General features: G+C 35.2%; 9 protein-coding genes, 2 long non-coding RNA genes and 3 other non-coding genes across 26 annotated transcripts; 5 read left to right on the top strand and 9 right to left on the bottom strand.

The window, feature by feature from the left end:
- The first annotated feature begins 86,957 nt into the window (after positions 1–86,957).
- On the top strand, positions 86,958–91,722 carry LOC145087289 (aconitase 1). 5 transcript variants are annotated; one of them, XM_079025225.1, is made up of 20 exons: positions 86,958–87,077; positions 87,171–87,275; positions 87,464–87,624; positions 87,744–87,836; positions 87,962–88,147; positions 88,216–88,377; positions 88,450–88,594; positions 88,673–88,815; positions 88,886–88,942; positions 89,038–89,117; positions 89,201–89,276; positions 89,344–89,529; positions 89,607–89,674; positions 89,757–89,875; positions 89,969–90,075; positions 90,145–90,243; positions 90,329–90,811; positions 90,964–91,062; positions 91,143–91,385; positions 91,490–91,722. In XM_079025225.1, the coding sequence occupies exons 1-20, from the start codon at positions 87,074–87,076 to the stop codon at positions 91,586–91,588; spliced, it is 2,715 nt and encodes a 904-aa protein (XP_078881351.1). In that variant the 5' UTR covers positions 86,958–87,073; the 3' UTR covers positions 91,589–91,722. The 5 variants fall into 5 exon arrangements, 4 of the variants coding, with proteins under 4 accessions (XP_078881351.1, XP_078881350.1, XP_078881348.1 ...); XM_079025224.1 differs by having other exon boundaries at positions 89,954–90,075; positions 90,332–90,811; XM_079025222.1 differs by having other exon boundaries at positions 89,954–90,075.
- LOC145087290 (putative prolyl 4-hydroxylase 10) lies at positions 91,647–93,848 on the bottom strand. Its single transcript, XM_079025227.1, has 7 exons — positions 93,478–93,848; positions 93,302–93,380; positions 92,875–92,972; positions 92,489–92,586; positions 92,270–92,399; positions 91,981–92,168; positions 91,647–91,909 (listed from the first exon to the last, which is right to left on the bottom strand). Exons 1-7 carry the CDS (start codon positions 93,681–93,683, stop codon positions 91,836–91,838), a joined length of 873 nt encoding a protein of 290 aa, XP_078881353.1. The 5' UTR covers positions 93,684–93,848; the 3' UTR covers positions 91,647–91,835.
- Positions 93,849–102,969: 9,121 nt separating this feature from the next.
- On the bottom strand, positions 102,970–103,576 carry LOC145087288 (methionine-S-oxide reductase). The gene has a single exon (XM_079025221.1). The coding sequence runs from the start codon at positions 103,464–103,466 to the stop codon at positions 103,086–103,088; it is 381 nt and encodes a 126-aa protein (XP_078881347.1). The 5' UTR covers positions 103,467–103,576; the 3' UTR covers positions 102,970–103,085.
- A 2,112-nt stretch (positions 103,577–105,688) lies between these two features.
- Positions 105,689–109,381, top strand: PLDDELTA (phospholipase D delta). Its single transcript, XM_079025219.1, has 9 exons — positions 105,689–106,792; positions 106,887–107,204; positions 107,282–107,590; positions 107,675–107,743; positions 107,849–107,993; positions 108,069–108,217; positions 108,345–108,497; positions 108,670–108,870; positions 108,960–109,381. The coding sequence occupies exons 1-9, from the start codon at positions 105,878–105,880 to the stop codon at positions 109,254–109,256; spliced, it is 2,556 nt and encodes an 851-aa protein (XP_078881345.1). The 5' UTR covers positions 105,689–105,877; the 3' UTR covers positions 109,257–109,381.
- Positions 109,284–110,457, bottom strand: LOC145087287 (pentatricopeptide repeat-containing protein At1g06140, mitochondrial-like). The gene has a single exon (XM_079025220.1). The coding sequence runs from the start codon at positions 110,343–110,345 to the stop codon at positions 109,404–109,406; it is 942 nt and encodes a 313-aa protein (XP_078881346.1). The 5' UTR covers positions 110,346–110,457; the 3' UTR covers positions 109,284–109,403.
- Positions 110,458–112,742: 2,285 nt separating this feature from the next.
- Positions 112,743–115,372, bottom strand: LOC145087285 (RNA-binding (RRM/RBD/RNP motifs) family protein). The gene is made up of 6 exons (XM_079025218.1): positions 115,275–115,372; positions 115,146–115,165; positions 114,134–114,365; positions 113,910–114,059; positions 113,330–113,399; positions 112,743–113,194 (listed from the first exon to the last, which is right to left on the bottom strand). The coding sequence occupies exons 1-6, from the start codon at positions 115,275–115,277 to the stop codon at positions 112,893–112,895; spliced, it is 777 nt and encodes a 258-aa protein (XP_078881344.1). The 5' UTR covers positions 115,278–115,372; the 3' UTR covers positions 112,743–112,892.
- Positions 115,373–119,599: 4,227 nt separating this feature from the next.
- Positions 119,600–122,010, top strand: LTO1 (NAD(P)H dehydrogenase (quinone)s). The gene is made up of 7 exons (XM_079025217.1): positions 119,600–119,888; positions 120,094–120,376; positions 120,522–120,778; positions 120,856–120,968; positions 121,094–121,241; positions 121,331–121,468; positions 121,595–122,010. The coding sequence occupies exons 1-7, from the start codon at positions 119,772–119,774 to the stop codon at positions 121,718–121,720; spliced, it is 1,182 nt and encodes a 393-aa protein (XP_078881343.1). The 5' UTR covers positions 119,600–119,771; the 3' UTR covers positions 121,721–122,010.
- Positions 122,011–122,054: 44 nt separating this feature from the next.
- LOC145089752 (syntaxin KNOLLE-like protein) lies at positions 122,055–123,749 on the top strand. Its single transcript, XM_079028149.1, is given in 4 exon segments — positions 122,055–122,111; positions 122,155–122,244; positions 122,247–122,647; positions 123,359–123,749. Coding segments are annotated over 3 exon segments (435 nt in total). The 3' UTR covers positions 122,535–122,647; positions 123,359–123,749.
- On the bottom strand, positions 122,234–122,386 carry LOC145091047 (U4 spliceosomal RNA). Its single transcript, XR_013701937.1, has one exon. It is a non-coding gene; the product is annotated as a U4 spliceosomal RNA (small nuclear RNA).
- A 161-nt stretch (positions 123,750–123,910) lies between the features above and the next one.
- Positions 123,911–129,445, bottom strand: LOC145087283 (uncharacterized). 9 transcript variants are annotated; one of them, XR_013700758.1, is made up of 5 exons: positions 129,100–129,423; positions 125,471–126,190; positions 125,295–125,383; positions 124,537–125,207; positions 123,911–124,194 (listed from the first exon to the last, which is right to left on the bottom strand). XR_013700758.1 is itself a non-coding variant. In XM_079025215.1 (2 exons), the coding sequence occupies exon 2, from the start codon at positions 127,624–127,626 to the stop codon at positions 127,087–127,089; it is 540 nt and encodes a 179-aa protein (XP_078881341.1). In that variant the 5' UTR covers positions 127,627–128,931; positions 129,100–129,445; the 3' UTR covers positions 127,027–127,086. The 9 variants fall into 9 exon arrangements, 1 of the variants encoding a protein (XP_078881341.1); XR_013700759.1 differs by having other exon boundaries at positions 124,537–125,196; XR_013700760.1 differs by having other exon boundaries at positions 124,537–125,143.
- LOC145091045 (U4 spliceosomal RNA) lies at positions 124,529–124,681 on the bottom strand. The gene has a single exon (XR_013701935.1). It is a non-coding gene; the product is annotated as a U4 spliceosomal RNA (small nuclear RNA).
- A 2,779-nt stretch (positions 129,446–132,224) lies between the features above and the next one.
- Positions 132,225–133,343, top strand: LOC145087281 (uncharacterized). The gene is made up of 2 exons (XR_013700753.1): positions 132,225–132,636; positions 132,825–133,343. It is a non-coding gene; the product is annotated as an uncharacterized LOC145087281 (long non-coding RNA).
- LOC145091044 (U4 spliceosomal RNA) lies at positions 132,231–132,383 on the bottom strand. The gene has a single exon (XR_013701934.1). It is a non-coding gene; the product is annotated as a U4 spliceosomal RNA (small nuclear RNA).
- Positions 133,344–141,510: 8,167 nt separating the features above from the next.
- LOC145090561 (uncharacterized) lies at positions 141,511–143,081 on the bottom strand. Its single transcript, XR_013701650.1, has 3 exons — positions 142,903–143,081; positions 142,470–142,538; positions 141,511–141,858 (listed from the first exon to the last, which is right to left on the bottom strand). It is a non-coding gene; the product is annotated as an uncharacterized LOC145090561 (long non-coding RNA).
- Positions 143,082–144,179: the final 1,098 nt, after the last annotated feature.

Genomic DNA, 144,179 nt, shown 5'->3' with positions numbered 1-144,179 from the left:
TATATATATATATATAAGAATCTCTATTATTTTTAACAATTATTATTATTGATTAATTATATTTTTACTTATGAGATCATTTTCTAATTTCAATAATGATGTTCATTTAAAATACAATTTATTTATAGTTAACTGTAATTTATAATTTGATATTATTATCATTTAAAATTGTTATTCTTTAGTTTTAAACCATTTATTATTAATAATAAGTTAAAGAAGACTTTTAAGAAACACTTAATATTATTATTAAAATGTGAAACATACACTAAATAATAAAGTGATAAGATAGACAATTTGCATTTCAAAAGAGACTTACATGGATAATACGACATATCCATGTAATTTGATTTTATTATTTATAAGAGTAAATTACACGAATGGTCCCTATGGTTTGGGGTAATTTGCACGTTTGGTCCCTAACTTGTTTTTTTTAACTCAGAAGGTCCATATGGTTTGTTTTTGTTACGTGCTTGGTCCTAACGGTTTGTTTTTGTTACGTGTTTGGTCCATTTGTTACAAAAAAAAACTATTATTTAAATAGGAAAAAAGGGTGGGGTATGTAAGGTAAGGTGAGTGGGGTGAGGTTGGGGGTGTGTTTACTCAAATAAATTAAAATATCAAGGGAAAAATAGTATCTTTAGGTAAGACAGAGACCAAGAGCGTAACAAAAACAAATAGTAGGAACCTTCCGAGTTAAAAAATATGTTAGAGACCAAACACGCAAATTACGCTAAACCCTAGGGACCATTCGTGTAATTTACTCTATTTATAATTATTGCTTATTAATTTTAAAACCACTTGTTATTATTAATAAGTGAAAGAAACTTTTAAAAAACACTTATTATTATAATTAAAATATTAAACACATACTAAAATATAAAGTGATAAGATAGACAATTTACATTTTAAAAAAGGCTTACATGGATAATATGGATAATATGACATATCCATGATTTTTAATTAATTATTGTTTTGAAGCAACATGAACATACACACATATATACAATAGTTAATTAAATATTATATATATCACCTTTCATAACATATGATTGATAACATGAATCTAATTTAATTTACATTAAAATTTCAACCACAACATACTATTATATTCTTAAAAGAATACTTAAATCAAGAAAATACAAAAAGAATTAATATATAACAAACTTACAAATTAAAAACTTCAACATAATAACATCTCTCTAAAAATTGTTCGAAGCCCTCAAACCATCACAAAAAACTTTAAACTTGTTTTCTTTGTGAATTTTGTATGTGATTTGTATTTGTGTGTTTCCTCAAAAAGATTGGCCTTTTTATAGTAGAGTATCTATTAATTGTTTATTAAATATATTATATAAGTTATAAAGACTTTGAATTGTTAATCATTATTAAGAGACTTTTGAGTGGTATTCATTAAAATAGGAGGTTTCAAATGTATGAGGTGTTTGCAAATTTTTATAGGGGTTTCAAATGCATGAGGTTCAAGGAAAACTGCTAGCTTTATAAGTATGTATGATGTATGATATATATATATATATATATATATATATATATATATATATATATATATATATATATATATATATATAAGGGTCGTGCTTAGCACGGACCACGAAGTTTATTTTTTGGAAAATTCTACAAATCTTGTAAAACAATTGTTATTGGTATTGAGCATTTAAACATCGAACATATAGCAACATTTTTTACCGTTCAGGTACTATAAGCAAAATTGCAAAGTTTTACAAAACATTTATAATCCTAAACCCCAAGCCCCAACAAAGCTACAGATGAATGGAAAGGTTGGAATATGGGTAAAATAGTTCCATCTAATACATTTTTAACACTCCAACTTATTTAAACAAAGCAACAACATAACATACAACCATTAATTTGCTTTGTCCAACATCCAACACTCAAGGAAAAAATATACACTCAAGCCATACCCATGCAAGAACTGAAACCATAAGTCAAACCAATCATGAACGCGTTTAAGTGTGTATGGTTAAGTTAGATACCATGTTTCTAACAAAGAATAAGACATCATCTTCCTTAGACTCCCTGATGAAATGTCAAAATTTATATCAAAATATTATAAACAAATGAAATCAGCTTTATATATATATATATATATATATATATATATATATATATATATATATATATATATATATATAGTTAGGTTCAAATGTTTTCAGTATCTATTGTGTGCATGTATGATTGATTTTGGACCAATCATTTTAGTTATTTTAAGAAAGTAATTAATGCATATTAAATGCTGAAGATGTAATTAATATCCATTATATCTTCAACATATAATATGCATTAATTACTTTCTTAAAATAACTAAAATGATTGGTCCAGAATCAATCATACATGCACACAATAGATAGTGAAAACAAAATAACCTATATATATATATATATATATATATATATATATATATATATATATATATATTATGTTCTTTCTGATGACACAAAGCAGAATATTCTTGCAATTCTATTACAAAAAATCAAATATAATAAAATATAAACTCATTTAACACATGCCAATTAAAAAAAAGAATTTATCAAAAGGGAACTCACCAGGTAGGACTGTGACTGTGAAAAAATGGGTAATTTATTTGTGCGACCCAAAAATTAGAAATAATAACCTAAAATTAATCACAAGATCAAGTCTAGCGGGGGTGAAATTGGTTCCATGTCTAGTAAATCCTCATTACATCTAAAGAGTTGGTCATTTAACATATACACATACACATTAATGTTCATTAACAGTATCACAAGTAGATTTTCATTTCAAACAAACTAATTATATGTGAAAAGAACCCACCCAAAGGCAAGTTGTCGTCCACCATATAAGAAAATTTTCATTCACCAATTTGAAGTGACCGGTGGGGTCAACCTTTATTTTAGTAAAAGAAAACAATTAAATGTTCATTTGTATGTACTACAAGATTCTCAGAACAATGCTCATACCCCATTTAACCAAAACTCAAAGATCTTAGTGCATGAAACATAGATCATATGTGGTTATGTGATTTCATATTCGGCTCAAGGTAACATCCATATGAAAAACTATTGTATACATTACCTTAACAGACTTATGGTCTCGAATTAAATGATAAAAATGAGAAATTTTCCAAAGAGAATGTCATAAAAGTATTATTTTCATAAAAGAAGTAAAAAAAAAAAGGAAAAAAGAATCAAAGTCGGGTTCACTGGTGAATATGTTTGTTACCAAGTCAGATGAAATCCAATTAAATTTGGACTCCTAATGCACCAACCACCTCTCATACGTACAACAGTGAATTAATTTATATAAAAAACAAATTATGGGATTTGAAGAAATGAACTTCAAGACAAAGAATGGAGTTAGCTCAACTATTTCAACTCATATCATGAACAAGTAGTGTAGAGTTGGCTACTGTACCTTTCACAACATTAATAGTTTCCTTTTAGATAATAGGCACTTGACAAAGCTAAAACTCTCAATTAATCGATCTTCATCATTTTTGCACTAATTTGCAACAAACCTACAATAAATAACAAATCCACATCCAGACACCACTAAATGAGAAAAAGCCAGGGTTTAGGATTTTGGTTGCAAGTTGTATTGAAAAATATTACATGGCAAGATCTTAGTTTCGACACTTAACTATTATTCAACTGTAAAAACTAGTTATATGCATGGAACCTGAACTAAGAACAAGCTGACAAGCCCTTTTGTTGAAAATTTATAACATTTTAACAACACAGTGAATAACTTCATATGAAAGTGCTAGCAAAACCATATTCATATCATGTAGTCTGATAACATCTTTAGAAGGATTAATCCATTTTGGATTATAAACTCAATTTTGTAGCTTTGGGAGCTAAAAGAAGTGAAATCATAAATAATTTTGATTAAAACTCTATCCTTTTTCAAGTGACATCGCTAACAAGAGAAGTGTAAACTAAGACTTTGGACACAAATGCAAAGAGCACATACCTTGGCCTTGTATTTCTTTAAAGATCTTGGTCATTATTTAGGGTTATGATTGAGATCTTTAGCAATTTCAGAGATATATATAGGAATATCTGCACCAAAATCCAAACAAAGTTCATGATTGAGAAATAAAAAAAAACTTCGTCTTTAAAAGATAAATAAGAAAAGGATCATACTACTGCTTAAGATTTTTGCCTTTTCATGATCTGATGAACCACTTGCAGACATATGAATCTTCTTAATGTCAATAAGGAAGTTCTCTACCACTAAGCTAAAAGTGGTAACAACTTAATGACTAATAAACTATTTTCCGGCCAGATTTGGTTATCAAAAAGAGGGAGAGAAGGACACATGAAGCGAATTTCAGACATGTATAAGGAATTAAGGATAAGTTAAAAAAGAAAGAATACGATCATACCCAATAGGCAGATTTGTTTTTCTGTCTGCTACAGATTGAACAAAAGAAATAATGAACAATTTTTGAAGCAATACCTCCACCAAATCATCTTCAGTTCAACAGTAACTTTTGTTCCCACCAAATCCCTAAAGTACAAAAAGAACAACTTCATACCAGTTTAATTTCTAGAAAAATTAGGAGAAAAGAGGCAAAATGACCTACATATATAGCTGACTTGAAAGCTTCGGAATACACGATTTCCAAGTCAACAATCTAAAAACATGACCAAAGATGAGTTAACAGAAGAAAAATAAAATAAAGTAAAAGGTTCACCAAAAAACTTAATTTCTAAAAGAACCGGATGTTTTATGCAGAACAATGGAACATGTCGAAAAGTAGGGACATATTTCTTGAATGAGCACTCTAGCTTCTTCATAACCCTATGAAGGACAATACACTTGTTTAGAGACTGAACTGACATTCTGTTATTAACAGTTGAAATATCATTCACATTTAACTTTAGACCTCAAAGTTTATTAAAAGGCATAGTGCTGACATCAAGCAAAGTACTCACATCTTCCAACGTTACCCTCTCCACTTTACAATTATAATGAGCTTGCATATTAACCACTAAAAACAGTAAATAAAAGGTTGTAATATCTGAAATACTGGTATAATTTTGGAGCAATCGTACAATCCCTTCTCTTAGAACAAGATTGAGTACTTGAAACATCAAAAGACATTTTACCAAATAGTTGGTTTGTAATTACTGGTTGGGATTTGGTACACATGTTTTTATCAGTTCAAACTCAGAAGTATATCGATCTAGGTTCATTGCTCCTCAATACTATCATCATATGCAACTTTAATTTGAAATGGTGAATGGATCTTGGAAGATTATTAGCAATAGAGTGAAACAAAAATGCATGAGAGAAAATTTAGCACACCTGTTCATATGAACATTTGATGTCTAACAGTCTTGGTATGTCCTACAAATATGGGTAATGTCTGCATTCTAAAAAGAATCTTCAAGAAAAGAATCTCCAACTTTTTCAAAAAAAAATCATGTAAGAAAAAGCACTAATTTTAGTTTTATGATGGAATTTTGTATTCTACACCAAAGCAATTACGACAACTGAAACTACGAGGAACCAGAATTCAAAAAAGGTACCAGTTCGCCTTTTCAAAGTTGAGGGTATAAAGAAGGAGGTCCTTTTGGTACATCAATAAAGGAGGTGGGTGTTTTGGTGGTAAAAAAGCCTTAATTTCCAATGATTCTAGGTTCCATGCCAGTAAATGCTCATTTTCCATGAAACGTTTGTTCCCTAAAAATGATATCGATAAACTAGTGATAATCATGAGCAACATGAAGTAAATGAAAAAACTTGCAAGTTACCCAAGCCTGTTTTCATGGAAAAAAATGCAAAAAGAGGAGAAATTTGAGCTTTCCATCAATTATTTTAACCAAATCGAATCCCAGTGAAGAATCCACCCGTATTAAGCGAAAGAATTCCCTAAATCAAACATGAAATCGAGTTATCATTTGTTTTCACATAATTATCTTATTCAATTTTTCTAAAAAGAATGAGCAATATACCTGATGATCAAGAAGAAGAAAGAAGCTGTAGTACAATCGATTTCATAAGACCACCTAGGTCAGCGCCAGTGCTGGCACACATCCTTAATTTCCAACGAAACCAGGTGCTAAAGAATTAACCGAAAGAAACACATGATTAAAAGAGAGAAGGGAACTATCCAAAGAGAAAAACGTGGTGGGATGTTGGAAAAAAACTATGGTGACGGAAAAGACGGTAACCTCTGTAGGTTTCTTCTACAAGAGCGATGATCAAGTGAGAGCGACAGGAGATGGTGACGGAAAAGTTGGGTATGGGGACGACAGTGGGTGATCGAGAACAAAACGGGAGAGGAAGAAGATTATTTTGGGACGGTGGTTTTTGAGAGAGAAAGATGAACAAATAAGAGATAATTGAGAGAGAAGATGCATTCGATGGTGGTCTAGTTAAAACTGTAGGTAATAGAAAGCAGCTTCTTCAACTGATGAGATTAATAAGTGTATTGCGCAAGCCATCGGTGCATTGGGAAAGACAAATTTGATATACACGTGTCTTAGAAGAGAATGAGAAACAGGCACGTATCGAGCTTTGGAACAATACGATCTACGGAGAATACAACTGTAAGTAAGAAAAGGAAGCCCCATCTGCTCTCCACCACACTCGCCATCTGATTCGGGGAGAAGGGAGGCATAATGCGCTGAGAAAAAACATGCGTGAACCTCACGTTCAAACCTTAAAAAAAGCTTTTTGTATATAATAACGATATATATATATATATATATATATATATATATATATATATATATATATATATATACATATATACATATATATATATATATATATATATATATATATATATATATATAACCATTATTAAGTGTCCCAATTTAAAACAATCAACGACAAAATGAAGAGTTGTAGACTTTTACAATGAACACACATGCATCGAATTATAACAAAACCCACTTTCTTTTTTTTAGTTTAATTTTTTAGGCCATGTTTTTTATCGAAAAAAACAAAACCGAATATACGGTTGTTCATGATTTTTCATCATCTTTCTATAAAGATCCATATTAATATATAAAAAATAAAACGATTTTTTATCAATAAAACTCATTTCATTTTCTTTGTTTTTAAAAAGTTAAGGTCTATTTCTTATCAAAAAAAATTTAAATATATTTCAAAATTTTTATTTTTTTGGTATTCTTTAAACATAGATTTATATTGATGTTTAAAAGAGTAAATTACCGAAATCGTCCCTGTGGTTTGGTCAAAATTGCACGTTTGGTCCCTAACTTTTTTTTTTGCACTCGGATCGTCCCTGTGGTTTGATTTTGTTGCATTTTTTGTCCCTATGGTTTGGTAAAAATTGCATGTTTGGTCCCTAACTTTATGTATGTAAGGAACAAAAAATGCAACAAAATAAAACCACAAGGACGAAAAACGCAACAAAATAAACCACAGGGACGATCCGAGTGCAAAAAAAAAGTTAGGGACCAAACGTGCAATTTTGACCAAACCACAGGGACGATTTCAGTAATTTACTCTGTTTAAAAAAATCAAAATTTCAGTTTAGATTCACATTGTAAATCTGTCCGTGTAAATAATAGTAAATCATATTCATATTGTAAGTTTCGAAAACTAAAGTATATATAGCTCATATTCACAATGTGAATAAATCCTTTTGTTGATTTTACAAAAGTAATTTACGAGTAATCAAAATGTTAAAATATTATAAAACTATATGAAAATGTATTTCGATTCATATGTAAATTTCACTCAATTTGTGAATGATCAAAGAGTTGAAATAATAGTCAGATTTACATGATGAATGTTAAAATTCAAATGTTTACAGTTTAGATTTATAGTGTGAAACTAAACTGATCGAGTTCGTTTTATTTATTAATTTTTTTTTATTGATGATGATGTTTATTAATAGAGGACGAAAAATTGAAAATTTTGGTGTAATTAGTTTTTTTGGATAAAAATAAACTTAAATATTGAAAAAAAAAAACAAAAAGAAGATTTTTTTTTGAAATTATATTATATATACCAACATGAATCTCTATTGAAAGATAACGAAAAATCGTGAATAACGGTATTTTTGGTTTTATTTCCGATAAAAAAACGGCTTAATTTTTTTTTTTAAAGAAAATAAGTGGTGAGTTTTTTTTGTAAAGTAGTGAGTTTTATGGTATAATATGGTGTATCTGCGTCTAATATATGAGTATACATCCATTCCTTTGGCCGTTGATAATTATGATTTTCGATGTTCATGATTCGTTCCATATTAATAATAGTTCTCTATTAAACCTCATCACACACACAGATATATATATATATATATATATATATATAGCCTAAATGAATAGTACTTTTTTATTACTTAACTTTTGCCATCAAAACTTTCAAAAGTTCTCACTTTTGGTCTCTCTCTTTTACTAAATCGGTGCCTTACTAAAGTATTTTATACTTTATAGATTTAGTATAAAATTCCATTTGAAATAGAGTAATTAAATAATAAACTCAGAATCCTAAGATGAAATTTTATATTTTATATTGTTTTATAGTATCCCTAAAATCTATAATATTTAGCGGGGTGTTGGTTACAGGGAGCCAAATGATATAAGTTGGACTTTCGGGAGCTAAAAGTGTAAGTTTTGGATTGGTTTTGTAAATATTTTCAGAAGTCAGGGGGTGTTGGGTAAATATCGGACTTAAATTGAAAAGATTTTTGAAAGCTTGGGGTTGAATATGTCATAAGTTAGATATTTGGGGGATAAGGGTAATTACAAGATTAAATGGGTATTTCTGGATTAGTTTTGTAAAAGATTTTCAAAGTGGAGGGCTGTTTGGGTAAATTATGGATCTATGTTGAAGGAAATAGAGGGGGAGGGGCTGTAAATGTAATTATGGCAAAAAGCTGATTATATATATATATATATATATATATATATATATATATATATATATATATATATATATATATATATATATATATATATATATATATAGTTGAGATCGGTTGAGAACTCAAAGTTTTCCGAGAACCCGAGAACTAAATGTGAAGCGTTGGATCAAAAGTAATTCGTTAAGGACATGATCGTCATCTTACCAACTCATTTAATGTTTAATTTTTTTGTGTGATTTAATATATTAATATAAATGTCTAAAAATTAACAAAATAACTCAAAATTTCGGTTTATTTAAAAAAAAAAAAGAGATTTTTTAATTTTTTTTCAAAAAACATGAAATTTTCAAAAAAAGTGATTTTTTTTAAAAAAAAAACTGCAATTCTTTTAAAAAAAACTGTTTTTTTTTCAAAAAAAAAAACTGTTTTTTTTTTTCAAAAAAAAAACTGTATTCTTTTTCAAAAAAAACACTGTATTTTTTTTTTCAAAAAAACTACAATTTTTTTTAAAAAAAATCTTCATTTTTTTCAAAAAAAAAAAACTGCAATGAAAAAAAAAACTGCATTGTTTTTCCAAAAAACTCCAATTTTTAAAAAAAACGGCTAATTGTTAAAAAAGAACTCCAATTTTATTAATCATCGCTACATATGCATATTTCTTATACTATAATATTCGTAAGTAAATCATATAAAAAATCTTATTTTTATTAATCAATCTATAAACATAATAGTACAAGTACTTTATTCGATACAAATAAAATAAAATAAAAAACTACAAAGATTCACATTGTTATTATTTCTTCATATCAAGATTTCCATATTTTCTTCAATTTCACTTTTTACATCTTCAAAATTTTCCACATTCTTCAAAATCTACAAGAAAATAAAAATAAAAAATTGATTAATTCAAGAATAATCACAAAAATGTACATGTATATATCATGTAAGATTCACATGTGATTCACCTGTGAATTACATGTGATTTACATGTGAATCACATGTAATTCATATGTGATTCACTTATGACTTACATGTGAATTACATGTAATTCATGTGATTCAAATATGAATTACATGTAATTCATATTTGATTCATTTGTGATTTACATGTGAATCACATGTATTTCATATATGATTCACATGTGAATTACATGTAATTCATTTGTGATTTACATGTGAATCACATGTAATTCATATGTGAATCACATGTAATTCATATGTGAATCATCTGTGATTTACATATGAATCACATGTAATTCATATGCGATTTACATGTGAATCACATGTGAATTACATGTGATTCACCTGTGAATTACATGTGAATCATATGTAATTCATTAGTGATTCACTTATGATTTACATGTAAATCACATGTAATTCATATGTGATTCACTTGTGATTTACATGTAAATTACATGTGATTAATATGTGATTTACATGTGAATCACATGCAATTCATATGTGATTCACCTGTGATTTACATGTGAATCACTACATACTTGATATTGTTGTAAGTAAAAAAAAAGTTGTATAAAGTTGATCGATTTTTTCAACTGATTTGAAGCATTCATAGGCTGGATATGCATAACCAAACACCAATATGTAATTTAGTAGTTTTTTCATTAGAGAAACAGAAAGTGAATTGAAATTTTGTGACAATTGAAAACAGAAAAAGTTTTGATTAACTTACACAAGTCCTTTAGTAAGAAAAGATCCAATCATCTTGTAAGCTTGTTAGAAACAATGAATACAATGTTCAAATAAATCCATTCACCAACTATGAGAATAAGAAAGCAAAAACATGTGCATGTTTCTTCATGTCTACTATATTATGTTGTATCTACAACTAGATTCAGATATTGAAGCTTAAACTAGGAAAATGGGCATATATGATATATCCTAATGAAAGAGACACGTCTCATCTATATTGTTATCTAAGCATACGAATTGCTAATTTTATGTGAATGTTAACAAAAGCCACAAACATATAAAAGTGAATTTGAAGCTTTCTTCATCTTACCTACATTAATCAAATTTAACTACCAGAAGCATAATTGTGAAAGACCGGAATCACTTTTTGTTCTGTATACATTTTAGGAAAAATAATTGCAAGACAAGAAGCAGATGCTCACATCTTTGACAAGCAGCAAGCTTATATTAACGATAATCAGCTCTAATACTTTTCTTCAACATTAACAATTTGTAACAAATTCGGTGAAGTTAAATTCATAATGCAATTCAAATCATTCGCATTCAAATCCTCAGATCAGCTCTTCTACCAAAGTAGATAGACAATTTTGAGGTAATGATTTGAATACCTTATCTTGAAAACTTTCGCGCTTTACTTTTCCTTTTGACAACAATGTGAAATCACCTAGAGAAACAATCACAAACTAAGGAATTCATAATCGTGAATTTAAGTATTTAACAACAAAATAAAAGTTGAAATTGTTGGTGAATAAGTGGGGAGGGGGAGCAGAAGAGTGAAATTACCCTATCATGATAGAAATTTGTGGGAAAAAGTAAGAAGCATAACAATAATCACGGAAGAGAAGACAATCGACAACATTATTTTGGTTCAGTGTCTATAATTGTCACAATTCTTTGTATAAAAACGAAGAGAACCACAAAACATAATCAACCTAATATCCTAATACATTTTATAAGCAAAAAATTCAGCACGTAGGAAGAGAGTATAAACAATCAGCTAATAATAATAAGGCGAAAAGGTAAATGAACCTCGAACTATCGAGCGTTGCTGTGATTGAGCCATTGGAGAAGGAAGTCTTGGTGAACAAACTTAATACTCCTGATACAAGCACAAAGATATCTAAGAGGATTGCCGACGTCTCTTGAGTTCCGACAGATCCGACAAACATCTTCCTCTTCGTCATTGTCATCATCGCACCTGTTGATCGAGATATTATTGCTATTAATAGGAACAGTCGAAGCAGAATAATCCGATGAAGAATCAGGTGCGTTCCCGACTCCGTCATGTGTGGCTAACATCGCCAGTTCGATCTCCATCAATTGACAATCGGAAAATCATCGTACCTGTTACAACATCTTCATGCGATCGTTGGTTGATTAATTAGGGCACCGAACTCAGAGAAGGAACAAGCATGCAGTTACGAGGCGTTGTTCAATCTATCAATCGTCGGGGATCTTCAATGGAAATAGGGTGGTTGTTGGAGGGCGGAGGGAGGGGGTCGACGGAGAGTGAAGGAAGTGGGTGAAGAACACGATACATTGAGAGAGAGAGAGAGAGAGAGAGAGAAATTGTATTTCTCATATCGTAAACTGATTAGAATATCATATGGTAATTTAATATGAATATAATTGAATTATGTTTTTGTTTTTCCTATAATACCCTTAGTTTTATTTAATTAAGATACACTTGCTTATATAACTCTCTATTTATTTACAAAAACACCACCTTCCATCTTGACATTTTTTTTATCTAACACTCCACATTTAGTTCTCGGGTTCTTAGGAAAATTGGAGTTCTCAAATGATCCTTCCTCTCTCTCTCTCTCTCTTTCTCTCTCTCTCTCTCTCTCTCTCTATATATATATATATATATATATATATATATATATATATATACACACACACACACACACAAGTAGAATACTCGCGCGATGCAGCGGCGACGATTTGTTTCAATCTGACGATTAGTTACGGGTCTAAAATTTGTTTTGTTTCATGTCGTCAAGTCAAATCGTTTCCTTTAGGTGTATAGTTTTTTTTTCTATTAGTGTTATTTGGATTAAAAATAATAGTACTTTATTATTTTGATATAAAAGTTTGTGGTTTTAATCTAAATAGTACTAACTATTTAGGCATAAAACTTAACATATTGCTATTTTGGATTAAAAAAAATCAAAACTTTGAAAAGTATTGCCAAAAACTTAAAGAAAATGTTGGAATCTTTTTATCTTTAAGTATATTTGTAGTCGAAGAGTATGTTAACCCTAAAACTTAAGAAAAATTGAGGTTTACTTTTGTTGTCCTAGTATTTTGACCATTTGTGAAAAAAAAAAAAAAAAAAAAAAAAAAAAAAAAAAAAAAAACTATTATAGTTAGAAAGATACTTGTTTTTAGGTTTTTGATGTGCTAGTGTGATAAACATGAAAAAAAAAAACTAAGTTAAACCAATAAATTATAGCATGTGCCATCAAAATCCATAAAAGAAACCGATTATATCAACAACACCAACACCCAAAAAATGCATCAATCTGATAAACAAAATGCAATACGATAGACGACTATTAATAACTATTATGTAGGTTTTGTAACGTCTCCATTATTTATTGAACTATGTAACTTTCAATTTACATTATACATACCTAAAATGGAAGACTAAGGTGTTGTTTGTTTTTTTAAGTCAAAATATCTGCGGTTTGCGGACCATATCTGCAAGTCTCTGCGGCAGAAGAGATGGACCAAATGTCTGCAGTCTGCAATAAGAAGACTGTTTGTTTTTAACGTCTGCGTGATGTTAAAATAAATTGATTTTTTAAACTTAATTTCATGTCATAAACATTAAAAGTACATTTTTAACCAAAAAAAAAACTACACGGTGGCCCATGTTTTTTTTTTGGTTTAGGTTAAAATGAGGTCTGAAGACCTTTGAAAACAGTAGCCCATGTCTGCGCCTGGAAGACCTCGCGCAGACGTTTTCTGATCTGCGCACTTTCAAAAAACAAACAATCTGCGAGGGCATATGTCTGCGCGGCGCAGACAAAAGTGGTTGCGCAGATCTTCACACAAAAAACAAACAGCCCCTAAAAATGATATCAATTTGTTATATGTTAAAGCATTTGAGAAGGTTTTCGATTTAAAATAAAAACAACTTCAACTTAATTGTAACTAACTAATTACTAATTTAATATAATAAAATGACAAAATTAATGAAGACATTAATGGAAGACAAAAAAAAAATATATATATATATATATATATATATATATATATATATATATATATATATATATATATATATATATAAAAGACCCTGATCATGCAAACTTCTATACAAATAAATTGAAAATTAAGACCCACATCACACTGTCAGGCACTTAAGATCCACATCAAACAAAGTTCTTCATAGCTTCACCATCCATGACTCCCCACCAGTTTGGTTTATATTAAACATCATTTGCTGCAGATATTAAAAAGATATATAATAAAAAACTTATATATTTGTGTTAAAAAAAGTAGATTGCTACATCTTGCATTATCTTAGTTTTGAAATCGATGTCTAACAACATTTGCTTGATATTATTTGAAATTTAACTGTTTTCAAAACCCACAAAGCAACTTGAAGTTTCATTGTGCTCCTCACACAGTTTTGATTTGTCATATATATAAAACAATGATCTAAATTTTGATCTGTCATGTAAAGGATTAAAACAAAAGTTGAGCAAATACCATATAATTTCACGTAAAACAACCCCTCAGTTAACGCTAAGTAATGCAAAAAAAATTAAACTTGAAAACAACCCTTCAGAATTAAAAATGTACCAAACAGCCCATGAGTTTAAAAAATTTACCAAGCAGTCCCTGAAAATATTTCTCTTTTTACCAAAAAAGCCCATTTTTTCTGGTTGTAAAACATAAAAAGGTGTTTTTCGGTTCCAAAGCAAATTACCGGTGTTCATCGGTCGTACCCGGTTAATACCCGCATCAGTCCCGCATTCATAAAACTGGTCATCTCCCACATCTATCCTTTTTGCTTTCGCATCATCTAACAAAACTACCTCATCATAGTGTTGAGTTATTGATGATTTCAAATGAAAACCAAAGATATTGAAGTTTAACTAATAAGAATTACCTGAAACAAAATTCCATTCACATTCATTCATAGTAAAGTCAAAACTTACTCAGTTAAAAAAATAAAAATAAATAAAATCAGTCTTCACAATGATTAAAGTCCATTCCAAAAGTCCAGTTGTTTTACTAAGGAGAATTACCTGAAGCAAAATCCAATTGCATTTACTAATAAGAATTACCTGAAGCAAAATCCAGTTGCATTCATGGTAAAGTGAAATAGAGACTCTTGTTCCAAGAAAGATGGTTAAAGAATGCACATAAATATTTAAAAAATCATAGCAATATAAAACATACCAATGTTCAAGTGAGTTTTGCAATCGTTTTTCCTTTTCTGCATCCCCCTTAACTTTCCTTTCAGTAAGCCTTTTTTTATTACAAGTTTTTTCTAAGCAGATATAATACAGGAAGAGTTAGAGCAAATAAAAATCATATATAAACAAAACAACATATTTAGAGACTCTCTTTCAACTTCAAAATAGAAAATTATAATCCTTCCTCATATTTAATATTTATATATATAGTAAACATTTTTTACATTTTAACTTTAGTATGCTTTAGCTAATGTCGTTTATATTTTTTTTTTATTTTGTTACTTTTTATTATTAATTTATATAGTAAACATTTTTTAATATGTTTTATTGTAATGTAATATCAATAATAAAAATTTAGAAATGCATATGCTATATATTAAAATTTTAATTTTTCATAAAGGATAAAAAATATATAAAATTCCAACAATACGTTTTAATTTATACCATTTCTTCGTGTTTCATTTTCTTAAAAAAAATATTAGTTTGTTTAAAATATATTTGAAATATTGACTTTTATTTTGTTTAGAAAAGTAACATTCATTCTTAACAAACTTATTTAAATGTGTTTTCCGTTAAAGAAATATATTAATAATTCAGTTTGTTGTTTATCAAAATTTCTTTAAGAGTATCAATTTTCAAAAAAGTAGAATAGGTTCTATTTTCAAAAAATATGACAGTTATTTTTAAGTTTACAAAACATTTGTTGTCCATTTTTTTTCATAAATAAACCTACTTTAAAATTATATAATATTTTATTATAAATATATCATATACAAACAACCTCTCAAGCTTCCTATCTTTTAACTACTTTCCGATTTAAATTCTTTAATGCTTTTTTATTCAAAATTTATGTACATTTCGAAACATAAACTAATATTTTTTCTATTTTACTTAATTTGTTTAAAATAGACAGATTAAAATTTTAAATTGTAAAAATCTGAAACTTTATAATAGATTTGTAAGTAACAATCTCAATAATGTAATTTTATTGTTTCATGTATATTTATTGTTTATTTCGTTAATTCCATGTAAAATAAATATAGCTTCCTATTATATATAATTTTGATCGTAACATATATTTTACTTGATTCGTATTTAAAAAAAAAACAATAATAATCAGACTGAGTTAATGAGTAGCCCTAATCTCTCATTGTCATATTCTTTGCCTCTTTTATAGTTAACCTCTAACACAGTGTTAATCATCTTCTATTTTCTAAAATAGAAAAACAAAATAATCTTTCATATCATATAAATAAAATCACCTCCAACACCATTTGTAGCTAAGCAAGTTAAAGATCTATAACCTTGTTGTATAGATCCATATACAACTGAGAAGGACTAATAAAACAAATATTTTTCGTAGTTTACGTACAATATCCAATTACATAGATGCCGAAAGGGTAGATCAAGGTGAAGCTTCTAACATGCAAGATCCACACACACCAACCTAAGCAGACACAAATCTACAAACCCATATATACCCATACAGACAATCAGATCTACATACAAGAATCAGCAACTCATATATTAAAATCTATACAGATGACTCCAATATTCTTACACCGAAAAAGTAAGTCGGTGATGGTGGAAAATCGATGGCGTTGACAACGACGTTGTTGATAACGGCAGTGAGTGCTTTGACGGTGGTGTAAACGAAATTGACTTACCGGGTTCAAATCTAGCTTTTCTTGTAGAGAGGCATAAGGAGGAATGTATAGATGTGAAGGTAGGATGGTAGGGATTTTAAATTAATAGTGAAGGTAATAGTTGATGACTGGGGCTTTTATGGGGCGGTGAACCATTGGATATGACAGTGGTCAGTAATGATATCGAATGTAAAGAGGGAGCTGCGATGGTGGAAGAGTATTTGTGAGGACAATATGGGGGTGGAGTGTCTAGGACTCAAGGAGGTGATGTCCCATTTTTATATTGTGTGGAAATTTGTATTATCTTTTTAACTTGTTTGTGATTGGTTATTTTTAACTCACATGGATCACTATTTTATACCATTAAATGTATTATACATGAAATTAAAGGTTAAGATTTAAGCTCCTTAGTTTAAAACTTTGGTCTTAAAACTTTTAAACTTCTTATTATGTATGCATTATAAATTAGTATGTATATACCTGTCACCCTCCCGGTAACCCTAACCCTAATATCCTACACTAGCCGCCATCCTCCTTCCTACGATTTCCGGCGCCACCTACCCACCGGTTGAAGCCGAAGCACCCGTTGTTAACCAATGAGAAGCACCAAAACATCCAGCGTCATGGATGCTCCAAGCTGTCGACGAAGATAGACGTTGGGGAAACGTCCCAACTGCCGTTGCTGTTGTTCTCGGTCGTGTGACGCCTTCTTCTCAGACTCGTCGTCTGCCACGCCACCGACATCGCCGGTCGATGACCCTGAACTCGTTGGTTTCGTATGTTGGTGCCGCCATTGTCGTGCTGAAGTTCTGCCGCTCATTCAACTTCACCCCGTCGTCGCCACCTCCATCCGCCATTCCCATCGAAGACGAAGCTGCCGAGCTCTGTTATTGCTGTAATGTTGTTGTTAAAGGCCAAGGCTGCTATGGGACGTCATGACAGTGGATGATCGGAAGAAGCCACCTACGAATGTTGTGTTGTAGTTCCGTTGCTGCCGTCGTCGTACACCACCATGAGGTGGGTGGTTGTGTCACTGTTCTGGGCAAAGCGTGTATGTGTGTGTTACTGCTGTATTGCATTAAGTGTGTGTGTATGTATGTGTTGATTGATCGAGAATCAAAAGTGAACCACCATCACCACCATGAGGTGGTGGCTGTCACCCTCTACTATCGCCTGCCGCCACAAGGGTGGCTGAGTGTGTGTATTTTATTTTGGACATATTGTTGTATGTACATTGTATGGCCGGATTATTCAAGGAAAACAACCGAAATTCAGCGGCCACCTTGGGGAGTTGTGTGCTTTTGTGTGGGCGATTGTTATTTTGGGAGGCTTGGACTTTTTAGCCAAAAATCATAACCACCACCACGAGGTGGTGGCCGCCGCCGTTGACCGCCACTACCTGAGGTGGTAGTGGGTGGTGCCCGACTTATTTAACCCTAATTGACCTAATGAAGCCCTGATTGACCCAAAAACTTAACCATTTGACTAACGGACATGCAATTGGGTTGGAAACCCTAATTAGGGTTTGGAAAACCCTAATTTTGGATATGTTAATTTGGAATGGTAGGGACCTGCATGTTTGGACCATTGGATTGGAATTTTGAATTAATCTCGACCATATTGTATGTTTGACAAGTAGAGTGATGGACTTAATGGATTAAGTCCTTAATGGGTTAAGTAAGAACACTTAACCTAAATCGTCATTTTATGTCAAAACCCTAATTTTACGTGGGCCTTAAGTTGCGCATTTTGTTGGGCTTTGGTGATTGGGCTATTGATGGGCCATCCAAGAACAAGTATATGGGACCAATTTGGAAAATTAGGCCATATGTGGGCCATAATTGGGCCTTGATGATTATGAGATATTAGACCATTTGAATGCTAAGTGTTTGGTCTAGAATAAATTGTTGGGCCTTAAGGTAAGACCATGTGAGGGGTTTGGGCCCAATTTGGAAAATTGGACCATATGTTGGGCTTTGGTCGATTGTTTGACTTTTTGGGCCTTTGGAGTGTGAGCTTAAGCTTTGGGCGTGAGTCATGCTAGGTTGGGGTAAACTAGTATTTTACCCCAAGCATGGGCTTATGGTTATGTGATGGAACCCAATTATTAATTAGGTGCCGTTTTGATGTTGACAGTTCGGGAATCTGTCATCCAACAGCTAGAGTTTATCCACGGGACTTTAGCAGTGTGAGGTGAGTTATCCTCACTATACTAACAGGGTCGAAGGCACTAATGCAGGCCCTTTTCGGATTTGTATTCGGGTTTATTGCATATTGATATGCTTAGTGACCTATTAGGTCGGTATCCTGGTATATATAGGATGATGTTATGTTAGTGACCTGTTAGGTCGGTATCTTGGTATATAGTATGATGCTATGATTAGTGATCTGTTAGATCGGTCTGACTATTTGTATATGCTAGCATTTGATATTTATGTGTTGATTATGTGATTGGGGATGAGTTGAGGCGGTCTCTTCATTGTGCTCTAGGCCAACATACCCAGGGCATCCCAGATAGACTGCAAACCTGGTAAGGGCGTACTAGTCAGACTGGAGGCCCCGCGAGCGGTCCGGATAGGCTGAAGGCCCGCGAGGCAGTCTAGACGTGCCGATGGCTCGGAGTGCGGTCCAGATAGGTTGATGGCCCTGCGAGGCGGTCGATTCAGGATGATGGCTCAATATGCATGTTGTTTATTTGTTATGATATGGTTATGTTTGTATGACATTGGTATTTTGGGGGAACTCACTAAGCTTCGGGCTTATATTTTTGGATTTTGTTTCTGGTAGTTCAGATGATCGCGGGAAGGTGAAGGCATGATCGTGCACCTCCTCACATTTTATGATTTTGATTTCTGGGATACTCTGATATGAAAGTATTTTGAAATCATTTTGTAATAAATAATGGTCTTTGAATGCTTGAAAAAGTTTTAAATTTTCATGAATTTTATGGATGTTACAAGTTGGTATAAGAGCCTTGGTTTGAGTGGATTGGAGGAACACTCGTGTAAATCCAGTCTCAAACTAAGGAAACTATTTTCAAAATGATTTTCAAATGGTTTTCAAAATACTAAAGGAGGATGCGAAGTGTACGATCAGCTGGAACCAGTAAGTAGAGACCCAAGTACCATACAATTATTTGATATTATGATATCTTAAACAACATGCTAGTGGTATGCTAGGGATCTTCAGGAATTGCATGGTAGAATTGCTTAATCATATGATGCCTTAGTTCCTATAGAGTTCGCTTGTTGAGATGATATGTGACTCTTTCGTGTGTAAACTGACTATTGAGCGGATACGTTAAGTCACATGTCGCATGGTTTAAAGGATCTTAGGCTGAGAGGTTTGATCCTGTTGCGCAACTCTTGTATGAGTCCAACCATTGTGGGATTTAATATTTTAGCCTAAGATTGTTTAAACGGTGGGGGTATTGGATTGTATTCATGCGATAGTCATCTGGAACCAATGGAGGGTCGTGTGGTAAGCATGGTATGGATGAGTCGTATGGGGTCAGCCGGCCAACAACGTTATCGGACGGGGTAGAGGAGGTTTCCTTGGTTGAGTGTGGTTCATAGCGGGTCGGCATGAGGATGGATTAGCCACTCGAGAAAGAGAGAGAGAGAGAGAGAGAGAGAGAGAGAGAGAGAGTGAGTGAGTGAGGGTAGGGCGAAGATGCGTGCAAGGTGCTGGGATTCTAAGATCAAGGATTTCTTTAATTTTATTGCATCTTAGTGCTAGTCGGCTTCTCTGCTCGAATGATGCTTGCTTGTGCTTTGTGGGACCCATGTTGATGAAACATCCCAAAAATACTAGCCAAAAATTTCGTTTTCAAAATCATTCAATAAACATAAACATCATCATCATAGTATAAAATCATAAACCATGTATCTCAAAGTCTCATAAAATTTGTCAACATCTCACAATCTCATATAAAATATCAGAGTAATCTCCCAGGCTAAAGAACTGTGGTGTGTGCCCTGCCATCAACCCAAGCCCTTCCCCTTGCTAGCTGAAGTACCTGAAACCAAAACTAAAACTGTAAGCACGAAGCTTAGTGAGCTCCCCCAAACTACCACAAATCATACAAAGCACATATAACAAATAACATAACTTTGGGACTCTTCCCAACTGCATCGGGACGAATCATGGCATCGGTTTACCCGACATCGGACTCCTGTCCGACATCGGTCTCACCCAGGCATCCGACCGCATCGGGCATTGGGCTCACCCCAGCATCCGACCGCATCGGGCATCGGGCTCACCCCGGAATTGGGCTTACCCCAGCACATACATAACATAACATATATCATAAACACATAACATAATCACATAATTTGCATCTGGCTTGCCCCGACATCGTACTGAAGCCCGGAACATATCACATATAACACATAAACTCACATATATCGGGATTGCCCTGAAATACATATTACATGGCATAATGACTAACATACATCGGGCTTACCCCAGAACACATAACACATAACATATGACATAATTACATATACTGCATCGGGCTTGCCCGACATCGGACCGAATCCCAGAACATATAACACATGACACATAAACATGCATGAATCACAAAGACATCAAGCATTTATAACTACTTCTCGGGACCGCCCCGACATTGGACCGAAGTCCGGAAACATATAAACTGCATCGGGCTAACCCCGGCATCGGGCTCACCCCGACATACTCTACTACTTAAATGGGCTGGCATTGGTGCCTTAGATTTGTTCCTACTGGAGGAAGACTCACCTCACACTGCTGAAGTCCTGCTGACAAAACCCTAGCTGTTGGATGACAGATTCCCGAATCCCGAATCTGTGAACATCAAAATAACACCCAATTAATAATTGGGTTCCATCACATATACTCATAAGTCTATGCTTGGGGTAAAAGACTGATTTACCCCAATCTTAGCTTGATTCAACTCAAAGCCCAATCCAAAGGCCCAAAAGTCTAATAATGAACCAAGGCCCAACTATGGCCCATCTATGGCCGAATTTTCCAAATTGGACCCAAACCTTTACATGGTCTTGATCAAAGGCCCAACCAATCAGTCCAGTCCAACATTTGACATTCTAATGAACCAATATCATATAATCATTAAGGGCCAAACTGTGGCCCATCCATGGCCTAATTTTCCAAATTAGGCCCAAACCCTCACATATGGGCCTTACCCTAAAGCTCATCTAAATGTTTTAGTCCATTTGCTTGCTCTTGGATGGTCCATTATTATCCCAATCACCAAGGCCCAATAGGAAGGCCAAACTCAAAGTCAAAGTGAAAATTGGGGTTTCACATAAAATAACAATTAGAGTTAAGTGTTTCTCACTTAACCCATTAATGACTTAATCCATTAAGTCATTTAATCTACTAGATAAATGATATGGAATAATTTGGGCTTAATATACAATCCAATCCCAATGTCCCAAAGGTGGGTCCCAATAAGTCCAACGCCCAAATACTCACAATTAGGGTTTTCTAAACCCTAATTAGGGTTTCTACCCAAACATGGACCAATAGGCCCAAAATTAATCTTTAAGCCCATTAGGGTTTTGCTAGTGGGGCACTACCCACTACTACCTCGGGTAGTGGTGGTCACAGCGGCTTACGGCGGCGGCCACCACCTTATGGTGGTGGTTATGGTTCTTTTCATTACTCTTTGCTAATTACAATTACAAGCTTTTAATCCACAAATAAACACACACACACACACACTAACTACTCTAACACACACACACACACAACCACCCTAGTGGTGGCCGACAGTGGCTCGCGGCGGCAACCACCACCTCACAGTGGTGGTGGTGGTTGTTCTTAATTTTCCGACTAGACAAAACATGCACACATATACTTCAGATTGCATACAACACTCCAGCCACCCACCTGGTGGCTCACGGTGGCGGCAACGAAGGTTTTGGCGATGATAGCCACCACCGTGATTTTCTTTTGGATTTCGATCAAGCAACCCCAAGGAAAAACGACTTCAACTAGAATCAGGGCACACATAGCACCATTACGCAGACCCACAACAACCATTCACGGTGGTTGGTGGTGGCAGAAGGGGTTTGGACGTCGACAACCACCATGGTTGGCTGCCATGGTGGCCCACTTGCTCTCCGGCCAACATCACACGACGACTACAGAAAAACGGATGCATACACGAGTTGGAACACGCACAACAAAACAAATGAGGAAGAGGAGGGTGGCCGCGACCCCATCCGGCAAACGGAAACAACGACAAATTGTGTTCTTCTACTTCGACGTCGGCAGTTGCTCGGGGCTTCAACAGATAGGAGAACAAGACGGAGTCAGGTGGTGGTAGTGCTTCACGGATGACGGCTGGAAGCTGATCGGAATAGAGGGATAAGGGTGGCGGCTAGAGGTTGAAGGTAAAGAGAGGGTGGCGGCTGCATCCAAGGCCACTATGGTTAGGGTTACGGAGCCCTTAAATACCCACTTCCATTAAAAGTTTTCCATAAAGACAACTATAGTCCCTCCCCATAATATTTCTTTCAATCTTAGCCCATAATTTACCTTTTCTACCCTCACTTGGGAAATCTTCTTCAAATTAAATCCGATAATTACCATTTAAACCCTCATCATTAAAATCCTTTACACCTTAGGTATAAAATTTACCAAACAGCCCCCAATATCTTAATTATGACATAATCAACCCTTCCACCTCATTTCCTTTTAAATTAAATCCAAATAATTACCACGGAGCCCTTGACTTCATAATAACTATAAACTGAGTCTGGAACTTACACTTTTAACCCTCAACTTCTAATTTATGCCAAGTAAATCCTCGAAACCAACACCTTACTATATAATTATTGATTTTAGGGCTATTATCCATTCATCAACTTTGTCAATTTATTTATTTAATAAACGGGGTGTTACAGTTAAACGGGGTGTTTCTATTCTTGTCGATCTTTTGGTTGTGGCTACTCAGATAGGAGGATGGTCCTGATATTTGGTGTGATCCCAGTGGTGTTAACGATTTTGGTTGTTTTGTTTAGACCTAGTGAGTCTTCATTTGAGGCTTCGGGGGTTTTGCTCGAGGTCGGGATGCGAGTCGCGGGACTCGGGAAGGGAGTGATAATTATGATCGGTTGAGTTTTGCAGCTGGAAGTAGAATGGTTAACTGACGGATTGGAATTTCATCATCTATATAAAGGGTTGTACCCTTTCAGTTTTTCCGAGTTCGAAGGAGTGAGCAGGCTTATGACCTCAGGGTCAGGTTGTATTCCAGCTCAGGGTCAGTTGGTTGAAGGGGTTGGCAAAAGTATTTCAACTATGATGAGTGCAGGTGGGTTGATGTGGCATGAGTATCTTGTGAGGCGTACGCGATTACCGTCCCTACCCATAGGAGCTAAGGTCTGGTTCTCCTTGGATCTCTTGTATCAGGCGAAAGGGATTGATTGTGCGATCTATTGCGTCTACGGGATTGGATACTATGTCTTGGGAATAATTTGTAGCCCGGTTTAGGGCAGAGGTTTAGGTCAGGTGCATATATTGGAGGGTCCTGGGAAGAAACCCAAGATATGGACCAGCTTTTGAGAGGCCAGCAGGGCTGGAGTTGGTGCAGAACTTGCGGGAAACTGCACGATAGAGTTTTCGTTCCAAGGGTTAGGGTAAGTGTATCTCTGGGTTTGTTTCCTTGCTTGTGTGGGTTACATCTTCGAGTGATGTCATATGTCATTTCCATGCCGTGAAGTATTAGTGGTTAACAAAAGGTCATTTCCCCATTTGCGGGTTGGGAGTGTTCGGTATTATCTTGGCTTATGGTCGAGATCGGTTCAGGGGTATTAAGTTGAAGGTCCGTGGACAGGGTTTTGAAGGATAGTCATTTAGTGGTTTTAGTAACCTTTATTAATTGGCAGACGAAAGCGCTATGTATGTATAAGAGATTTAATTATTATTGTGGGTTGAAAACCCTATGTGCTCACCAAGCTCCTAAGCGTAACCCACTTTGTTTCTTTGTATCACAAGTAGCAATACAAATGTATATGGATAGTGATATTTTGATCTTCTAATAAATTGAAGGAGATGTAGGTCATTAGTATAATAATATTGTAACACTCAGTTTTGGGATGTTTCTTATTTCTAGATTTTGGACCGTAATTCAATCATGCAAAGGTCTTGGGGCTTCAAAGGAATAGGGTTTAGACCCTCTTGTATGTTGATGATGTTGGTTAAGTGATTTAAGCCTTGAATTGTACTTTGGAGCCGAAGGATAAAATGGGAAAAGTGATATTTCAGACTTCTTGCATGGATTTATGAATTTAGTTCGGTACATTTTAAGTCAAAACTAATTAAATAGAATTTGAGGGCTTGTTATTACCTTCACACACACACACACACACACACATATATATATATATATATATATATATATATATATATATATATATATATATATATATATTAATCACCTAAATGGATTTGAAATGAACAAGTTATGATTGTTTAAAGTTGAAATGGAAATTGGGAATTTTGCCCTACGCTAAGCGTAGGTGAAGAAAACTAGACGCATATTTAATGACCTACACTGAGTGTAGGTTATGCTACACTAAGCGTAACTGCTGTGGAAAAGAAACCTAACCCTATGGTTTTGAGCCATATTTAATGGCTCTAAATTCTTGGGATCCTCCCCAAATGAGCTCCTTGAAACCCTAGCCACCATTTGAAGGTTTTGAGCTTTTATAGTGTTTTGTGTTCACTTTTGAAGGAAGAAAATGATTATACAACCACTTGGGAGCTCAAATCAGTGATGATCCATAAGTTGCATCCTCTTATCCATATCCAGAAGGTACGAAGTTTCTATCATGATGCTTATTCATGTTAGATCTAGTTTGGTCTTAATATTATAAGCTTTTGTCTGCATAATCTTAGTTTTTGTGATTATGGGTTACTATAAAACATGTGAGTGTCAATTTATGATGTCTTTGAGTTGGAAGAGTCATAAAAAAGATAGTTTGGACACTCTCATCTATCCATGCATGAGTTATTGAGCAAAAAGTGATAATCTGGACTTAAGGTTTGTTTTGTGCTCTTCTTGGCCATGCAAAGGGATAAAATCAGAGACTTTATCCATTAAGACATCCATTAGATTCATATTTGAGAGCTTGGGAGCTTGGCCTTCTGTATTGAGAGCTTAATGAAAAGTTTGGACATCGGCTCAGCTATGTTGAGCGTAGCTTTCTCTATGCTTAGCGTAGCATGAAAACCTCCTATTTTCCACCTGGAGCTTTACACCGAGCGTAGAGCAGTGTGTTATGCTAAGCATAGTTAAGTGCTATGCCGAGCGTAGCGCTGAACCGTTAACTTTTTTTGACTAGTTTGACTTTTGGTCAATTGTGTTGGGATTTAGTCTTGGAAGGACAAAATGGTGTTTTGCCTAAATGAGGATTAATTATGAACCAATACTCTTTGTGATTTAGTTATTCCTTTAATTGCTAGTTAGGGTTTATTATGTGTATGTTTAGTGTGAGGAGACTCAGTATCATTAGCTTGGGTGCGTGGATTATATCGTCTTCAAATTAAGGTGAATCTCTAACTATGCCATGTATCCTATTGTATATCCTGTACATGGTAGGATAAAGGTAATATTGGAGTAAAATTATGCTAGTTGGCTAGGATAAATCCATGTTATGTATATACAATTTAGGACATTCAATGTATTGGTAAGCTAGGATGGTAGGGTTTTATATGTTGATCGTATGATACTGCTAGGAGTTATTTTTAGTTAGCGTAACTGGGGTAGGCCAGTTATCTGGATTATGTATGACTAACCAACAAAGAACTTAATTGAGAAGTGGTTAATGACAGGGTAACTAGGGAAAGCTAGTTGTTAAGGGTATGGATATGCTAGTACTCTAGTTAAGTGTTTATGTTTGTATGGTTAGGTGGTAATGATAGTTTTGGGTTCTATGTAATTTAATTTGGATAACATAAGAACTCTTGATCTAATTGATGGCCTTCTTAGATTACAACTACAATGCTCAATGCCGAAAACATTTAACAATTAAGATTACAACCTAATAGGATCTATGTATTCAATTAAAGGAAACATACTTTCAATTAACAAAACTAATATGCATCTAGTAATTTTGAAAATCATATACTAGAGATACATACCTTAAACTTGTTGTAGTAAATAAGTTTTTTGATTCCTTCCTTTTGTAGACTTGAGAAGCTAGAACCAAAAGGATGATGCCTCTAATGGCTCACACCCAAACCCTAGAACTAGAAGATAATTAAGGAGATAGGAAGAGAGGGAAATTTTTTTCTACGCATGATGGGAAGAGAATGAACAAAATTTTAATGTATTGGGGTCCTATTTATAGCGTGGATGACTTGCAGAAAAAGCCAGATTTAAATTTATTAAATAATAGATTTAATCTCAATTCAAATCCTTTCCTTATATGCAAGTAGGAGACTTCTAGAACTCCTATAAACCTTTGAAAAACCTTCCACCCCTATAAGGGTTCTTCAATTTTCCTTCATTGCTCAATTATGAACAATTACAATTCAAGACTTACCTTTAATTGATTTTACTTAATCCCAAACTAACTCCAAATTAATTCAAATTAATAGCTAATCAATTCTAATTGATCTCAAATTAATTTGTTAATCATATAAATTAAAAAATCATATTATTTAATAATTGATCTCATATTAATTTATTAATCACATAATAAATTAACAAATCAACTGTCCATTTTCAATTAATATTAATCATATAATATATTAACAAATCATTTATTAAAATTTATTAATCATATAGTAAACTAATAAATTTATTCTCTATGTACAAATGTCATTCTAACCAAGTTCTAGTTATGAGGCCAACCCAAAAAAGACTTTGCTTCAAATTACAAGTTTATACCAATTTAGTTATGAGCCTAGACACCTTAATCTAACTGTCTCTCATTTGGATAAGTCTATAACTATAATTTCAAGTATAACCTTGTATCAAATAGCAAAGTGTGCTTCCCAAATCACTGCCAAAATTAGATTCAAATCAAACATGACCCTAAGATAAGTGATAAATTGTTCCTTCGTTATACAAGATATCGTATGAACAGACTCATGGATTAAATGATCAACCGTATGTTCATTTATTCTGTTTCCCAATTTCCTGATTTGTGATCAAATTCAGACTACAAAATCGAACACATCAGGTTAGGTCAGACTAGGCCTTGTTCTTATAGATCAACTTAAATCACCGAGGGGCCCACAAAATATTGCATTTCTTGTTCAGGCAAAAGGAACGATTAAACTTTGACTATATAATCATACATTTTACTTACCAATTATTCATGGAATTACTCTTTATCACACCCAGTTACGAGATGTGTTGGAGTAAACCAATGCACATTTGATTTGATCAACATGACTTATAAATCTCTGTTTGAAGAATAGAAGATATTATCATCTTAGAAATATTTGTGATTGAATCTATGAACTAAAGAGCAAGATATGAACTTTATACTCACAAAGGTCCAGGAATTGAGTGAATTTTTTGGATCTACACTTGGAACCACTTTCCTTACAACAAAGGAAACCTTCTACACCTTCAAGTTTCACTAAATGGAAGAAATAATCTCTAAATCACCAAAATGCTCAAGCACAAGAGAGAGGGTGCTAGGGTTGAGAGAGAGAGAGAGAGAGAGAGAGAGAGAGAGAGAGAGAGTCTCTACAGTTGTATTTTAAGCGAATGACAAAACCTTAGATGTTCATGTCATTAAATAGGCCAAAATCCAGAGGTTCATGGCTTAGCCTAATATGCTAGGCACATTACGCCTAATATGCTAGGCACATTGCACCTAAAATGAGGTGTCTCGCTCCCTCGGATAAAATTCTGACATTTAATAGTTAAATAAAATACTTACCAAAAATTTGGTGTTACAATAGAAATGCTTAAAGGCTAAAGATTTACGGTATCTAGTCTAATAGTATTTAACAACTCCATGGTTTTATTGGCAAAAGAACCGGTTTTTGATTCTTTTGTTTTTAAAAATCATGGGGAGTGGTTCGATTACTAAGTTGTGGGATATAAAATGGCGTGGTCCTGTTAGCAAATATTTCATAGATTGTATGATTTAGAAAATTAAGAAATTTGTTTGATTAATACGCGATTTATCAATGGTGTTTGGTGTTGGAAGTGTCATATATTTGGTGATTTCTTTGGTATCAAGCATATTTTCCAAAACCAAAGATTATCAAACACTAAAATAAGTCTTTCTAAACATGTATAAAAGGCTCTGATACTACATATGATTTTTGATAACTAAAAACAATCTTAATTAAAAAAAAAAAATTAGTGGCAAACGGAAGACTTTAAAAGTAACTAGTTTCTTTCTAGATCATTATAACAAAACCACCAAGAGGATCCATATACATGAACTAGAAAGATAATAACAACCTTAGGATGTTTAAGAAATAACCTCTGAAACCTTTGATCCCACTTGGAATTGGTGAGTTGATAAAGATAGTAAAATTCAATAATATAATTTCTCTACAATGTATCCACCATCAAGAGTAAGGTACTTGGAATGTTAGTTCTCATCTTGTATGAAGTACTTCTTAATCCTTTAAGTGTTTAACACCATTAAGCACTAAAAGAGAAGCACTTCTAAGCATCAAATCTTCATTAAACTTCAAAAGACAAGAAGAAGTAGATGAGATGAAGAGATATTTTTGGCCATGAGGCTTTTCTATGAGAAAGATTGGTCATTTTGAAAGCATTACACTTCTTTATATAGTCCAAGTAAAGCAAAAGCAACCCCATATAATAATCTAAAGTATTCTCTACACTTTAGAGGCATGGGGGACAAAGGAAGGAGATCGACAAGCAAACTCCATGCTTAAATAAAATATCTGGTCATGTCCTTTTAAGAAGAGAACAAAAAATTAGACTAGTTTTTTTAACCAAAAAACTAACTAACTAGTAAGTTTAAAGTTAACCAAAGTATCTAAAACTTTGTATATGACTTAAAAAATCATACTTTTTGATATAATAACTAGTTTTGCTCTCTTTAATTATTATTTTCACAAAATAATAATTATTTCCTAATTAAATACAATAGTTGATTTTATTTATTAATAATCATATTAATAATAAATATTCAAAATTTGTCAACTTGATAAAGGTGTGACACTGTGACCTTATATGATCATATGTTTTAGCAATATTATTCAATAATAATTCTTGAGCATACATATCCAACGTAACTAAGTTAAAAAAAGATAAATAGTAAGTTAATCCAATGTTGTAAAAAAAAGCATTCTGTTTTCGGATTTAGTCCAAAATAGATCATATTTTGAGTTAACAAACTTGAAAAAATTAGAGAAAGTGTAAAATTTGAGTTTAACCCAACGTTAGTTGTTATTTTTGAATTTAATACGTAGTTTTATTTATACATTTATCACATTTTAATCAAATTCAAGTTCAATACAAAATTGGAATAAATTTGTACATTAAAAAATCTAGAATCATCTCTTAACAATGTACTTTTTGACGCCTCTACTGCTGCAAAAGAGAATTTTCAGCTTTGGTAATAACATCCAATGACCTCCTATCCGTAATAACTTTTGCTACATGTATAAATGACCCCCCTTTTATCGTCTTTCCATTGCAAAAAACATAGAGTGGCCTTTATGCAGCTAGCCTTATACATGTATCTTGTGTTATGTCATTATGCTTATTAGTATCGCTATTATGCAAGTGGTCTCTCTTTGCATTTCATCTCTTTTAGTAAATGACATGTTTTCTTTCTCTAGCATCCTGCTCCCGAGTTCATTAAAGGAAAGAAAAGAAATGAAAGGAAGAACAAGGAGAGAAAAGAAAAGAAAGGGAACGGAAATAATAAAGTATTCAGTGCTCCCGAGTTCGAAAGAAAAGAAAAGAAAGTATTCATTTTAGGTGCTCCCGAGTTCATTAAAGGAAAGAAAAGAAAGTAAAAAAAAACAATTATACCCTTTTAATTCTTAAACAATAACGACATTAACATTAAACTTGTAAGCAGTTTGAGCATTTCAAGTTAAGGGTATTACCTGTACAAACAAGTATAAATTCTCTGCTATTATGAACAAAAGATGGACAAAATATTACAATTTTTAGGAGGGACAAAATATTACAATTTTTGGTCCCATTGATAATTTTTTTTGTCAAACCGCATTTTCACGTTTGACTAAACTTTTTGCCAAATCTTCACATTTAAAAGTTTAGAAAATCAATTGTAGTTTCTTACGCTTTTGCTATTATTCTAAATATGTGACAGACATTATTACTTCCACATAATTATAAAGGTTTACATTTTTTAAATCAATGTTTGTAGTTTTGTAGGATAGTTGGTGGTTAGGATACCTATTGGATGGGATTAATTAGTGCTATAATACAACACAGGAACACAGGCTAACCAAAAAAAATAGGCAGAAGTCATAACAAAAGGCAGAAGGCGTAACACAAATTTAGTTTGTAACAAACATAAGACAGAAGCCTAATCAGGTAGAATAGAAGACAGAAGAATAACAAAAAAAAAAGAACAGAATAAGAAGAAATTGGGTACCTGTGTTTGTAACAGAGAAGAAGACGAGGCAGAAGCTGATCAATCACGTAGAATCAGGGAACATATCCTTTTATTATTAGGCTAAAGGATATTTTCGTCATAATCTAACATTTTATCTTCCAGGCGTTTTCTTTCTCTCCAATTCTGCCCATTTTGGGAGGAAAGTTTGGAACGATACAAATCCTCCCAAATCTGTTCTCTTCATCTCTTCTTTTCAAAAAAAAAAAAAAAAAAAAAAAAAAAGACACTAGGGAGCACCCAAACTTCTTTTCTTTCCTTCCAAATCCTCTCACTTCCGTTCTCTTCTTTCGTTAAGTGATTCTCAGGAGCAGGGTGTAGATGTCATGAACAGTTTGATTAAGTGTACTCCCATTTACCGTCATATTTAAATGTGGTGTGACTATTTTATCCATCCTAGAAGATAGTCGGCTTACCTTTTTATTTTTTTGTAAGTGTGGAGTTGTTATAGATATTCTTCTAATTTCTCAAAATTCTTGGGGTAAAGTAAATAGGCATGCATATATGTAAATGTAGTTTTTACTAACATTTTTTTGTGCTTTGTAATAACAATTTGCTTTTGTTATTGGTATATGTTCATTAATTTATTCAAAAAGTATTGTTAGGGAATATAGGTTGGTGATGTTTGGGAAAACTTTGTGGATCAAAAAATCATATGAAATATATGTAAAAAAGACATATAAAGTCTACACATTTAATAAAGATGGCCAGGTAGGTTGAAAAATCACCAACTGGTGATCATATTAAAAAATAATAATAATAAATAAATAAACTAATATATATATGGTTATATAAAGGATTTTCATATATTTAAGCTATATGATGAATAGTTGTGTTCTAAAGGGATTTTAAGGACGCTTGCCACAACTTTATTTTCCAACTATGTAATCTTTTTGTTTAATGTTTACTTACTACTTAATATTTTTTCTAATCACCTTCGTGTATTTCCATGTGACCATGTATGTTTGTTTTGGTTTTTTTTTTTCGATATATTAAATTTAATATTTTATTATATAAAATGATGATTTTATCATTAATCTTGAATTAAAAAATTGTTATGTTTTGAAACCATTTTAAAATTAATTAAAAATAATGTAGATAAACTTACAAACAAAACATCCAATATAATATAAAAGTAATGGTTTTTAAATTTATGATTAATGATTATAGTATTATTATTATTTTTTTTTTCATTACTTAACAAATAAAATTTGTCTCATATATCTTAAAAAATAATTTTACATATTTATTTGAATCAATGATTATAATTTTATATAAATAACAAAACATAAATTTTTTAATTAATAATTTATTAAAAATAATTGATTAATATCTATAAGTTTTTACTATAAAAAATTATTTATTTTTATAATCATGTTCCCACATACTATAGCCTAAAACAATATAGTAAAAAGGTTAGGTCAAATTTGTAAAGTAAGCTTGGGTTAAATTCATAAAGTTACAAATTTAGGTATTTTTTTTAAATGATCAAGTTATGTTCATGATATAGCATCTCAGAGAGACCAATTGGAGACAGCTTTAGTGTTACCTCTTGATATAATAACGTGTGATAGCTGGTGTTTTGGAAACAATTGAAATACTTTGTTGGCCAAAAGCCTCAAATTAGTGTTAACCAACTAAAAATCTAACAATGCACTAACCTTTTTCATATATATTTCGAGGAAGAAAATACAATATTTTTATAAAAGTTTGAAAAACCTTAAACGGTTGCATTACTTTATGATACAATATATCTTTGTGGCGTGAATCTCATCGCTAACTGGCAACCACGATTACTCTCGATTGATCTTTTACACTATAATGATGTAAAACGCAAGTTTTGTGGTCGAGAGATCCCTAACTTAGTTTTCTTAAATGACCTTTTGGTTTAAAAGCATGCATCTTCCAATTGTCATTTTCACACCATTATCCAAAAGTATGCATAGTTTAAAATGACAATGGCCGCATATTTATTTTTTAAAGACATGTCAAATAACCAACAATTGTAGCTCAACCACAAATTGGCCGGTGAAATTGTCAAATCTGACACCAATCATTCCTCACATTTTCAATAGAAAAGGGTGGCCATTCTTGTCATTTCACACCGTCAACTTTAGTTCTCATCCACCACTAAATTCATGATCATGGTTTAGTTACCGTGAATAATTGGATTCTATAATGTGATTGTAATTATTAATCCATCACCATCCTCCACCGACGATCTTAAAGTAGAAAACTAAGGTTCAATAATCATTCACATAATATTTTAAAACATATAAAAGAGATAAATCACATATATGGGAACACACTTTTAGTTATTTTTCATTTTTAAAGAACATATTATAAAATTCAATATTTAAAAACTTTTTGTATATAATCGAGGACCCACAAGCTTTTATGAATCTCTTTAAAAGGTCCCTCGTATACATGTTTTTCGAATACATCCTTAAACTTAACATTAATTTGTTAAAAGTATATTGAATTTCTTTTTCGTGGTTTCACTGTTTAATCTTAGATTATGTGGATTTCTTTTTTTTCTTTTTGAGTAATAGGAAAAAGAACATCTCTCTCTCTCTCTCTCTCTCTCTCTCTCTCTCTCTCTCTCTCTCTCTCTCTCTCTCTCTCTCTCTCTCTCTCTCTCTCTCTCTCTCTCTCTCTCTCTCTCTCTCTCTCTCTCTCTCTCTCTCTCTCTCTCTCTCTCTCTCTCTCAAAATATGAAAATAACCTTCACTTCGTTTCAATTCATCTCCTCATCCTCACCTCATCTAAAGAACTGTCAAGATATGTGGTTTCATTTATATATCACAGACATTATTAAATCATTGATCAGTTTCAACTAGGGATGAAAATTTGTTCCGTGTATGGGTTATTCAGTTTCCTTGGTTTAACTTTTTTTTGGTCCAATTCAAGAATTAAACCAAATCAAATTCAAATTCTTGCCGATCAAACTAAAAACTGAATTCTAATTCGGTTTGGTTTGGTTTAGAAACCGACGAAACCAAATATTGCCTTAAGAAAATAGGGTTGCAATTTTCCAAATATAAAATAGACGGAATGGCAAATGAGAAATCAATGATCGGAATTTCATGGCATGTTAGTCTCACATGGTGACTAGGCATGGGATTACCTGCTTACGCCTTCCGGATTTTTATAAGGACATTTTTAACACACAAATGTGACTTCATGTCGATAGAATGCAATATATATATATATATATATATATATATATATATATATATATATATATATATATATATATATATATATATATATGGGTGAGCTTTTAGACCAAAACACAATAGTTACTAGGGTCTTAATGATATTATCCTTATAATTAACTAATAAACTTCATTACAGCATCACCTAAGTTAATTAAACTTTTTCAAAGAACTTCTATATTTTTATTCACAAGAAGACAAGAGCCTTCACTGCCATTTAGCAGTAAAGGTTGAATATCTGCTTCAAGGCTGCGCAAATCCAAATCATTAATCATTTTTTGAAATTATTTATGACTACGAGATCAAACAAATTTTATTTTCACCGGACACCTATGCTAAAAAGAAGTTCATCCTTATTCTTTACAATGTTTTCAACGCTTTAATTGATTGAAGCTTTGAATAAAGAAAAAGAAATAAGAGCCAACATTACCGGTCATCGCTTTGCATAGTCTGAGTCCACCACAAATACGTTTTGAGGTTTCTATACGGATAATTTAATCTTAACTTTTCCTAATTATGGGATTCTATGATGACAAATTGGTCCTTGATTTTTCAATCGGCAAGCCAAGATAGGTAAAAGGGAGATAAGAACCTAAACAAATTACGTGGGTAGGCTCATTTAGTAATATAAGATGTGACACATTCACTCCCAAAAAATATGAATTCCGTTAACTATTCACTCCAAATCATTAATCATTTTTTGAAATTATTTGTGACTACGAGATCAAACAAATTTTATTTTCACCAGACACCCTATGCTAAAAAGAAGTTCATCCTTATTCTTTACAATGTTTTCAACGCTTTAATTGATTGAAGCTTTGAATAAAGAAAAAGAAATAGGAGCCAACACTACCCGACATCACTTTGCATAGTCTGAGTCCACCACAGATAAGTTTTGAGGTTTCTATATGGATAACTTAATCTTAACTTTTCCTAATTATGGGATTCTATGATGACAAATTGGTCCTTGATTTTTCAATCGGCAAGCCAAGATAGGTAAAGGGGAGATAAGAACCTAAACAAGTTACGTGGGTGGCCTCATTTAGTAATATAGGATGTGACGCATTCACTCCCAAAAAATATGAATTTTGTTAACCATTCACTCCAAATCATTAATCATTTTTTTGAAATTATTTGTGACTACGAGATCAAACAAATTTTATTTTCACCAGACACCCTATGCTAAAAAGAAGTTTATCCTTATTCTTTACAATTTTTTCAACGCTTTAATTGATTGAAGCTTTGAATAATGAAAAAGAAATAGGAGCCAACATTACCCGGCATCGCTTTGCATAATCTGAGTCCACCACATATAAGTTTTGAGGTTTCTATATGGATAATTTAATCTAACTTTTCCTAATTATGGGATTCTATGATGACAAATTGGTCCTTGATTTTTCAATCGGCAAGCCAAGATAGGTAAAAGGGAGATAAGAACCTAAACAAATTATGTGGGTGGCCTCATTTAGTAATTTAGTAATATAGGATGTGACACATTCACTCCCAAAAAAAATATGAATTTCGTTAACCATGCACAATTACTACCTATTCAACACCCCTTGAAGCTTGATTCCTTATATTCGATATTTAATCAACGAGTCCCTAATACAGGTAACTTGTTCAAAGATACGACAACTTTTTATGGGAGACAAGTGAGTTGACACTATAGATTTCAATCACCTTTTCTTGCAACTCTTTATAACTCATTATCATGATTTGGGAAGATAAAGTGATAAATTTTTTTAATAGACAAATTTATTTTCTTTAACTCGGTCATGATTGGAGTTCGTATGCAGCTTGATATACGGGGCTAAAGGTAAGCATATGAGACAATCCTAAACTAACTATAACACCCCTCTCCATGTGATTTGTAAATACCATTTTAGAAACATTTTTAAATCTTTCATAGATCAAAAGTATAGAGCTTTCATCATAAATGCAAAAAAGTTTAGGGGTCCCAAAAGTATTAAGTAGGATGTTTCAAAATCAAGGTTGTTATTAGGTATTATACCAAAGGTTCAAGTACCCCACTAGTCAAAGCCTTCTACAACTATTTGCTACCTCCTAGACTCAATATTCTTCAACCCGAACATACATCAAACTAAGTTAGACAATGGAAATTCTTAGTGAGTTAAAGGAGGGTTGATTCATTTTAACTAAGGGATGGTAATTCCACTTACACGAATGAATTCTCCAAAACAACAAAACACATAACACTTGTGTTTAATAACCCAAAACATAAAAAGGGACTTATATGCCAAAAGTTTCATTTGAAACATTATTAGTTTCCAAAATAAAGAAAAATCATGTTCCAATAGTGTAAAATTGTAACGTCCCAAAATGCCAATAAAGTTTTCCTTCAAACCATTGAGTCATACAACCAATTGTTCCAAACCAAACCAAGTAAAACGTATTTTCAAACATCATAGTATATCAAAAGTAATCAATAAGGTAAAAAGCCATCAAGGATGCGATGCAGTCAAGTCGCGTCATTCTCTCTGGAACTGGAAGTACCTGAAAATGTTTAAACCACAAAAACCGTAAGCACAAAGCTTAGTGGGTTCCCTAAAATACCATATACCATACATAAGATAGAGAATGAAATGGGTCATCCATAGTATTATTTTCACTATCATCCATGAGCCAATCATGACATTTATTTGTCACACCAGGAGCCAAATCATGGTCTTGTGTACAAGTGCCAAGATCCACCTCCTGGTGTTCCTTGCAAGCATCACAAAGACAACTAGCAACATACATATAATTTTTGGGGGCCAGACCCTGGTCTGGCATATAATTTCCAGGAACCACCACTTACTCTTTCATACACATTCCAAGGGCCACCACCTGATCTTCCATGCAAGTATCACTAAGACAACTAGCATCCTACACACTATAGTGAGAAGACTCACCAAACTCACAAAGTTAGCTAAACCACTGCTCAAAGACATGCAACCAGTGCCACACCACACATATCCAAATATACTAGGTCCAAGCTTAGTCTATAAACTAAATCTAGAAATCTTGATCAATAATCAACCCAGGTCAACAAGTCAAAGTCGACGGTCCAAAGTCAAACATCCAAAAACACCTCAGTGAGTCGCCACTTCGTATCCTCCTATTGGCCACATTGTAGCAGCAAGATAACAAAACAGTTGGGCTTACTCTAGTTGCCACGTTGTGGCGGCAAAGTGTCACATCTTGGGAACTGGATCTTCAGCAGCTTAATGTGTTAAGATACTTCCAACCAAACCAATGGCTCCAAAGTTTAGATGTACTTTTTCCTAAGGTCTTGATGGATAAAGTTTCCAACTTTATCCCTTAGGACCTACCCATACACCAAGATCTCAAAACCTAGATCCTAAAGGTAACTTAAGGTATGACTCAACCATTAAGCAATTAATCATAAAATCCATTTCCCTAAAGTTCTAGAAGGGTTTCCCACACCTAATGGACCATAAAAATCGCAGATTTATGGACATTCATGCCTCCTCAATTTTTAGGTCAAAACATGGTAGGAAATAAAATTAAACTTTTTCATGGGACCAAATACTCCAAGATACTCCAGATCTACAACATATGACCTCAAAGAGACTTGACGGATCCATAAAGTTGCCAACTTTATGGAATCCATTCCTTCAACATTCACAATCATGAAGAAAAGGAACAAGAAATCTAGATCTAGCAGCATATCACCAAAAAGCTAGGATCTTGAACACTTAGAAAGTTGTAGTTGAGTTTGGTCATTATTTGATGTATAGGTGACTTATAGAGTTGATATTCGGAGTCGTGTCCAGTTCAACTATCTTTACAGACTTAGAGGTGAGTTGTTTATTACAGTACTTGTGGTTTGAATATACTAATGTAGGCCCACTAGGTTATGTATCCTAGTATATAGGATGATGTTATGATGTAGTGATCTTTTAGATCTGTATCCTGATATATAAGGTGTGTTATGTAGTAGTGATCTGTAGATCTGCCTGTTGCTTGTTGATTGTTTATATGTTTATCTGTTGCATATGTCGACATACTATGGCTTGGGGTTGAGGCTTTACTGCAATGTGCGTGAGCCAACAGACTAGGGGTAATCCAGACCGATGGTTGTAGACTCGAGGGCATACCAGTCTGATGACTTGTAACGTCCCAAAAATATGGTCCAAAAATTTCATTTTAAAGTATTAAAATAACCATATCATTCAGAATCATTCCATCCAAAATATAAATCAAAGTATCAAATCAAGTACCTCATCAAAAACCCATATCAAAATATCATAATAAAAACATCCCAGGCTATAACAAATGGTGTGTGCACTCCAGTCATCCCGAGCTCTTCCCCTTGCTAGCAGAAGTACCTGAAAGCAAAACTAAAAATTGTAAGCACGCAGCTTAGTGAGTCTCCCCAAACTACCACATACCATACACATATTCATATAATCACATAATAACAGACATTGGGCCTTGCCCGCTACAACGACCCCGCCCGACATTGGACAAGTTCTGCATTGGGCCCCGCCCGGCATCGGACCGAAATCCGGTATACATATAAACATATCAACAAATACATATAAACATAATCACATATCATGAACATATAGACATTCATCGGGCCCCGCCCAACATCGTACCGAAATACGGAGACATATAACATAAACATATAAGCATTCCTCGGGCTTACCTCAGCATCGGACCGAAATACGGAACATATAAAACAAGCACATTTAAGAATCACGAAAACATCAAGCATACGAACATTCCTCGGGCTTTCCCTGGCATCAGACCGAAGTCCGGAAACATATAAACCTACATCGGGCTGTCCCCGGCATCGGACCTAAGCCCAAAACATACTAGCATACATATACGGGCTGATATTGGTGCCTTTGACCCATTCATACAGGAGGAAACTGACCTCATAAAGCTGACTGTGAAGTCTCGCGGTAAGGAATCTCTAACGGCGGCTCCAACGACTCCCCGACTATCATTATCACAGTGTCACTTAGTCAAAATCCATTAATCCTTATTAGGGTAAAATGACCATTTTACCCCCTGGTAAAAGTCAACATTCTGGTCAAAGTCAACATTCTGGGTTGACTCAACTTGCCGAGTTGACCCATCAACTCGCCGATTTTCATAAATCATAAACTCTGAAATCACGATCCAACTCGTCGAGTTTCTCCTATCATCAGAATCAAGAATTTCCAACTCCATTCATCGAGTCCATCCTAAACTCGTCGAGTTTTTCCTTCTACGGGGTCGGGACATTTCGACCCAACTCGTCGGGTTCCTTTATGAACTCGTCAATTTCTTGACTCAAAAGCCATTAATACTTCAAGCTAAAGCATATAAAATGAGATCTAGAACCTATACACTTCATGAACACGTAAAGTCTCTGAATTTCTCTCCATTCATGGGCTTTTGGAGCTTAAAAGGTCAAAATGACATCCTAAAGCTTGCATGGGGCTTCAATAGCCATAAAGTTTGCACCTTTATGCCATGGAAGCCCTTAAAGGTCCTAGATCTGGAAGTATACTCACTTGGGACATCCATTTCCTAAGGATCAAGATATTTGGACCAAAAACCCAATAAAAGTGAAGATGTAGAGATCTAAGTAATCATTGAGCAAGTTTGAGACTTGCTTACCAGAAAATGCTGAAAATGGAGTGAAGTTTCTGGATCTACTCTCTTCTTCTTGAGTCCTCAAGCTTCTTCTTCTTCCACAAGCTTCAAATGCACAAGTTTCTCTCAAAAATGACTCACAAGCTCACACAAGGCAATAGGGTTTCGAGATTTAGGGTTTGGGACTTGGAGGCTGTAAATGAGGCCAACCTTTGGAGGTTAAGTAATTGAAATAGGGTGCAAAACCCTGAAAATTAGGGTTTCACTATGCCAGTTCTACTCATCGAGTTGAGGCTCTCAAATCATCGAGTAGACTTTACAAGTCGCGTCAAATTTCCATTCCTACTCCACGAGTTTGGGGCCTCCAACTCGTCGAGTTTCTATACAAAAATGAATAATTCTTTAATTAAATACATACCAGGAACTAGGTGTTACACGACTAATTAGACCTATCGTATAGTGGCATTCCAGTCTGATGACTGATCGGACCGAGGGTAATCCAACTCGATGGCTGTGGACCTGAAGGTATTCCAGTCTGATGATTGATTGGACCTAGCATGCATGATTGAATATGTTATAGATGTTGTGTGTGGTACTTTGGAGGAACTCACTAAGCTTTGGTTTATAGATTCATTTTATTGTTTCAGGTACTTTAGATGAATGTGTGAAGGCAAAGGTGTGATCACATCCTTATATGACATGTTATTAGAGATTTATGATACACTGATCTTGGGATATTTGTACTTTATACTTTGCTTTGTTATGGGTTTTGTTTGATAACAATGGTTTCTTTTGATTTGAAAATGAAAAAAGTTTTATCTTGATTTTGGGATGTTATAAGTTGGTATCAGAGCCCTAGTTGTAGAGCATTGGATGAGCATTCGTGCGAATCCTGTAACATCCCAAAAATCAGAGTAAATTTGATTTTTTCAAAAACAACCCCAAGACAATAATTATTTACAAAAAAATTATTTCAAAAGTATAATTCGTAAATCAGAGTATTCCAGAATCCAATAACATAAAATCGGAAGGATGTGCACAATCATGCCTTCGCCTTGCCAAGATCATCTGAAGTACCTAAAACAATAATTAAAACCGTAAGCACGAAGCTTAGTGAGTTCCCCCAAAGTACCAAAACACACAACATATAACAACATATATTGGGTCCACAACTAAAAGACTGGATTACCCATGAGCCCACAGTATGAGTCTGTCGTGCCTATCGGGCCCACAACTCATATTTGTCTTGCTCCCGAGCCCACAACATAAGTCTAGCTTGTTCTCGGGGCCCACAGCTTATGTCTTGTGTGCTCCCAAGCCCACAATATAAGACTGGCTTGCCCTCGGGGCCCACAACTTATGTCTGGCTTGCTCCCGGGTTTGTTGGCTACCGCACAAAGCAGTACTATCTCAACTCAACCCTACTATGTCGACATATACATAACACATAACATATATCCGGCTGACGGATAAGCATATAACCAGTCATCAGACAAACATGTAGATTTACAGACCACTACCGCATACTACATTCTATTTACCAGGATATTGATCTAACAGATCACTATAACATATCAACATCCTCTACACCAGGATACATAATCTAGTGGGCCGGCATTGGTGGATTCGACCTACAAGTACATTGAGGAAAACTCGACTCTCATTCCAAACAGATAGTTGAATAAATCTCTGCTCCGAATACCGACTCTACTCATCACCTATTATTCAAATCATGACCCAACTTAACTTAATATTAAAATACCAAAAATAATCTTTGGTCAAATTTGGTCAAACCTTGGTCAAAGTCATAAACGTTAAAAGTCAAACTTGGTCATTTGTGTTGAGTACTCCCATCGTACTCAGCTTGTACATTAACCGTACACAACTTGACCAGAAAACGGGGTGGATGACCACGAACGCCCAGTGTTCGTGACTGTATCCTTTTCCTTCTTAATAAAAGCTTAATCTTTAAGCTCATTTGTCAAACTTCTAGATCTAGCCCTCAAATAATGTTCTTAAACATAAAGTTTCCAACTTTATGTTCTTGTATGGCCAATAAGTTCCCAAATACAAAAACTCTAACTACTTAACCCATTAAGACAACCTAGATCATGCATGGAAGCAAACTAATAACCAAAACTACATTTTTATGCTTCTAAATGCTCCAAAAGGTCTGAAGGGACAACTTATATGGATTCGAGTAATCCATTCTCATAATACCAAGCTTATGGGACCAAAAGAACACCATTTCATGTATTAAACAAGATCTAATCAGTGCTTCATCAAGATTAGAGCTTTTAACCTACAAACGGTGCCAAATGATGTTGTTATTTAGGATCCAAAGTGTTCCAATCCTCCAAGATGATCTTCTATTCTTTCCCCCTCCTTCAAGATCACTAAAACACACTCAAAGGCTCACAAATGCTCTTAAATGGATTAGGGTTTGCAAAGGTTGAAGTTAGGGCTGGAGGCTGAGGAAAGAATAGAGGCTTGGGACTTAAGGAAGTTTAAATGGGGTCTAAACCCTAAATATTAGGGTTTGGGATTCTGGAACGAACGCCCAGCGTTCCTGGGGGAACGCCCAACATTTGCGAGCTTTGCCTAATAATTACGGAAATGGCATTATGGGCCAATTTTGAAATTAATTCACATCCAAGGGTCAAAATGCAATTAGTTCTCATACTTAGGGTTAAAAGTGGAAATACCAAAATATCAAGATGTTACAATTCTCCTCCAATTGAACTACACTTCGTCCTTGAAGTCTGCTGATGTAAACAACTCAGGGTAATGCTCTCGCATCTCTGTCTCTGTGACATCCCCAAATTTCACAGCCAGAAAAGACCGGTGTGTTTATGCTTTATTTTAAAATCAGAGTAATCGTTTAAAGAAAACGGTTGCGGAATTTGTTCCCAAAACAAGATATGATAAAAACTTATCAAAACATTTCTCAAAGAGAATGTATTTTCATTAAATAATAAAACATCGGGATGTCATGTTCCGATACAGACACAAAAGCATAAACAGAACATACATTCATTTACTCTAGTGATTTACATCTCCTTTAATCTCTCAGTGCAAACCAGCTTCGTATCGATACCTGTGATACAATTAAACTGAGTGGGTCAGGCTTGGGAGCCTGGTGAGCATATAGGGTTTTCAACCCACAATAATATAATTATTTTATTTAATTATCAAACAATCAATCCAATTACCCACCCCCTTTATCTCCATTTATTTCTTAAATATTTATCCTAAGAATCGATTACCCTTCTCCCATTCATTCCTAAGGATTACCCTAAGGAATTGGCCCAAAGTATAGTGATGCCATGGTTCTTGGATCACCTTTGGTGAACACGCAATTCACAATAATTAATGGACACCTAGTTTAAGAGCACCTAAAGAACATTTAGTTCCAATATTACCCAATGAACCTAATTATCTAAGGAACATAGAGTATGAAAGCTCTTAATTCAAACAACGTGATAATAAAGTATATCTCGATCCTGCAAAACCACTGATATTATGAACACATATTATATTTCTAAAACAACATATCCTATCCCGTCGATCCCCACATACTGACCCTATACAATGATCTTACGAGATCTAGCCTAAGGATTCGATATGAATAACAACTGACGAAGCTGCTTCGGAAATTCCCTGGCGGCAAACGAGGATCAATAAAGACATCAAATGAGGGGAATGGAATAAGTTTCACCACGAACCTTCGTTCGTAAAAGAAAGAACCACAAGACATAAAATGTACATAAAATGTACTTCTGTACGTAGGACGTACTCCACCGATCATCAATCTCACCCCACACGTACTCTTAATAAGAGACTACCTAAATCCCAATCCTAATTGAACTAAACATCCCATTTAAGTCTTAACCCATCACTAGGAAAACCTACAATGTTTATAATCAATTTTTTTGATACTATCTCCGTTTAGGAAACGCTAACTAGTGTATACTTAACACAAGGTTTTTAAGTAATAGTATCATATATACACATCCTAACACATATTGAACCATATCTGATTCGCACGTTGTATATTATCAAATATATCTAACACGTATTTCGGACAATGACAAATACTTCACATACATATGTATATTTCATATTATAATCAATACTCGTATTTAAAATCACGATTCCTAAAAGGGACTATACACATGATACCTTATCGAATGAATACGTAGTTCTAAAATACATAATCCGTACTCCCGGATCTTAAATTTTCCTCATTACCTAATCCATATTCCTGGACCTAAAACTAACCTCTTGATCTGATCCATACCCTTGGATCTAAAACTAACCTCCTGCTCTGCTCCATACTCTCGGATCTAAAACATGTTTATCTCTTTATCCTTTTATCTCATGGTCCAAACCACCTTTTATCACCTACCAACAACCTCATCTACTCATGTTCTACCCAACATATTTTTAGATACAAAATACATATATAGTTTAACTCATTAAAACTTATATAATTCATCCATTCCACAATCATCTCAAATAAACAACAATATATTATACACATAGCACGTATTTCATAGCAAATACTTAATATTTATGTGTTAGAAGAAAGTGACCACACACTCACCTGATCAGAAGATGATCGGGCAGCACTACGGCTTGTAGAAGTAGTATCCTTCGGTGAAACTGTGATCTCTTCACACACCGAAATTCTCGCGGGTAGAGCTTCGGCTCGGAAACTCTTTTCTTCTTGGGATCTTCAGGCTTCGGGACTTGCTTCGGGTCTCGGGGTTGATACCGGGGCTTTTGGGATATTAAATCGAGGTAAAACGGGAGAGAGAGAGAAGAGAGAATGAGCAATAAAACGGGAGAGAGAGAAGAGAGAATGAACAACCAAACTCGGCTAGCCCTTCAAATCTATTTATAAGGCAAAACTGGCCCTTGCCACGTCGTGGAACCTTTTTCCACGTCGTGGGCTTGGTCGTCACTGCATGTGTCATTGCAAGTTGCATCTGGGGGACTCCCAAAGGTGTCAGAAGACTTGCCACGTCGTAGTATCTGACAGTTTTGGGGTTTCGCGCCCCGAACTTCAGAAACTCATAACTTTCGCATACGAACTTCGTTTTCGACGTTCTTTATATCGACGCATAGGTAAAAACAAGATCTACAAGTTTCATTTAGACTTTGTAGGCTAATTTTGAATTTATTTTTAATATATTAATAATATACTATTTTTAGTAGGTCGGGACAGGAAAACTCCGTTCGAAATTCATAACTCCTTCATCTGAACTACGTTTCCGTCTGTCTTTTTATCGTTGGACTACTATTGATGAGATCTTAAATTCTCATTTAGAAAGTTTTGGCTAAATATCACTCGACCTCAATCTCGAGTTTCGGGCTGCATACTGCTAATGCTGAAACTTTGAAAAATCATAACTTCCTCATACGAAGTCAGATTTAGACGTTCTTTTTATGCACGCTCTCGGTTTAACGTATTCTACGACTTTGTAACACCGAAAATTTTAAAATAATTTTTCACAATTTATAAAAACATTTCTCATTAATTTTTCATAAAAACATCAGATTTAAATCTCAATGCACATTACACAAAATCCCAAGATCAATGTAAATATATCAAAGTCCCCTGCGTGTGTACAGATCAAGCCGGCGCCTTCCCACGGTCATCGCTAGTACCTGAAACAACAACACTAACACTGTAAGCACGAAGCTTAGTGAGTTCCCCAAAATACCACATAAACACATATTAGCCACTCGAGGCTATCACTCTATGGGTCCGTGCACCCAACTCTGTGAACCCTCAGGTTCTAACTCTAGGAACCTTCCGGTTCCAACTCTGTAATCATGCACAGCATAAATCACATAGAAATAATGCAGTACAACACATAACATACACATAACATACATACACTAACACATAACTCTGATTACCTACTCAAGGTAAAGTATAGTGAGAAGACTCACCTTGCGGATCTCGATGACTCACAAATCCTGAATCCCTCGTGCCCGATCCTCCAAGCTATAATCCTCCTATAACATCATATGTCTCTAATTAACACTTTTTATCTCTAAGGTTGACTATCCCTAAGAAGTCAACACAGGTCAACTCTGGTCAACGGTCAACGGTCAACTTTGACCGGACTCGGCGAGTGCACGAGGGCAACTCGGCGAGTCTAGACGTTTTCACCAACTCTCTAGGATTCCATTCTTACACGTCGAGTACTCCCCCTGACTCGACGAGTTCCACCTGGAGGAATCGCGGGGCCACCCCGACTCAACTCGCCGAGTCTCAAGAACAACTCGGCGAGTCCCAGCTCGACTCAGACCACTTGACAACCCTCTCTAACTCGCCCTGACTCACTGGGTCAATCCATGACTCGACTGGACCACTCACTGGTCGGTCTAAGGCAATCTTCAAGCTACTCGCCGAGTCTGCTCATTGGACTCGGCGAGTCCATGCCATGCAATCACTCAAACTTGCTTCTAAGGTCAGATCTATTCCAACAATTCATAGATCTGGCCTTCCTAGAATGATTCACCACGTAAAGCTCCAGACTTTGTGCATAAACAACCTCTATATGACCATATATGAAGAATCATCAACAAATCTCACTACTCAAGGTCATAACCTCCATTGTTCTATATAAAGCTTGATGAATGAGGCTCTCTGGACCTCTATGGATCCAGATCCGAAGTCTCATCACTAGCAAGGGACTATTTGGCCGTCCAATCAACTCAACAAGGTCACAAGAAACCATAAAATCAATTATACTTCACAAAACAGGAGATGAGCCGAAATCATACCTTTAGATTGAAGGGCTAAGCTTCAAATCCACCGAATAGCAGTCCCCTTTGCCTCCTCTTGGCTAGAGCCTCCCTCTTCTTTGCTAAACAACACACAAATGTCAAGGAATGCTTCCTTTCTCTCTCAAATCGCTAAAGCACTCTAGGGTTTCTCTCTATGGACTGTTGGGTGCAAATGACGGCCATAAGGCCCTTTAAATAGGTTCCAAACCCGAGAAATTAGGGTTTCATTAAACAGCGTGGACTCGCCGAGTCCATATCCTGGACTCGCCGAGTCCAGACGAATCCCGCGTCCAGAATCGCGACCCTACTCGGCGAGTCTGAGCTCCAACTCGCCGAGTCCCCTCTCAAAACACCAAAAAAAAAACAAAACAATAAAATACCTGGAAATCCGGGCTGTTACAGACTTTCATTTAGATTTCTAAGGCCAAATATCGCTCTAACATAAATTCACTATTTACGTCGCGCTGTGTCGTGCCGGTTCTGTCGCGAAACTTCGATAGGTCATAACTTCTTCATTATAACTCGGATTTCGGCGTTCTTTATATGCACGGAAACCTTGTGACATATACTCAAACTTAGTTAAGATTAATCCTTCTATATAATCTTCCGTCAAAAAGTCATTTTCGATGCTTATCATCTCTAATTGACAAGCCCTGATCTACGGGCGTTACAGTCTCGGGTTCCATCGACCATTCGAAACCCCTCTAATGCTGCCACTGATCCTTGACCACAGACACCACCTTGTTGTACGAGGCCTTTGTCTTTCGATTCAAAAATTGCCATTAGCCTCTCAACATAATTCATAAGATCATCAACCTGAATATCATCCAAAGGAACAACCGTTGAATCATCAGTCACGCACTTCCAAAGCTCTGAAACATGGAAGGTGGTGTGGATCTAACTGAGCTCTTCAGGAAAATCCAACTAGTAAGCTACCTTGCCAACCCTGGCATCCACTTAAAATGGTCTAATATACCGATAACTTGAAGTTACTCAATCATAAAGACTATCTTTCTCTCTCTAACTGAAGACCTACTTACCAACGAGAACCAAACAACCGATGAATGCTACAACTATACTCACAACTAATTCTACCAATATATTTTTGGGAATCGGGAACCCCTTAATTCTAAACTTCAAAAACCGTACTCTAAATTGGAGATCATCTGTCTGTTGTACATATCCCTAGTCCGTGACTAGTAACACCATCAAAACATGCGGAAAGAATAATCCTCATATAAATGTGCTGACAAGACCAGAACGGAAGTTAGTCGGTCACATCCTAGACTAACCCAAACACTCCTCCGGCTCAACATCCCTACCATCCGCTGGCCACACTCGAGTTTACCATCGATTCGCTTAACCCATAACCATGCTCGGGCTTACCCCTGATCTGATAACTAATATTTGCACTTGGATAATAAACAAACATGAACACTGGGCCCACAGCCTATGTCTAGAATACCTCTACAAGGTCCTCAGCATAATTTTGGATTGCCTCCGAGCCGACAACTTGAGTCTAGAATGCCCTTCCCAACCCTTAGCCCATGTCAGGAATGCTCCCGGTATCTTGGCCTCCCAAAACACTACCGATCCCAAACATGTCAATAAGACTAATGATCTTGAGACCTAAAAGTTTCAATCAAATGACTATCGATTCCTGCATATAAGAAACATATGGCCACTGGTTCACGATACATCATGACACTTTCTAACCACTAAAATGATAAATTCACGGTACTATGCTGAACTTGCCGTCATTCCATCACTAGCCTGAAAACTCACGACTATCACCACATGGGACTAAAGCACTTAACCATCAATCCATCGTCTTGCAGGAACTCAATCACCATCCCTATCAATGCTAACCGAACACAACACGGGCCATACTTTTTCCCCATGCACAATTCCTTTCATAGTATAGGCTGCCACCAATGTGAAGTCAGGTGAAACATGGTTGCACATAACCAGAATGAGATAGGTGGTTGTACTCTTGTTCCAATCTAAAGGCTACAAACCAATTAAGAACCATGCCAATAAATCAAGCCAAGTACTCTTATGTTATCATACTCAGCCTACATACATCCCTCGCGATAATATCTAATGAACTTATCACCATCACACTCTCAAGAGAATTCCATAACCAACCCTGGATCTACTGCATTTCTTCTTCCTCACAACCTTACCCAAAGGTGAAGTACTAGTAGATTTAATGAAATTACGACCCTCAATCACGAACAGAAGCATCCTTATGAACAGCCGAAACAGATTCCATTAATATGTAACTAGCTCGATAAAACTTTTAAAGTTAACCATAATTTTTGTTAAAACCATGGATATCCTCCAAACTCTAGCCAAACTTAACGATAGGCTGATGAATCCATTAAACTGCAACTGATACAACTTGAAACTTCCAAAGAATCTCCGCTTTGATGATGAATGAAATATCCAATTTACCGAAAATGCATTGACACCTAATCTAATGAACCAATACACTACTTAACCAAAACCCACGTCGATTTGAGCATACCCATCTTTGAAACTGGTTCACTGAATGAAAAATACTCAATCTATACTATAAATAACAATTCATACAACGAGCTGAAAAATCCATCAACAACCGATACTCAGCCTGAGTGATCATAGCGCCTCCTCATATACTCATTGTTATCCCAAAAGGACCCAATGGCTACAACGAACTCCTTGACCAACTACTTCATAATGCGAGACAACTCGTGTATTTTCTGACCACATACATCTAATATCCACTTGATCTACACCCCTGACTTGACCAAACCTTGAATCAAAGTCCCATATACCCACACAGTAGATCCCTATTTCCTATTCTTCTAAAACCAAATCTCGAACATATCGATAATTCTCCAACCAGAATATCCAGCTCTCCCCCACTTAGGGTTCGAACCACCACCAACTGACATCGCAAAAAAAACAAAACTCAAACCGGCTTATCCAGATATATAGCATTCCAGACCTTTTGAATGTATAACACAACACAGGATGATCTTCGAGATATAGACCAAGCAACCTCAAAGAGATTCTAGCGCTTAGAGGGAAACCTCAGAAATTTCTAATCATAACTGCCTCTAACACCCAATATTTCATGCAGATGCACTACCAAAGTACCAACTTACTGTCCAAAAACATACACTCCTCACCTGAAATCCCAACCATCAATTCATCGCAAGAATCGTTCATAAATACCGAAAGGCCTCATTCTTATAGTCGGGATACATTAGAAACAACAAAAGTTGTTGCTCTTGATTCACCTAAAATCATCAACTAGCACCTGACATGCCTATATCCCAAGAAGCATACTCTTGGTCTCATCACGAGGCATCCATACCACAACAATCCTACTGCGCATTCCCATATTGTCATATTGCTGCTAAACACCGCGGCCAACTAGCCCCATGTTGGGTTTAAATCCTAACTATGAAAGTCGCAAGCCTATTCACTCCTTCTCTGAACTCAAAACACTAGAAGGACATAACCCTTGCTATAGATAGCGACATTGCAATCCATCTGTCAACCACTCAGCCTCCGACTGCAATTCTCGATCCGCTCACAACAAACGCTTCCTTCTTGAATCTCATGTCCTAACTGGCACCACTTGAGAAAGGCTCCTGAGACGTCAAAATCAACTAACTCATTCAGGTATACGCGATTCAAACCCAAACCGACATAGACACTAAAGCCCAAACAATCACCAGACTCATCCTCACCCCGAACAACCATAACTAAAAGATCGACAGATATGGAACCACTACCATGAATCATGGTATCAAACCATGCTATCTTCCCCCGACTAACTCCTTAGAATCCCTGATATTTTCCTCGATTCGAGTATGGATCATGTGCTTCCAGTAGTACGGGCCCAATACTACCTTCCATGCCTATATATACTTTCCTCAAAAATCATCCAAAGTCCTCTATGCTACCTACTCATAATAGTACTACCCAAACCCATTAAACAACATAGCAACTGCACTAAAGCACTTCTTAGGCTATCCTAGGATTCCCACCTCCCCTGCCATCAGCAGCCGAAAAGCCTTATTAATGTCAACTAACCATTTCATGAATACAATTACATGCAACAAAACTTAAATACTCTTTCTACTAAAAGACTCAACCGTACAACAGTTATACTCGGACAAGAGATGAGCAATAGGACCAAATCCCTCACTCTAAGATTATTTAACCTTCATAGCATGTAATTTAATGTATTCATTTGATAGTTAACTCACATTAATATGAGTCCTACAAAGCACAAAGCAAGCAACATTCGAGCAGTGGAGTCGACTGGCACTAAGACACAATAAAAATCAAGCAGACCCTAATACAAACTTCTTGACCTCTAAGCACAAGCATCTAGGATACACATTTATCCTGTCCTTACTCTTTCAAGAGTGTTATGACGTTTGTCACCCCATACCTACCGGTCTAACTATAGTTAGCAGTTCAGGTGCGGGATTGTCAATCCTGTATGGATCTATATACAAGTATCACGCTCTCCCTACAAGAGATTATGGTATATAATACAGGACTTTAACTGCACACTCAAAAGTACGTGTAGTTGAACGTCTCACAAAAATTAGTATCAAAAAGATTTACGTATGAAAAGCTCATTTGTTCTTGTATATGAAAGTATTTCTTTGATATAGTACTTATAGTATGTAAAACCTCTTAAATATCTAGTAAACTATACCTATTATAGTTTTTCTCGAATGTATGATTCTTTGTATGATAACCCTAGTGCAGTATCAACTTGGTATGTTAGTATAACATTTATAATAACCCTATTGAACATTTATTCACCAAAATATAAATGAAGTGTTTGATATTCGTATAACAACATGTTTATATTCTTAAAGGACAAGATGTTATTGAATAGGGGTTGCATGCGAACATTTCCATATGATAGTTAAGAATCACATATGATTTGCTATATAAAGATAAGTGTAGTAAAAGCTTATTGTTTTCCACACGAGAGTAACCGTGTGCTTACTTGTATTTCCCCCCTTTGAAAGCGTATACAAGCATTTATAAAGTGTTTGAAAATGTAATTGTAGGGGTATAAACTCACTTGATAGATAGAAGAAGGTGAAACGATAACTGAGCAGAACTTCGACTAGGGAAAGTTGAATTTCTCGGGATTCTCGGAAATCTCGGGTGTCTCGGGGGTGAAAAACCTTCCTTCGGAACTTGGGTATGAAGACCGGGGCTTTGGGATGGCTTCAGGGGTTTAAACGCAGAGCCTTGGCATGAGAGATAGAGAGAGAGAGAGAGAGAGAGAGAGAGAGAGAAGAAATGAGCAATGAAACCCAACACCTTCGACTGCTATTTATAGCCCCAAATTGGGCGCCACGTCGTGGTACGCCTCACCACGTCGTGGTGAGTGATTCTATCCTCTTCCATTGATGAGATGTTTTCTGATGCACCTGGCACCCAGCAGTCACAATACCATGTCGTGGGCTTCTTCACCACGTCATGGTAGGCCTGACAGCCTCGGATTTCGGTTCTCGAACTTGTAAAATGCATAACTTTCGCGTACGAGCTCTGATTTCGACATTATTTATCTGCACGTCAAGGTGAGAATATACTCTACAACTCTCGTTTAGACTCCGTCGGCTAATTTTGAATTTAATTTTTATTATTTATTTTTAACAGGCCGGGACACAAAAAGTCCGTTAAAAATCCATAACTTCTTCATGTGATGTCCGTTCTCGTCAGACTTTATACCGTTGTTCTACTATTATTGACATCTTCGATTCTCATTTAGGTTGTATCGGATAAAAATCTCTCAATCTCTATTTCGAGTATTTTAGCTGTCTGCTGCTATATCCAAAACTTGGAAAAATCACAACTTCCTCATACGAAGTCAGATTTTGACGTTCTTTTTATGTATGTTCTCGGTTTAATGATATCTACGACTTTCATTTAGATACTTAAGGTTAAAAAGTATTTTATTAAAACTTCGCGTTTTACATTTAATCGTATTGACGGTTTTGCTGTGAATCTTAGGTTGGTCATAACTTCTTTGTTATAACTCGGATTTTAGCGTTCTTTATATTTCTGAAAACCTTGACATGATAACTATCATTTTAGGCAACCCAATAGAGACTTTTGAACATTTTATTTTTGACGCTAATTTCATTATATCAAAATAGATTACAATTCTTGACTTTTTAGGTTATTACATTGATTCGAAATATCGGGTTGTCACATCATTCCCCTGTTAGAGGGAATTTGATCCCGAAATTAAATATAAAGCTAACATTTGTGGATTAGGGAAAAAAGATGCGGGGAATTTTTTTTCATCTGATATTCGCGTTCCCAAGTATATTCAGGTCCCCGCTTTGCATTCTAGCGGACCTTCACAATGGGTATGCGACTTTGTTTTGTTCTTTTAATTTCCCTATCCATGATCTCAATTGGTTCCACTACAAAGTGAAGACTCTCATTGATTTCGATTTCGTCTAGAGGGACGACGAGGGTCTCATCGAACAAACATTTCTTCAAGTTAACACATGAAAGGTAGGATGTACGTTATTGAGTTCCTGCGGCAATCGAAGTTTGTATGCTACCGGGCCGATCCTTGCAAGGATCTCGAATGGTCCAATATATCTTGGGTTTAGTTTCCTACATTTTCCGAAACGTATTAACCCCTTCCCGGGCGAGACCTTCAATAGCACTCGGTCCCCAACCTAAAATTCTAAGGGCTTTTCGTCTTTTGTCTGCATAACTCTTTTGTCTATCTCTTGAAGCCTTTAGTCGTTCCCGAATTTGTACAATCTTCTCAGTCGTTTCTCTTATAATTTTCGGTCCTGTGAGAGCGTTTTCGGGTACTTGTCCCTTAACTAGTTGCGTGTCACCCACTTCAGCCCAGCACAGTGGTGATCTGCACTTCCGGACATAAAGGGCTTCCAATGGAGCAACTTTAATGTTGGAGTGATAGCTATTGTTGTATGAAAATTCGACTAGTGGTAAATGGGTATCCCATGCTTTACCAAAATCGATTACACAAGCTCTTAGCATATCTTCCAAGGTCTGTATGGTCCTCTCACTTTGACCGTCGGTTTGTGGATGGTAAGCGATACTCATGTCTAGTTTCGTTCCAATAGATTCTTGTAGCGACTGCCAGAATCGCGAGGTGAACCTACTATCTCTGTCAGAGATAATGGATATTGGCACACCATGTAGCCGTACAATCTCTCGGATGTATGTTTGAGCTATCTTCTCCATCTTGTCGGTTTCCTTTATGGGTAGGAAGTTTGCGGATTTTGTTAATATATCTACGATTACCCAGATGGTGTCTAGCCCACCTATTGTCTTGGGTAATTTGGTTATGAAGTCCATGGTTATCCGTTCCCACTTCCACTCGGGTATTTCGGGTTGTTGTAGTAATCCCGATGGCTTTTGGTACTCTACCTTGACTTTGGCGCAAGTCAGACACTTGCCCACATAGGTAGCGATCTCTGCTTTCATGTTCAGCCACCAATACAGTTTCTTGAGGTCCAGATACATCTTATCCGAACCTGGATGCACGGAGTATCGAGTCTTATGAGCCTCATTCAAGACCACGTCTCTGAATCCACCAAACTTTGGTGTCCAGATCCGACCCACGAAGTAATGAACTCCGTCATCCTTGATTTCAAAATTCTTATCCATTCCCCTCAAGGCTTCACCCGTCACATTCTCTGCTTTCAAAGCTTCCTTCTGAGCTTCCTTGATTTGCATGGACAGGTGTGAATGGATCGTCATGGTTAAGGATTTCACTCGGTGGCCCGAGTATTCCTTTCGACTAAGAGCATCAGCTACCACATTCGCTTTTCCTGGATGATAACGAATTTCACATTCGTAGTCATTCAACAGCTCAACCCATCGCCTTTGCCTCATGTTGAGTTCCTTTTGATTGAGGATGTGTAGAAGGCTCTTATGATCGGTAAAGATTGTGCATTTCGTGCCATAGAGATAGTGTCTCCAAATCTTTAAGGCGAAAATGACTGCTCCCAGTTCGAGGTCGTGTGTAGTGTGGTTGACTTCGTGCCTATTGAGTTGTCTCGAGGCGTAGGCGATGACCTTTCCACGTTGCATAATAACACATCCAAGACCTTGATTAGATGCATCACAGTAGACCACGAAGTCTTCTGTTCCTTCTGGTAAGGACAATATAGGTGCGTTGCATAAGGCTTGATTCAGTGTTTGGAATGCAGCATCTTGTCTTTCTTCCCAATTGAAAATTACATCCTTTTGGGTCAGGGTTGTAAGTGGTTTAGCAATCTTCGAGAAGTTTTGTATAAACCTTCGATAGTAGCCAGCAAGGCCCAAGAATTGCCGGATTTCCGTTGGGGTTTTGGGAGCTGACCAGTTCTCGATTGCCTTGATTTTGGAGGGGTCCACATGTATCCCGTCTTTGCTAACCACGTGACCTAGGAAATCTACTTTCCGAATCCAAAATTCACACTTTGAGAATTTTGCGTATAGCTTTTCTTTTCTTAGAGTTTCCAAGATTTCTCGGAGGTTTTGACCATGTTCCTCTTTACTCTTTGAATAGATGAGTATATCGTCTATGAAAACGATCACAAATTTGTCCAGGAATGAACGACACACTCGATTCATTAAGTCCATGAACACCGCCGGTGCATTTGTTAATCCAAAGGGCATCACTACAAACTCGTAGTGACCATAACGAGTTCGAAAGGTTGTTTTGGGGACATCTCCTTCCAAGACTCGTAGCTAATGATACCCGGATCTCAAATCGATCTTCGATAAATAACTTGATCCTTGGAGTTGGTCGAACAAATCGTCGATGCGTGGTAAGGGATATCGGTTCTTGATAGTTAGCTTGTTGAATTCCCAGTAGTCGATGCACATGCGGAAAGATCCATCCTTCTTCTTTACGAACAGGACTAGCGCTCCCTAAGGTGAGAAGCTCGGTCTAATGAATCCTTTGTTGAGTAGTCCATTCAATTAGCTAGATAATTCCTGCATCTCAGCTGGCGCCAAACGATACGGTGACTTAGCTACTACGGTAGCTCCGGGAATTAAATCGATCCTGAACTCGACTTGTTGTTCTGGTGGGACACCTGGAAGATCTTCAGGGAAGACATCAGGAAAATCGCAGACTTCTGGAATGTCTTTGAGGTCTTTCGCTTCTTTTTCCTTATCTACTATGTGGGCTAAGAAGGCATGGTACTCCTTACACAGGTATTTCTAGGCTTTGACGCAAGAGATGATCTGTAAATTGGTACCGGGCTTGTCACCATAAATGACAAGAGTTTCGCCGTTTGGCAGATTCAGGCGAACGGCCCTTTCGTGACAAAGTATATCGGCATGGTGTAGGCTTAATCAATCCATACCGATGATGATATCAAAGCTCTTTATAGTGATCGGCATTATATCAATTTGAAATGAATGTTCTTTTAGAGTTAGTGTGCAGCCTATATACATATCGTTCGTGCTTTTTGTTCTAGCATTTGCCGTTTCTACTGTAAATATCTTATTGAGTGATTGAGGGTTCTGTTTTAGTACGTGCTTGAATTTATGACTCACGAAACTCCTATCCGCACCACAATCAAAGAGTATGCATGCATAAGCATTATTGAGGAGAAACGTACCCGTAACCACCGTGGGGGTCAGCTATTGCTTCGTTCTGCCCTATTGCCAGCACTCTTCCTATGCCGCCAGCATTCCTTGTCTTTGGGCAGTCCCTCTTGTACTGTCCAGCCTCACCACATCCATAACACGCCTGGCCCACACCGACTCCAGGGACTTGAGTGATTGGTCGTGTCGGTGCCTTACAGAAACGGGCAGTGTGCCCCTTCTTGTTGCAGTTGTTGCAGTGCATCTCCCGACAATTTCCGTTGTGATGGAAATTGCATTTGCTGCACTTCGGTAGGTTCCCAGCGTATTGCTTCGTTGGTGCAGAGGTAACCGGAGCAGCAGTGGGGGTAGTAGCGGCATGGACTGCCTTTATTTGTTGCTTCTTGGAAGGTTCCTGTGAAGACTGACCCTTCCTCTTGTTCCAAAACTTCTTCTTGTTGTTGTTGTTGGTACTGATGTTGTTGTTGTTGTTTCCTATGGTTTGCTCCGGGACAACAATTGCGAAGCCTTGACATATTCCATGGTCAACGAGAGCTTGTGCCAACTGTTTGGCGCTATCGAAAGTGACTGGTTTGGAAGCTAGTACACTTCCTCGAATCTAGGGTGACAGTCCCCAGATGTATCTTTAGATCTTCTTGCTCTCTAAAGCAACCATCCCTGGGAAAAGGATTGCCAAATCACTAAACCTATTGGTATAGGTTTTGATGTCTGAGCCTACCATAGTAAGGCCCCAAAGTTCCTGCTCTAGCTTTTGTACTTCGCCCCTTGGACAGTACTCTTGCATTAACATTTGCTTTAGATTCTCCCAACCCATAGAATTTGCCACTATCAGAGTTAGTGACTTGACGTGTCCATTCCACCACGTCAGGGATCTCTCGGATAATGTACAAGCGGCAAATTTTACCTTGCTCACTTCCAGACATGCACAGATCTCGAAAATCGCTTCTATTTTCTCTATCCATTGTGATAGAGCCATTATCCCTCAGGATCCGTTAAAAGTCATGGGCTTGCTATTGGTGACGTCCTTAAAGGTGCAATCCCCTGAACGAACTTGACATTGGCCATTCGTAGAGCTATTTACTCCTCCTCCAGACCCATTATTACTCATCTGTGTCATTGTTGCTGTCACTGCAGCTGTTACAGCAGCTATCAGTGTGATATTTTCTGTCGATGGAGGGGGTGGTGGTAGAGGTGTTGCGTTGTTGACACGGGGTGTAGATCTACGGGGCGGTATCGTGCTGCTAAAGAAATAGAATTAAGAACATAAGTTTTTAATGATTGGAAGTTGTGTGTTAATAAATTTGTTATTTTTATCAATTTATAAATTTGACTGATCTACCCAAGGTTTAGAGCTTGAATCATAATAAAAGTTTGCATAGTGATAGATAAACTTATGAATCTGAGTGGTTGTCAAAGAATTTACACACAAAGGAAATTCTTCATATATATTAAACATATGTTGAGTTACATTTGAAGTTAGGAAAATTTCGACCCTTCTAAGGATCTCCGATACAGAACTTAAAGAAAAGTAAGACTTTTAGTCGAGTTCCTATTTTATAACAAAATTTTGGGATTTGGCAAGTACTACTTGCGACGTAGGTTGTGCTTGGAGCTCGACTCTGTGTCTATTTGCTTTGCTTCCATAAGACGCCTATCGAAGGCGGCTTGTTGTTCCCTTATCTCAGAGAGGGCTGCAATCAGTTGTGCTTGGAATGTGTCGGTTCGGAGTTGGGCATTATCCTATGCCCTGTCCAGTCGACGGATGTCGAAAGTGTGAACTTATACTTCCACGTTGACTTCACGAATCCGGTTATCTTGAAACTCAGATTGATAGAACTGGTTGGCTAGTTTGCCCACCATGGCTGGGAGTGCTCGGTCGGCTGAACCTCCGTCCCTGATGTCGTAGAAGTCCCGACACATATCGTAGGGAGGACGTAACCCTTGTTGTTGGCTCCAATGGTGAAAGTGACTTCCCCAAACGGGAGTTGGTCCATGAAAGTTTCTCCTAACAGCGGGAGGTTGAGCGGCTGGAGGGTCGATTACTTCTGGTTCTGAGTTTGTCCCAGAGTTATCCCCTTCCTCCAACTCGATAGGTTCTTCATCCTCTTCGGGGTCCTCCTCTACCCATCCTCCATTGCCCTGATTCGGGTAGTAGGGATCCCCTGGTGGGTGGAATCCAGCCATTGTGTTTGTGCAAGAATAGAGGTATGAGAATTGTCTAGAAGTTAATATATGTAAATCTAAACACGTAAGTTAAACTATTGTATTTACCAAATACTCCCATAGTATTTAGATTTGTATGTTTGATACTAATGTCATTTTTGGTAAGTTTTGACGTGTTGCTCACTACGATCATTCCTCGACATACCTTAGTCCGATCTCGGATAAATATAGTTGATTAGGCTCTATTCGTCCCAAATCCGACAACATATTCCGAGGCTTAGTCGTAGTGTCCAACTTGTCTTAATACTTCTTGTATAGTTCTAACTATGAAAATAAATCATTGTATGCATGTATTTGTACTTTCACGACCCAAATAATTTAAGTTAAATGAAACGCAACTTAGGTGTAAAAACATTTTGTCAGAGAGTTTTAGTCCGTTATGCATTTATAGTTATCTTATGTTGTTCGATGTACTTAGTACACTATAAACAATGCTCTGATACCAATCTGACACACCCCCAAACCAGAACGGCGGAAACGTTCGAGGGCGGATGACTTCATGTAGTATCGAAACAATTGAATACATAGTAAAGAAAGTAAACACAACCATCATATATATAATTTCAAAGTTACATTGTATTATGATACTTGTTTCAAAAACAAATTACAATATGATGACAAAATGAGTTTAAAACCGACGCCTTAGCATCACTTCTCCAAAACCTGAAGTTTACCTGTATTACTGAATCCCTGAGAAATACAAGTAGATTTGAAAGAGTAGATCAGCATATAAGCTGGTGAGTTCATAAGTATTTAATGACCATGTTTGTATAAATTTGAATGAAAATGTTTGTGGATGTTTGAAAACTCCAAGAAAATCTCATATTTCCTACTAGTATAAAAGTATTCTTCTACAAGACCCGACTATTTTCGATGTTGTTTCTAAAATTCCAATATTTTTCCATAAGTGTGTGGTAATTTAAAAGTTCCGAATACGATAATGCAATGTGTTTTTCATGCCTAGAATAGTAGAGTTATGTATGTATAAAATCGCTAAAGCATTTGATAACCCCGTAAAACAACGTGTTTTTAATACTCCATGTGAGTTTTACAACCATGCTATTGACCCAGACTGCCTGTAACAACGTTCTTCAGGCATTGAAGTGTTATGACATTTGTCACCCCATACCTACCGGTCTAACTGTAGCTCACAGTCTAGGTGCGGGATTGTCAATCCCATATAGATCTATACACAAGTATCACGCTCTCCCTATAAGAGATTATGGTATATAATACAGGACTTTAACTGCATACTCGAAAGTACGTGAAGCTGAACGTCTCACAAAACTTAGTATCAAAAAGATTTACATATGAAAGCTCATTTGTTCTTGTATATGAAAGTATTTCTTTGATATAGTACTTATAGTATGTAAAACCTCTTGAATATCTAGTAAACTATACCTATTATAGTTTTTCTCAAATGTATGATTATTTGTATGATAACCCTAGTGCAGTATCAACTTGGTATGTTAGTATAACATTTATAATAACCCTATTGAACATTTATTCACCAAAATATAAATGAAGTGTTTGATATTCGTATAACAACATGTTTATATTCTTAAAGGACAAGATGTTATTGAATAGGGGTTGCATGCGAACATTTCCATATGATAGTTAAGAATCACATATGATTGGCAATATAAAGATAAGTGTAGTAAAAGCTTATTGTTTTCCACACGAGAGTAACCATGTGTTTACTTGTATTTCCCCCCTTTGAAAGCGTATAAAAGCATTTATAAAGTGTTTGAAAACGTAATTGTAGGGGTATGAACTCACTTGATAGATAGAAGAAGGTGAAACTATAACTGAGCAGAACTTCGACTAGGGAAAGTTGAATTTCTCGGGATTCTCGGAAATCTCGGGTGTCTCGGGGGTGAAAAACCTTCCTTCAGAACTTAGGTATGAAGACCGGGGCTTCGGGATGGCTTTAGGGGTTTAAACGTAGAGCTTCGGCATGAGAGAGAGAGAGAGAGAAGAAATGAGCAATGAAACCCAACACCTTCGACTGCTATTTATAGCCCCAAATTGGGCACCACGTTGTGGTGAGGGATTCTATCCTCTTCCATTGACGAGATGTTTTATGACGCACCTGGCACCCATCAGTCACAATACCACGTCGTGGGCTTCTTCACCACGTCGTGGTAGGCCTGACAGCCTCGAATTTCGGGTCTCGAACTTGTAAAATGCATAACTTTCGCGTACGAGCTCCAATTTCGACGTTCTTTATATGCACGCGAATGTGAGAATATACTCTAACACTCTCGTTTAGACTCCATCGGCTAAATTTGAATTTAATTTTTATTATTTATTTTTAACAGGCCGGGACACGAAAAGTCCGTTAAAAATCCATAACTTCTTCATGTGATGTCCGTTCTCGTCAGACTTTATACCGTTGTGCTACTATTATTGACATCTTCGATTCTCATTTAGGTTGTATTGGCTAAAAATATCTATATCTCTATTTTGAGTATTTTAGCTGTCTACTGCTATATCCGAAACTTGGAAAAATCATAACTTCCTCATATGAAGTCAGATTTGCACGTTCTTTTTATGTATGTTCTCGGTTTAATGATATCTACGACTTTCATTTAGATACTTAAGGTTAAAAAGTATTTTATTAAAACTTCACGTTTTACATTTAATCGTATTGAAGGTTTTGCTGTGAATCTTAGGTTGGTCATAACTTCTGTGCATATTAGATGAGGAGGCAGTGGTATCATTGGATGATATATAGGTCGACGAGCTCCCGAATTACGTGGAGAGGCCAGTGGCTGTTCTGGAAACGAAAGTAAAGGTTCTACGGAACAAGGAAGTACCTTTGGTAAAGGTATAATGGGAGCATCAGAGGGGATCCGAGTGGACCTGGGAGCCGGAGGCAGAGATGTGGGATCATTATCCGGAGTTGTTCATCGCAGCAGACTTCGAGGATGAAGTCTAGTTCAAGTGGGGGAGAATTGTAACATCACGAATCCCAGGTATAATTTTCGAAAGCTTTGTATTCATTTTATTGAGGGAAATCGATGAATTGGAGTCCCTAGCTCGTCGTGTCGAACCTAATCTGCCCGCGTGGTTTATGACTTCTATGCGACGAGTTGGAGGACCCCGATTCGACCAGTAGACGCTGTGTATGAAAACCCTAATTTTCAGGGTTTGAACCCTAATTAAAGGACCTTAAGCCCTTTCTTCCAGCCTCCTTGCCACCTTTTGATGGCCAGAAGCAACCCTAATCGATCTAAATCCTATTCTTGAGTGTGTGAGAGGCTAAAGTGTGTTTTTAGTGCATTTGTTGACTAAGCTTGAAGTTTAAGAAGCTTGGAACGAGAAGAAGCTTGTAGTTCCAGTGTCTACATCGTCTTGGCTTGCATTTGAAGGTAAAAACTCTTTACCTTGACCTTCCATTCGTTAGATCTCTTCTTATATGATAATATGGGTATTTTGGTGCAAAATAGGGGTTACTTTTGGATTTGCGCTTGTCACAAGGGCATGGTTTCAGATCTGGACTCCTCTAGGGCCTTATGGATATAAAGCCTCAAGCTTTATGAATCTTTGGCCCTCCTTCATGTACAAAACCTTCTTCTAAGGCTAGATATGAGTGTTTTATTTTCATGGAGCCTTGCATGCACGAAAAGTTAGCAACTTTACATGATAACAACACCCTAAGAGCCTAGATCTATAGTTTGGAGCTTTGGTTCCACGTAAAAGCATCTGAATAAGAAATGGACTGAATGAACTCGATGAGGTGCATGGTCAACTCGACGAGTCAGATGAAGTTTCCCCGTTTTTGGTTTCTGCATGGACTCGGCGAGTCAGTGAGATGACTCGACGAGTTGGTTAGGGTTTTCCCGACATTTTGGACATTGCATGGACTCAATGAGTTATCTGGAAACTCGGTGAGTTAACTGGCGAATTCGCGGCCTTATGAGTTCTGAAGGAACTCGTCGAGTCTATAGATCGCACTCGGCGAGTTGGGTCAACATGGATTGTTGACCTTGACCGTTGACTTTGAATTGACCAAGAGTTGATCAGTTTGACTTCTGGGGGTATTTTAGTAATTTGGAATTTATGGACGTGGACCATTGGTGAACGTAGGTGATTGAGTTTGGAGCTATATTTGGGGAGTTTGACATTATCACCCCGAGCTACTTGTGAGGTGAGTTTTCCTCACTATACTTAAGGATCGAAGGCACCAAGTTCGGCCCTTTGGATTGTTATCCTGCTTTATTGTTAGTGTGATCTGTTAGATCGGTATCCTGGTAGATAGGATGCTTCTATGTGGTTATGATCATTTAGATCGATATCCTAGTAGATAGGATGTTTCCATGCTTAGTGATATGTGGATCGGTTTGTCTGTTTGTAGACTGTATGTGATTATCTGATATATGTGCACATGATTGATTGGTGGTTGAGGCTTATCTGCTTTGTGCGAGAGCCAATAGACCAAGGCATTCCAACCCGATGGTTTTGGGTCGAGAGAATTCCATCCCGAGGATGATTGGGCTCTTACTATCTGGGCATTCCAACCCGACGGTTGTGGGCCAAGGTTATACCATCCTGTGTATGATTGGACCCATAGTATGTTGGCATTACAATCCGATGGTTGATTGGGCCCATAGTATGTTGTTATTATACGTGTTTTATTTGTTGTGCGGTATTTTGGGGGAACTCACTAAGCTTCGGGCTTACTGTTCTAAGTTTTGTTTCAGGTACTTCAGATGATCGCGGGAAGGCGAAGGCGTGATCTTGCACCTCCTCACATTTTTATGATCTTGATTTCTGGGATACTTTGATATGAAACTATTTTGAAAACAAATTTGTAATAATTATTGGTTTTTGAATGATTTAAAAAGTTTTAAATTGGCATGATTTTTATGGATGTTACACTAATCACTCTTCACGCCATCCTACTATGAACTGCACCCACTCATGAAACTTCCACCAACTCTGCAGATACAAGTACATGCTAATCATACAAAACATTGGATCTCGTAGATAATCGAATACTTGACTCTACCCTGAGCCCTTAATCAGACAAGAAGAGGAAATAAAGCTAAATCAAACATTCTCTGGCTATATAATCTTTGTTATGTATAACTCTGATCCACACATTAAGCGACTTCAGTAATGATGTCAAATGGATAACCAAAACACACTTAAAGGCTCACAAATTCTCTTAAATGGATTAGGGTTTGCAAAGCTCCAACTTGGGACTGGAGGTTGATGAAAGAAGAGAGGATTGGGACTTAAGGAAGTTTAAATAAGGTCCAACCCTAAATATTAGGGTTTGGGATTCTAGCACGAACGCCCAACATTCTTGGGGGAGCACCCAACATTCGTGAGCTTTGCCCAATAATTAAAAAAATGCCATTATGGGCCACTTTTGCAATTAATTCACATCCAATGGTCAAAATGCAATTAATTCTCATACTAAGGGTTAAAAGTGGAAATACCTAAATATCACGATGTTACAAATCTAGAATCAAACTAAGGATCTGTAAAAGTTTTCTAAATTGTTTTCAAAAGTAACCAAGGAAGGACGACATGTGTACAATCAGTCGGAGTAAGAAATTATACCCTAAGTTACCCACACTGTTATTTGTTATTGATGATTATGATAGAACTGCATGTTAGTTATAGGCTAGGGATCTTTATGGATTGCATGATAGAATTTCTTAATGTGTGATGTTTGATAGCCTAGGAAGACTTCTTGTATGTTAGATGAAATTAACATCATTACTGTAGTTACTTAGAGTGTGCATCATAGTTGTACATAACAATATTCTATAGCATGAGAATGTTTGATTTTTTCTTATTTCATATTCTTGTCTGATGAAGGGCTTAGGGTAGAATCAACTATTCGTCTATTTATAGGATCCAGTGTTATGTATGATTAGCATCATGAGTGGCTGTAGGGTTGTGAATATTTTATGAGTGACTAAGTGGTATAGCAGGCTATTTGAGGAGGGATTTTCCACTCTCTAGAGAGCGAGGACATGATTTATGAGTATTTTAGTTATGGGTTTGTTTTCGGGTAGTTTGTGATGATCCATTGAGACAAATACAGGTAGGTGTGTAAGGTAGTATGGGCCTGTACTATTGAAAGCAAAGGACCCATATGCGTAGCAAGGAAGTCACAAACCCCGAAGGTTAGTCTTGTCATGATGGTTATAACGGTATGAATTGTGGCCTTTCTGATGTATATCTTGGTTTAATTTCAATATGGTGATTACGAGAGGTTCTAGTTCGGGAGCTGGAAGCCAGGATAGGTCGAGATTAACAGATGATGACATTCGTGAGTTGATCACTACTGAGGGAGATGCTACTCTCCGGAGCTCTATTTTGAAGCTATTTGGGTCTATCAAGACTGTTATGATTGAGCTTTTTTATTATCACTATTCTGCACTCACTAATGTTGCTGTTGCAGCTACCACGACTGTTGTTGTTGCAAGGATTCGAGGGGAGAGATCATTTCAGTATCAGGACTTCGACAATACAAATCCTCCACAGTTTGATGGGGTCAAGGACCCAATTGTAGCTATGAAGTGGTTGTCTGATGTAGAGGATTGTTTCTTCTCATGTTCTTATTCGAATGACCAGAAGGCCAAGTGCGCCCTGAACCTTCTCCGGTTAAGGGAAAAGGATTGGTGGAGATTGGTGACCAGTTCGTACACTCCTGAGAAGATGGATGTTGTTACTTGGGAGCAGTTGTCAGAGATGTTCCGTTTGAGATATGTTCCCTTTGTGGAGAGGGTCAGATTTGGCTCAGGAGTACCTGGATCTAAGACAGACGACCGAGACGGTGACGGAGATCACCAAGAGGTTTACGGAGAAGGCTTTGTTCGGTCCTGAGTTCGCTGCTTCAAAGCAGGCTCAGATGACGTAGTACTTAAGTATGCTCAAGACTGACATCTGACAGTTTGTGTCCACCCAACGTTATGGTAACCTAACCGAGCTTCAGAATGTTGCGAGGAAGAGATAGATCGACATGGAGCTTCAAACAAGGGAGCAGCAGTGGGATCTCGTTCGGTCATAGATGGCGGCGAAGTGGTTCAAGCCCTCTGATTCACGTTTTGGGGGACAGATGGGATATACTTGTGGCAAGTGTGGCAAGGTTCATGAGGGTGCATGTCGAACTTCTTTTGGATGCCATAAGTATGGAAGGAATGGACACATTTCTAGGGACTGTCGTCAGCAGGCCCCATTGGTGAGCACCAGGATTTATTACCAATGTGAGCAGGTTGGCCATATGAAGGCCAGCTGTCCCTTGCTCATTGTGGAACCAGTTCAGACTCCAACACCATCTACTTTGAGGATCATGGTTGGATGCTAGTGTAGGGCAGAACCCCTGAGGGCTCGGGATTATGCTTTCTAGCTCACATCGGAGGAGGCCAGGACGGCGCCAGACGTCGTTACTGGTATGTTTTCATTTATTATTTTGTCAGTTATTTTAGGGTATGCTTATATTTATGATTGACCTGATCCTTATTCTCATGGAGGATGTATGCGTAATAGTAAGGATGGACTAATTGAGTAGGTGTGGTGCGATGATTGACTGCGAGAGGCAGCAGGTGGTAGTTCAAACCCTAAGTAGGGGAGAACTAGTTATTTATGGAGAGGGTACCCGGATTGGATCAACCTTTTTTTGCTGTCAGGGCTCGACGGTATCTGCAGCATGAGTGTATGAGTTATCTCGCATATGTGGTTGACACTCGGGTCAGGAAGGAGGTTTTAGTTTCGGATGTACCTGTAATTAGGGAGTTCCCAGATGTCTTTCCAAAGGAATTACCACGTATGCCTCCTAAGAGGCTGGTTTAGTTCAGGTTCGATTTGGTCCCTGGTACGGCCTCAATTGCTAAGGCACAGTACCGATTGGCACCATCAGAGATGCATGAGTTGTCCTCTTAGCTATAGGAGCTATTGGGAAAGCAGTTTATTAAACTGAGCAGTTCGCCGTGGGGAGATCTGTATCCTGATATATGGGGTGTGCTATGTGGTAGTGATCTGTATATCTACCTATTGTCTGTTTATTGTTTATATGTTTATCTATTGCATATGTCTACATACTATGGCTTGGGGTTGAGGCTTTATTGCAGCGTGCATGAGCCAACAAACCGGGAGTAATCCAACCTGATGGCTATGGACCCGAGGGTATAACAGTCTGATGACTTATTGGACCCGTTGTATAGTGGCATTCCATTCTGATGACTAATTTGGGCGGGGTTAATCCAGCCTGATGGCTGTGGACCTGAAGGTATTCCAGTCTGATGACTGATTGGACCTAGCATGCATGATTGTATATGTTATATATGTTGTTTGTGGTACTTTGGGGAACTCACTAAGCTTTGGCTTACATATTCAGTTTATTGTTGCAGGTATTTCAAATGATTGTGGCAAGGTGAAGGCATGATCGTATACATCCTTCTATGACATGTTATTGGAGATTTACGATACACTGATCTTGGGATATTCGTACTTTATACTTGGCTTTGGTATGGGTTTTTTTTTAAAACAATTGTAACGACCAAATTTTCAAATCCAAAAATTTCATTTTTAATTAAACACTTTGCAAAACATTTGAAAATAAACAACATTCGATCATATCATTTCTTAAAACATATTACGTGTCTGAAAACCAAAACATGGAATCAACCATAGTGTCAGAGTACAAATCCCAGAACAGTCTCATAGTGCGGAAACAAGATGTGTCTTTGAAGTGCCGCTACCGCGCCAACTCCTTCCCCTTCGCCGAAGAGGTACCTGAAACCAAAATTATAAACTGTAAGCACGAAGCTTAGTGAGTTCCCCCATCGTATCGCATACCATACAATCACATAAAATACATACTGCCAGACAATTCTAGGTTGCCCGACCTACCCGGTACGGCCATTCTGGGGTGCCGACCTACCCGTGCGGCCATTCTGGGGTGCCGTCCTACCCGTGTCAAGCCATTCTGGGTAGACCTGGCAATTTGTGTATTCGTGTCATAAAAATGTGTTAACCACGAATTTGACACGATACGATTACACGATGAGAAATAAGCTTTATCTTAATTTTCAAAATGTATTCGTGTTGTGTCGTGTCTCTCACAGATTCGTATATTCGTGTCTGGAATTGTCAGGTCTAATTCTGGGGTGCTGACCTACCCGTCGGTCCTAACAACCGAACTTGGGGACTATTCCCCTCCTACTACCGCTATCTCATATAACATGTCATTTCATCATATAAACATATAATCACATACTGTCAGACATTTCTGGGGTGCCTGACCTACCCTTCGATTCTAACAACCGAACTCTACCACTATCACATATAACATATTGTTGGATTAGTGTCTAAGTCCATAACTATTTTGGTATGTACTTGACCCGATTATGAGCATGGTCCTTTTGGGTTGCCTTCACCATAGCAATATGTAGGATGAATTGAGGAGAGAAAGGTTTAAATATGATTTATTAATATATTATGAGAATAATATATTAAAGGAGAAATCATATTGTTTAATTAATATTAGTCAAGAATTAATTGATAATTAATTTTGTGGCTAAAAGAGATTAATTAAATTCAGGGGACTGGACTGCAATTACTGGATAATTGAGTTGTTGGGCTAAGGAATGCTAAAGGAACAAGGGGTGAACGAAATTATGATGGAAGCCCATCATATTTTCGTCCATGGCCTTATCCAAAAGGTTCCATGGGCTGCTTAGAGTTTAAGCTGTCCATTAGGGTTTTGACTGAAACCCTAGCAGCCCACACAAGTATATAAAGGACCCCTTAGGCTCCAAAAACGTGGAAAACACTTCCATTAGGGTTTCCAGCCGTTTTTGGTGCCTCCCCTCTCTTCTCCTCTTCATCCAAGTTGCATAAGGTGTTTGTGACTCCATTAGAGGTGCAGCACTTGAGGCACTAAGCTTTCTAAGGCCAATTCAAGCAAGGAAGTGATTGTTATTCCTATATAACAATCAAAGGTAATTCTCTAAACCCTAATTCAGTTTATAATATGTTAGATCTAAGTTTGTTAGTCTTGGATTCAAAGCATGTTCAATAGAGAAACCTAGATCCAAGCATTAGGGTTTGTATGAGCACATAGGATTGTTCTTATGCCTAAAACCCATCAGTGGTATCAGAGCCTTGATTGGTTTCAGTTGTATGTGATGCTTAACTGTTTTATTTACTGAAAATACGTTTTTTAGCCTCTGCCTGACCTGACTCAGCGAGTCAGTGGAGAACTCGGCGAGTCTGTCCCTAACTCGGCGAGTCCAGTCCCTGACTCGGCGAGTCCAGGGGTCAGACAGAGGGAATTCCGGGTTTTTGCTGCTGTTTTGACTTGGATTTGATACCTAATTCATTTTTTGAAGTTAAAATCCGATTTTTATCTTAAATTAGTGATTATCTTTGCCAAAACAATAGATAATTTCAAATCTTTTAAATAATAGTTTGTTTATATGATAAATATGGATTATTTCAAATTATTTGGTAATTATCTAGTGACTAAAATAAGATTAGGTCAAATATAGATAATTATGAAATTAATTGTTTAATTTGAATTATTTGTTATTTGATCCCTAATGTTTTGAAATGTTTCAAAACTTGCCCTCAAGTTTTGGAATTTAAAATTTGATTAAAAGTTTAATTTTGAAATGTTAAATTCTAAAACCCTAGTAATTTGAAAAAGTTCAAATCACACCCTTATGATTTATTAATTAATTAAAGTGTATAATTAAAAGTGATTTAATAAACCCATTAAGTTTTGGTTTACATTTAATTAAATTAAAAGTATAATTTTAATAAATTAAACCACCTAGTATTTTAAAAGTGTAAAATACACCCTATACTATATATAACATTAAAAGTCTAATATTATATATATGTATGAGTAAACAGTTAGTCTTACCGTTAGTAGGCCTCATTCACGAAGCTGGTCTATAAGGGGTGTTTAAGGAAATTGCCTATAAAATGGCGATTGAATGGGTATCCACTCTTACCCACCGCACTCTTGACTAGTGGAGGGTCGTTAGCCGAACGGGTAGGATAGGACATAAACCTTCCATTATAAGTATAATGAAGTACAAAGTAACTAAATGCTTTTTCAAATTCCCAAATCATAGTTACTTTAGGCAAAATGTGAAATTGCATGCTAACCCATGGAATTACACTTTGTACCCTTGTCAAACGTTAGTGGAGCGTGTGTGGTTAACCGACACACTAATTTGGGGATGACATTGGTGGCGAAGGGTGGCTCGATACTTATCATAGATCAATGGAGCATGTGTGGCTAACCGGCACATTGATTAGGTGATTGTAGCATTGGGTGCACTACGTGATTCGTATGGTTATTCACACCTTGTTTGTGATCCTCGGCATCCCAGTCACAAATAGTAGGGCATAATCGAGATTAAACATGCCATTGAAAAGTTCAATGAATCTCAAAAGATCTAGGAGTTTCAATTCATTTAAAACTTAAACTTCCTTTTCGTTTTTCATGGTGGAAATTGGTAAATCGTCATTTACCTACCTTCAAATATTCTGCAACTAGATTACGACATCCCTTTTCTAGGTTGTAGAGTATTGTGTTGGATCCTAGCTTGATGTTTCATTTGGGTGTTGCATCAAGAATTCTAATCAACCTAATTTGAATTTTCTCCCGTTTTGTAGATGTCTACATCTTACAATGGTCTTCCCAAATCCTTTGGAACAAGCCTTCCAAATGAAGATGACATTCCGAGATACGATCGAGGAAATGAGAGTCATGCTTCACTTCCTCCACCTCCTCCAATTATTCTCCCTGACCCACAAGTTCAAAGGCTTGAAAAGTTTAAACTCACTCAAGCCCTTTTGGCAAGTAAACACGAAGATGGGAAACCTGTGTGCGCACACGTCTTAGAGATGAAGTCACACATTGATAGGTTAAGCATGTTGAGTGTCGAGATTTCAAGCGAGTTGGCTGTTGACTGGGTTCTTCAGTCACTTCCTGAATCATATAGTAAGTTCGTTAGAGAGTACTATATGATGGACCACGACGTGACCCTAATTGATCTCACCTATTTGCTTATAGCTGTTGAATCAGCAATGATTTGGCGTGCTGGTCAAGCAAATTTGTCTAGTGAATCAAACTCCCAAACTTCAATGGACACTGGCAACATTGGAAGTCCAGAAAGAACTAAGTTTGTGATTGTCCGATGTGCTGTGCCAAAGGAGTCCATTTGCTTTTATTGCCAATAGAAAGGGCATTGGAGACGAAGCTGCCCTAACTACCTGAAAGATCTAAGAGATGGGAGAGTCAAGATGTATCGCTCTACTCTAGGTAAAATCCATTACCTAACTCTTTTGAGTTCCTATTCTAGATTCTTAATACATGATGTGATAAGATTACATTTTGATGTTTTGTAGGATCGAAGAAAAGAGAGGAAGCTTGAGAAAAGAAGTGAGCTGAATCTAATCATGAAGAAATGGATTTCGATCGCATTACTTGAAGAATGGATTCTTGAGCTACTACTTGGAGTTAGAATAGATTGTTAAGAAATATGTAATAACATAGGTTTTCAATTAAATTGCATTGTAAGGAAAAAAAAATTTTGCAACAAAATGAATTTTGATTTTATCTTATTTATTTATCCTTGCAATGGCATGTATGAAAAATTGATGTTTGAATGTTTCTATTATTAGCAATAATGGATTTGATTCTTAATTATGTTATTTGTGGAAATGTCAAAAGTTTACCAAGTAGGGAGAGTTTTTCATCGCCCAAGTTTCAATTGGACAGAAACTTGGAATCATGCAATGTGTATTGCATGATGAATGAAAAACTTTCACATTTGGGAAACTTAGACTAATTCTTTGGCAAAGTGTCAATTGAAGGACTAGGAGATCGAGTACACTAGGTCGTACGTTGATCAAGTCTACCACAAAAGTGACAAAGATATTCGTCATGATTTACTAAAGTTTAGTAAATATGGTTATACTAATAAGATTGAGTATAATTCTGAGTTAACTGAAATAGTTTCAATCAATAGCAGAATGAATAAGAAGAATCAAGAAGGCAGAAAGATAAAAGTTTCTCCATTCTAAGAAGAAGGGAGAGTACCTTTTATTGTGTTTTATGATAAGTCTTAATGATTAAGAACCATGTCTCAATTGATCCTCTAAGTGAGTCTTAGTGCAATTGCATGTCTAAGAAGAGGAATCAAGAATTGTAGAAATGGTTAAATCAATAAGTTAATCATACTTCGTTCCAATATCAAGTCTTAAAGTCAAGATTGTGACATTGAGTGAAAAGTCTTAAGTAGGTTTATAACACTCATCAAATGTGGAATTTAGAAAAAGGTTTTCTTATTCTTGCACATTTAAAATTAGTAAGTTGTGATGTCTTGGATAAGACAAAGACCAACTAGGACCAATTGTGTGAAGTGTTTTGTCTTGATAAGAACTACACTAACTCTGAATATTTGTTTTGTTAAGAAATGTTTCTTGACAAGAGAATCTTATATGTCAAGGAGTCAGTGGGAGTCTTAATGGTCTTGAAAAGTTTCAAGAACAAATCAAGAATAAACCTTATCGATCATCACTAGCACACGACTTGAGGTTTACAACCTGACGTACTGACATTATCTTGTTTTCTGTGCCATTCCAATTGAGTTAATTGCGTATGTGAGTTCTATGAGTTCTCATTTGAATGCATACTAGAGCCTTAGTCGATGGAATGTACATTGATGTGTAAGGACAAGTTACTAAACTACTTGGAAGACATGGTGGGCACTCGTGTTACCATAGGGCAAGAAATCAAGATTAAGAAAGTTCAGGCCATATGAGTTTGGAGTTGTCGCAAACCTTGGTTTTGGCAAATTCACATGGATAGGAACTCATACACCATAAAATCTAAGTGTCATAAGATTCCCTCCTTCATGAAAATGACTGTGAGGAAATGCTTTCACTAAAAGAGATTTTAAGAAGATAGCGATTGTGAAAATTGTATTCTCAAAATTCGATTATGGTTACGGCATCCCTTTCCATAGTTCGAATTGTGAGATTTGGCAATTAGTTTGAACATTTGGAACTTAGTAACATAAGTTCTAAATTGTTTAAACACACATATGAGCTATCTAAGACAAAGGTGTATAAATTTAAGAAGCTTAGATAAAGGCTTATCGAAGCATCTGGTATTAGAAATATGAATTTCAGAAATTCAATAGGCATTGTTTTCTGGAAGTTCATTTGTTTTCTGAATACATGTCAAAGCTAGTGGGAGCATAAGTGTTATGCTTATATGATAGTAATCATCATGATAGTGGGAGCATAAATATTATAATTATTATGGCAAGTATTGCAAGTTAGCAATATTAATTATAGAAAAACAAAGATTCAATTTGCAAAGTTGCATGGGTTGAAAAGTTGTTTTTGCTATAATTAAGGGAGAGAATATTATACACCATTTCAAAATCTAAAGCTTAGATTAAGAAATTTTAATAGTTTCAGTCAAAGGATACATTGTGAGTTCTTAAAATTCGATTATGATTACGGCATCCCTCTTCATAGTTCGAATTATGAGAACATGACATATAAAATATTATGGCAAAAGATTGGTAAAGTATCATATCTTTATGTGAGACATTATGCATCGTGTCCCATACACTTAGGGTATAGGACCGATTGCAAATGCTATAATAATTTACCATTCTAAAAATTTTCAAATGTCTAAGCGCATTAAGAGGGAAAAAGGACTAGAATGGGTTTTGACTGAAATTATTAAACAACTATCAAAGGACGATCCAAAGTTCACTGAGGATTGGTCGCTTGTGAGTAGTTGGGAGTATGGTATTGGATGGACCATATCGACATTATTGTGAATAGATAAGATTCTATTAAGAATGAGTTGTCATATGGCAAATGTGGAAATGTTTCCATATTGGGAGTTGGATATTAAGAATCTATGTCTAGATTAGAAACTTTTATGCAAGAAGGATGTTCAAAGGAATGTACTTTGAATGTGAGACTTCATGTCTATATAATTGTATTGTAACAAATTCTAAGTAAGTACTTTGTAATTTCATTAGCCAAGTCTTGGTGACTTTTGTGCTATGACTTTATGAAAGGATCGTTGCGTAAAATGTTAGAATCTAGCATATTCTAGTAGTGGCAAGAACCTTGTGTTCTTACACTAACAATGGGGATTAAGGAATTGTGAAATGAGCATCATTGAAAAGGTTTTTCAATTGATCTATTTCACAAAGCATGGACCATAGGAAACAAAGTGTGCATGCTTAGAGCATGGGACAATTGTTGTTGTAATTCAAGTAATAAGTTGATTTTCTGAAACACTAAACAATAATAATGAGTAATCAATATGGTGGTTAAATAGAAGTATTTTATTTACTCTCACAAGTTTGAGGCCATATAGGATTAAGTATTATTGTTATGTTTTAATTTTCATGTTTTGACTTCCAGAATAACTAGGTTATTCAAACATCCACAGTCGATCATACGTTGGAAGTAAGTATGAAGGAAGACTGTCATGAAGAGTCTGTAGATTGTCTGAAAGGTTTAGACATAGCACAAGTTTGCTGCAGATTTCATGAGTGCTTTGATAAGATTAGAGTATTGGACTAAACCCACGCTCGCTTGGATCACTTCATGGTTTTATCACGAGTGATTAGTGAGACGATAAAATTATATATTCTTGAAACCGAGACATGTGAGTTGTTATTTGTTGGTCGGTTGCACATTGATAATAAGTAAACGCACCAGTAACTTAGTGTTATAAAACTTATTGTTGTGTGTGATTCGATCAATAAATGCAAGCGAGCATTTGAGTCGAAGTTTATCCATTCCTTTTACCCAAAGTGGGATAAAAGCGATATCATTGGGCCTCTCGATGATTTAGTAATGACACCTAAGCGCTTGGCCAAGCCGGGACTAAGTTGATGTGTTCAATTATAGTCTGTTGTCAGTCGTCATAAATCGGAAGTCGGGAAACAGTATAGAGAGAATGATTGAAATTCATGTCTTTTGTCTATACGATATCTTGAGAATGGAGGAATATATAATCCCTTATCTAGAGGACACGCTATCTGATAAGATCAGAGTTGACAGCGGCTTTTGAAAGCTACGATTGCTGATCAGGTTCTGAAGTGATACGGAAAATAGTTATTAGACTTATCCAAGTGGGAGACTGTTGGATTAGTGTCTAAGTCCATAACTATTTTGGTATGTACTTGACCCGATTATGAGCATGGTCCTTTTGGGTTGCCTTCACCATAGCAATATGTAGGATGAATTGAGGAGAGAAAGGTTTAAATATGATTTATTAATATATTATGAGAATAATATATTAAAGGAGAAATCATATTGTTTAATTAATATTAGTCAAGAATTAATTGATAATTAATTTTGTGGCTAAAAGAGATTAATTAAATTCAGGGGACTGGATTGCAATTATTGGATAATTGAGTTGTTGGGCTAAGGAATGCTAAAGGAACAAGGGGTGAACGAAATTATGATGGAATCCCATCATATTTTCGTCCATGGCCTTATCCAGAAGGTTCCATGGGCTGCTTAGAGTTTAAGCTGTCCATTAGGGTTTTGACTGAAACCCTAGCAGCCCACACAAGTATATAAAGGACCCCTTAGGCTCCAAAAACGTGGAAAACACTTCCATTAGGGTTTCCAGCCGTTTTTGGTGCCTCTCCTCTCTTCTCCTCTTCATCCAAGTTGCATAAGGTGTTTGTGACTCCATTAGAGGTGCAGCACTTGAGGCACTAAGCTTTCTAAGGCCAATTCAAGCAAGGAAGTGATTGTTATTCCTATATAACAATCAAAGGTAATTCTCTAAACCCTAATTCAGTTTATAATATGTTAGATCTAAGTTTGTTAGTCTTGGATTCAAAGCATGTTCAATAGAGAAACCTAGATCCAAGCATTAGGGTTTGTATGAGCACATAGGATTGTTCTTATGCCTAAAACCTATCACATATCACACCAACATATAACATATCAGGTAGCAGCAAACCTAGATGATATCACAAAGGCAATCATCTAACATACAACTCTTACTGGCGGGCCGGCATTGTGGTCGTAGGCCCACTGCTACTGGAAGGTAACTCACCTCGAAAAGTACTTGCTGAAAGTCTGCTTGCTAGATGTCTGACTGCTGCACCGGTAATCCTCTGGCTATAAATCCATAAACATAGATTAGCCACTCATAAATACCCTTAGGTCGAATGACTGACCCACCCCTGGTCCAAGGTCAACTCCTTGGTCAAAGTCAACTTCCAGTTGACTGGACTCGTTGATTCATGGCACAGACTCGCCGAGTCCTTCTCCTACTAACCCGGTCCTACTCGACAAGTCCCTCTTCCCACTCACTGAGTCACCCTTAACTCCCTACTTGGGACGATTGAACCGACTCGCATTCCGACTCGCCGAGTCCAAGAACAACTCGCCGAGTCCCCACGAGCAGATCTCCTACTCGCTTCCAAATCCTCACCAGAGCATCCTTTATGAGGATTTGGGTTTCTGGGACTATTGCTACACGTTAAATTGCTAATTTCGCGTGCAGATACGAAGGGTTGGACCTCCAACACTTAAACCCCTCTTACTCAGTAACAGTTCATATGACTCGCCGAGTTTTAAGAACAACTCGTCGAGTTCCAGGCAATCTTCATAGGACTCGCCGAGTTGTTCATCCAACTCGCCGAGTCTAAGACCATCTTCATAGAACTCGCCGAGTCCCTTCGACCCATTTCCCATACAAACCAAATCTGAGACATGATCCTACCTTCTAGAATGGGGGACACGGACCATTGCATGCTTGAAAAATGGCACAAAAGGGCTAGGGGATATCAACCAGAGACGTGGTGCGCCCTTGGTACAGGCGTGGTGCGCCTCCATAGAACCCTTATAAATACAAGTCGAATTCAACTTATTTCTTCACCCATTCAATACCAGATCCTCTGGAAACCTTTTCGAATTTCTAGCCCCAATACTCCCTTGTTCCCGACTAATTTAGCGAGGCCTTGTGGTATCATAGAGCCCAGCAAATAGAATCTTTTGGTTCGGAATTCTATCTGTGTAATTCTCAACTTTGTGCTAGAAACTTTGCAAGTTAAGCTACACTTGTGTATGCTTTAAGTGTAACCCATGTTTAAGTTCATTATCATTATTATGAACCTATAACAAGATTCATCAGTGATTCCATGTCATAATATTGATTGATCTACTTACGGGAATGTTTCGAGGTTAGATTTAGTGATGTGTTAAAAGTGAGATTTCCATACAGTATAGTTTATATACCAAACAGACCCTACCTCCGATACGATCTTACCTAATTGTTCCATATCAACTATAGATCAGTATTCATTGGCATTATTTAGGAATCTAGACTATCACAATCACGAGGAATACAAGACTAAGACGTAGTGATGTTCATACCTAGGTCATATCAAATGAAAAGCTCAGGCGTTAAGCGAAGCGCTACCCAAATCATCAATCATCCACTTTTAACAAGCGAATACATGGTCACTTTCATCTTACACATACCCGCTCCCCCCCCACCCCCCCCCCCCCACACACACACACACATATATATATATATATATATATATATATATATATATATATATATATATATATATATATTAGATGTGTGCCCGCGCAAAGCAGCGACGATAAATAGTTTTTTGGGCGAATAGTTTTCTTACGAGAAAATAATTATTTAATTTTGTTATTAGTTATTATGTAATAAGAAGAATTACCACTTTTAATTAAAATATTTATGTTTAGAACTTATATTTATATTGTATGTTTATACATTTGATGTAAATTAATTATTATCAGCATCTTGTTTAAGAAATGTAAATTAACTTATACTGATGAATTTAATATTTTAAAATTGTTATTTTGTTCCAAATTAATTTTTTAATAACTTTCCATAATTCAAGTGTTTAAACTTTTGGCAATTATTAATGGTTTTGTTATGCATAATTGATTTGTACAAAAAACTTTGTATCTTGTACCTCTTAAAATTCAAGATATGACTAATATGCTTTATATATAGTATACGATATACGATATACGATATAAGATATATATATATATATATATATATATATATATATATATATATATATATATATATATATATATATGTGTGTGTGTGTGTGTGTGTGTGTGTGTGAAGTATTTAGATAATTAAATAACTAAAACGATTGGTCCACAATTAATCATACATTCACACAATAGTTAGTAGAAACATTTAAACCTATATATATATATATATATATATATATATATATATATATATATATATATATACATATATATATATATATATAGTGTTTAGATAATTAAATGTTATATGTGTCTATTATCTGTGTTCTTGATATATGTGAGAGACCATGCATTGTATTATTGTACTACTAGGGACCAGTCATTTAACATAGTATATATGATGACCACTAACTATTCTAGACAATCTCGTGGAATACTAGCAAGTTCGTCACCTGTAGGTGTTAATAATCATGCTTTTCGGGGGAAATGAAAGAATGTTCATTCAGGTATTCTATCCCCCTCATTGTTGCTACGAAATCTCGGAAGCATTACTGTCTACTCATTACTTATAGTGATCCTTTAAGGTAGATCTCTTGAGATCATCATTTTAGGAAAACCCTATGTACTCACCAGGCTCTCAAGTCTGACCCATTTAGTTTCCTTATATCATAAGTAGCGGTACCAAGGTTTGGGATATTGATGTTTGAATCTGCCGAGATATTTAAGGAGTTTTAGGCCATTAAATAAATTGGTATAAGGCATGTAAATACTAATTTATGTTTATGTTTCTATAGCAGTTATGACATCCTAAACTTTTAAATACTAATGAAAAAATTTCTTCGGAAATGCTTTTGATATTGATATCATTCCACATTAATACTGTTTTAGGACAAATTCCACACTAGTAAAATAATACTCTATTTTAAATAAGCATAAAGAAAAATGTTTTTTTCGGATCGTAAAATTGAAGATGTCACAGAAAACATTTTTATTTTAATTATAAGATATTAAAATTTGTTGTTTTAATTATTTTATTAGTTTATCTATGAATTGGATTGAATCGGTCAAATTTACCAAATTTCGATTGAACTGTTAACTCGTAGCCTCGTCCCATTACACAAACCATATTTCTTATCAATATTCCTTAGTAACATAACTGAGACACCGAATTTTAATACCAACTTATTAATTGTCAAACCTACCGTTTAAGACCATTTAGAACATCATTAGAGTATAAATTTTCATTAAAATCATCATCAATAGAATATGGATGATGACTTGTGGGTGAAGTAATCCTTGATGTTGATTTTCTAGAGCTTTGATTTTCACAGTGAAACAAATGAGCCCAACTAATAACATCAACCCAAAAAATTAATATGAACTCATATTTATAGATGAAACTGATAATCAAGTTTGGAAAATATTACAATATTTGTGTGAAGGTAATTGCAGCATCCAAAATTAAAATTAAAACTCATTTTCATATTTTCCATATAAAATACTTGATTTCTCTTGATTGAGCAAACAAACTTAACATATGAATTCATAAATAAAATGTTGTTATCGACATTAATATATACTAATTAATATATTAATAAAATTAATTAATATTAATATATACTAATTAATATATTAATAAAATTAATTAGTATGAGGTTGCATTTTGTATAAACAACCTAGTTGATCAGTATTATTTTTGGATAGTGATACAAATTCACAAATAGTTACTATCCACATTAATATATATTAATTAATGTATTTTTAAAATCAATTAATATAGTGTGGCATGTATTAGGTGAAATTTAAATACAAAAATACAAAAATAACACATAGATGAGTATTAAATAATTTAAAAAAGCTAGAAAATGACAAATGTTTAATTGAATGGGAGAACAACATAAGAAAGAATAAATTTTTATTTATTATTATAGATATAAAATGACAGCTTATATGTTTTTATTCAAGGAAAAAAATCAATCATCCCGATCTTGAATTTATTAATGAAAGATTACATCACTATAGAAAATGAAATTAAATTATAAGGGCCAAATATACATTACGATTGAATTTATTTATCATTTTTAGTTTATTTAAATAAAAAAGAAATCATGTCGTTTAAACTTTAATAAATCATTCTTCCATAAGTTTTGGTTCACACAATTACACAAATGAAATTAGAATGCAGTTAAAAGCCTAAAATAAGTCCGAGTACAAAACTGAAATTAGAATATGATTAAAAAGATTGTGAAATCTTTAATGGAGATTATCCGAAAACACGTATGTAAAAATCATTTTTGTGAAATAAGGATTGTCAATTGTGAATAAGGAAGTTGTGGAGAAAATCAAGGAGTTGAAGAAATCAATAATTCATTTAGTTATATTTTAATTTAAAGCAACCTAGTGTTATGTAATTTTATATTTAAGTTTAGGCATATAACAGATTTATATTTAAGTTTAGGCATATAAGAGATTTATATTTAGTTTTCACACATATATGCATGCATGTATATATAAAATACATAAAAAAATCTAAAAACCAAATTATTTTTATTTTAATAGTTGAATCGTTCCATTGAATTAGATAAATAACTGGTTTTAAAACAATGGTCAACACTCTTCTTAATTTGCCTACCAGCCGCACTTTTCTTAATTTGCCTACCAGCCTCCCCATTTATTAGAAAGAAGATTTTCTCCTCCTCTCTTGCCATCAACCATATATGTGGGACACCCAATTACTTATGCCGAACCCAAATTCCATAGGCCCTTCGTATACCATCTTTCTTCACAATACATAAGATGTGTTCTTTTTATTTGATTGTTTTGTTTACTTTATTGTAGTATATTTATATATAATTATTATACCATCTTTCTTCACAATACATAAGATGTGTTCTTTTTATTTGATTGTTTTGTTTAATTTATTGTAGTATATTTATATATAATTATTATTTAGGTTACACGACCACTTAAAAATAGTCTTTTAATCCCTAGTGGCGGAGCTTGAAGTTTTGGTTTGGGGGGCCGAAAATAGAATATGTATAAAAATTGAACACATATGGAAGACAAAGTCAAATTTTATGCGGCCCCCTGGCCCTACATAAGCTCCGCCATTGCGGGGGTGAAATAAACTCGTTCATTATGTACTTGTTGTCTTTGTGACTCTTGTTGATATGCATGTATGATATGTATGTGGGGTGAAATATACCCGTTTAGTTGAAAAACACTTATTGAGTTGAAATAGACTCGGGAGTGAAATAGACCCGTTAGGTTGAAAAACACCGATTGAGTTAAAACAGAATCAGGGGTAAAATAAACTTATATAGCTTTAAGTTGATATGTATGTATGGTATGGGGTATTTTGGAGAACTCACTAAGTTTTGTGCTTACGGTTTTATGTTTATGATTTCAAGTACTTTCGGTTCCAAGATAAAGAGTTCGAGATGATTGTACCGTATCCAACAGTGTTCTGCATTATTCGACTTGTATTGTACTTTAATGATTGTATGACATGTTATATACTCTTAAGGGATTTCTAAATGAATGAATGGTTGATTTTGATCGATTTAAAGAAAAAATTTCACTTAGAATTTTTAGGACGTTACATTCAACCCACTCAACTTTTAATTTTAAAATAAATACACAGTAATTAAAATCATTCAAAATTAATATACAAAAACATTAAAAATATACAAAACTAATTAAAAACATACAAATGCAATTTGGTACAAGTTTTAAAGCATGAGGTATAGCAAAGTGATGCATAGAAGAATTAAGAGAGAGTAGAAAGATAAAGAGGTCGAACAAGGGTTCGCAAACCCGCTCAATGGCTTTTCTCCTCCAAACCGCTCAACCCACTGGAGCAGGGTATCGTTACACGGCGGTACCTCCAGTACCCCTCGTCCCACTTCCCCAAACCACTACGTCTATCTCATCCCTTATTAATAGGAAATTATCACTTCTTACTCTCTTCATTTTTTTAATATTTAAATATGTATAAATAATATGTCAATATTATACTATATCCATAAGAAATGAAAAACCATAAATTTTGATTTATTTTTTAATAATTTTTTAATATATATATATATATATATATATATATATATATATATATATATATATATATATATATATATATATGGTGTATTAACCTTGTGTGGGGGGTCACCGCACCATCTCTCACCTAAAGAATATAATGTTCCGCTCACATCTTACCGTTCCATCATGTAACGTCTCATTTTCACAACAAAAAATCATTTTAATAAAATAAATTTCCCAATTATAATCCATTAGTAAGAAAATCGTTTATTTCAAAATACATTTATTGAAAATCAGAGTATAAGAAAAATGAAATCCTCAATGTTGTTGATGAGTGTGTACAATCCCGCATACGATAAACATACAAGCATGCATAATGGACCACAATCATCATATTGGAATGTCAACATGCAACGGGTCTAATCAGTCATCGGACCGGAATACCTAGGGTTTGTTGGCCTACCGCCTCAACCCAACCGCTCTTCCCGAGCCTTCGTGCCTACGACTTACAGTCGACCGTACCGGGTATCTTGGCCTACAACTCAAAGCAGAACCGCCTCAACCCACTACCACCATATGTCAACATATAAACAATCAAGGATCAAGTAGGCATACAATACATGCAAACATCAATCATACAACTCACTACCACTTACTAGTCCTCTCACATCACACTGTCCTGTTACCAGCTAGCCTCTATGAAATGTGTAACCACAAGTAACCAAAGGTGAGATAGCCACTCGAACAGATGATCCTACTCTAGAGCCACAACCAAACAAGGAATAGACAAGAAAGCCTAGATCAAGACTTTTCAAGTTATCCTATATGACTACATACAACCCCTAGGGCACTCCACTAGATGATAACCAGTATACTAGCACTCTAATCAGCATACCACTACTACAACATCCTATCATATATATATATATATATATATATATATATAGAGAGAGAGAGAGAGAGCTAGGTTCAAATGTTTCTAGCAATTATTATGTGCATGAATGCACCAATAGGAATTTAGGAATAATTAAATTAATAAAAATTGTTATAAGGGTAATTATGTAACTTTAGCATAACAATTAAAATAAAATCTCTTAATTCATGGAAATTACCATAAAAATCTCTTTGACCAATTATTTAACCCTAGCCTCTCATATGATACGTATTATATTTATGTATCCTCCCAATTTCTTTTCTTATTGATGAATGAAGAAGAAGCCGTGGATCAGAAGTTGCAAATCTGTTTCCTCATTCCGTTGACAAGATGAAGATGTTATTCTCGACGACTCCATCTCCAATCGAAGCTAGCTTCTATCTCCAATAGTTGGTCAAAGAGATTTCTACAATTTAATTTATCATACTTGCAATTCCATTCCATAGAAAACATGTTTTTTTCTTCGTTCTTCCAACTAGCCAATTTCTACAATTTCAACTTTTAGTTTTAGATTTTTATAATGATGTTGAAATATATTGTTGTTCATATGAATTTGATGTTGATGGTTCTGAATTGGATTTTTTTCATTCATGATTCATAGAAAATGTGGTGTTTTAGGGAGCGTCCTTAAAGTGTTTGATAAATGCCAAAGAAAAATATGACAATCTCAGATTGTATTCATGGTTAGCGATGGAATGTTTATTGTTGTGCATCTCATCTCCTAAGGTAAACAAAATAAAAACAGTGAATTATGTTATTCTATTATACTTTAAATTTAGAATTACTCTCATTTTCTTTCAATATTGAAAGAGAGAGAATCATTTTTTGATTATGAAATAAAGTGCTGGAAATCACATAAGAATATTTCTGTAAATAATTATTGGGTGTTTATTCTTATCTTCAATTTTTTCATTATGTAAGAATAATTATTTCATTCTTTAAGAATATTTTGTGGAGAGTATTATCATCTTGGAAATCACATATGAATGATTCTGCCAGAATTGTACTTCCTGTATAATCACATAAGAATGATTATGCAAGGTTGTATTGCAATTGGCTGATGTTTTAACATGATTTTTGTTTCTTATGTTTTTCAGATTTTTGAAGTTTTGCCAATGGATCACTTACTATCCTTGAGTTTATCTCCTTTTGCAGCTCCTATAAAATTATTCTCATGCAATACAATTCTGACAGAATGCAAATTTCACAAAATGTCAATCTCATAGAATGCTAGATATTTTGAAGTAGCTTAGAGGTCAAACATACACAAGACATCTAGGAACGAAACAAGAAAGTGAATGGGGATTCTTTCAAGAATGTCGATATTTTTTTTGCAAGAGATTTCAAGAATGAATGTAATTTATGTTCATAGTTGTATTCTTTAAGAATGAATGTAATTATTTATTCTAAACTATTAAACTTCGTCTTATATAACATTTGTATTCATTAAAAATTATTGATCTTGATAATATGTGTTTATAATATTATGTTCATAGTTGTATACCATTCTGACAAAATTACAGAATATCATTCTAACAAAATGACATTCTGATAGAATAAAATCGTATATGCTTACAAATTACGTTTGAAATTGAATTAATTTGAAAAAAAAAATCAGATTTTTTAAATCAAAATCATTTATTATCCCATAAATCTCGATTTTTCCTTTTTTAAATTTGTCTTAATTGACTAAAATGTCCTTATGCTGAAATTTGTGTGATTATATGGTACATGTTACCCTATTGTAATATCATAGACCCTCAGATCATGACCTTTGATTCTATTCCATCCAGTGGTCCAGATCTGTGCATTCTAGCACACAATAGTTAGTAAAAACAAAATAACTTAACCATATATATATATATATATATATATATATATATATATATATATATATATATATATATATATATATATGCACAAATCTAGCAGATCACTACAATACAACAACAAACTATACATAAGGATACATAGCCACAATCCAAGGAATGCATAACTGTATATACTCAAAGGTGAGATAGACACCCGAACAGGTGATCCTACTTTAGAGCCACAACCAAACAAGAAACATGCAAGAAATTCTAGATCAAGAGTCCTCAGTCTATCCTACGTGACTACAGACAGTCCTTATGGAATCCCTCTACTAGAAGATAACCAAAACTAGTGGGCCAACATTGGTGCCTTTGACCCACGATACAATGAGGCAAAACTCACCTGAATCGGAGAACTCTGAAACACTACAATACTATCCTTTTTTCTGAACTGCTTGCACCCGCGAATCCGTAATCACCACAACCAGGTAAACTCTTAATCACCAGTCAAACCCTCAAGTTTGAACTAAAGTCAAACTTGGTTAGAAATTCAATGCTCAACGGAAGTCAACAGTCAAAAACCCGTCACGACGTGACCATCTATGGCTCACATCGTGAGCCACTACGGGACAAAATAGTCGGGTCTCATAATCCTCACGACATGACAGGGATAACCTCATGTCGTGGGATCAGTCTGAATGCCATTTTGATCCATAAACTTCTTAATCCATTAAGCCACTAATTCATCTTTTCTAGGAGGCTTCCTACCACCCCAAGGATCATAAAAATTGATGCTTTAAGGTCTTGTATGTCCAATACAAGAATTAAGCTCAAACTAGAGCATTCATGGAGAAAAAGGAGATCAAATCTCAATCATGAACTCAAACATCATCCAAACTTCATATCTATAACATATAATCACCAAGGGACCTTAAGGACCCATAAAGTTGCAAACTTTATGGAGTCCCAACACTTAAACTCTTGTAGCCATGGATAAACATGCATAAAACCTTAGATCTAGTAATAAGGAAACAAAAAGCTTGAATCTTGGTTACTCACAATGGTCCAGAGGTGTTGCTAGGGGTTGCGAATGGAACTTCCATGCTGAATTTATGCTTCAATGGTGATCTATTCTTCTTCAAACCACCAAAACTCCACCAAAAGCTCAAGAATCACAAAGAGAGATTAGGGTTAAGGTTTTTCTATGCTTAGGGAGGAATGAAGCTATTTTGGAACCGTAAAATGAAGTTTATGGGGTTTAAATACAAAGAAAAACCTAAAAGATCAATGGTTGCAGTGCATCTCACGTCGTGAGCTCAGCATAATTCAGCGTCTTCATTTAATCACTCTTCACGTCGTGACCCCTCTATGGTCACGTAGTGAGCCTTGGTTTAACCCAAAAATCATATCTTTAACTCTTTGAAGCCCTAAATCGATCTAATCTGAAAATCGGGTGTTACACATCACCTCTATTACATGGTACGATAAAAAAGTATACTCACCAGCCTTAGTGGGTGCGTTGGATATGGAGTATGGAATTGTGGATGTGGTTGGCAAGGTCTTGGTTTGATGCCTGACAACGCTCATGAAACGAGATCTTTATGTTTTCTTAGCTAAATTCGCATTATTATATCATTGAACTAAATAAAAATATTAAGTTATAGAAAATTCTTTTGTGTTTCTAAAATTCGGAACTACGTGCGAGTTTTGTTTTTTTTTAATGGTTGATTAATGGCTAAAAATTAAATGAAATCACCTTCGGATTATAATTCAGGATCTCCAATCTATAAAACAAAGATGATACCAAATAAGCCGGTCATGCAAGTTAATTAGGTTTTCCTTTACTTTTTCTTTTTCTACATCTTTAGCTCAACTTTGACATATATAATGATATAATTATAAATCTATAACTCTAGAAAGAGGCTATGACAACTTTGTGAATTTTGATTTCCTCACTTGTAGTTTCCCAATACAAAAAACAAGTAAAAACAAAAAAGAAATTATATTTAAGTATTTAATAATTAATTAATCATTTCTAATAAATGAAAATAATTTTGTCATATGTCACTTTTTCATTAACTTTGACACATGTCATTTTTTGATATTTTTGAATAAATGTTTTTTCCATTTGTCATTTTCTCATTTTTTTATCTTTTTTTAATTAATACATTATATTTACACATCAATTAATAATTGTCTTAATATAAAATAATCAATAAATTACAATATTAATACTCATATAATATTTAATATGTTTTCTTTTAAATTCAAATTTTAAATTTTAAATTTCAATTTTAAATAAATTTTTGTTTAACCTTTCATATTTAATTGTTTGTTTTATAAAACCCATATAGTAAATTAATTAATAAAAAATAAATATGAAGTGGCGCCATTCTCATAAGCCTTGTGTGAAACGGTGACACCCGGACACACACGCCGATTCACACAGTCGTACTTTAAACTTCAAGCCCTAGTAGTAGATCAACTTGAATCCTAGCTAGTAATCGATGGGTATGTATGTATGAATCTAGAATTCGCTTTTCTTCTTCTGAGTTCGATCATGAATGTTAATCGAATGTCGTTCGTTGTTTCATCGAATTGCAGGGAGCCGTAATTCATTTTCGAGGATATTGAAGACATTAGAGAAGCAAGGCGGTGGTGAATTCGGCAAATACTACAGCTTACCTTCTCTCAGTGATTCCAGAATCGGTACTACTCATCTAAATGTTTAAGTAAAGCTGCTGAGATTCGTAAACTAAAACTGAAATGTAAAATCAACTCTACGATCGTTTTCATGTTATTTGAACTCATCAAGCTTTAAATATCATGCTAATCAATTCAGTTTCGTAACAATTGGACATTAGAATCATGACGATATATACATGATGATTGGACAGATTGGCTACCATTCTCGATTAGAATACTTTTGGAGTCTGCAATCCGTAACTGCGACGACTTCCAAGTGACAACCAAGGATGTTGAAAACATTCTTGACTGGGAGAAGACTTCTCCCAAAAAAGTTGAAATACCATTTAAACCTGCTAGAGTTCTCCTTCAGGTATGCCAAGCAAAGCAACGACGTCGTTTCTCATCTACTCATATGCAATTACAATTTACAATTAATTAGTTTGCGAGTTTATTGAACTCAGTGAATTCATGAGTGCAAGTGTACTGCAGGATTTTACTGGTGTTCCTACAGTTGTTGACCTTGCGGGCATGCGTAATGCTATGAACAAGCTCGGTGGCGATCCTAGTAAAATTAATCCATTGGTAACATTTTCATTTTTCAACATCATCCAGAGGTTGTTATAGACCTCTGAATGAATGAGACTTACATTCCACAAAACAACCCAGATGTTTTTCTTAACAATTGGGTGAAAGCGTTACATGTACAGGTTCCAGTGGACCTTGTGATTGATCATTCGGTCCAGGTTGACGTGTCAAGATCAGAAAACGCCCTACAGGCCAACATGGAACTTGAATTAGAACGAAATAAAGAAAGGTACTCTTTCTTGAAATGGGGTGCAAACGCTTTCAATAACATGATTGTTATTCCTCCAGGAGCCGGGATTGTTCATCAGGTAATTAATATTGAGTTGTAGATTTTTCATTTTTCATTTATTTAACAAGATGACAAAATTATTTTCAGGTGAACCTTGAATACCTTGCAAGAGTCGTATTTAACACAAACGGTATTTTGTATCCGGATACTGTTTTTGGGACAGATTCTCATACAAGTATGGTAGATGGATTAGGTGTTGCGGGGTGGGGAGTTGGTGGAATAGAAGCTGAAGCTGCAATGCTTGGTCAGGTATATATAGACAACAGTAGCTCACAACTTAATAAAGTATGATTCTTAATGAAAATTTTGATTTGTATATAGGCGATTAGCATGGTTCTTCCAGGTGTAGTTGGGTTTGAGCTATCTGGAAGTTTGAAAAATGGAGTTACAGCTACAGATTTGGTCTTGACAGTGGCTAAAATGCTTAGACAACATGGGGTTGTTGGTAATTTCGTTGAGTTTTATGGTAAGTTTAGTAATTAATATATAACGCTGAGATTGTGACATAATTTTTCATGGTTTTTTTTGTCATGTGATCTTGTAGGTAAAGGCATGAGTGAAATATCGTTACCAGATCGTGCAACAATTGCAAACATGTCTCCTGAATATGGTGCAACCATGGGTTTCTTTCCTGTGGACCATGTCACACTTCAATATCTAAAGCTAACTGGCAGAAGTGATGATATGGTAATTTGGTAAATACCTTGATTTATATTGTCTTTTTGATATACTTAAAGCGAGTATAAAAATCATGTAGATATCCATGATAGAGACGTATTTGCGGGCAAACAAGATGTTCATGGATTACAGTAAGGTACATACAAATATAGTCGGATATGCTTAAGATTGTACCTCGTGCTTATACAGTTGTACCTACTATTCCCTATGTTTTTTACCCAATTGTGGTAGCCTGAGAAGGAGATGGCATTTAGTTCTCATTTGAAGTTGAATCTTGAAGATGTGGAGCCCTGTGTGTCTGGACCAAAGAGGTATGAATCTTTTGTTGTATAAGCTTGTAACGCATGCTTGTACGCTTGTACTTATGTATGTTGTTTTGTTTTCTTGTTTGTAGGCCTCATGATCAAGTTCTTCTGAAAGATATGAAAGCTGATTGGCATGCATGCTTGGATAGGAAAGTTGGATTCAAGGTTGTGTATTTGAGTTCTTAAGATCCTTTTTCTTCTTCTATCTAACTTGTTTGAAATAAGTTTTTAGGGATATGGTATACTAAAAGAGGACCAAAGCAAGATTGTGAAGTTTGAATCGGTTGGGTTGCCAGCACAACTTAAACATGGAGATATTGTAATCGCAGCCATCACGAGCTGTACAAATACATCAAATCCTAGTGTCATGATTCACTCTGGTTTGTTAGCAAAAAAAGCTTGCAATTTGGGGCTTGAGGTTAGATTCCATTTTTTATATATTTTGACTAATAAGTTTTTAATCATTTACAATAATTATTCAACCTTTATGTTTAGGTGAAACCGTGGATTAAAACGAGCCTAGCCCCCGGTTCCAGAGTTGTGACGAAGTATCTGGAGAAAAGGTAAGAAGGGTAAAATAGTCATTTACTCCACATACATACGCAAAAAGGAAACACCAACACACTTTGTGTATTGTATTTGCAGTGGATTGCTGAGTTATTTGAAAAAGTTGGGCTTCCATATTGTTGGTTATGGATGCACCACTTGTATTGGCAATTCTGGTGACCTGGACGAATCGGTGGCATCTGCTATTTCTGAAAATGGTAATGTACTTAATTAATAAGTTCTTCATTATTTCTCTTTATAAAAGAAAAGTTTCACTTTCACCCCTATATTTTCAGACATTGTCACTGCAGCTGTTTTATCTGGAAATCGTAATTTCGAGGGCCGTATACATCCACTTACAAGAGCAAATTATCTCGCTTCTCCTCCCCTCGTTGTTGCATATGCTCTTGCTGGCACGGTATACAATTTATAAAATACCCGACCCGCCCTTTGACTTCAGAAAGTCAAACTTTGACTTTTTCCTCAGGTTGACATTGACTTTGAGACGGAACCAATTGGAGTAAGTAAAGACGGGAAGGAATTCTTTTTGAGGGACATTTGGCCATCTAGCGAAGAAGTAGCAGAAGTAAGCTAAGTTAAACAAATAGTTCATCCCTTTATAAATTATAAATTATAATCTACCTCTGATTGAATAACTTATGTTTTTGAAGCAGATTGTGCAATCTAACGTGTTGCCCGACATGTTTAAATCCGTGTATGAAACAATAACTGAAGGGCACCCAACATGGAATGATTTATATGTAGCTTCAAACAGGTTATACGAATGGGATCCAAAATCGAGTTATATACGTGAACCTCCTAATTTGAAAGATATAAGTGTTACCCCTCCAGGTCCATATGAAGTAAAAGATGCATACTGTTTGTTAAACTTGGGTGATAGTATTACAACGGATCATATTTCACCAGGGGGGAGTATCCATAGAGATAGTCCAGCTGCAAAATATTTAAAGGAACTTGGGGTTGATAGGAGGGATTTCAATTCATATGGTAGTCGACGTGGAAACGATGAGGTCATGGTTAGGGGTACTTTTGGTAATATAAGACTTGTGAATAAATTAATGGAAGATGAAGTTGGACCTAATACCATTCATATTCCTAGTGGAGAGAAGCTACCTGTGTTTGATGCTGCCATGGTATTTACTACTATTACCCTCAACCCTGTTTGGTGTGATCGCATGGAATGTAATGACTCATTCCATTCCATTGCTTATTCCATTCCATCCAACCAAACAGACTGGAATTTTGTTTCAAATCAAACATTTAACCAAAATTTCTTTATGACCAGAGATACAAGAAGAAGGGGCAAGATACAATAGTTTTGGCTGGTGCTGAGTACGGAACTGGGAGCGCTCGAGATTGGGCTGCAAAAGGTCCAAAGTTGATGGTAAACTTGACTTTGACTTTGACTTTGACTTTTTGACAACTATAACATGTTTATTTATATAATAATTTATATCTAAACAGGGTGTTAAAGCAGTAATAGCTAAAAGCTTTGAAAGGATTCATCGCAGTAATCTAGCTGGCATGGGAATAATTCCACTTTGTTTCCAGCCTGGCGAGGATGCAGAGACTCTAGAGTTGACCGGACATGAGCGCTACACCATTGACCTCCCGAATGACATCAGCAAGATTACACCCGGCCAAAATATCATAGTCAAAACAAACAATGGGAAATTATTTAAATGTAAACTAAGGTTTGACACGGAGGTAATAAAGATTTTCATTTACCCGGTCCTTTTTTTTTTTTTTTTTTGTCTAATATGGTAGAAAACCAGTCATGCTCATGAATCATAATAACTTCCAAATTGCAGGTGGAACTGGCTTACTTTGATCATGGTGACATTTTGCAATATGTTATTAGGAGCTTCATTACTTCAAAAAATGGCAATGTGCATTGTGCATGCAAGTAGTTAGTAGTTACGACCATATATATTATATAGTAACAAAAATACATAAAAAACCCGAATATGGAAATGTTTATATTTATTTGCAGTTTGTAGAATTGAATCAAGATATGTAAAAAGAAAGAGGGTTTTGGTCCACAGATTTACATGTCCACTGAATCATTTAAATAAACGTATATGCCTCAAAACATGTATACAGGGTGAGCATCAAAATTGGCGAGCTTTAACAAAGTGAGTACCTTTGGAACCAAAATTAAGTGTAATACGGGTTGACCCGGATCCATTTTGTAGAGGACCATTTGTTCCCCTTAATAACGGGGCAACCACCTATGAAAATAAGAAGAGAAGGTACGTTAGTTTCATGAAACTAAACCCTAAACCCTAAAAAAATAACCAACCATGCAAACTTGAAGGATCTATTGTCGCATCCGGTGTCATACTCCAGAAAAGTAAAGCATCCCCCTTTTTTGGTTTAACAGATAACCCTTTTTTCGCACAATCAGATAGTTCATTCCACCAAGGTACAGCACTAATGTTTCCCTTTGCTTGTGGGAACACTGTTTCGCCTCCTTCTTCAACATCTGATCTGTAAACCATGAGAGAAATGAAAATTTTATAGATGCTGATGATATAATATATATGATACATGATACATACATAAGTTACAACAACAATAAGATTACTTACAGGTACATGAGAACTGTAGCCATCCTTTGACCCCCATTCTTTATGTTATATTCATCACGAAAGTAATCATAATGTGGTTCATATTTTTGACCTACTTCATAGTGGAGAACTTGAAATCCTTCACCATGTTCTTAAGCAGAAAGTCAAATCACTAAATTAATCAGTTTATGTGAAATCAGATTCGGATCAACAAAAGATTGATAAATGATAATGCCATACCTACAGGTAAGAAGGTGAAGTCTGCAATCCTTTTCTCAATGGATTCAACTGTTTTATCTTGTCCTCTCGCTAGAAATGTCCCGGAACTTGTACGGACTCTGAATCAAAAGATGTGGTTTAAGTAATACATAATAAAAGCCACTATATTTTGGTTTTTTTGCAGTTTAACCACTATACTTTTTTGTTCAATGAAAAGCCCCAGCCTTTTTGAAAGAAATTTCCTTATTTACCTACATGTCAGTTTTCGCAGTGAAAAAAAAAATTCAAAAAAGGGTGGCTTATAGTGATTAAACCGAAAAAAAAAGTGTTAAAATATAGTGGCTTTCCTTTCCTGTATATTTCCTAAATAATTACAAAAGTAGCAAGAATGATAAAAAACTGCACACCTACTATCTTTGTTTTTACCAGTCACACTATCGACCACAGTTGACTTTTCCATATGAGGTTTAGCAAGTGTAATCAGATGTTCACACTCGTCTTCTGACTGCCAATATAGAGAAGGAAATGAGTTTGAGTTACCTGAGTAATTGTTTGAGACTAAACATGATATAATTGGTGACTAATTAACCATTTTAATTATGAAGCCATCAAACTTTCAAACACGATAAATTAACTATAGAAAGCTATAGGAAATGCAAGCAACAAAAGTGGCACTTCCTCTTTTCAGAAGTGGAATAGCATTTCTTCAAGTGGTCTGAATGGATCAAAATAAACATTACTACTGTTATCTGGACATACAGAAGTATTACAGTTGAATGTAAGTGGTTATTTGATTGTGTATTGAAAGAAATTGATCAAAAAAAAAACACTGACCAGGAAATTATGATAGATGACAGCTCTAGGCTCCCATGATATCACTTCAGTCCAACGATCGTTATGGCTGCGGTCGCTTCTACATTCAGTGAAAAGTTGAAGCAGTTTAAGTAGAATGCGTTATCGAATCGAATTACAACAAATTGGGACAAACTTGAATCTAAACGTAAACTGACCTGACAGCGTCGGTAGTCCGTTGAACGATGGAGCTGAGATCATGAGCACCCGGGAAAGTGTTTGATGTTCTTGGAATCGATAGAATTCCAAGAGCAAGAAGGATCAATACGAAGAACAAACAGATAATTAGTATTGAAAAGATGAGCGTTGATGATGAAGATCTCCGCGAAGGACCCCGAACGGGTAATCTCCCTTTGGGCACCATTTTCAAAAATCCTAAGACACGGATCGCGAGCAAAACCCTAGAATTAACGCTTAATTAATCCGGAGATTTGTTTATTGATCGGAAATTGGAAAGGTGAAATGAGATCTCTCAGTTGTTCATCGTTTTGATTCAAGTGATTATTACCCGCAGTTTGTGTGGCACAAATGACAAAACTGTTATTATTTTATTACAAAATCTAATGAACACAGGATTAGCAAGCAAACGATGTCGGGTCTTTCTTAAATAATTTCGATTAAAAAAGAAAAAAAAATGGCTTAGAACTATGAAATATAGTTTTTTTTTTTAAATAGCCATTTTGCATGGCATTTCGAAGGCTGTCGTGCAAAATGGTTTATTTAGCCATTTTTTATTATTGCCTTGAATACTCTGGTTAGCATAGGATTTGGTACTTTTGGTACTTGGCGACTATAAATTAAGGTTTTTTTTTTAATTAAAAAAAATGTTTCCCGGATACCTTGTGAAATGACTATTTTGAATTGTTGTTGATTTGGTCATTTCTTAGTGTTTATAAATAACAAAATTTGAAGGTCATTTCGCAATGTTTTTGAAATACATTTGTGTCATTTCACAGGGTGATTTTGAATCGTTGTTTGAATTTGTCATTTTTATAATAACATATTTTAAAGGAGTATTGAAATGGGTCGCTATGGATGTCTTTGTCATTCTAAGGTGACATTAGAAAAATTATTGTTTACGGTTACTAGTCTATAACAGAAATATACATGATTTATTACTTAAATTAAACCGATATATAAAAATAAAATGGTCAAAAATATATTAGTAGCAGGTTCATGGTTGTAGAAATCGCTACGCGGCATCTGTTCAGCTAACTACCGAGTAACGAGTACTCAAGAGTATTCGGAGAGTACTCGGATTCGGTAATGAATGTATAAATATTTTTAGGGAAATTATATATGTCAAAATCATAAGTTAAAAACATAAGTTGATTGATATATATATATATATATATATATATATATATATATATATATATATATATATATATGTGTGTGTGTGTGTGTGTGTGTGTGTGTGTGTGTGTGTGTGTGGATACACAAAAATTGAAAAACACACAATGGTCTCACTTCATGAATAATTACTGAAAATTTTAGATATATATGTAGTAATAATCAGATATATGTGTTAAAAACAAATAACTAAAAAAATTCTTACAATTATAAATTGTAACCTGCGATGTCTAATATATTAAAATATTATCATAATCATATATTTACTATATCATCTAAAATAATTTTTCAATATATGACACTAATCTATAACTCAAAAATTAATCACTCATTTTTTCATGATGTGACACATCACTCAAAAAATATATTATATTATTTTTTAACGGGTAATTAAGTATTTTTACTATTGTGATATAAAGGCTGAGTTCTAAAAGTCTTGATTTATATTAATTTGTTTGTCAAATAGATTAGGTAAGTCAATTATAAAATGGGAAAATGACACATAGGCCCTATGAAGTTTTTAGGGTTGACCCTTTTAGTCACTTAAGTTTTTTCGTGGCTTTATGAGAGAACCAAGTTGTGGGCAACCTGTTCTTTTAGTCCCCTTTATTTGTTTTAGCCGGTTTAGAGGTCATATAGACAAAAATTGGGGCCATCTCTCTCTCTCTCTCTCTCTCTCTCTCTCTCTCTCTCTCTCTCTCTCTCTCTCTCTCTCTCTCTCTCTCTCTCTCTCTCTCTCTCTCCAGAAAGAACCCAGCAACAACCAAAGATGTTGCCTTCTTCAGCCCATCCTCTCGTCTTAATTCTATTTTGATTGCAGATTGATCCAATCACCACCAAACCACCGCCATGGCCAGTTGAAGAAAGCCTCCGACCGCAAAGAGGACCATCAGCACTGTTCACCGAAGAAGAAGAACCGGCGAGAGTCACCATTTTCCCTCCTGTCTTCATCTCTTTTCGACCTTCAAGCAACTTCCAATCATTTTTCCTTACTCCTCCATCAATGAAATTCGTCGTATTTTGCCTCCTGTCTTCATCTAAAGATGTTCCCTTTTTATATCAAAAATAGGTTACCTTATACGTATAAACATAAACCGGGGTCTTTGTCTTTGTCCTGCTTTGTGGTTTACTGTTAAGTTTTCTGATATTGGAAGAACGATCTTGTTCTTCCCCATCAGACTCGACGTCATCCTTAATGTGTTGGAAAACACGTTCGGTGTTATCTAATTTGTTCAATTTTGGCGTTGAAATACGCGAATTTTCCTGTTTACGTATCTTTTTATCTTCATAGCGCCTCGATTTTTCAAAATCAGGTGAACGATGTTCATCTTCCGCATCTAATACATCTTCCTTGTATGATATCTCAACCATTGTTGCTTCTTTAGGGGGATCGGAGACATCTTTAGATCTTTCAGATTCATCCGCCATTATAAGGTCGAGGAAGGAAGACAGAAGTAGTAGGCGGTTGCAGTCCGTCTCCTTCTTCTTCTGGTCTGACCGACTGCAACACAAGAAGGGAAGGAAGGTTCATCGGAAATTGAACAACAACAAATGAGGGGTGGTTATGAGGAGTTCAATCGATCAAGGAGGAAGAAAATCAAAGGAAAAAGGGTGGATTTCGGTCCGGTGGCGGCAAATCCGTTGAAGGGGACGGAGCTCCTTTTTTTGGTTTATATTTTGGATTTGAAGATTAAACCCCTTGATTCTAGCGATTTTCTCTTCTTCAAATTAAACTTTGATTTTCATTATAACAGCTTATGGAATTAGCAGGCAGATGAAAACAGGATACAGAGGATAAAAATTATTGTCTTTTAATTGGTGAAATCTATTGAATTTATTGTAAAAGAATACGTATGGACAATGGTGAAATTTATTGTAAACGAATGAAATTCAATAAAAGTAAAAAAAGTATTTATTAGATGTTAGTGTTTGGGTAAATCGATTGAGAGGAAGGTTGAGAGGAAGAAGACGATGATGGTAGATGGTAGATTGTGTTCTTGGGAGAGAGGGAGATGTGGGTCCAAGGTTAGGAAAAATTAAAAGTCAAAGTGGGAAAATTGGTCAACAAATATCAATATGGCAAGGGGTAACCGGATGACCCCTTCACTTTGGTCAAAAGGGCGTAATCGACCTGACAAAAACGATTTCGTTCCCTCATAAAGCCAAGAAAAGAGTTTAGGGACTCCACGGATAAACCCTAGAAAGTTCGTAGGGCCTATATGTCATTTTCCCTTATAAAATTTTACATAGATCACAAATGAATTTTATATATTACTTATAACAAAAAAAAAGATGGGTCAAGTGACTAACCTTGACACTATGCATACTCGCCAATGATTATTTAGAACGTAATGTTTTGGATATTTTCTCGATATATCGAGATCAATATGGAACCCATTACAGATGCATGCATTATTCATATATAAGATTTTTCTAGATGTAAATTATTATTTTTTTTGAATAGTTGAATGAATTTATTAAGAAGTTAGTGCAAAGCTAACAAAAAATTACATAGTAATAGAAAGAATAGAATTTAAACGTCAAACCAATCTACTAACACTGAATTCAATATTCATTTTCACAATCAAGATATAATAATCATCGATCAATCTATAAACCAACAAATTCTTTCTAATATTGTGACCCTCCAAAAGAATCTCATTACAAAACCGCCAAAGAAGCCACCATATCACTATAATGATACCTTCCAAACCAGTTCGTTTCTTTTGAGAAATACGTAACATATTAGTCCACAGCACCGCCTCTTTTGCACATCAATAAAATTTGGTATGTCCAATTGCACCATCTATCAATAAAATTGTCATAGATCTGCAACTACTTGACAAGAAGTGAAAATATGTCCCACTTCTTCCCGGTCTGAGTCACAAATACCACAAACAATGGACGGAATATTCACGCCTTTTGCATCTAAATTGATGCGAGTAGCAATCATGTTTAAACTAACACACCAGTAAAATATATTAATCTTCCTAGGGATAATTATTCCATTTAGATGCAGATTTGATCATGCGAGAGCGGTTTAGATTTGATAAAGGAGGTTACACTAATTCCTTTGGACAGATGGAGTTTTGCCTTATACCTAAATTCCAATTCCAGCAAATTATTTCCATTTGTATGACACGACAATATCGCCATTTATGGGCATGTATGTTCCTATATATTAGTCATGGGGTATTGCTTATCTTAGATAATCAGGATAGACTTCTTTTTAAGAAGAATTTTATTTATATATTATATGTAACATCCCAAAGATCACAATAAATTTTAACTTTTCAAAAATAACCCAAATCCATAAATGTTTACAAAATCATTGTTTCAAAAGTGTATTTCGGTAATCAGAGTATCCTAAAATCCAAATAACATAAAACTGAAGGATGTGCACGGTCACGCCTTCTCCTTGCCACGGTCATCTGAAGTACCTGAAACCATAAACTAAAACTGTAAGCCAAAGCTTAGCGAGTTCCCCAAGGTACCAACACACATAACATATAATAGCATATACATGATCCACAACTAACAGACTAGATTGCCCCTAAGCCCATAGTATGGTATGGCTTGCCTTTCAGGTCCACAGCTCATATATGGCCCGCTCCCGAGCTCATAGCTTATATCTGGCTTGCTCTCGGGTTTGTTGGCTACCGCACGAAGCAGAACTACCTCAACCGAACCATAAAATGTCGACATATACATAACAGATAAACATATGACAGAAAACAGATAATCATGCAGATCTTAACAAATCACTACAACATAGCAACATCCTAACCAGGATACATAATCTACCGAACCGGAATTAGTGCCTTCAACCCACAAATACAGTGAGGAAAACTCACCTCAATCAAAACTTAACAAATCTCACACCCAAGTCTATTGCACAACGGTTCCTCACGCTTAACACAATCAATACCAAGCCTAGTTACTTTCTAAGGTTAAGCCCATAATCATGAGGCATAATAATGGCCCAAGTCCAAACCAGTCCCAGCCCATCTAGAGAACCCTAAGACCCAAAGGTTCCAAAATGGTCTCAAGTCAACGGTCCAAACTCCAACAGTTGATCCTCACGTCATGACCACTTCCTGAGTTACATCGTGACTCAATCCAGAAAAAACAAACGGGATGGAAAGCATTTTCACGACGTGACATGCTTATTCATCATGTCGTGAGCACTACATTAGCCAACTTTGAGCATTAAGCTCTTATTCCTTACAATGAATACTTGGGACTTTCCAGAGGGTCTTCCCTCACCCAAAAGATGATAAAAATTGTAGCTTTTTCGTCATGCATGTCCAATGCATGACTCAAACACTCACTAGGACAAAAGAGGGGAAAATAAGATCAAAACACATTCTTGGAGTCTAAAACTACACCAAAACTCAGATCCAAAGATTATAATATAGAGAATGCATCAATGATCCATAAAGTTGCAAACTTTATGGATCCCATGCATGCAATCCTTCACAACCATGCAAAAAGGAGATTAAAACTTAGATCTAGCATGAAAAAGGTAAAAAGTCCAGAGCTTTATGACTTACAATTGTCCAAAAGCTCTAAAATAAGGTGAGGTAGAAGCTGGATTGCCAAGAGGTTGCTCCGCCAAGGTATACTTCCACCTCAATGAATCAAATACCACCAAAGAAGCTTCAATGTCACAAAAATGGCTAAGGACTTCAAGTAGGTCGAGATTAAGGTTTTCATGAGGCAAGAGAGTGAGGTAGGCTAAGGATGGGCAACCCCAACCCTCTAATTCCATTAAATACCTGAAATATTAGGGTTTTGATCATTAGAACGCTCTTACATCGTGAGCACCCAAAGTCTCACGTCGTGAGACTCAAAAACACGGGTCAACTGGTTAATGGTCACTCACGACGTGACCACCATGTCTCATGTTGTGACCCTCGTCCAAAAGCTATAAATCAATAAAAAAAAGTACCTCCAAGACATGGGTGTTACATTATTAGAGGATGTAGTACGTGTATGTTTCTTTATATGGTATGTGACATTCTTAGGGGTAGGAATCTCTTCTATAACTTGTATGTATTTCACTCGTCAATGAATTCAAGGAGTGAAACATGTATGAAAATGGTCCAAATTAATTACATATCTTATTCAATCAATTATGTTATTAGTTTTTTTTATACATGTGATACCCTTTGGGCAATTATTTATTAACATACACTTATAGCAAGATTTGTAAGGTATTTGCAGGGCCGGTCCAAACGTATATGGGGCCCGGGGCGAAAAGGAAAAAAGGGTCCTTTAAAGACAAATATCATAAATATTCAAAAAAATATCATTTATTCTTCACTGTAAATGCATACAATTAGCAATAACAAACAAGCCAAATTGTTTATCTTTTGAGCTAGTTTGAGTTTGAACCAACTTTAGGTCCAAAAAATCATTTAGGTATTAATTTTATATATATATATATATATATATATATATATATATATATATATATATATATACACACTACATATCCCAAAAAATTTGGGCCTCCTGGAGACGTGGGCCTTGGGCGGTCGCCCGGGTTGCCCACCGTCTGGACCGGCCCTGGGTATTTGGCAAGATCAAAGAGACATCGTCTTGGGATATCTATTACCTTTCAAGGTATGTGTAAAATCATATTATATGTTCAAATTTAATAATATGTAGTACCTACATTTTGATTGATTAAACTAATAGGTATAGATATAAGTAGAGGTGGAAAAAATTGACAAGCCATGAAACCGATACGAACTCGACACGAAATAAACGAGTTTGTGTAAGATATTTCATCTCGTTCAAACAAACAGGTTGACACGAAACTGCACAAAAATTAAACGGGTAACATTAGGGTTGAGAATTTCAACTCGAATATGACTCGAAAATGATCCGTTTATTTATATGCAAGTTTTTTGAATTCTTTGAATAAACTAGAAAGATACAAAACGAAAACAATAAGTAAAAAAAAACATTTGGATTTAGTTGTTTTGTAATGTTGAAATAACTTAGCCGTCTAGATAAAGACTTCATTTTCAGGTTTTCAATTCTCTCCTAAACTATACAGTCCCTTTGACCACTCTCTCATCCTCATGATCTTGTCTCCCGCCTCCCCAGCTCCTACTCGTTTAGTTTTGTCATCTGAACTTGCTATGACTTCATTTATTTCCCCTCCAAACTATTAGTTTTTTCTTTTTGCCTACTCAACTTTTACTCTTTCAACATGCTCAATCTTTTAACCTCAAATGACGCAACATATTTCAAGGTATACCCCTAACACGAAATCCGACACGAACTCGGCATGAAAATAAACGGATTAACACGACACGAAACGTTAATTAAACAGATCGAGTTAGGGTCAAACACTTTCAAACCTTTTAGTGTTGTGACATGATACGAACCTGACATGACACGACACAATTGCCACCTCTAGATATAAGAGTCATTTCCTTTTTGCCTAGAAGTGCTCCTAGAAAGAAGCGACCGGACTTCATCACCTAGGATCTAGGCATGGAGGAAGTTTAAAAAGTTGCTTTGGTCAAAGTGTCTTTAAATTATCGACGTGGCACTAGTACGTTTGCAAACATTATAATATTTTTTTGGAAATGGAACTTTCCGAACAAGGGCTTCGGGCAAGCTTTCACGTACCGACTAATCTCTCGCTGCAAACATGACATTACGCCTTTAACTGTAATTATAATTTGTATAAAATGAAATACCTTTAACTGTTACATTAAATTTAGACAAATTGCTCGACCACACATCGTGATTGTAAATATATGTGGAGCATTGTCTATATAAAAGAGTCATTGTGGAGAGAATGAATACTACAACATATATAGTCACTTATAAAAGCTTGTTGCACCGATGTAAGATACATTAACACTCCCCTCAGAGTAGGAGGCTCGATGAGGATAGGCAAGGATGTGCTGAGCCACAGGGATGAGGGACGCCGACTCTGATACCATGTAAAGATATGTGGAGCCTAAGATTGTCTCTCCAAAAGAGTCGTTGTGGAGAGAAGGGATACTCCAACATATAGTCATTTATAAGATCGTGTCACACTGATGTGGGATACATTAACACTCCAACATATATAGTCACTTAAAAGACCGTGTTGCATCGATGTGGGATACACTAACAATGATGACATCAACAAATACAGAGTTATATAAACTCAAATCGCTTTACAGGTGATGATACAGTACCTTCCCCAACATGGAAGAAAAATAAAAGTGTATAGCCATCATCATCGGGACCTTCGTTATCATGCTCGAGTATATCACAATTTCTACCCTCGAGTCCAGGATTATCAGCATTCTCTAGTCTATCACGACAAGCACCTATCGATCCAAACTTTTAGAGGGAAGTTCTTTGCCGATTAGATAAATTGGAGTGATTCTTCACCAATTGGATAGACGGGGTTGCCATGTTCATTTATCTCTTTGTACCACCGTATGCGACAAGATTGTATACTTGAATATGGTTGTTAATTAAATATTATTAAAATTTTATTGGTTCTCTAGGGAAGGTCTTAGTCTTGATAGTATAGATCTCGACACTATAAGAATACAATGTACCAGTTTGTGAGATTCATCTTTTTGCTAATAGTAGCATCAAGAAGGGTTCGTCCCAAGTACAATTTATCTAACTCATTTGTATTGTATTTTTATTAACATTTACTTAAACAACTCATTTATATTGTATTTATTTCATGGTGCTTAAGGGAGGTAAATAAGCCCTTGTAGATGACCACTATGAACAATGCCAACAGCTCAACGAGAGGAATCTCAAGACACGTTCCATGCTTGCGGATCGTGCTAGGTGGATCTTGGTATCATCCATCGTTCTCACACCTTGTTATTTTTTGGAGCATCTGTGGAGTGCTAGAGAACGACTTGTTTGGCGACATGGTGGTAATATTTGATTACTTTTAAACCTTTAACGTACCATACTCTTTTATTATTTTATCTAAATCTTCTTGATGGATGTAAGCCCGAAATCGGATAATGGTTGATCATGTGAGCACACTTCTTTAATCAGCATGGTGAACCATTGATAGGGTGAGTACATTAATAATTAGAGTTAGTAAAATTATCAGGTAACTAATTTGGGTATTTACTATATATTCTTATCAATGTCCCAAATGAAACATCACTTATTGGGCGAGGTGCATCTTGACTACAAGAGTTGTATTGTGTTTAATTATTTCAATAGATTGAAACCAAATTTTAACACTTTTGAACATTGTATCATCTGACTGATAGCAAGTATATATGCACTCTGATAATGAAACATGAGTATAAAATATCAATCAATTTCCATAAAACATCACAATTTCTACATGTACACACATAAATATCAACATACTACACGTATACTGCACAAAATCAATAAAATCCCCAAAATAATTTCAAGTTTCCGAAGTAATTCTTAGAGCCTTGGTCTTAAATCGATACCTGGGAGCCCTAGGAATAACCTGACTGGGTCCAAATCCAAACTGCCCCGTTCCAGTCATCATCGGCGGGCCATCATCGTAAAGATACCCGACGAGCCGACCGCAACTATTGCAAAGAAGTTTAGTTCGTTTTCTCTGAATCCCCCAGTAATTAATTGTCTCGAAAAAGGGTCTGATCTTATCTTCTTTGACGAATCTGAATTTGGAGGAGTCGATGGCTGCGAAAGAGAGAGTGCCTTTGTTGCCAGCCTCAAAGTAGAAGTCGGGAGGGAATAGATTAGCGGAATGAAGGCTGAGATTGGTGCCGCATTCGTTGCAGGTGTAGATCGACGCCATTGATGAAATTGAAGGTGGGAGAATGATTGGCGAGTCGATGGTATTTTGAAGGGGGTTGGGAAGAATGTGTCGTGTTTGACTTTTGATTTGGAACGCGGAGACGGTTCCAAATTTTTATTTCTAGAATGTTAATATTTTCAAAAGAATAAACATTGTAGCTAGAATGAATGTTGATACTTGATACTTTTCAAAAGAATAAAAATTGTAAATATCTAGAATGTTAATTATTTATTTATTTATAATGTCATATCTAAAAAACAATTTGGTACGAACCTTGAGTTTTGACGAAAATTGAGTTTCAAGTTTCAACACATTTGGTACGACCTTACAAATCCATTTTATAGCCCGTACAAACCAAACTAATGGAAGGGCTTACCTTTGGGTGTTATAAAGCCTTACAATTCATATTACAGCTCTTATAGAATTTTGTACGAACTTACAAAGTCATTATGTAGACTATACAAGGGCTCCAAGCGAAAAGGCTTTTGGGTACATATGAGAAATGAAAGTCTTATACTTGTTTCTGTCGACTCTTAGGCACTATATGGATGAAATAGGGTTCTAAACTTCTAATTGATGTTATCTTCAATAATTTTGAGATATGGTAATTATGTTGGTTCCTAAATATGTCCCCAAAATATAACAAATGTACTTTGAGTTTTCATTTGCATGATATAATATATTTATATATTACTTGCAATACTATATGTATATATTACCTAGATTTCCATAGGTATTACTTTATGCATTTATCCCATGTAAATGTTTTAAAGAAAAGATGTTTGAAGTGGGGACGCATTTCATATGTTTTCAAGAAATTTCGAGTTTCTAAAATCATGATCATATGTATTCATATATTAGGTGGGTTTGAGACTAGTATGGTCTAGCACTTGATAACTTGGATATCTACACTTTGAAGTTTTGAAGTATAAAAGTTGCGAATGACATTCTAAAATTCCTTCATGTGCGTGTTAATCTTTACAAACCCTCATGTGATTCATTTGTGTTGGTTCACATGTAACCCGTTTGGTTGAAGTGTTGAATCTGAGGCCTTTATATATCTAATATGGTATTTTGTGTTTAGATGGCTTGAGGTTTTGGACACTTTTTTCCATAACATATGTTAATAAAATTATAGTAAACTTTTGCACTATTTCCCCCTAAATTTGAGTTTTGAAGATTATACGAAAATGAATGTATCACCGAGAAGAAGACCTTTTGGTTTCATGCATAAACATATTTCCATTTTGGTATCATGCACAAACCGAAATTTGTGTTTGAAAATGAGCGAAACCCATTTTTTCCAACAAAAGTACAGAGCTATTTAAGGATCAAAAATTAAAGTATATTATATGTCTTAACAAAAAAATAGAGTAATAAATAAATCAAGTAGTGAACGTTTAGTTAAGTGTAATCTCATTTCAACAAACTTAACAAATATAATCAACTTGACTTGATGATAAAACTTGGATATATAATCAATAACTTTAAGAGTTTAAGGTATACAGGTGATGTTAATAAAAATGCAAACAAAATACAAGGAAGGAAGAATAATCGTAAAGAAAGAAACCATTGAATATGCCAATTTTTTATGTGGTGAGTTAGCAAATGGAGAATCAAAGTTATCCTTTGACAAAAGCACACACTTGGGCCATACCAAAACACTTACGTTTAATTTCTAAAAATGAAACTACAAAGCCTTTTTTTGAAAAAAAAAAAAAAAAAAGCAATTGCATAGTATTATTGGCTTAGATTTTATAAAATTTAATCTATCAAATATTAGATACGTACAAAATCAGTCTTACATAAATAGAAAAAAAAATGTTAACATCTTCATGGCAAATGTGTTGAGTAAAAAATTGGCTATTTCAAATTTTCAATACCTATGTCCGATAATAAAATGTGTTTGTCAAAATGTCATTATTGGGACTTTATTAGTCATGATAATAATCGGATAATCATCTCAAAAAGTTTTCATTATTATTATTATTACTATTATTATTATTGTTGTTGTTATTATTATTATTACTATTATTATTATTTATGTTTTTAAATCTTGAAGACTTATTTAAATTATCATATAACTCTTTGTTAAAATTATTGTGTATCCAAACTAGTTTTGGAAACAACCACAAACCTTAAGGGTGTTTTATGTAATTAAATCAAAATGTACTATAAATACCACCGCGCCCAAGAGATTTTCCCATACAACAGTTTCTAGCTGATTATGGCGCGAACGGATGGTGGCGACGCCATTGTTATCAGCTCACCTCCGTTCAATTAGCCACTGTGCCAAATATTCACAGAAAACACTTCATAACCTGTGTAGATTACGTGCGTTTTGTAGTTCATTGATTGTTTTCGAATATTGAGGTTGCTCGATTTGTTTAATCCGTTTTTCAAATTGCAAAATGGCGGATAATGCTTCAGCGAAGGTTGTATGCTTACATGGTGATTTATATCTCCAAGTTATCGAAGCTCAAAATTTACCGAATATGGATGTAGTCACCGGTCACATCCTCCGTTGCGTGTCCTTCGATTCTTGCCCGGAAGACACCTCTACCGCTGGATCCCCAGACAAGAAACTGCGTTCCAGCGGACGGAAGATCATTGCAAGCGATCCTTACGTCAAAGTATCGGTGCCTCAAGCTGCCGTCGCACGTACGCGTGTGTTGAAAAACTCCAAAAACCCAAGGTGGAACGAGCGATTTATCATTCCGTTAGCTCACGAGCTTGTTCACTTGGAGTTCGAAGTGAAAGACGACGATATTTTCGGAGCTGATTTGTTGGGGTTCGTTCACATCCCTGCGGAGGAGATCGCTACCGGAAAAGTGATCAGCGGTTGGTTCCCTCTGAAAAATTCACGCAAGGATGACGCGTCGCTGAGGCTGGAGATGAAGTTCGTACCCTGTGAAACTAATCCGCTTTACCGGCACGGGATTGCTGGAGATCCGGAGCTGAAAGGCGTCCGGAACACATATTTTCCGGTGAGGAAAGGTTCTGAGGTGAGATTATACCAGGATGCTCACATCATGCCTGGATCTATGATGCCTAAGATTGAATTGGACGGAGGTAAGGTTTATGAGCACAATTCGTGTTGGGAAGATATATGTGAGGCTATATCATCAGCTCATCATATGATATACATCGTCGGTTGGTCCATTTTTGACAAAGTTAAACTAATCAGAGAACCCACTCGTCAATTGCCCAGAGGTGGTGACTTGACACTTGGTGAATTGCTCAAATACAAATCCGAAGAAGGGGTTAGGGTTTTGTTGTTGGTTTGGGATGATAAAACTTCTCACAGTAAGCTGTTCATTAACACGGTAAGATTTCAATATCAATCTACAATTCAGCATTCTAATTGTTCAATGTGGTTTGATCGATCTGAGCTAATTGTCTTAATGGTGATCGATTCAGACTGGAGTAATGCAAACTCACGATGAAGAAACCAGGAAGTTTTTCAGGCATTCATCTGTGCACTGTGTGCTTTCACCTCGCTATGGAAGTGGTAAACTAGGGCTTTTCAAACAACAGGTTGTTGGAGGTGCTTTTACACACCATCAGAAATGTGTTCTCGTGGATACACAATCATTATCATACCACAATAACAGAAAGATTACAGCCTTTTTAGGTGGTCTTGATCTCTGTGATGGAAGATATGACACACCTGAACATAGATTATTTAAAGATCTTGAATCTGTATTCAGAGACGATTTTCACCAACCTACCTTCCCTGTGAGTTTGCCATTCCCACCTTCCATTATTTTGCAATGATTGATTTCCAATTTCAATTTTCTTATTATCCAAATTAGGCAGGAACAAAGGCCCCAAGGCAGCCATGGCATGACTTACACTGCAAAATCGATGGTCCTGCTGCATATGATGTTCTTCTAAACTTTGAACAACGATGGAGAAAAGCTACAAAATGGCGTGAATTTGCATTAGTTGCTAAAAGAATGGCTCATTGGAAAGATGATGCATTGTTAAAAATTGACCGAATTTCATGGATTGCTAGCCCTAAGTATCCTGTTCCAGAACATGGAGATCACACCATTGTTCCTGAAGATGATCCAATGTTACACGTGTCCAGTGAAGAAGACCCTGAAAACTGGCACGTTCAGGTGACAAATTTCATGATTTTCATCAACTTCCTCCAAAAAAATAGTCTCTTTCTTACATAAACTCATGGTTTTTTTACATTGTAGATTTTTCGGTCTATTGATTCTGGATCTTTGAAAGGATTTCCCAAAACTGTGGATGTTGCTGAGGCACAGGTTAACAATTGAAGCTTCTTTTTCTCTTTTATATCTAAATAATTCTGAATATGACCATCATATGATACTTACTTAGTATTAATATGTTTTGATGTTTATTTGCAGAATCTTATTACTGCAAAAAATATGGTTATAGACAAGAGTATTCAAACAGCATATATCCAAGCGATTCGATCAGCTCAGCATTTCATTTACATTGAAAATCAATATTTCATTGGATCATCATACGCATGGTCATATGAAAACGCAGGTTCCAATTTTCATTTTAATTTCAAAATCTTGTAATCTGTGTTTGATAACATGTGGATATTTCGATAATTTTTAGGAGCTGATAACTTAATCCCTATGGAGTTGGCTCAAAAAATAGCAAGTAAGATAAGACAGAATGAGAGATTTTCGGTTTATGTTGTGATACCAATGTGGCCTGAGGGTGTCCCAACTTCTGCTACAGTGCAAGAAATTCTTTATTGGCAGGTATTATTTAATTTCTTTAAAAAAATATAATCACAAAAATACAGTATAAAATGGTTCAAACCAAAAGCAAATATTAAGATACATATTTCAATGGATAATCTAACGTCCAAAATGTTGGAATCTGCAGAGGCAGACAATGCAAATGATGTACAACGTTGTTACACAAGCAATCAAATCCATGCAACTAAAAGCACACCCTCAAGACTACTTAAATTTCTATTGCCTTGGGAAACGGGAAGAACTGCCTTTTAAAATGAATCAATTATTTTCAGATGACAAGGTATATCATTGATTCTGCTATATATGTTTCTTTCTACTTAAAAGAGAAAGTCTTCGTCTATTTTTTCCTTCTGTTTATCCAATTGTAGAGTCATTTTATCAAAAGGTTTTCTAAATATCATTTATACATACAACAGTTTGTCCATTTGGTTTACAAGTTGATTGTATTATAGGTCTCAGATTCACAAAAGTTCATGAGATTCATGATTTATGTACACGCTAAAGGAATGATAGTGGATGATGAGTATGTAATCCTCGGGTCTGCCAACATTAATCAAAGATCGTTAGCTGGTTCAAAAGACACCGAAATAGCCATGGGTTCATATCAACCCCATCACACGTGGGCATCAAAAAACCAACACCCATATGGACAGGTGTCATATCACATCACCACACCTACAATATCTTGCCCTTCTTTTTTTATCTTAAAAATAATAATTTTGCAAAACAATACAAATTTCAGGTGTATGGTTATAGAATGTCGTTATGGGCTGAACATTTGGGGGCATTAAAGAAATGCTACATGGAGCCAGAAAGTTTGGAGTGTGTAAATAGTGTTAATAAAATAGCTGAAGATAACTGGAAACGATATACAGATGAGAAGTATACAGCATTGGAAGGTCATCTTTTAAGGTATCCATTACAAGTTAATGGTGATGGGAAGGTGAGCTCGCTGCCCGGATTTGAGAATTTCCCTGATGTTGGAGGCAAAGTCATGGGATCCCACTCGCCCGCACTGCCCGATATTCTAACAACATGATTTGTGAATTTGTTAAGATAGTAAATATGTTGGACTTTTAAGGAATTTGTGAATTAAAGCATATTGTAACTTGTAACACTGATTTCACTGTTGAAACTTTATACAATCTTTATCATAGTCCATGATCTGAAATGTGTTATGTATCCATTATGTTGAGATTGACCTTCTTGCATAGGTCATTTCAATTAATAATCTCTGAGCTAATTCCACCTTTCCATGAGTCTTACACGCAGCCACCAATGCACCCATTAAAGCCTCATCTGGAACAACATCCATCTCTTTAACCATAGCCACCGCCTCCTCCACCTTCCCTGACCTCCCCAACATATCAACCATACAAGTGTAATGTTCCAAACATGGCTTCAATCCACATCTATCTTTCATCATCTCAAAGTACTCTTTCCCTTTCTCAGTCAATCCACCATGACTACACGCAGTAAGAATCGCTGTAAATGTCAGTTCATCTGGCACCACCTCATCACCAACCATTCTCTCAAACAGTTCAAACACTTCTTCACATCTCCCGTACAATCCATACCCACTCATCATAGCCGACCATGTAACCACGTTTCTTTCGGACATTTCATCGAACACCTTTTGGGCACTCACTAAATCACCTCCCTTGCTATACATGGTTACTAAAGAATTTAAGTTAGCAACATCGGTATCAAACCCGTTTGAGAAAACAAGGACATGGACGTTGCGTCCGAGTCGTAGAGCTGGAACACCGGCACAGGATTTGAGGACCGGGGGTAGAGTGTGGCGGTCTAAGGGTTTATGAGCACGGAGCATTTCGCGGAAAAGGATGAGAGAATCGGAGAAGTGATTTAGAGAAGAGAAGGCTCGAATAAGGGTGTTGTAGAGGAAAGTGGATCGGCGATTAGTGAGTGAGAAGATAATGGATGCCTCGAGCAATTGAGCACAAACTGAATACGATGAGACGAGTTTTGCACGAATGAAATCGTGGTGGGAGATTCCTGTGATTATCATTCGGGCATGTAGTTTTTTGAGTATACGTAAATTTCTTGTGGAAGAACAGTAGTCGAGCAGTGTGGAGAAGAAGGGTATAGTCCACTGAGGTGTCGGCATGGTTATGGCGGAGCCTCAGGTAACCGAAGTATTCAGAGACTAAAGGGGATTACTGCCGGCTAGGGCGGTGTTTGTGTCACACGGGTTAACTAGTCACAAAGTTCAACTTTACTCATCATATAAACATTTGTGTCGTTTTGTTCAACCATAATACGCAAATTTGATTCCCATAATACGCAAATTTGATTCCCTTTTAATCTGCTTAATTATATGCGTTTACATGATACCACAGGGTTTATGGGCCATAATCAGTTTTCGTAGGAAACACTATATATATTAGTCCTTACTCTCTTCTAAGAAGGCAACCAAAGAAAAAAAAAGTTTAAATATCATATATTGCTTATTAGTAATTACTTTCTTTTATTTAATAAATAATAGTTGTGAGACCTTGTCTTATATTGATTAATTTAAAAAATATATATATTAAACATAAAGATCAAAATATTTAAAAAATTTTAATTTATAATAAAATAAGAAAAATAATGATTTATTATAATGGAAATGTTTTTTATTCTTTAAATTTAAACAAATAATTCAAATAAATAAAAAAAACTAATGAGCTTTAAATTTGGGAATTTTGAAATTAATATATAAGTTTATTAGTGAAATAATATCCATTTATTACTACATTTATTGTATTTATTACATTAAAATATAATTTGAAATTTAATAAAATAGAAAAAAAAAACTCATAAAATGACATGTGGAAAAAAAAAATTAAAATAACCACAAAATAACATTTAGCAAATTAAATGAAAGTGTGACAAGTGACAAAAAGAACTTCATTTATTAGAGATGATATCTTTTATTTTTTATCTAATAAAATAAAACTTACTAGTCAACGGACGAAATTATTTGTAAACTCAAACATAACGTACATAATAAAGAGATTAGTGGGTCAGAAAACTCAACTCAAGCCCAACAGTTGATCAGTGGCCTATAATTTTTCTTTTGGATTTTCGCATGTTAGTCCTTGTGATTAAGAAAACTCAAATGGTCTGATAATTGCTATATCACCAATAATTAACAAATATCAAATGAAATACATATGCAAAAGTTATGAAGGTTTTTTTTTACATTTTTCACAAATAGTTTATTTTAGAGCTAAAAGAGTATGAAATGTTGACATCCAAATTAAGAGTTTAATATGTAACCCTTGTTATAAATAATACAATGAAAACAAAATTCAACTCAAATGGAATGTTATCAACGATCAAAGTTGAGTCATTTATAATATTTTTTTTACGGAGTAGCCTATTTTTAGAACTAAAAAGTATGTCCTACATCCAAATTTGTAGTGTATATTAGTCATTTTCTCCAAGGACTATACAAATCTTATAAATGTAACAACTAATAGGTTATATAAATTAACAATGATACTTTAGACAAAATTTGACTGGTTTGCTAAAACTAATAATCTCATTGAACATGACCCACGACCGACACATAAGGTCGTTTGGTATACCAAGAATGAAGGGGTTCGTGGTCTACGTGGCCACGAGCGTTGTCCGTGCACACCAGCCCGGACCTCCGTGGTCGTGGCGATTTGTAGTGGGGAGGACGAAGGACCATGACCAATGGCCTTCTTCTTCTTCTCTCTCTTGCGTCTTTCTTCTTTCCCCCTTTGATTTTCGTTCGTGATCGTCGTATACATACCATCATTGATTCGTGGTTCGTGATGGTTCGTCAAATGTATAACAGACAGTCTAATGGAATATAGATATCGCGAGTCAAGATCAAATAAGAAGGAAAATTTTAGTAGGAAGGTAAGAATTTTTTTTTTTCTATATATTTTTTTAACGAACAAACAAAATGAATCATTAGATTATTCACAAGAAAAAATTTTCAAAAAACATCTTTTTGATTCATTTTTAAATAAATTAAGAAAAAATTTACTTTTATGACAATTTTAATAAATAACAACAAAATCATTGTATAAATGAATCATCGAAATTTTTTTTTTTTTAAATCATGTTATTTTTGATTCATTTAGTAATTCATTTGTTTTGTTTGTCAAAAAATATGCATAAATTTTTTTTTATCTTCCTATCAAAAAAAAAATCTCTTGCTATATTCTAAATACCGCAACTTTGCACATTATACGGCCAAAATTGTACACTCACGTTTTAACTTTTATGCATGTTTTGTGGCGCGATCTTTCGAATCTCAAGTGATTTCCCACCCTTCTTGTACCTTGTTTTTTCTTAATAAATTTACCAACAAAATAATAAGTTTAGTCAAACGAATCTTCACATAATTTTAATAACAATTTAAATCTTCATTGTAACCAAAAATGCATCTACCATACTCATACTGGTTGAAAATGTGTGCTCTTCCACATATTGTGGCCATATTTGATTTTCCAACATTAAAAAACTAAAAGCATGTCTAAAAGACTAAAACCATAAGCATAGACTACATAGATGTCTGCAACATATTATATAAGAGTTCACAAGATAGACCCAATTTCACCGTTTTAAACCAACAATAGAAAAAGAAAAAGAAAAAAGCACAACATATATTTGGATTGAAAAGTTAACTAAGCATCTAGCGACGAGCATAGTGCCTTTCGGGACTCCTGTAAGGTGGGGAATAAGGAGGAGACCGTGTTCGCTCCCTCCTTGATCTCCCACCATAGTAAGGTGACCGCCTAGGAGAGTAATCCCGCCCACCACCACCACCACCACCTCTGTATGGTGGCGGTGATCTCCTTGGAGAGTAATCACGGCCACCTCTATACGGTGGTGGTGACCGCCTTGGGGACCTCCGGTATCCATAGTCATCCCGCCCAGAGCCACCACGATACCTCCCTCCTCCACCTCCTCCTCCTCCTCTGTCACCACGATAGCCTAAACAAAACATGACAATAAATCTCATTTATATCATTTGGCAAAAGAACTGGCTAATTCCATTCCATTCCATTCCTTCTCTGATTCCATCACACCAAACACCACCTAAAAGATTAAAAAAGGAGGAAATTTTACCAGTGTCCCTAGTGTTTTTCAGGCCCAAGTAATGTCCAGGTGTGGGTGTTCTTGGACGTTTCCTTCTCGACTGAAATATATAAAAATAAACAACCTCAAGAAAAATTTCTTTCAACAAACATATACCTCAAATATCATTCAACTACATACACATTATCAACATGCAAAATTTTCATTATAAAATATTTTGAAAAAATAAAAGCCATGAATCTTTGGATGAGTAAAAAAAACAAAATGCATGTGGCTAGCAGTACCCCCATATCAGGTTCGGGTAAACGATACCATTAACCGCGGTTAGTTGATAGTTGAATATATTTGCAGTTGATAATGACCGTTGATTAGTTGAAAGTATGCCCATGTTGTAATAAGCTTTTGCTATGTTTAGTTGTTGAACACATGTGTGAAATGATGCTGTTGTTTTAGGAAGCTGGCCATTTGATCAAGCTGATTAAAAGTTGCATTGTGATTGATTCATTCATTGATTGCTGCCAACATAACTGATAATATACCCAGTAGAGTAAAGTAAACCTCAATATACTTTCAAACCATGGTTAAGTTAATTTAACTTAACTTAACTTACCCTCTCTACAGTTATCTGGCGATGTTCAAGAACAGACTGGTTAAGATGCTTTATGCAGCGATTTGCATCTTCAAGAGTATCCATTGTTATAAAAGCAAACCCACGTGATATACGTGAACGAGGCTCCACAACAAGAAAACAGTTGGCCACCTAAAGAAAGAAAAAGTATTAGTCTTTAGTCATTTCCAAGAAAAAGACATTTACGCCCTTGGAAATAAACTAACCTTTCCTTCTTTTGAAAAGTGTTCTTCTAGCTGTTCTTGTGTGACACGTGTGGAGAGGCCGGTTACATAAAGGGTATTTCCGGGATTTACAACCTCTTCCCTTCCACGACTTCTGGATCTTGACCTTGATGCTGGCCTACCTCTTGGCCTTGACCAGGATCTTGACCTAGATCGAGACCTTGACCTGGATCTTGACCTGGATGGTGCTTCATAGGGGGGAGATCGTGAATACCTGGAAATCATATTCATATCCATACATCAAGCACTTAAAACATTCAAAATATGACATTTCATAGTATGTAGCCTAGATGTTGTTTGAATATTTGTTATTTTGTAAGAGGGACTAGAATTGTTTCACATAATCATGTTCATTGTTGTCATTTGTCAAGCTGTGCATTATATCAAGAAGCATTATGTGATGAATTGTAGATTCGCTAAGCTTACATGATGAGTGTAAACATAAAATTCTGATTCAAGGCATACAAATTGGAGAAAATGCTAACATACAGTGACAAAAGATTTTACTTTGCAGTTTATTGGCTCCATATCCTAGTATTATAGATTATAATTATAAGGAAACTGGAAGATTACATGCAATCCTATGAAGATATCAAGACTTCCAACTCGCAGCAAGCTATTCAAAATATTCACGCTCAAAAAGGAAAAAACATATAGTGTGTGCTCTGAAACATTTTGCATTAAAACTCAAGGAAAATACAATAACTCCGTTTAAGGACATGTCGATGTACAATAACATGCTACTCGAAGCTCAGTATTCAGTATCAGACCCTATTCCAATCTGACAACACGAATCTCCACTTCATACTCTTAATAGTATCTTTTTATTTAACGAATAACACAGTCTAACCTCGTAAAGGGTTTCGACATGATAAAAACAGTAATACAGGTAGGTTTTAACAAATCGAGAAACTTTAGGTAACGAAAAGCACGCCAATAAGCAAGAATCGAGAAATAATAAGAACAAAACGAAGTTTAGGAATTTAGGGTTTACCTTCGTCGAGGAGAGTCAGCCTGTAAATGATAAGAGTAAACGCATTAAAAATGTGTGAGAAAAAACGGATGAATTTTCATGTTTACGGAAATAACAGGTGATAAAAACACAGACGGAGAAAGAGCTCACCATTTCTTGCAGCCAAGAACCCTAGATCGCGAAATTTGATTTTTTTATCTTCTTCGAGGGTTTTTGCAGCAGACCTCTTTTCGACGCTATTTAAAAAAAATGTTTACTGAAACGTGAAAAGGGGCAGGCGCTCGCTCATTTTACAATAATGTCTAGAGACTTTACTCAATTGACAAAAAGACATCTAACTTTACGTTAATTGACATGGAGGCCCTTTCAATGATATTTTACATAACTAAAATTAGACCTGGCAAAACATGACATGATACGAACCCGACATGAAATTAGCGGGTTATGGTCAGAGATTTCGACACTTTTATGTAAACGGGTTGACACAACACGACACGATAATTAAACAGGTAGGGTTAGGGTCAAAACTTTCAACTCGAATATGACTCAAATATGATTCGTTTAATTATATATTATTTATTATAAATTTCATATTTTTATAAATATATTATATGTTATAGACTTGTACTGGACCAAACTTAATAATTAGAACTATTATTCAAATTTTCAAAGTTACTTAATATAAACTTACTATAAATTTTGTCGTTCCATCTCATAACTTCAGTGTTTCACTTTTTCCTTTTTTCCTCCACAACTCTTACTTTCCAACCTTTTACAAGGCCTAAACGTTAACCCGAAACCCGACACGAAAATAAACGGGTTGACACGGCACGACACGATAATTAAACAGGTCGGGTTAAGGTCAAGCCCTTTCAACCCGTTTAATGTCTTGACACGACACGAACCCGACACAACATGACACGTTTGCCAAGTCTAACCAAAGTGATAAAATTACATAGACCTTATTCCACAAGAATAACCATCGTTTTCAAATTACAAGAATAACTTAAATACTCATTGAGTTCGATTGGAGTATTTTTTTTTTTTAACTTCATTATTATTTTTCAAACTATGTTTTTCAACAAAAAACAAACAAACAAACAAACAAACAAATTCGACAAGAGCTTTTTTCTAACATTTTCGAACTAGGCCTTGATTTTCGAAATTTTTTATGGTGAATATAAATTTATATCATACTTAAAAATATTGATATATACGTCAAATTTAAAACTTGTGATCAGAATATCGTTTGTCTTCGTTAGCAAAATGTGTGGATTCTATGATCAGCTTTTCGATCAACGTCCAGATTTAGGTTGGTATCATATCTCCCATAGATCCGACACTTGAAGTATTTACCAATCTTCGATCCATGAGTCAGTCATTCGCAAAACCACTATAGAACAGGTAATCGTCGATTCCATGTTGTGGGACCGTACACACAACTTTTTAAAACGTTCCCCGTAAATGTGTAAAAAATTTTGTTTTCCTTGTTTAATACCAAGAATATCTCTATGCAGGCTAGAAACTCATTGCTCCGGAAAATATTTCTCCAAAATTAACTTCATGATCGTGTTCGATGTAGAGATGAAGCCAAATGAAAGATCGTATAACCATTATTTCGTTGAATCTTCCGGTGAAAAGGACAATGCTCTTAACTTTGTCTAAACTTCTATTATGGCATTTTGTTTCATTTAGGAACAAACGACATGAAACTTTTTCATAAGTTTGCGAGGATCTTCGTTTTCCAGCCCTCGGTAACTCGAAAGAAGGTGGATTATCGCATATTTTAGTTTGAATTTTTTGGCAGCTAGAAAATTGATGCATATAGGTTGCCTCACCACCACCTGAGTTTCCCACTACCATAATGTTGTTTTTGGAACAACCATGGTTGCTTCTAGAGTGGAAGGTTCGAAATCGAAAAATCATGTGGTTTCAGATCTTATGGAAGATGACGGATATAATTTATTTGCACTATGAGTGGGTGACAATGGAAGTTCTTTTTGCGAAAGATGTAAAGTTGAGTTCGGGATCGTTTAATAATAAATTGCCTTGTGGATTGGTGATTTCTGGCGAAAAAGAAGGTGATGAAGTTGAAAAGTTTGTTTTCTGCTTCTGAATCTTCGTTTCTTTCTTTAGCTTCCTTGCGTTTTTCTAGATTTTTGGATTGAAATCTAGCGGGGTACATGTACGTAAAGATCTTGGCATGATTTTTTTGAAATAACATGTATCCGACAACAACGCTAATTTGTTTGGTGCGTTAAAACCTAAACAAATAATGAAGGGGTAATAAAATAATTGTTTGGTTGCACTAAATGGTAGTGCATGAGAGTATGGTTAAATCCACATGGATATAATATAGAAGTCAATGTTTTTTACGTAAGACACATACTAGTCAAAACAATAAAATGAAAAGGGGGATTTTGTTTAAAATTATAAATAAAAATGCAGAGAATATGTAACATCCAAAATTTTAAACCATTTTTTTTTCATTTTAATTTAGATAAAACATTGTTCATAAACCCATATTAAGAAAACATAAGTGTCAAATACAGTCATCACACAATATCAGAGTATCAAAACATCCGGAAACACAGTCTGCAGGCGAATACGTACAATCAAGCATTCGCCTTTTCGTGACATCTAATGTACCTGAAAAACATTAATCAATAACTGAAATCACAAGGCTTACTAAGTTCCCTAAAATACCACATACAACACAACACAAAATAAACAATTATAGGTTATCAGCAACCTTGAGGACTATCAACAATCCCGATGGGCTAACAGCATGCCCGGTGGGTTTTCGGCAACTCTTAAGACAATCAGCAGTCTCGATAGGCTAATAGCACACCCGACGGGTTATAAGCAACCCTGGAGACTATTAACAGTCTTGGTGGGTTAACAACACACTCGGTAGCACATAGCAACAATATCAAGTAAGACCCAGTTGGTTAGCATGCATACATACTATGACATAGACAATATAGTAAGGAGACTCACCTCTCACAAAAGACTGATAATCTCACACCCGAATTGGTCGTATCATCCAAAATAACCCTAATTAACAACTAAGGTAATTACTCAAACTCAACTAGTCCAAATACCAAATCTAATCCTCAAATGGACAAAACACCATTTTGCCACTTCTAAGTACAACATCCTCACAATTTACCAAAAAGTCAAGGTTAATCCACTATTGACCTACGCATCGCATAATACAACTCTATGCATGGCTTAGAGCACCATGCCACTTACGAGCTCCCAACAGGCTATGAAAGGTGCAACCTAAGTAATGTACGACGTAACCTGCCAACTCCAAAATCCAACTTTAAGCTCTTAACTCGTTAAGAACTTTCACCTCAACCTCATATCTGACCCTAAAAGGCATCTTACTCCATTTAGACTCTAACTTTATGCCTTTGCATGGCTAAAGAGAGCTCAAATCCAAAAACCTAACTTATAACACCATCTGAAGCCCCATAGCTCTTGCATGGATGGAAGGGAGGGACCAGGCTTGCATTTTTATGGCAACATGCACTAAAAACGTCTGAAAGGACAACTCAAATGGTCTGGAGTATTCCATACTCAGTTAAAACAAGATTATGGGACAAAAATAACATAAACTTGTAACCTAACACAATCTAGTAAAGTATTGTAACGCTCATGTCTCAAGGCTAAGCATTGATACGATGATGTAATAGTTAGGGTCAATAAATGTAACTTATTTCGAAGTAATGAAGAGGAATTACTGGAATTATGTGATTTTATGTGCATTATACTTATTTATAAGATATAACAAATTAAGAATGAAAATAATCGTCAAAAATAAAAATATAGATAAACCCGATATCTATAAAGAAAGTTGTATTGGTCGTGACAAAGATTCTGGAGATATAAAGAACGCCGAAATATGAGTTATAACGAACAAATTATGAACTGTCGAAGTTTCGCGACAAAACCGATACACCGTTGTTTGACGTAAAAAGTGAGTTTACGATAAAGTGATTTTTAGCCTTAGCAATCTAAAAAAAATCGTAGTATACGTTAAAACGAGAGTGTGCATAAAAAAACGTCCAAATCTGACCTCGTGTGAGGATATTATGAATTTTCAATCTCGCATCACATATATGCAACAAAATCCAAACATTCAACAAAACATTTTCAACACCTTTGTTTCCATTCCACAATCAACCACACAACCACCACTCACACAAACAACCATACAACTACCACCCACATAAGAAACGCAAAATACAGTTGTTGAGACGCAAATGGATGTTAACTTAGGATTTAATTAAATTGCATGTGTCGTTAATTTATATGTTTTTATTAATATTACGACATTAAAAAAAAAAAAAAAAAAAAAAACAGTTACAAAAATATAAATTCAAAAATCAAAAAATAAAATAGAAAATAAGTTATTTGGTGTTATAACATACGACTAAGATGGTAGGATGACATTTTTTAAATGCGATATTGATCTTTATGGAATAACTCGTTTTCTTATCCTCCTCTAATGGTTTTATTAATCTCACGTGAGGCACGGAAAATTATGGAAGATAATAGTAAAAGTCAAATAGACTGGTAACGTATACCGGCCAAAAGAGCACCGATACCAGGCAACAACGCTCAACCGGGAGAGGAGCCATGTCGACCTTCAGCAGCCTCTCATCTCCTCCGTCTTCCATGGTATACTCCCATGGAAGACCTCGTCGGCATCATCATCCTCTTCCTTTCTCTTCTTCCTTCTCGACCCAACTCAAGGTACTACTGTCTCTACATAAAGTCTTAAGTGTTTGGGATCATGAACTTCGATGCTTGGAATGAAATTGGCGTGCATAGACTTCTAAATTTCAAGCACATATTTCCGAAATTTCGATCCCAGACTTTGGAAGTGGCGTTCCCAAACATACCTTTTTTAATATGTTTTTTTAGCTGATCTGATGTATGTTTCTGATTTGGTTTGAAGAGTAATCGGGGTTGGGGTCGTGGAAGACTCGTTTTGCTTAAAGTGAAGTGCTTGAACGATCCGAGTACAGATGCTTCGGAATCTGGACCGACCTCACTATCTTCCAGTTCTTCCACTTCTACTGGCATTTCGTCATACAGTTGGTGTGCAGGACTCGGAGGATTAGGGTTTCTTGAAACAGCTTACTTAACGTACTCAAAGCTCACAGGTTCAGAAGCATTTTGCCCCATCGGAGGTGGTTCATGTAGCGATATTCTTAATAGCAACTATGCGGTCGTTTACGGTACTTTCTTCTATCCTCCGACATTATCATTAGAGTTCACAATCATGATAGATACAGTCCATTTTACCTTTCAAGTTCATATGATTTATGTAACGTTTCTACAGAAATTATAACATTTACTTCTTCAATCTCATGTATTTGTCAGGTATTCCCCTTCCCTTGATTGGAATGGTTGCCTATGGCGCTGCAACATTTCTTGCACTAAAGCTGGCTACAAAGGACTTGCCTTTTGGGATGGATGAAATTAATGGTGAATTGCTTTTACTTGGGACAACTACCTCAATGGCAACTACAAGCGCATACCTTTTATACATTTTAAGCACACAATATCCAGGAGCTTCATGTTCTTACTGTTTAGTCTCAGTTCTCTTGTCATTCTCCTTGTTCTTCACAACCACAAAGGTACAAAATTTCACCCTAATTTTAAATATCAAGTGAATGAATTGATTTCTTCTATTCTATTATTATTATTTCTGCAGACTTTGGGGTGGCAAAAGATTCGAGGAGAATTGGGTTTGCAATTGTGCATAGCTGGTCTTGTTTTTGCTGCTTTAAGCACCTCATATAATGCAACCCTTCCTCCCCCTGAAAAGTAACTTCATTCTTGATAAACAAAGCTTCTTACTTTTTTCATTTGTGAAACAAAACATTTACATTTCTCATATATTTGTTTTCTTGTGGAAGAGTTTATGAAATATAACTTTTGTGTATATGCAGATTTGGGGAGAAGTTTCTTCCATACACTCCAACTGAGATCAAGGCACCATCAAGTCCTCTTGCACTTAAACTTGCAACACACTTGCGTGCCATTGGAGCTAAAATGTATGGAGCTTTCTGGTGTTCACACTGTTTAGAACAAAAACAGGTATCACATATATATATGGTTTATTTGTGATTTATTATGCATAATTTGTGGTTCTTAAACATGATTTGTGGGTTTTGGAAATTGTGTAGATGTTTGGACGTGAAGCAGCAAAGGTGTTGGATTATGTTGAATGTTATCCAGAAGGGTTTAAAATTGGAACTGAATTAGGGAAAGAATGTGCAAAGATTAAAATAGAAGGTTTTCCAATGTGGATCATCAATGGTCAGGTGAGTATAACTTTGTTGCTTAAAGGAAGTGTTCCATCTTTTGGAATCATATAAAGAAAATGGTTGCATTTATATTTTAAACGGATGGATTGGTTATTACACTTACAAACTTTTCACATGTTGAAGGTTTTGAAAGGGTATCAAGAGTTCCCTGATCTTGCTAAAGCATCTGGATTTGAAGCTGGTGAATTCAGTGAAGAATTAGCAAAGCTTGCTAAACAAGCTGAAGAGGCCAACAACATTCAACCATGATGATGCATATACATACATGAACATGAAATGACCAGAGGGTTTTCATAAACGACGTGTTTGATTATGGACGAAATTGTAGAAGAAATTGAGAAATTTCTGTTTTGTTTAATATAAAAGGTCCTGGTTATGGACATTTTATGAAGGGGTTAGGTTTATTAATATACCAAACTTTGTTAGCGGATGTTTTATCAAGTCATATTGTTATACCATGGATTGTATGTATTTTGTTAATTCAATTTGTAACACGAGATATTGTATTATTCATGCCATTATTTGTACTTCTTTTTCCATTTCTTTTCATTATATTGTAGAAGTATAAAACTAACTACTAACGATGACTCTTTGTACATCACGAATAACCCTCTTCTTTTTCAAAGCGTTTAAGTGTCTTGTTTTTAATATGGAATTAGTAATTGTTTTTAATATGGGATTAGTTTTCATGTCGATATTGCAACCTAAAAGCAACATACAAATTATTGCCTTCCAATAATAATTTTATACTTGTAATTGTAGGACTTTACCCAATGAAGGGAGCCCTTCCAGAAATTCTCGATGGCCAAGGGAGACCCAAGGCCAAGGAGGGGGTTTGGAAATAGTTTTCAACCAGCAATTGACGCGCCTCGGTTATTACCTCATTAGCTGCGTCATTGCCCCAAGCGCAAAGATAATTCTTCTAATCCCGCTTCACCTTCTTTTATATTACACAACCCCTCTTCCATCCATATGCTCCATCCGATGTGGGACTCCTAAACAATGTCAACTGAATGTCCTTTTCAAGGATCTAACTGTAGTCGAAAGGTGTTGTTTCGGCTAATGCATTCATAACCGATGGTGGTGATTTTCGAAATTGTGGCTACGTATTATGGGTGGAAAATTAGGGTTTATGACGACTGGAGATCGATTCAAGATGCTGTCTATCTCACAAGGGTAAATTTTTAACTTCTACTGTTGTTGCATCACGAGTTTCTGCAACTTACACCTCTCAATGTCGTTCAATGTCTTGTCTTTCAACTGTTGTTAAGAATGTTTTGAGTTAGATCCTGTTCTTTTGTGCGATTAATCCAATGTGGTTAAAATGCCCTTTTATAATATGGTAAAGGGTGTTTTATTAACCTACTTACGTGGTGTAAATCTTTTAGAATGATTAAAGCCCTTTTATAAATGCTAATAGCTTATTCATGCATAAAATTGAACAAGTGGACTATGATGATTATGTATAATTACATGTATGTGATAGTTCGAAGCAAGTTTAGTGGTGGGAATTGGATGATATATTCATGTTTAGTTATCAAATGCGTAGAACATTCATATGCCTATATGTGGTGCAACTTAATACTTACTTTTGAGCAATTTTGTTGTTTAACTTCTAACACTTTATTTTTTCGAATTAAACCATAAAAGTTTCAAACATCTTTGCATCATTTTGTCCTGTTGATATGTAGCAAGTGAATGTAATTTTCCAAATTAAACATTTTGACATGTTATATCAGGTCAAAATGGTTAAACTGAGAAAATATTTGGAACTTTTACTGTTTGTTTGAAAAAACAATAAAGTATAATTGGTTAACCGCAAAATTGCCCAAAAGTATAATCATTTTCCTGTAATTTATCCTAAAATAAAGCTTTCACATCTTGAAGGTTTTGAAAGGGTATCAAGAGTTCCCTGATCTTTGTTAAAGCGTCTGGATTTGAAGCTGGTGAATTCAGTTAAGAATTAGCAAAGCTTGCTAAACAAGCTGAAGAGTGAAGAGGCCAACAACATTCAACCATTATGATGAATGTACATAACATGCATGCATACATACATGAAATGGCCCGATGGTTTTCATAAAACGACGTGTTTGATTGTGGATGGAATTCTAGAAGAAATTGAGAAAATTTTGTTTTGTTTAGTATATGAAGGGATTAGGTTATTAATATACCAAACTTTGTTAGCGGATGTTTTATCAAGTCATAAAGTTATGCCATGTATTGTATGTATTTTGTTGGTTCAATTTGTAACACAGAGTTAGAAATATTATATCCTCTATACCATTATTTGTACGTCTTTTTTACTACAAGTCTTGGCTTTCTTTACATTTTTCTTTGTCTTTGATATTAATAACATACAAAATGGGTAAGAGGTGGAAGTGGCCATAAGTGTGTTTGCATGCTCTAGAGAAACATTATCAAGTAAATATGATTATTAATTTAATAATACGCTTTTAAAATCACATGAAATATGTTTTCTATACATAAAGACTATATGTTTCTGGCTCATTAAGCTGAAGCCATTTCAAATATTACACTTGCCATTACACATCAATTTACTTAACCTGATTTGTTGCTTCTCTTTAGGTCTCATTTGGTTTACTAGATTCCTGATGATTGCAGCCTTGTATGGTTCAATATCACTCGTTTTAGTGGAATTGAACTTCTTTTTAGGAGAGTCAAGATCCCCCCATTGTAAGTAGTTACATTTTTTTACTGTCATTCTTGAAAAATAAAATAAACAATAGTTAAAAGGAAAAAGATTAAACCAAAAAGTCAAAACATATGATTTAGCATCCAAGATTTATCTTCGGTCTATGATATTCTCGCTGAAGATGGTAACCCACAAGGTTGTTCAGGTTGAAATTTTCAAATTTGTTTTAAAACATTTCAATAGAACACATATCGTTAAAAATTAATACCAAGTCACGCAAAAAACATTTTTGATACGAAAAACCATAAAATTTGATAAAAAAAAAAACAGTAAAAAGACTTTGACTAATTCATACAGTTTTTTCTACAAAGGTATGATCAAAATTTTTATACTAGAAATTGTAGGGCCTTACCCAATAAAGGGAGCCCTTCCAGAAATTCTCGATGGCCAAGGGAGACCCAAGGCCAAGGAGGGGGTTTGGAAATAGTTTTCAACCAGCAATTGACGCGCCTCGGTTATTACCTCATTAGCTGCGTCATTGCCCCAAGCGCAAAGATGCTTAATCCGTTACCCCTTCGCCTCTTTTTATATCACACCACCCCTCTTCCCTTTCATATGCTCCCTCCGATGTGGGACGTTCCTAAATCTTACTTTTTCTTCCTGCGTCTTTAATGACCACCATAAACAATTCAGCAATGGCAACTGAATGTTCTTTCAAGGATCCAACTATCGTCCGAACGTGTTGTTTCTTCTAATCTGTGGCTACGCTTGGTGGGAAATTAGGGTTTATGACGAGTATCGGTTGATTGATGATACGCTGTCTATCACAGAGTAAGTTTTTATGATGTACTGTTGTTATACGATCATGAGTTTCTGCAACTTACACCTCTCAAAGTCACTCAATCTCTTGTGTGCCAACTGTTATCAAGATTGTTCTTTTGTGCAATCATCCAAATGTTGTAAAAATGCCCTTTTATGAGATGGAGCAAAGTATTTTCTTGCCTTAATTGTCTGTGTAGCTGTGTGTAGGTTTTATCCACATGCCAAAAACGGGTGTAATGATTAAACCCTTCTGAAAATAGGCTAATTGTGCGTAGAATTAAAAAATAAACCATCTGTATTCGAAATTAGTTGGTGATTAAGTAGAATTTGAAGCAAGTTAGTGCATACCTTGTTTACTTACCAAAGGAAAGGTATGTAAATGTTGATGTACATATGATGGAATATCTTACAAATGACAGATCCTTGGAATTTATAACCTGCAAAGATTAAAAATAACATTTCAATTACAGAAAAAGAAATAGTTCATATATTAAATGAAACGATAAAATCCTAAGAATGCTAACCTTTACAAAAGAATTTTTAAGTTAAGATGGTTGCTTTACAATAGTTGTTTAGAAATCCCCTCTACAAATCTGCAAGTTGTATTTACTATTTGAGACCTTGATTGTGTTTCCATAAGCATCAGCCATCATAGCATTATTGTAAATTTCAGGTCGAAATGCTTTTCTGTCTTTAAAGGACCCCAAATCAGAGAATTTTGTCTCCCAACTTTGTTGAATAATTGACCCAAATTTGAGAATTTCTTATTGAAATAAAGTAATTTTAAAAAAACAAGAAATAGTGTGATAACAGCACCAATGCATAGACCCATCCATTGTCATCCACAATCACCACTTTTTGATTCAAACCCTGAAAGCAATACAGGCCTCTAGCTTCCTTAACTTTCCTCTGTGATTTATTATTATTATTATTATTTTTTGTAAACTTTTTAGCAAATATAAAAGTCACACATAATGTTAACCAATGATAGCCTTGTACTTTCAATCCTTGTAATTCTAGGCAAACTTCATTAGTTTTATAAAGGGAAATCTTCAGAAAAGTCCTATTATTTTGGAAAAAGTTACATTTAAGTCCTAAAATTTTTTTTTTGAACAAAAAAACCCAAGAAACTGGATAAACCTTACACTTTAATCCTTTTTGACATGTTCAGCAGGTCACCTATGCCACACATCAGCATCCACATCAACCCTTGTACAGCTGGCATGCCATGTGGCATAGGTGACCTGCTCAACAGGTCAAAAAGGATTAAAGGTTTATCCGGTTTCTTGGGTTTTTTTGTTTAAAAAAAAATATTAGGACTTAAATGTAACTTTTTCCAAAATAATGGGACTTTTCCTGAAGATTTCCCTTTTATAAATAGTTTGACTATTGGTCAAACACAAGAAAAATAAGAGTTAGGAGAGAAGATGATCCAAAATCATTCAAAATAATGAAATATAGAGAATTATACATATGATAGGACCTGGTTTGAATACGCAAGAAAATTGAATAAAATCGCAATAAACAATGTTAACAAATGTAACATATGTATTAAATTACCAAGTTATTCTTAATTAAGAACTTGAATATCTCAGTTTCTGATTATTCAATTTAAAGCTCCATTTTGTTGTGGATATGTTCTTTTAAGATTTTAACAACAAAAAAGTTCACAATTTTTTTTTTAAATTCCCAGGTTTAAACTAGGTAAATTGCACAAAAGTCAGTATGTATTTGCAAAAATCAATTTTGACACTGTTATGTTTTGTTTCAATGTAATTACTAAGCTTTCTAATTTTTGCAATGTTGACTATTTAACCGGTCAACCCACTTACCCGTTGACGTGACATTCTGACTTGTTAGTCTTTGGTGATGTGGTATACTGACATGACAATGTTTGATTATGTGGCGTTGACATGACTTGATGACAAGTCAAAATTAAAAAAAAAAGGTGGCATAAAAGACATTAAGTTTTCATTTTTTTTTCTCAATTTTGACACTTCATTTTTTTTTGTTCCAAATCGAACATTATTATTTTTTTTCAATTTTATTTGGTGTTGATCATTTTCCATTTAAACACATATCAATAAACTTTTTGGTTCTTGATTACCACTTTTGATGTCGAATCTTCATTTTCCAGTACCTATACATCATCCTCTTTGATTTCTAGTTCAACTGTTTTTGTTTCTTCATGTTCTGCCTCTTCTGTATGGGTTTCTTCATGTGCATATGGTTTCGTTTCTTCATGGTCTGGTTTCTTCGCTTTCTGGTTCGGTTCATTCATGTCCTTCATCTTCTGGTTCGGCTTCAACATGTTCTGGTTCTTCCATTTTGGTTTCTTCAACATCTTCATCTTTAGCTTCTCAATTTCATCTACTGATCCAACATCTACCTCTTGAGCCACTTGTTCATTTTCTGGTTCTTGATGTTCTTGATCAACTATATGATGATCAAGGTGTTCGATAACTATATTAAAGGTCTCGTTGGCTTGATCTTGTTGATTGATATGGCCATCATGATCATATGTATGTTTGTTATCAACACTTCCATTAAACGATAAATTATCATCACAAGTTATCTCGGATTTAAGAATATCTTGATCTCCTACTAAATCGACACAACCTGAAGGCTCACGAACATGGATTTTGCCACCATCTTCACACTTCACCATGCAAGATATCATTGATCCCAAGAGTTATGATATTGATTGTGTTTTCATGGGTTATGATGTTGTGATCATTTTGAGATGATTAGAGGGCAGCCGATTGAATTTAATTGGAAAGAATGATGTTTGGTTTGGAATAAAAAAAATGGAGTGTCGAAATTGAAAAAAAAAACAAAACAAAACTTAGTGTCTTTTGGTCCCTTTTTAAATTTTGATACCTCATCATGCCATGTTAACATCACATAACCAAACAATGTCGTCATCAGCAGGCCAATCACCAAAAACTGACATGTTAGTATGTCACATCATCGGGGTAACTCTGAGTTAACCAGTTAAGTGGTCAACATTGCAAAAATTAGAAAACATAATGACTAAATTGTAAAAAAAAAAATAACATAGTGTCAAAATCGAAATCAATGGCTATTTTGGAAATTTGGCTAATTTTGGACTATTTCTTCAAAAGTGATAATAGAATTAGGCTATTTGGTCTTTTTATTTTTATTGGACAAAACTGCACAAATGGTCCCTGTAGTTTGCTCAAAAATTGTCACTTTGGTCCAAAAAATTTTGGATTAGCACCAGAGATCTAAAGTTTTTATTTTGTTGTTTGTTTGGTCCAATCTGTTTTGATTTTTTTCAAAATGATGGATTTGCCCTGTTAATATGATTTTCTATTTTTCTTATTTGTTTTTCTGATTTTATATTTAAAAAAATAAAAAATAAAAATAGATCTCTCTCTCTTATTTGTTTTTATTTTTCTGATTTTAGATTTAAAAAAAATAAAATCTCTCTCTCTCTCTCTCTCTCTCTCTCTCTCTCTCTCTCTCTCTCTCTCTCTCTCTCTCTCTCTTCGTTGGAAATCATTGAAGAACCCTAAGGTTTTCCAAATCACTGAAATTAGAGTTTAAATTCCAATTGAGCATGCTCCCTTCGAGATTAATCGCTTCCATCTTCATACTCCAAATTTCATCGGGAATTTCACAACTTAAATCATTGAATGAGAGATCAAGCTTAGTTTCCCAATTAAATTCTTGTAGTTATCATCCTCTTCACCTTCAATCTCTTCATCTTCTTCCCTATTTTTTGTTGTTTCATCTTTCAAGTCCTGATTCAGGCTTGAGTCCCAAATCCGATAGTAGTCGCTTCAACCCTAATTGACATGAATCATTCTTGTGGATATCAGGAGGAATAATGATGGATTTTGAGAAAATTTGTGGCTTAACGAAGTAATTTGCTCTCTCGAGTCGGATGGCGTATGATGCTTCCAGTGTGCTCACAGCTAAGTGACCGATTATCGATCCTGTTAGTCGGAGTGATGAAGATCTGAAATTCGTAATCACAATCTCTAAGCTTATAGCATCTTCTTTCAAAGTTACAATGTGTTTGATTTCAATTTTATGCTACTAATCAGTTCTGCCTAAGAACATTAGGGCAATTTCAATTCATTCATACAGAGGAACGGAAAATAGATATCGTGAATTGAGTATTCACCTGAATTGTCTGGACTTCCTCCAACATTGCAAAGATTCCAGATAGTGGGAGACCATGAAATCCCTTCATTTTGCTTATCGTGAACTTTCTCTGAGGTTTGTGAAGGAAGTGCCATGGCCGCTAAATTTTGTTTCGAGGTAATCGACGTTGATAGGTGGGTGTGGAATCTAAGCGGCTCTTGACAACTGGAAATTTCTGGTGGAGGCGTTGAAGTTATGGTGAGGTGGAATGAGATTAAAGGTGATTTTGGTGATGAGGTTTGTTGAAGGTTGAGGATGGATGATGTTGAATATGGATCAATCTATGTGTGTATCATACACCGTATCGCTTTAAGGCTTTGGTTAAACTTGGCATGACGTGTGTGTGTGTGATATTTTATTTTTATTTTTTATTTTTTTAAATCTAAATCACAAAAATAAAAACAAATAAGAGAGAGAGAGTGTGTGTGATTTATTTTTATTTTATTAAATATAAAATCAGAAAAACAAATAAGAAAAAAAGAAAATCATATTAACAGGGCAAATTCGTTATTTTGAAAAGAATCAAAACATATTTGACTAAACAAACAATAAAATGAAAACTTTGGATTAGTCCAAACCTTTTTGGACCAAAGTGACAATTTTGAGCAAACCACAGGGACCATTTGTGCAGTTTTTTCTTTTTATTGGAGTGTTTGAATCTTTTGATTTTTAATTAATTTGTGTGAAAAATATGTTAATTTTGCAATGATTTTGATTATTTTGTATTATTTCGTATAAAAGACAATCCGATAATTTTAACTTCTTCATATATCAAGTTCTAGGTACCAAACACTACATAAACAATCAGTCTAGTTTCTATCTGTTTAGTCTTGTCCAATCAAGTCTCATATAGCAAACACTACCTAAAAGAATATGAAAGATGTCATTGCATCTCAAGTTGCCCTTTTTTATGTTTGCTCACGTCATTGAAAAACAAAAACAAAACGTGACATGCTATCTTGAAAATATAAGCAACAAGCACTACATCCAACCAAAGTCAAAGTCAGTAGACAAAAAATGGATAACTTTCACGTGATATGTTGCTAAAGGTGAACAAAAAGTGTGCCCAGCCGTGCCTTTAACCGGTTATAACAGGTCTTAAGTCCAATCCGAAAAACCTTAACCAAGTCTTATGTAGCCGGTCTCATGCCTTAACCAAGCCTAATTCCAATTATCCTTAACCAATATAAGTTGGTCTTCCTAACAAATTATATGGCTTGATTTTTAAAACTCTTTTAGTAAAATATTAAAACACTAAATGGCTTCTTAATTATTTTAACCGGTTTTGAATAACCAATTCCTTTCTAAACTCGCATAATCGATTGTCCTAGTCAAAAAATTTATAATGAGGACTGGGATTTTTATAAATAGTTTTGGGTCGGGCCCATATCGGTTAGCCTAGACCCAATGCACACCTTTATGTATTGGCAGGCTGGTCGGGAAGTGAGTGAGCATGATCGGATTGGCTCCCCAAAAAGGCACTCTACTTTGGATCAATGTAAAATGAAGGCTGCAATTATAATATTGTGTTACCAAAGCCAATTTCTCACATTTTAGCTGGAGAAAAGTTTACATGAGGACTCAAGTCATGTAATGGGTTGAATAATTGTTGTCGTAGGTCGATTATATGGACTTGGTTACAATTTCTTTATCACTATAATAATAGCACGGTTTTTAGGGCTTTTGACACAAAAGCCCTGAAGTTTGTAAAAAAATCGGATTTTACCATAAATATGTTTTCTGAACTTTACAAGTCTTTTTCTACTTTTGCCTTTGTTATCTGTGATATCAAATTTCCAAGTTGCCATGAAATAAAATTTTCAAGAAAACTTATCAATTTTACAAATCTGTTATGTTTTACCTGTTTTTCTGCATATTATTTTAGTTAAATGACACTTTTTAAGCACAAAAAACAAAAGTTTGGTAAATGATCCAAAACTTAGATATTATGATTCATTATCTTAGAAAAATACAAGATAGAAAAGAACAACAAAGCTTGAATCAAGAAAAAATAGAAACTTGCTAAGTCTAAAAAAACAACTTAAAAAGGTACAATCAATACTAAAAATATATATTTTAGTACATATGACGTACAATTCAATATGAGACTTATAATAATATTTTTAAAATTATTGGGTACATATTACACAAAACGATTATGTCGCAGATGACATGGTTTTTGTCGTCCAGTCTCTTCTTTTTTTTTTTTTCTTTCGTTTGCACCACTCCCTCTCTCAATACCAACAATAAACCCTACAATTCCATTAGAAGTGGGTAAAAAGAGGTAAATATTGAAAGTCATGCCTCTCTCATGTAATAGAACGACTACTTCAAATAGGTGGTCTTGAACATACAAAACATGAATGATAATCCAACATTTGATGATTGAAAGCCTATAAATGAGGTATTAAGATCAAACACGTGCATCCTATTTTTAATCAGGCTGTCAATAGAAATGGAAATTTGTTTTTGAATGTTGATTCCAATTTTTGTTCTAATCGAGATACATAATCATTATAAAGTGAGATACTCCAACTAAAAGACAATGTTTTAAAAACCGATTTTTAGTTGAACCGGTTTTGATAACCGTTTCCGGTTCGACCACCATTCTACATATGGTGGTGGTGTGCATCAGCCTTCAAGTTGTGTACACTCTGGATAATAACCTGATCAATCACACTATTTATTATGTTTTGGAAATAAATTGTTTTGTAACAGGTAAGTGAAATCCAACTATCCAAATACAATATACCACTTCAACCTGGTTTTAAAAGAAACAGTTTGGTTCAGTTCGGTCTAAAAACCGACATAAAACCGATCATTGTTAAACCGCTCTCGTCCCGATTTTTAGGTTTGACCGATTCGAACCAGATTTTAAAGCATTGCTCAAAGGAGTTATGTTTATTGTTTTATCTGGTGAATGAATCCAATCAATAATAATATACATGCACAACGTACATATAAAAAAATGAACTTATATTACAATATTAATGCTATTATAATATATTATTATCTTATGCAGAATTAACCTATTACCACAATATTATAACTTAATTAGCCGTGTTTATGGAGAAATTAAGAGAATCAATTTTTTTTTACTGGGAATTGTAGGACTTTAGCCGATAAAGGGAGTCCTTCCAGAAATTCTCGATGGCCAAGGGAGACCCAAGGCCAAGGAGGGGGTTTGGAAATAGTTTTCAACCAGCAATTGACGCGCCTCGGTTATTACCTCATTAGCTGCGTCATTGCCCCAAGCGCAAAGATGCTTAATCCGTTACCCCTTCGCCTCTTTTTATATCACACCACCCCTCTTCCCTTTCATATGCTCCATCCGATGTGGGACTCCTAAACAATGGCAACTGAGTGTTCTTTTCAAGGATCCAAGTCGAAAGGTCTTGTTTCGGCTAATCCATTCATAAGCGATGATGGTGATTTCGAAATTGTGGCTACGTATGCTGGTGGAAAATTAGGGTTTATGAGGACTGGCGATCGATTCACGATGCTGTCTATCACAAGGGTAAGTTTTTACCTTGTACTGTTGTTACTGCCAACTATTATTAAGATTGTTTTCATTTAGATTTTGTTCTTTTGTGCGATCAATCCAATGTGGTTAAAATGCCCTTTTATGAGATGGTGAAGGGTGTTTTATTGACCTACTTACCTGGTGCAAATCTGATAGAATGATTAAAACCCTTGTGTAAATAGGTTATTCATGCATAAAAAGAATCCGTAGACTATCATGATTATGTATAAGTATAACTACATTTATGTGCTAGTTAGAAGCAAGTTAAGGTGAAAGGAGGTTGAAGATGATTATGTAGCAAGTTAGTGGGAACTGGATGATTTAGTTACCAAATGCATAGCGGGAAAGACCAAAAACATTCAATTGCCTGAACGTGGTGTAACTTAATATATGATCTAGTTCAATTCATACTTGGTATCAACTATAGTAAGAGCATCCACAACTGGACTACATCCACAGTCAGATTAGTTTTTTCACAAAGCTTATTTATGAATTCTACTAATATCAGTTTGTAAAAGACATGAGTAACATAGTATTAAAAATATGAAAAAACCTCTATTGATTGAGCTTGTAAATTTACAAGCTATGTGGAACAAACTTTGGGATGAAAAATCTCTCAAATAGTTTTTTTTTTAAACTTATTTTGACCCAATAAGCTCTTAAAAAAGCTCAATGGTGGATGCTCTCTAAGTCTTTGAAAATGACGAAGTTAATGATGGTTGATTGTCAAATTTACTATTCAACGTTGAATAAATACAGGATATTCCCCATTTGTAATCCATCAAAATATTGATGACATTGATTTTCATCCACTATATATCTTTATCTTGTCAAGTTTGAGGGGTGTTTTAAATATTTAACTTACAACAAAACTTTGATGAACTTTGAGCATAACATGGTTTTCATGGCACTTATGATGCATCACATGCGTGCCACTCATAAAAAAGAAACGAACATACAGAAAGCCGATGATTATAAATGATAATTCCATTTGAAGACACAACTAATTTACAAAATTAATCTTCATGCCTAAACATAAAAATGGTATAAGAGCAACCGGTTCCATGGCCAAAATGGGAAGGTCAATATCAAAGTAGTGTTTAATTACAGAGAGCAAGGAAGGTGCTAACCAAAACCTGAAACCAGTTAAGTACTACATGTAAAATGTAAATATGATTTAACATTCTATAGGTTCATGGTACTTGTTATTTCTTACATCATTTAAAATTAAAATTTTGACATATGATCATATGAAAAGATAGGAAGCAGTTACTACATCTAACCAAGTTATTGACCAAGAATGGATAACGTTCACTTCTCTTGGCAGGCTAGTAAGCAGGTATAACCCTAATGTTGTGTTACCAAAGCTTTTCATGTTTAGATGGAAAAAGCTGAGAGGGGTTGAATAAGTGTTGTTACGTGCAGATTATGTCGACTCAAAATGCTTTTTGCACGTCCTTTTATATAATTAATGTGTTAAATAGAATTACACAATTTATATTATTATAATACTAACCGGTTTTTTTTCTCTAAAATGTTGTAGGAGGTTAAATGGTGTAAAAATACATTTTTGGACAATTTTAACCATTTGACCCCTTTAACGTAGTTAGTTTTGTTATTTCGCTCATTTGATCCATTAAAAATGAAATATATCACGAATTGACTACTTCATATGTAAGTGAGTCAAAATGTCACTTCTATAGGTAAGTGCATATGCTGCCCTGTTGTGAAATCAAACACATGTAAACTTTTTTGGCCGTTGGTGTTCTACAATTTCGCTTTCACATGATGACCTTGTGTGGTGTTGCACCGTTAGGGTAAAGTTTAGCTTAAGTTTAGCTTTTTCTTTGGTAAACGTGTGCTGAAATCTCATTAACAAAAAACCTATCTTACCCTTTTTCAAGGAATAATACAATTAAAAAACAGTTGTGTTGATTTTGGTGCAATGATATCAAATACACACACGTGTTTGACTCTATCAATTGGAACTAGATGAAGACCCGACGCGCCACTGGCACGCATCGGTTTTTTTTTTGGTTGATGTCTTCATGCGTCGTTTTTAATAATCTGTAACATTTGTTGGTAGATTCTAATTAGTTTTTCAGCCAGTATGATGTATAGACAAATGCACTTCATGTGTCATAGGATGAATATTGTGATTTGTATTTAAGGCATGTTACCGTTGTCTAGCATATAAAGTTTGTCTAAGACGTTTGTTCTTTTAGAATGTATACTTATATTTATTGGTTGAAAACAATATATACATATATCGATGTATACTACGAAATACATTTTTAAGCAACACATATTTCATTACATTGACGAACATCAGTAAACAATCATAAAATGAAAGAGTTCCCCCAAAACAAACTACCTATTCAAGAAACATAAATTTATGACATCCTAAGAAATTGCCAATTCTTTAATAATAGAAAAAATGAAAGTACATCGCTATATGAGATTTTTCCATATTGGTAAAAAGGGTAAAGTATGTTCTTATCTAATGTAATTTACCTTATACTTCTACCTTAATCGTATGTCACACACATCACCAACCTTCGCTCGAGAAAACCGGATCCATAATTCTAATTCTATGTTAAATTTATAAAAATATGAAAATGAAAAAGAGGCAAAGAGAAAGATTATGTACATGGAATTTGTTTAAACTCATTAGTGACTACCTTCCCTTCCAAAGTTATTGTCAGTGCCCATGTTCTTGATTTGCGATAACATCCTTAATTTTATATATATATATATATATATATATATATATATATATATATATATATATATATATATATATATATATATATATATATATATATATATCAAGAAACAAATATAATTATGCTTTTTGAGAAATAGTTAAAAAGAATTCATACCTATGTTGAAATTTGGGAATTCAAAACAAAGCTTTGATAAAAGGTTGAGGAACTTCTACCTACAAAGTGAAACATATTTTGGAGTTATGAATGTGATTTTTCAAAATAAGAGCAAAAGTTTGACCTTTGTTAACTAATGAAATACATTCATACATCTGAGAGGGACGTTGTGAAATGTTTAGATACAAATGATCTCATAGTTGCTAATAATTTTGAATATGTCAAAGAATCTCATTACTAGTCAAACACAATCACATTTGTTGTGGAAAGAACAATTACATTCCTACACTTTATCTGTAAAAAACAAACACACACATTATAACTTTTTCAACCTTTAGATTTAAATTTTTATTTAATTAGTAATTACCAATGGATCAAAAAGCTTTTCATATATCAACAATTTGGTTACATGAAAAATATATATAATCCAAAAACAAATTATATTATGATGTCATTATTACATTTCAAATTAAAATTTGTAGAATACACTTTTTTTAATAAAATTATAATTCTAGTAGTCCAGTTACCTCATTAGATTCCCTATAAATGACTTAATTGACCCTCCACCATTCCAAACCTGATATATGTCAAATCATCAACATTAGTCAACACATAATAAATGGCAATCTAATAATAATAATGATAATAATATTAATCAAGAAACTTACAAAATTTCATCACCTACAGCTACGATTGAAGTTGTAGGGATCCAACTCTTTCTAATCTTCCGTCTGAAAGCATATATATATATATATATATATATATATATATATATATATATATATATATATATATATATATATATATATATATATATATATTTGATAACCACCCAACAAATCCCCACGATATTACAATATATAGATTTGATCATAGAAAATGAGACCTTATTTAAATAGCCCGACCAACTTCAAAGGGCTTCATATGGATCATGAAGTATTATTGCTTGAAAATCCAAAATGCCAATCATAAATACACCAAATACTAGTTTTAAAATAGATCCAAAAAAATATTAAAAAAAATATGCCAAATTATAATGTTTTTAGTATCTTAATCATATTCACAATTAAAAAAAAAAAGAATGGTACAGGTCCTCACCTTTAGTCAAAGTTCACTGGTCAAATCCTTACCTGATCTAGGTTTGTCAGCTTCTTGACAATGTGAGTCATCCCAGCCTTGTAACCCAAGAAAGTTGTTAGCTTGCATGGGTTCACTACTCCTTAATGTGGAACCCACCATTGGAGTTATGTCATTCTCAATCCCGCTTCAATCATATCATTTGTTAGCATACAATACGAAACAAATACCAACTTTGTTTCATTATGACAACATTATATTATCGGAAAAAGACAATCTTGGTCCTTAAGTTAATTTGAATGTTCAAAGTAGGATGTCATTAGTAAACAATTCAATGTAAGCGTACTGATATTTCTTGCATCTAACCCAAATAAGCTATAAGTATATTAGAAGTACCTTTATTTTATTACTACAATCAAGTTCTTGATGTAACTCAGATTTAGGTACATGATTTTGCTGTGCAATTGCAGTTGATGATGATAGTCTTTCATGGAGGGAAAGGGATTTTGATGTCATAGCTCCTTGCTTGCTTCCATTTGTGAAATATTAGATCCTTGGATTGCTTAAAGAAACATATGATCTTTCTAAATCTTTTAGTTGTGGATTTTCTTTCGTGAACTGTTTCCGTGACTAACAGCCACCCTGAAGAACCTTAAACTGAAAAATAAATTGCATCAAAAAGATGGAAATAAATAAATGAAAATAGGTTTGAAAATGATGCATAACGGATTAGATATTAAACATGGTCAACGAATGATGCATCTATTGAATTCATATATAAACTAGACGTGGCAAAACATGACACGACACGAAAACCCGACACGAACCTGACACGAAATTAGCGGGTTAGGGTCAGAGATTTCGACACGTTTATGTAAACGGGTTGACACGACACGACACGATAATTAAACGGGTAGGGTTAGGGTCAAGACTTTCAACTCAAATATGACTCGAATATGACCCGTTTAATTATATATATTATTTATTATAAATTTCATATTTTTATAAATATATTATATCTTATAGACTTGTAGTGGGCCAAACTCAATAACTAGAAGTAAGATTCAAATTTTCAAAGTTACTTGATTTTAATTATCCTCACCACCTATCCCTTTTGCTCCTCAACTTTAACTCTTTTCATTTTTCCTTCTAAACTTACTATAAATTTTGTCATTCTATCTTATAACTCCAATATTTCACTTTTTCCTTTTTGCTTCAACAACTCCTACTTCCCAACCTTTAAAATATTTCAACACGACATGACGCAACATATTTACAAGGTCTAAACCTTAACCCAAAACCCGACACAACACCGACACGAACATAAATAGGTTGACTCGGCATGTCACGATAATTAAACGGGCCAGGTTAGGGTCAAGCCTTTTCAACCCGTTTAATGTCTTGATACGACACGAACCGGACACGACGCAACACGTTTGTCAGGTCTAATATAAACTATGCTTCTCATTCCTCCATTTTGATGATTCATTTTTTTGGGATTCCTGGTATGAGAAAGAATGTGTAAGAATTAGTGAACAAGATAAAATTTTTTTTGATAAAAGCACATAAAAATGTTTAGAACCCTTAATAATAAGGCAAAATTCGTTTAAGTCAAATGATGCGCCAGTTCAGCTAAACAAATATAATAATACCTAGATCATTTGTCTCTCTATTTGTAGATCTTGGCGTAGGATTTTCAGATAGAGCATATCTCCTACTTCCGCCCTCCATGAATACCCTTTGTCCACCTTGAAATCTATTAATATACAAAGATATTTGTGAATGTTCAAAGAAGTTTGTATGAAATCATAAATTAAAACTTCGTAGAATCTGTTTTTCGTATCCTCTTTCTCCGTCTTTACCATGTGCTCAATGAATTCAAAATTACACCCACAAATCAAAATCCAAATATTACAATGGTAGAGATAGTAATTAAGAACCGAAAGCATGATAGATATACAATATCACATACAGGTGGGCAAGTATATGTGTAACATCCCAAAAACCATAAGTAAAATTTCATTTTTCAGTTCATCAACCCCAAACATCACATGTTTCAAAACCATCCAAATACATACTATCACAAAATATCAAAGTAAAAGAAATCATAAATGAGGAAATCGTGAGGGTGAAGATTTGTTGGATCAAGTGTCTAAACCAATAACTAAATTAGTATAATCTTGAATTAATAGTAAAGTCCTTTTGGGTTGCCCTCAAACTTTGTAATAGACTGAAATTTCATTAGGAGAGAGAGACTGATTTATTAATTTATTATATGATTAATAAATTAACTAGAAATCAAAATAAATAATTTATTAATATTTTATGAGAATAATTTATTAATTAGAAATAATATTATTTAATTAAGAATTAATCAAAGATTAAATGGAATTGATTTTAGGATTAAATGGAACATGTAACACTCCAAAAATTAAAAAAAAAAAAAATTCAAAATCAACCATTAACCATAATTTTTTACAAAATGAGTCATTGTTTCAAAAACATTATTTCAAAATCAGAGTTTCCTAAGACCTAGTGACATAAACCAGGAAGATGTGTACGATCAAGCCTTTGTTTTTTCCGATCATCTTAAGTACCTGAAACCATAACAAGCAACTGTAAGCACAAAGCTTAGTGAGTTCCACCAAAGCACCACCATATAACATAACAAACAACAACATGCATACAAAGCCTTCAACATGACTGGACTGTCGCACCGACCTACAGACTATCTGGACCGATCTCAGAGCCTTCAACATGACTAAGCCGCCGCACCAGACCTACAACCTATCTGGACTGCTCTTCAGGCCTTCGGCCTGACTGGACCTCCTCGCAGGCCTTCAGTCTACCCACATCGACCTGGGTATCTTGGCCTTTAGTACCAATAGGTCCGCCTCAACCCAATAAACCATAACAACATATTGATATAAACATTACCGGGTTTGTTGACTAGCAACACAAAGCAGTACAGTCTCAACCTAACCACACTACGTCGACATATGCAACAGATAAACATATAGCCAATAAACAAATAACAGACAGATTTACAAATCACTACCGCATAACAACATCCTACTTACCAGGATATAGATCTAACAAATTACTGCAACATAGCAACATCCTATACACCAAGATACATAACCTACTGGGTCGGCATTTGTGTCTTCGACCCACAAGTACAGTGAGGAAAACTCACCTGAACCGAAGAACCTTGAAAGACTACGATATGCTCCCTTTTGCACTGCTTGCTCCTGTGAATCCACTAACACCAGAACTAGATAACATCTTAATCAATAGCCCAAAATCCTCAAGTTTGACCCGGTCAAAAATTCAACAGTCAACAGAGTCAACAAAAGTCAAAGTCCATGGTTGGTTGAGTACGTCCTGCATACTCAACTTATGCCCAGTGTACCCGGAATGGTTTAGTATGCCCAACGTATGAAAATTACGCCCAATGTACTCGATCTGGTTCCATCCGTTCCATTAAGCACTTAATACCTTAATTGTTTTTCACCTAAACTCAGATATAGCCTCAAAACATTGTCTTAAGTCATAAAGTTTCCACCTTTATGACTTTCCATGGCTAGGGAATGTCCAAAAGCTAAAACTCTAACTTATTAATCCATTAAGACATCACAACTCTTGCATGCAAGGGAGAGAAGGACCAAGATCATAGTTTTATGGTTCCTAATAGCTCCATAGTGGATAAAGTTTCCAACTTTACCAATTAGAATGGTCCCAACAAACAAGATCTAGTCTTTAATTCTCAAAGGGACCCAAAAGTGCATCTTTTTCAACTTAATTCATTAAGTCCAAATCTCCAACCTTCAAATGTGAATCAAAATGATGTTTAGATGGATAAAGTTTCCAATTTATCCATAACAAGGTCACAAACTTTCAAGATCTAAACTTTATGCACTTAAAGTGACCAAAAGCTCATAACACCCAAAACTAGCTAGAACTAACAATTTCATCATCAAGATTCAAACATTATACCTCTAGAAGAAAGATCAAGGTGAACAAGGTCTGGATCTACAAGCTCCAAAGCACCCAATGCCTCTTCAATGAGTTCATTCTTATCTAAGGTGTACCAAGAACACTCCAAAGCACTTAAAAGACAACAACGTAAAAATGGTCCATGTGGTTTGTCATTTTTTGTGGATATGGTCCAAACCTTTTAAAAATTGGATTTTTGGTCCTTATTGAGAGGTTTGTGTGTGGAACGAGTCCATGGAGTTAACTTCCGTTTGCTTGTGGCTGTTAAACCCCTCACGTGTGTTGCACACAACGGAATAAATGTCTTTTTACTTGAGGGACCATTTTTGCAATTCCTGAACTAAACCCAGTTGTTATCGTCTTAGTGTCATATTACACAAAAATAAAATATATTTTAGTTGCCTCTTCCACTTCCATCTTCTTCGTTATTCAATTTGAACGCAAAAACCCTAATCAAGATTTGGTCCAAGGTGTTTACTTGTTATTGCTTTTCAGCTGTAAATGGTGTTCGTAATGTGGGCGATTAGGCCAAAAGCTGAGACGTATGACATCACAAATGAAAATGGTTAGTTTCACTTATCCGCTGTTTACAAAATTTTCTTTGGTTTCTTGATGATTTGAAGAACAGAGTAAAAAATACAAACATCTGACAATTTTTTACTTAATGTTTTTTTTTGTATCTTGTAGAGCGTGTACCAACAATGTTCACCATAAAGCTACACCATGGTGGAAATTTTACCAAGCTTCCAAACACGAAATATGTTAAAGGCGAAGTGCGATATAATGATTTAGTAGACATTGATGAGTCCAAACCCTAAATCCTGGGCTTAAGGGAAAAGTTACTTGTTCCTCGAGTTATTAGGCCTAGCCCATCAAGGCCCTAATGCTACTAGTCATGAAGCCCAAATGATAATGCCCATAACATAAAAGCTTATGGCCCAACAAGGGCCCAAAGTCCCTAAGTGTGACATCCCCAAAATCACGGCCAGAAAAGACCGGTTTGTTTATGCTTTGTTTAAAAATCAGAGTTACATTTTAAATGAAAGTGTTGCGGAATTTGTCCCAAAACAAAAATATGATAAAGATTTATCAAAAGCATTTCCATAGAAATGTATTTCATTAAAAGACTTGGGATGTCATGTTCGTACATATCAAAAGCATAAACAGTACAATATAAGCCTTACTACATTATTTCATATCTACAGGCCTATATCCGTAATCCCTCGTCCAAAACATCACACCTATGCTCATGCGCCACTACCTGTAATACATAAAACTGAGTGGGTCAGGCTTGGGAGTCTGGTGAGCACATAGGGTTTTCAACCCACAATAAATAAGTTTATTAATTTCATCGATCAACAATAACCCGATTACCCGTTCCCGTTATCCTCACTTTACGTCCCTAAACACCTATCATAAGGGACCTAGCCTAAGGATCATCATCGGGACGGACACTACTGCTAAGGGGATTCCTCAGCAATAAATGTCCTAAAGGCAACCATGTGGGGGATGAAGTACACCGGTGAACATATCGTTCACAAACACCTACAGGTTGCGAGCCTGCTAGTGTTCCACTGGACTGTCTAGAAGAGTCCGTGGTCGTCATCCATACTCCGCTAGATGACAGAATCAACAACATCAACATCGAGGCCTCTCATCATTTTATCACACATCACCTATTGCATCTACCCATGTTTTACCCCAACATTTTCGTAGATATAAAATACATATACAGTTTAAATCATTGAAAACATGTATAACAACGTTCATCTAGCATAGATAGCAAGTATTCAGATAATATGCACACATAGCACGTAATTTATATAAAATACTTCATATCTATGTGTAAGTTGAAAGTAACTATGCACTCACTTGTTAAGGTGATGATTCCAAAATCGGGCAGCGCTTGCTTCTAACGATTCTATTTTCCTTCGACGAAACCTAGCATTATTATCGCTAAATTTTAGTCTAATATTTACCGTGACCAACTATTAGTCTTATTATTATTATTATTATTATTATTATTATATAAGCGTTAAACAATATTTTCCAACCACTATGTACAGACAGGGGCCAGACATAAAACACCGGAGGGCAGGACCATTTTGGCATATAGCACTTCTGAAATCCAACAACCCTATGCGGCCCTTTAAACCAGATTCCCCGTACCGCGAGTAGTTAAAAAAAAATATTATAACGACACTTATATAAGTTATAATAATAGCTCAAATATTTATTATAAGTTCATAATAACAATACTAATTTTAAATATAAGCTATATTAAAATAAGGTAAGCATAACTTACTTACAAGGGGGTTTTAGCTAGGAGTCGGGCTCTGCAGGGGCAGAACTTCGTCGCTGAATCTTTCTAAGAAAGATTCGTGCAGCGCTTCAGCGCTCGCCTTACTATACTAAGCTACAGAAAGAGAAGTCGAATCACGAGGGACCGAAATGCTCGGGGGATAAGGAGAGAAAGACTCTTGAATCAAGAGAATGGTGCAAGAAATATGATAGCCCAAGGCTCTTATTTATACTAATTGAATTTTCAAAAACTACCCTCCATAATTACTTAATGACCTTTTAGTTATATAAACAACTAAACACCCCTCTATAATACTATTATAAATGGATTTAATGATATTTGTACTAAACTAATGTCGAAAGAACTCAACATTAGTCTTATAATGACCGCATCGTCGATACCTTTCTAATGATATATACATATGTATATATATGTGTACGTATACATGATTTATACTTTATTTTAATACGTAAATATGCTATTATAATTTGTAACTCGTTCATACGAACTCCATTTTTGACGTTCTTTATATCCACGCGTAGGTGAAGACGTACTCTACAACTTTCGTTTAGACTCCGTCGGCTAATTTTGACTTTATTTTTAAAGTTATATTTTTAACAAGCCGGGACAGGATTGGTCTGTTTAAAATCTCATAACTTCTTCATACGAAGTCAGATTTGGGCGTTCTTTTTATCGATGTTCTTAGTTTAACATATTCTACGACTTTCGTTTAGATCACTAAGGCTAAATCTCGCTCTATCGTAAATTCACTATTCACGCTTCCCGATATCGTGCCGGTTCTGTCGTGAAACTTCGACGGGTCATAACTTCTTCGTTATAACTCGGATTTCGGCGTTCCTTATATGCACGGAAACCTTGAGACATATTCTACAACTTTATGTAGAGATATCGGGATTATCTCACACTTTAATTTTGACGCTAATTTTTATTCTTTATTAATTATACATTTATAATTAAATAATAAACACATATAATTCACATAATACTCAAATATTTCATCTTTATTACTTCAAAAAGAGTTACAAGAGTTGACCTAGACTATTACATTGACAAAAATGCTTAGCCCTGAAACCCGGGCGTTACACTAAGTTCCATGCATGATCCCAAATAAGCCCAAATCCCACTCTGATGAGTACACTCAACGTACCAACCAGTACGCCCAACATACTCATAACCCTCACATCATCGGGACTTCAAACACATACGTCCAACGTACCTCAATGTACGCCCAACGTATACTGCAGTTGGCCAAAACCTCA

Source organism: Lactuca serriola, chromosome 2 (assembly GCF_051521515.1).
Source record: "Lactuca serriola cultivar US96UC23 chromosome 2, Lser_US96UC23_V15, whole genome shotgun sequence".
Classification (NCBI taxonomy): Eukaryota; Viridiplantae; Streptophyta; class Magnoliopsida; order Asterales; family Asteraceae; genus Lactuca; species Lactuca serriola.
Note: the sequence above shows the minus strand (reverse complement) of the source record. Positions and strands in the feature narration are given on the sequence as shown.

Bases quoted from the DNA above. Each gene is read 5' to 3' on its own strand.
- LOC145087289 (XM_079025222.1), top strand. The intron at 89,876-89,953 runs GTAATGTACTTA...CTATATTTTCAG, and splicing joins ATCTGCTATTTCTGAAAATG to ACATTGTCACTGCAGCTGTT. The intron at 90,812-90,963 runs GTATTTACTACT...CTTTATGACCAG, and splicing joins CTGTGTTTGATGCTGCCATG to AGATACAAGAAGAAGGGGCA.
- LOC145087290 (XM_079025227.1), bottom strand. From the start codon at position 93,683: ATGGTGCCCAAAGGGAGATTACCCGTTCGGGGTCCTTCGCGGAGATCT. The intron at 92,400-92,488 runs GTATGGCATTAT...TTTCTGCTTAAG, and splicing joins CTTCACCTTCTTACCTGTAG to AACATGGTGAAGGATTTCAA. The intron at 92,169-92,269 runs GTAAGTAATCTT...CATGGTTTACAG, and splicing joins GCTACAGTTCTCATGTACCT to ATCAGATGTTGAAGAAGGAG.
- LOC145087288 (XM_079025221.1), bottom strand. From the start codon at position 103,466: ATGGCGTCGATCTACACCTGCAACGAATGCGGCACCAATCTCAGCCTT.
- PLDDELTA (XM_079025219.1), top strand. From the start codon at position 105,878: ATGGCGGATAATGCTTCAGCGAAGGTTGTATGCTTACATGGTGATTTA. The intron at 107,744-107,848 runs GTTAACAATTGA...GTTTATTTGCAG, and splicing joins TGGATGTTGCTGAGGCACAG to AATCTTATTACTGCAAAAAA. The intron at 108,871-108,959 runs GTGTCATATCAC...TACAAATTTCAG, and splicing joins ACCAACACCCATATGGACAG to GTGTATGGTTATAGAATGTC.
- LOC145087287 (XM_079025220.1), bottom strand. From the start codon at position 110,345: ATGCCGACACCTCAGTGGACTATACCCTTCTTCTCCACACTGCTCGAC.
- LOC145087285 (XM_079025218.1), bottom strand. The intron at 114,060-114,133 runs GTTAGTTTATTT...TTCTTTCTTTAG, and splicing joins ACTTTTCAAAAGAAGGAAAG to GTGGCCAACTGTTTTCTTGT. The intron at 113,195-113,329 runs GTAAAATTTCCT...TGTTTTGTTTAG, and splicing joins GAAAAACACTAGGGACACTG to GCTATCGTGGTGACAGAGGA.
- LTO1 (XM_079025217.1), top strand. From the start codon at position 119,772: ATGTCGACCTTCAGCAGCCTCTCATCTCCTCCGTCTTCCATGGTATAC. The intron at 120,779-120,855 runs GTACAAAATTTC...TTATTTCTGCAG, and splicing joins TGTTCTTCACAACCACAAAG to ACTTTGGGGTGGCAAAAGAT. The intron at 120,969-121,093 runs GTAACTTCATTC...GTGTATATGCAG, and splicing joins ACCCTTCCTCCCCCTGAAAA to ATTTGGGGAGAAGTTTCTTC.
- LOC145087283 (XM_079025215.1), bottom strand. From the start codon at position 127,626: ATGATATCTTGCATGGTGAAGTGTGAAGATGGTGGCAAAATCCATGTT.